This window comes from Brassica napus, chromosome C2 (genome assembly GCF_020379485.1).
Source record: "Brassica napus cultivar Da-Ae chromosome C2, Da-Ae, whole genome shotgun sequence".
Lineage (NCBI taxonomy): Eukaryota > Viridiplantae > Streptophyta > Magnoliopsida > Brassicales > Brassicaceae > Brassica > Brassica napus.
Genome location: NC_063445.1, coordinates 5,874,364 through 6,005,254, shown reverse-complemented (window position 1 = coordinate 6,005,254; position 130,891 = coordinate 5,874,364). Strand labels below are relative to the sequence as shown.

Below are 130,891 nucleotides of genomic sequence, written 5' to 3'. Positions count from 1 at the left end.
ATCCACAACACCAAATTTGTTATACCGAATCCCTCGGTTCACAACAGGATCGAACCATTCACATTTGAAGAGGACGCATTTTAGCTTCAATAACCCCGGAAATTCCACTTCAATAATCTCCTGCAAGATCCCGTAAAAGTCTGTTTCACCTTTTACACATATTCCGTAGTTACTCGTTGCCCGATGTCTCCCATACTCGTATGTGTGAAAGGTAAATCCTCGTGTGAAATACATAGGTGATGTAGTGACCTTTGCAACTGGACCTTGAACTAATTCGTGAAACCATACGGGATAATAAGGATCGTCATAATCAACCTGCAAAAAGCAGATATTCTTAATTAATATTGAAGTATCAAAACACTTACTTAATTAATCAATGTATGAGATATATTACGTACCTGTGATTTTAACCACTTGACAAAGTGCTTATCTTTACGTGTGTCCACATCAGTTGCAGATATTCCTGGTATTGCTTCTTCAACTTGAGATACAAACATGCTGCAAATCAAGTCATACATAATTAACTTCAATTAATATAATTAACATTCACAAAAATATTTACCTTTCAAAGTAACGACGGGTCACTGCATCCTCGCAGTTGAGCAGAATATAAGTGTGGGCACTATGTTTATCCTCTTCACATGACCACTATACTTCTTTCATTTTACCACCAAACCGTCCAATTTCGCAGAAAATGTCAGAAACACTATCAATTGGATATGATGTCGGTACTCCACCATCATCATATCTTCTAGGAACTCTTTTTCTTGTACGAATAGTTGGACCAAAGTAGTATGATGTGAAGTTAGATGTTTCGGCTGTCAAACTCCCCGCAACTATTGAACCTTCCACCTTTGCAAGATTTCTTGCTTTTCCCTTCAAATGTTTCACCTGTCGCTCATATGGATACATCCATCCGTTGTGAACAGGTCCACGAAGCAATGCTTCATACGGTAGGTGGACAACTAGATGCTCCATGACGTCAAAAAATAAAGGGGGAAATATCTTCTCCAGGTTGCACAATATGATCGGAATGTTCTGATGAAGTTTTTCGATGACTTCTTCCTTGAACGTACGTGTGCTAAGATCTCTGAAAAATGCTTTGATGGCTGTATATTGCAAAAGTAATCAAATTAATAACATTTCATAACATATGTATATATATTATAAAATTATAATTACCTGCAAGTGCTTCATGGACATTTGCTGGAAGGAGCTCGGCAAAAGCAAATGGAAGTAGCCGTTGCATAAACACATGACAATCATGACTCTTCATTCCGGAGAACTTTTGACCTCGTTCAACACATCTTGACAGATTTGAAACATAACCATCAGGAAACTTAACTTCTGATGCAACCCTGTCAAACAAGGTTGTTTTGGCTTCTGATGACAACCGAAAGATGGGAACAGAAACGTTTCCATTGCTCTTGATATGTAACTCACTTCTTGAGAAAATATCAGGTAAGTCCATCCTTGACTTTTTGTTATCTTTTGTCTTCCCAGGAACGTTAAGTAATGTATTCGTGATGTTTTAAAAAAAGATCTTCTCAATATGCATGAGAAGATCTTTCCAATAGGGTAGCTCCCAAAATATACTCTTCTTATGCCAATTGTGAGAGACACCATACCCATCAGACATATTTCCAGGAACATGCCAATTACCTCCAACCTTAACTGTTTCCTGAGCTCCGTAATAATCAATGTCTGCTTCGATCTGCTGGCCGGTGAGATATGGAGGAGGACCGTCTCTGACAATTTTTTTGTGCCGAAACAATGTCTTATTTCTTCTGTACGGATGGGCAAGTGGAAGAAAGCGACGATGACAATCAAACCAACAACTCTTCCTACCATTCTTCAGTTGAAAAGCATCCGTCAATCCAAGACAATATGGACATAATAATCTTCCATGTGTTGTCCAGCCAGACAACATCCCATAAGCAGGGAAATCACTTATCGTCCACAGCAGAACTGCTCGCATCGTAAAATTGTTTTTCAAGGAACAATCGTACGTCCTCACCCCTTCTGACCACAATTGCTTTAGCTCTTCTATCAACGGTTGAAGAAAAACATCAAGAGACCGTTTTGGATGGATTAATATGGTCAAAAATAGAAATTCTTGTTCCATGCACATATCCGGCGGTAAATTGTACGGCGTAAGAATGACTGGCCACAAAGAATATTGTCTACCAGACATACCAAATGGACTAAATCCATCGGTGCATAACCCAAGATAGACATTCTGAATATTTGTAGCAAAATCTGCATGTACCTTGTTGAAATGTTTCCACGCTCTTGCGTCTGATGGATGTGCAACCTCACCATCTCTCTGGACATGTTCCGCATGCCACCTCATCGACGCAGCAGTCCTCTCAGATTGATATAATCTTTTCAATCAGTCTGTAATTGGTAGGTACCACATCCTTTGGTACGGTACCCTATTCCTCCCACGGCCTTGCGGTTTGAATTGTGGTTTTTTGCAGAATCGATACTCTTCTAACTTGTCATCTTCTTTCCAGTAGATCATGCAGTTGTCGATGCAAACATCAATCATCTCCGAAGGCAACCCAAGACTATAAACCAATTTCTTAATCTCATAATAAGATTCAGCAGACACGTTGTCTTCTGGCAAATACTCTTTAAACAACTCCGCCCATGCATCCATGCAATTCTCAGGTAAATTATGATCCGTTTTAATATTCATCATCCTAGCTGCTAGAGACAATTTAGAGAGACCTTCTCTACAACCAGTGTAGATTGGTTGATTTGCAGCATCTAGCATTTCATAAAACCTTTTTGCATCCAAATTAGGTTCTTCTACATTTCCAGTTCCATCAGCTATTGTTGTAGTTGTTTCTAAAAATGCACCACTAATAATATCTTGAACCCTATCATGATCTACCATCTGCTTCTGATCTTGATGATAATTATATTCATTATGCAAATGATTCGGTTCTTCACGATGATGACCATCCTCAAAATTATTATTACTACTACTAGCTTCATTTCCCCCATAACCCTCTCCATGTTGATACCAAATGTAGTAATGTGGTGTAAATCCTCTGTTTACTAAATGCTTCCATATAGTTTCACTACGTGCAAATTTTGAATTCTTGCATTTTCGACAGGGGCATAACATCTTACCGCTTTCCTGTGTGATCGGTGTACAGCCCGCCTGGTGCATGAATGTCTCTAGCCCGCTCAGAAATGCGTTCGTCACCCTCCCGTCGGAATCTTTGTGCAAATACATCCAACTCCGTAACTCGTAAATACTACCGCCACCGGCCATTTTTTTCTTAGATTTTTTTTTGAAATCTTTTTTTTCTGATTTTTTTCGGATTTTTTTTTTCCGTTTGTGTGTTGTGAGGAAGAGAGTTGTGAGAAATGACATATATATAGAGAAATTTTCGAGTTGGGTAGTTGAAATATAACAACGATTTTACAAGGAATATTTTACATGGATTTTACATGGTTTTAACATAATATTTACAACGACTTTAGGACGAAATTAGTTAAGTTAAAGCACATTAAATACACGTTTTCACCTAAATATAACGGTAACATGTTTCGTTGTAATGTCGATGTAATGATTACGACGTATTTCTCATTCCACGTATATTCGTCGTAAACTTATATGGATTTTACGACGAACACTGTTCGTCGTAAATTTACATGGCGTTTACGACGAAAGTTGGATTCCTCGTAACTGCGTTGTAAACACCATGTAAATTTACGACGAAATATTTTCGTCGTAAATCTTCGTTGTTATGGACACGTTTTCTTGTAGTGATTGTGGTCGCCTGCTACGGAAAGAACCTATCTATTGAGGATGTCGTATATGCAAAACCGTCTACCGATTTAAGTGATTTGGGAAAAAAATCATCTTGAAATCATTATCCATAAAATTGTTCATCAGTATCACATATATTGCATGTAATTTGATCACTATGTGTAATAAAATTATAAATTTATAATAATTTAATTAGTGATTTGTCCAGTATTAAAAAATACTAACTGTATACAACCAACTAGAGTATAATGAAATTTGATTCTAATGATTTTGTTAGAGACTTAAAGTAGAATGAAATTTGAAAAATGTTTGGATTAAAGTACACTGACTGTGAGTGAGACACCGCATGCAAAACCTATCAGGCTGCAACTTCTCGCTCTCACTTATCATTCTATCTTCCCTCGATATCCTTCCTCCAAATTATTCATTTCATAATGCCGACAAGTATCTTGCAATATACGGCATATGGGTCCCGATTATACCACCGGCCAATCAATCTGAGTCTTCTGCTCTTGGCCCTACAACCGAATATTTGTCCGGAAATTTTCCAGGTCTTCTTCTAGAAACGTTTTATAATTCAGAAATTAGGGTTTGTTTATTTGCTTCACATTCTCTTTTGTACAACCCGTGTTGACATTCATCAAAAATCCTATTACTAATTATGTATTTTAAACAAAAAGTGTAAGTCCAATTTCAAATGTGACCTAAGTTATGTGATGAGGACCTCAAGTCAGTAGCTGGACCACCAACTCATGAGATCAACCATACAAGCTACATTGGAGCCAGCAGCGACATAGGTGCACTCAAAGAAGGATATCTTTGCAACCATGAGGAATTTAACCGTGAAACCAGTTGCTATAGATTCTCAACTCAACCAGAGCACGCAGCGAATTGGTTTCATACCAAAAGGAGTAATGGTTTAGGAGATATGCAAGTTACAAGTCAGACTATCTACACTGCATCCGAATTGGTTCTAATTAAGGAAAGTAATTCTTTGCTTACGGAGTGTGCAACTCAAACTCACGTGTGGAAACCAGGAGATCATTCATTACATCTAAGAACAGTGAGAGAGTTTCTACCATGCACCAGCAGCCACATGATCAAGATGAATCCCTTATTTGTCAACTTACCTTACATGGATGCATTCACACTTGGAGTTGTTGAAGACCAACGGCTCTTTCCCCTTCTGTTCAGGCACGAATTAGAGACTATCCAGACATCAAAGGAGATCCCAAGGATTCATTTCTTTCTGCCCAAACTCACAAGATACAAGGAGAGAAGACAACTTCCATACATGGACAGATTCTGCACCAACTAAGTCCAACGGCTAGTTTTTCACTTATTATTTCTTTCCAAGTTATTCTTTTAGGCATTTGTGTTCTTTTCTATTTAAACTGAGCTAAGTTTCATATGTAAATCACCTTTGCACGAAATTAATAAAGTATTATTCAGTTTACAAAGTTTGTCTTTGTTTTGTTCAATAAGTCTTTAGGTGGATTCCTTTAGATTTCTTGTTCGTTTGCTTGTTTCCTTAGTTTGTGGATTCATTCTAGGATACAAGTGTAGGTCTCTGTCTTTGTGTGGATTCACATAGGCGCAGGCTTCTGGTCTTATCAAAGGGATATTTCCGCAACCCTTTGTGGCGACAATCGACCCATTCAAGCTTGACAACTCTTGTTGCCTTGTGATCTAGCCTTTGTCAGCTTAGACTTGTATCATTATGACTTAACTGATTGATGATTTTTAGTTCCATATACACAATTAGTTTTGGAAAATTACAAAAACTACTACGCAAATTAGGTTTAGAAACTGCTTCTTAAAGTTGAGTAAGAGTAAGCAAATCATTTATGGAAGATATAGAGATAGAAATAGAGGTGGGTTGGAGACCATCAGCAGTGGGTTGATTCTTAAAATGAATCTCTAACCTTTTTTACATTGATATTTTATTTTATTTTAATTTTAATGTGATATACCAACTAAAAAGAGACACATGATCAGCGGCGGATCTACCTTGTACATAAAGGGGGCAGCACCCACCACATAAATGTAAAATTAAACTCAAATGCATATAAAAACCATTTTTTGCCCCCAACTCAATTAGAATTCAAATTTCATTATGCTCTCTTTTCTTTCACTTTTTGGATTTTTTCATCTGTTGTATTCATTATTTTCTTCAAATTATAAAGTAAAAATATTTTTTTATTAATTAGTTAATTTTTATGCCCTCGTTCAAAATATTTTCTAGATCCACCACTGCACATGGTAAATATTTCTCAATAGTTATCGGGAGTTTCTTCTCTGAACCCGAATCTTAATTAAACTTTTTTCTTTTATTTTGCATTATTTAATTAGTTTTTTTTTACTGAGAAACCAAGAGAAGAAATGTTTTCAAACTTTTTAAGTATTGAATCATTAGGTCCAATAGGAATAATAATATAAATACTGCTTTAATCCATTTCAAGGGTACAATATATATAGAAATTACGATAACGATCACTCCTACTACAAACTATGATAAATGAGTACTTCGTCATGTCGAGATAGATTGAAGTATGATTCATACTATATGTGAGAGCTCTCTTATCAATACGATCTGCTTTATCTTCTTTTTAGTGCCCAAGAAATTCCAGTTTTGTCACTTGTCTACTAAAGCAACTGAATTAAAACAACTTTGACCGGTCAACCCAAAACTCTCTGTTATTTTTTCAAATTCTATTAATGTATAGACATATTATATTGTTCGATTCTTGGTTGCTGATTTTGAATGAAAGATCCATGTTGTCATACTATCATCCCGGTTTCTTGACCTCCACAAGTTTTAATCCATATTAGTTTGATATACCGATATAATCATCGTATTTATCTTTTGGACATATATGGTACTTTTTATAACAGCTAGACTTGTGGTTCTTGTGAGTTACATTCTTATACACTCTTTGCTTAAAAACAAAAACAAATAACTCTCGATAATTAGGGAAAGGTGTCTGAACTGTTTGTGCTGTAATTTTCTTTTGAATATGGTCATGATTATGAGAAAAAACTGGGTGCCACAAGTGGGTAGGGTCCAAAGGGAAGTATAATGATCGTCAGTTTATATTTGGAACCCAATGATTGTTTGTGAATGAATCACAGGCTGATAACAATATGATATTTTTATCTTATCAAAAAATAAAACGAAATAAGAAAACTATGCTAATGGATTTTAAGAAATTTAATACTACTATATTTTAAAAATCATAACCCAATACTATAAAACTGAATAGTTTTTGTTTGTAATAAAGAAACATATGTTTTGTAGTAAAACAACAAAAACAAATCTCTTCCCACGATACAACGTTTAAAAATTGATGGGAATTACTACTCATTCGATCTCTTCCCACGATACAACGTTCAAAAACGCATAAAATTACGGAGTAAAAATCAATATAATATACTATGATGTATATGTGTGGATATGGTCCTTAGACCAAATCTTGGTCTTCATAGAAGTCTCTTTTCCGAAAACCGATGTGCTAGTGTGATTTGTTGTCTATATGAACTTTAAATCCCCATGGAATAATACAACTATATGCAAGCACATACCTACACATTCTCCGGCCAATTCTGTGCTTTACTCAGTCATGTGCTTTATTTACATATAGAATTTAAGAATTTAAAACATGTAACTATTGAATCCACATTTGTTTACATTAGATTTGGAATATACTAAATGTAGGTCATATTAAATCAATTATATAATATCCATAACCAATCGGTTAGTATTGTAGTTGGTATATGAGGATAGTTGTTGTACCTTTAAAGCATCTCCAACCCCACTGCAAAATGGAGTGGGGTTGAAGATGCTTTTATAACTCAATGGTTGAGTTTCACTATTGAGTACTATTGCATTATGATTTGTTTGTTTTTCCCCTAAATATTAATATACACATTATTTTATCAAATGCAAAATTGGTACATAGAATACTAATGGGTTGAGATAAACGTTTAAATATAGGACAATTCTCTCACATAATCATTTGTAAGTTTTTGCCACCAAAATATTCCTAAAAAAAATGACTAAACCAGCCTTTTTATTTTGAAAATTTTAATTTTTTTATTTTTTAAAATTTGAAATTCCACCCTCAAAACTCCGCCTCTTAAATATAAATCTTAAGTCTAGATTAGTTAACGCTAAAATATAAATGTATATTTGTTCTTTAATAAAATCTTTTTTGGTCATTTTCCTCTTTGAAAACTATTTTTTACGAAAATAAACTAAAAATGGTTATCTTATAAAATTTATTTTAAATATATCTCAAAGCCTATTAGTAACCTAAGTAGCTATATATTTAACATATTGTACAAAGTAATATATATCAATAATTTATTTCCATATATTTTTTTAAAAAAAACAGAAACGTTTTGGGGTCCTATATATCATATTCACAGGCTTGGTCCAAGTCACTATATATGTGTATATATATTTTTGTTTAAATTTTGAAATATATGGTTTCTATTATTTTTTTAATAAGAGTGGTGATGGATGTGAAGGCCAAATTTCTACAATCTTTAGTATCCTTTCCATCAAACAAAAAGTTTCAACAAATCATTTATCTTGACTTCTATGCATTTCACAACATTTGATTTTACATTATGTTAACATTTTGGCATACAAAATTATCTAGATTATTTGTAAAAATTATTCCGGGGGCCTTAGGCGAAAAAAAGTTATTTGTAAAAGGATAAAAAAATTGAAGACCCAACTATAATAAATTAAGAAATTGGGAGCCCATTTGTTAATGATTTTTTGATGCATTTTTTTTTAAAAATATAGGGGTCCCTATGCGGTCGTTTCACCCTGCTCCCCTCAGGACCGCCCCCGGAAGTAATTAGTATTTGTGAATTATTTTTGTTGTGTTTCAAGGGCATATTAATTAGATTTCAGCATATATTTGAAATGTATTGATCATGATTTGTTTTGCCCTTAACAAATATATATAGTATATGATTTGCTACGTGTAAGAGTAAGATTCATGTTTTTATTTGTCTTTAGATTGATGAATCAGAATATATAATATGGATCACAACGGGAAAAGAGACATTTGCCCACTCCTCTAGTACGATATGAAGGTACTTACTTGAAAAGATCGGTCTCATAAGGAAAAAACAAGACGTAGCGATGACTATAGGTCCCATGTGGTGACACATCGACGAACTATTGAGACATAAAAAGAGGATGAGAGTGCGTGGGAAATGAGAATCCGAGGTAGAACACCATCTCTCATCCATCATCGTACGGTCACTGTTCATCTTAATCAAGTATATCGATTTCACATTTTTGATAGCGATTGAAACCCATCATCATCATATATATTTGACTGCTAAAAGAATTTGACCCGTCCATTATTGTGGAGTAACATAGCGATAACTTAAACACACAATTTTAAGACATCATTAAAAACGGCAGAAATTATTTGACTTTCTACATGAGGACATATTAGATTAGTGATTTGATTTATATGGATAGGTTCAAATCTTAAGAAGATTTTAAAGGATTAAAAATCCAGAATGCTTTATATAAATCTTCCATTTCAATTTTTCTTATTTACCATCATATGAGGTTATACTTGTATATGCTGATTTTTTTAAACCACAAATACTACTCAAATATTTAAGCAAGAACAAAAAATTCACTCAATCATTCCAATTTTTATATATGCCTATTCTAAAGGAAATTTCTACTTTTCAGTAATAATTTTTAAAATTTATTTCTATGATAACTAATGCAATAACTTTTTCAATAATTTCAGAAAATGTTGAATACATTTTACAAACTACTTAATATATTAAGGAGATATTTGTTAAAAAAATCTAAAACTCTACAAAATCATTGATCCAATTGTCACCTCCTGTTATACTGCATGTACACAAAATTTTAAAAATACACCAGTGAAAAAATCATTATGCAATTATAAAATGTAATCAAGTAATTTATTGTTTAATTAGCTGTTCACAAAACATTTCAGTGAGGTCCAAAATACTTCATTAATGGACAGTAAGATACGATTACGTAAAAATATATTAAAAATCATAAACGGCGGCTTTATAGTCTGTTCCAAATCACGTTCCGAATTGTGGTTCACATTATTCATACAATTGTTTATGAATATCAATAAATCTCAGAATATTACATTACATAAATAATATTAGATCGAGGCCAGGACAATAGCGTGTCACTCTCCTCCCACATTCCCATGTATAAATACATATGCTTGGCGTTTCCTTTTGTTTCTACTCATATCCATCATTCTCTCTGATCTCAAGAAACAATCTCCAGCTCCTTCACATAACCCTCATACTCATCTAATAATCTTCAAGGAGTCTCAGATTCAGCTCTTATGGATCAGTTGCTACATCACCAGGTAAACGATTAAGATCCACAATTTCTAAATAGCTTTTTTTTTTGAAACATTACAATTTCTAAATAAATTTTTTTTGAAACATACAGTTTCTAACTACTTGTTTTTGTTTATTAAAATTAGAATCTTGATGGCTTTTTTTTTTTTTTTTTTCTTTCTATATTAGAATCTTGATGTGGTTTCTTTGTCTTTAAGGATGTTTATGGGAACTATAACAAAGCTAGAGAAGCCATGCGAGTACCATGTTCAAACCCAACACAACTAGATCACGATCAGAAAAAACCTTCTCCCGCGACTGGGGCGGCGAGGCCACAGCCACCGGAGCTAGCCCTGAGATGTCCACGTTGCGACTCAACGAACACAAAGTTTTGCTACTACAACAACTACAGCCTCTCTCAGCCCCGCTACTTTTGCAAATCATGCAAGAGATACTGGACAAAAGGTGGAACCCTAAGGAACATTCCTGTCGGAGGCGGCTGCCGGAAAAACAAACGGTCCACATCTTCGGCGACAAGAAGCCTCAGAACCACCCCGGAACCAGCTTCCCACGACGGGAAAGCGTTCTCGGCGGCGAGTTTCGGTGGGTTCGGTAACAATGAACACATTGATCTTAGCTTAGCCTTTGCCCTGCTGAACAAGCAACCTCCGGGGAGTTCTTCACAGCTAGGGTTTCCTTCAGAGTTCGGTAGCTCTCATCAGTCTGACATGGAGAGTGTGTTTGGAACAAGCCAGCAAAAGGAGAACACTGGTTATGTGTTTGGAAACGGGAGCAGCGGTTTGGAAATGGCCATGAGTGATCCAAACAAGGTCTTATGGGGATTTCCATGGCAAGTAAATGGAGAGATGAACATGGGAGGAGGAGGAGGTGGTCATGTAGATCATATTGATTCAGGGAGAGAGATTTGGACCAACATGAACTATATTAATTCTGGTGCTTTAATGTAGTTCGAATTAAAACCTCAATTTTAGTTGGGTCTTAATTTAGGGTCTGAATATCATATTTGTATTGGGATGAAAGATGGGGCTAGCTATTTTATGTAATGGTTAAGAAAATATAGATATATTAGGGCTTTTTAAAGAGTTTCAAACTTGAAGTATGGGGTTGGGGTTTGTTCTTCTGATCTAAATTAATGTTGAGTTTTTTTTCTTTTGTATGTTCATTGTTTCACTATGTTTTAAATGAGACATCTCCTTTGTTTTTTAAATTTGCAAAATAATTTGTCTATGGAGTTCATATAGTTGCTGGTGAAAAAAAACAAAGAGAAGATATCAATGAAAACAATAGTTTACTGAGGAATGGAATTGTGTATGTCAATTTTAAGCCCTAATTTCTCACAGTACTGAATCCCACTAGTTATTTCTCTCAAGAGGCTTCTTAGTGGCGCGGTCAATGACGTTGATGTTTCTACTTAATTGATTTGTTTTGTCTTTTTGTCAACAAACTTAATTGATTTAGTGACGTAAAGGATCAATTTTGGTAATTGTTGTTGTATAGTTTTGATTAAATATTGGTATAATGTGGACTGGTCGCTAATTTAATATATGCGATGGAATATACGAGTACTCTATGTAGTTATTTTAATTTAGACGATAAATTTTGATTTTATATTGATTTTTAAGGGGTGAGAATGTAAGACCAGTAATGATGAATCACCTAACCTAATTTTGATTAGATGGGCTAATATATATATACTTAGGAATTAAGAGAATGTTTTAAATGAATAGAAACATATCTTAGTTGGTTGGTAGTTTGCTTTACATACAGAAACACGCGTTTGTGTATGCATGTAGCAACACGCATTACTTATTATTAATATTATATCTATACTATTAAATCAGGATCTTATTATCTTTTTTACCTTAGTTTGCCATTTCTTTATTAACATTGTATGTTTCATTAAGAGCAATCAATTAATATTAATAACACATCTATATTGTGCCATTTTTTTCGGATCCAGCCCACTGTCCACATCAGATCTCTCTTGGGCCATTTGGGCCGATTAAGAAATCAGATTCAATTCTCACTTTTTTTTTCCTTTGGGTCATTGAATCCAAGTTCAAATAATTTTTTTCAACCATTCTTAATTATTTTTTTTCTTTTCTTAATATAATTTAAGCATTCATAAAAAAGTTGAATTTTTTCATTGAAAAGTATAAATCTTTATTAAAAGTATATAATTTTTTTATTAAAAATATTAACCACATAATAAAATTAATTTATCAGAGTTATACCAACTTAATTCATTAAAAAAATAAAGTTTAATTTTTTAAACATAAATAGTCATTTAAAATGAAACACGATAAAGAAAGATAAAAAATTTAAGTCTTTTATAAAATAAAACACAAATATATGAAATATGACATTTACTAAATATTTGTCAATTGAAAAAAAAAAAAAAATGAACCCGCGCTTTGAAAGCGCGGGTCAAAATCTAGTATGCACTTAAATTAATGAATCAAATATGCCAATTACACTATGTTTACATACCGAGCTTGGTTATGGATTGGAACAAGTTAATATAGGTGTTGAAGATGATGAATTTTGGGAGAAGATCCAAACATCAACTGACATTTGTGTGCTAATAAACTGTGACCGATTATGAACCATATAAAAAATGTGTTTTTACTATTTACCTGGAAGTAACCTAGTGTCAGGAAACTGTCTTTTTACCATGATAAATTGTATTTATTCAATTTGGTTACAAAAGCAAACACTCTTTTGTTCTGACTAAACTCTAATCTCGTAGAATTGTATTATAATTTTGGTCTTTGTGAATTTGATCCCTAATTACTGTATCTATGGTTGGTTTTAGTGGTTAAAAACCTAATCAGAGTGTCGGGTTAATGAAATTGTGTCATAATCTAGCATCTGAATCAGAAAATACTTCCACATTATTCTCATTTCTACTATTACATACCTTCCTCTTAAGACTCAAGACCTCTCTATGTGGTTGTGGTCTTATTTAAACTACACGGCCTTTGGTTAATACTCCGAATATTCCTCTCTCCGTTACAGAAGCCGTTATGGGCCTTATTTTAGGCCCAAGTGATAATTCCGTTCATGCTAATTAAGCCAGAGGCTTTGCTGCCTTTGATGTTAACATGCAACAATAACAGAATTAACAGTCTCCCTCCCGAATACTTACTTAAACATAAAATTACCATAGCTCAAATCTTTCGAACGAGTGTTTTTTTTCTTCCAGAACATAGTTCAAACTACTAATTAACATCAATACCAGAGTCACAGGAGTGGCTCTTATTATTATATTAGTCATTCTCCAGCTATTTCTGAGGCTTCTTCCACAAAACACCAATCTTCTTGAGCACATTCCCATTTTTCTTCTTTGCCACTTCATCATCAACATCCTCAGAGTAAGGAGAGTTCGTCTGATCACAATTCTCACCGAACTTCCCATTATTGTTTACAGCAGAAAGCATGGAGGTAGCTGCTTCAGCAGCTTTTCTCCATTGGTTTGACTGAACTTTGAGCTTCCTGAGTTCTGTCTCCATCTCTGAGTTTGACGCTTGAGTTGCATCTAGCTGCTCGGCGACTCTAACCGCTCTCTTGCTACTCTTGTCAGCCTCTTCCATTGCAATCCCTAACTTCACCAGCGCGTCTTGTACATCTCTCTCCCTCTTGTGGATATCTGACTTCAGTGTCTCGTTCTCGTCTGAAACTATCTGGAATTCGGTCTCTTTATCCATCATATCCGCCTTCAGGTTCTCCAACTCCTCCCTTAGTTGCTTCAGCTCAGCTTCAACATCTGTCTCTTTCTGGCTCTTCATCAGTTTTGAGTATAGATTATCTTTCTCCTCTGAAACAAACTGTAGTTCCGTTTCCTTGTCTACCAGCCTCGCCTTTAGCTCGTCTATCTCGGAGTTAGCTATCTTCAATTCAGACTGGAGTTCAGCTTGTATCCTTAACCGAGAAGAAGCCTCTACGTTCCCCTCTTGGTCTTTTTGTTCAGAAGCTTCTAGAGCTGCTCTCAGTCTCTCTACCTCACATCTCAAGGAAGATACTTGTTCATAGTCTTTAAGCAAAGTTTCATTGTTTTCCAAATCCCCTGGATTGGCATGAAGTTTAGTCACAACACCTTCAAGCCATCCCATTCTAGCTTTTGTCTGTTCAAGCTCTGCAGCCATCTTCTTATAGCTTTCAACTGCTTTTGCGCCATCTGACTTCAGTTCCTCTACTGTCTTTTTAGCATTCTCCAGTTGCCTAAGAGTTTCAGTGGCTAAAGCCTCGGTTTCAGCCTCTGACACCTCACAGTCCTTAAGCTGGTCCCTAAAATTCTCGACTAAGAAAAGTGTGTCCATCAAGTTTCCCCTCAGAAGGTGAATCTCCGAGTTACGCAGCTCCGCCTGTTTCACATGACCAGCTTCAGAAGAAGCCACCATCTCGATCTGAAGCTTGAGTTGTCTGATCTCCTGAACAAAAACAGCCAATCCTCTCCTTTCATCAAACTCCAAATCACATTCCTCCAAGGTTGAAACTTCCAAAGACTGGTTCTGAGTCTCCTGGAGCTTAGAGGAAACTTCTTGTAGCTCTTTCCTGGACTCTTCTGCTTCTTCCTCTGCTTGCTTCTTTGCTGTCTCAGACACTGCTAATTGATCTTTCGCCTTCTTCAGCTCCTCTTGAAGCTGAGAGACTAGCGATTCAAGCTCCGTTATTCTGCTTGGCCTCTTCTTCTGTTTAACAAACAAGCATGGCAGTGTTATGGAAACAGACTAGTTGCATTTTCATCTCTCAACTACTCCAAACTAAATGCTATAGGCCCCAAAGTCAATACAGAAACATGTTATGATGGAAAGGTTTGTTTTGGATCAAGCAAATAAAAGAGAATCTATGAAATCATTTTCAAGACCCTTAGATTGAATCTGAAACAAGCTTTAGTAAAAGAGGCTCATACCTCGGAGACAGGGCTGCGTGGAGACCTACGGTCTGAAACTTTTGGGCTTTTATCCTTTGGTGTTCTGCTATTAGCTGAGACAGGAGATGAAGAGGAGTCAGGCTCTAGCGCTGGTATCTTCAGTGGCCGAGCAGCTCGAGGAGACACCTTCTTGGGAACATCTTGAGATCCATTTCTGCCCCCAAACACACACAAAGATTAAAAACAAGAAGATATTCACACCCAACGGTTGCAAACAAATGTGCCAGAGAAAGGAAAAAAAAAACTTTTTACTAATAGTAACAGATCATTAGAGGTTGAGATTGGTTTTTTTGATTAAACAGAAAGCAATAAGTATTGAGGACCACAAGAATGCAACCTTTAAGATTCAGTGTAGAAAAAACAAATCCCACAACAAAACCACACAAGGGGAGAAGAATCAAGCCATAAATGCAAAGAAAAAACTACTATATAGAAAGACAAGAACCAAGATTTTACCTTGCCTTCTGGGTCATCATACTGTGATATTATCCCTCAAATGCACAGGATGAGTATCTTTTGGGTTTACCGAAAAGATATGTCCAGCTTCTTCAATGTAGCCCTGACCCACCAAGAAGTGTAGAGAGCTCATGAATATTTATTGCAGAAAGATGGACACACATATAACAAATCCAATGGCAGAAAAAACATGATAGGAGTTATTACAAAGAAAGAATAAAGAGTAAAAAATATACTAACCTCTGTAATCTAATCTATTACTAGAAAATGAACATTTTAAAGAAGATATAAAATGTTTTCTTGCACTTCCTACTAATGTCTTATGTTGACATAGAGAAACGTTGGATTCTGTCACAATCAAACTTCTAATTTATAACAAATGCATGGCTTCTTTTTTTGTTTGCTTTTAAGACTACTTATATTTCTAATCTGCTCACATCACAGCTCTAGAACACCACAAAACAATCTTGGTATTTGATATTTTATCTAAGGAGAATACAAGAGTTTAGTCAATAATTTATAAATGAGAAAGATACAATCAGAGTCAAAATCTCAGGTGAACCAAAAGCATAATGCCAAAACGCCAAATGATGATTTCAAAGACTGTATTTTGTTCTGGAGTTTCACAAATAAACCCAAACAAAACAAAGAAAGACCAACTCTACTCATATCATGACACTGTAACCATTGATGTTAACTACACAAGCAGTTTGAATATAAAGTCACAAAAAAAGGAAACGTCCTTTTGTTGCCCTCTTGACTATGTAATGTTCACAACCTATCATCATGTAAGGCTGGTACCAAGGGGTCCTACACACAACTACACAAGCAGCACACAATGTGGTAGATTTACATTAATGTCCCTACAAGATTAACAAGCTGGGGTTAAAACTGTCGTTTTTTTACATCAAGTTCCAACCTTTCCTCCATTATTGCCGTGAAAGGAGGCGACTTAGACGTTGAAGAACTACTACCATGATTCATAACAAATGACTCTAAACATCTTTCACATGAAATTTATATATAAATTAATACTAAACTCAAAGACAAGACAAGCAGAAATAAAATAAAATATACTATATGATTTACTGGATGAACTTTTCCAAGAAAAAGGAGAATCTAGTTTATAAAAAAAAAACTTGAGTGAATCAAGCAATCACATAAAGTAAGCATAAGAAAACAATCACAGGGCAGCACAGAAGTAGCTTCAACATTTAACCTTAAAAGTTACAAAAAACAAAGAAAAAAGGAGTTTTTTTTTAAATATATAATTAGACTATATATGAAGAACTATAAGCTGAAATAAGAATACCACAAAATAAAAGAAGAAGAAAAAAGGAGACATCTTTGGTGTTTCAAGCTCCTATAAGGCTAAACCCTATATTTTAATTCCATGGAGAAAATAATTCAAGTTCCCAAGATATTCATTCATGTACAATGAAGGAATGAAAACACACAAAGACTCGAGCTTTCTTCAATTAAACGAAACTAGAAACGTAAAATGCGGAATATAAAAAAAAAGGGAACTTTTTTACACGGAAAAGAAACTACATTTTTGCAGGAAAGCAGTGTAGCTAAAGGTCTCATGGTAGTATTGATCAGAATCAAAATCAGAGGAACAACAAAAATGTGGAAAAAAACATCAAAAGGGGTAGAGAGAGATTTGAGAAGCAAAACCTGAATCAATAGAGTAAACCAGTGCGAGATGTGAGAGAGAGAAGTGGGTAGAGTATAATGTGTGTGTTGTGGGTTTGGGCAGTGAGTAGTTTGAGAGAAAAAGAAAAGAGGAGAGAAGGGAACATAAAAGGTTATTCCAAAACGCAGCCAGACAAAGCGTACTCCTTTGTCGTTTTGACTGTATAGTGTGTTCTCCATTCATTATTTTTGAATTTCAATTTCCGGTTTTCGGACCCGGGAATCTTTCATACACTACATTTTTTGTTATGTTACTTTAGGCATTTTTTTTTTATCAACACTTTAGGCAATTATTAATTGTATAATTTACATTAATTGTATAGTTTCTTATTCACTTGTATTTTCTCAACAATTGATTTATTGTCTATTTTCGCCAACCTTCCCTTGTTTCCTCCGTAAATTATATCAAAACTAAATTCTTTGTCCGCGCTACGCGCGGAAAATGCTTTTAACTAAATACATTAATTTTAAGGTGAAAATCTCTTAAAATATTGAAAATGTATTTGCTAATTTTAATTAAGATTTGATTGGATGTCTTATAACTTTTTTCTAGTTAGGGAGAAAAAATTTGTGAATGAATTGATGAAGATAGATTTAATGCACTTATTATATTCGAAGGCATAGTACAATAATTTGCTGGGATACAAATAAAGAAACATATTGCTTTAATTTGTCTTGATGTTTTTGTTTCGTTGAATAGGTGAAGTTGCTCTTGAGTTCATTATTTGGTTGACTTGTTATTAGTCCTTTGAGGTGCTTGATGTATTTGATTAAGCTTTTAAAATAAAATCTTGTTGCTAGTGATGAAGCTAAGTTGTAGTTTTCCCGCAATAGTGAGTGTATTATTTGTATGAACAATAAATTAAATATAGATCGCTTACCTTTAGATAGTCTTGGGATGATGCTTGTGACGATAACAACTTGAAATTTTCGAGCTTATGACGATAAAATTATCTATTTAAATGATGTTCCGTCATATTAGTGAGTTTTTATGTCAAATTTATATTTTGTATATTTAATAACACCTTATTGTGTTTTTATGGTTTTAATAAATGTGTTTGTAATTCTATTTTTATTGCTACGATCATGATTTTTTAGTGATCAATGATAATTTAATTTTAACATTATGTATTATATTTTATCATATATTTTCTATTTAGATTTTCCAATCTTCATGCTGTCATTTATTTTATAATCATTTTAATTAGGTAATAGGTTTAAAACATGTAAATAAAACTGTGTATGTTGTAAATTTAGACTTTTTAGCGTAACTGAGCACTATAAATTATGAAAATTATAAATAAATAAAATTATGGGAATTATAATATGATTTTATTTTACTAAATCTTTCTTACTGTGTTTATTTGTTGTTTTATTTCATATTTTTAAAATTTTATTGGCCGATTGTTTAATTGTAGAGAATTTCTATTTCCAATTTTTGTACCTTCATTCTATCTTTTTGTTATTATTTAAAGGATCTGATATTTTTTAGTAGTGTGTATGATATTTACAAATTTGTTTACTATCTTTCTATTAAGAAAAAAATATAATGAAAATACTAATGTGATTGAATATATTTATCACAATATTTACAATATATTTTGATGACATATATTTTTAGTCATTCTTGAGTCTATATGAAAATTTATTTGCAAATAAGTTGTATGTTGCTGTCTGTATATATCACCCAGCCGTTATGCTTCCGGGTCATATACCTTAAAAGTCTTCGATTGATTTTTGTTTGTTTTGTTTCTCCAATTACAATGTATATAGTCTTTGTATGGTTTGATCATTTCTTTTTTTTTTCCTGATCAAACTACTGATATCATTAGATAGAAAAATTACACTTCATAAATGGAGTGAGTGTTTGTACGAAAGAAAACCGATTTAGCCACTAATATATTGAGATATCATAATATTAGAAGGTATGGAAACTCTTCCCTATTGTCTTGAGCTAGATATAGTTTAGATGTTGTCAACTGACTTTTTTTTTATCAAGTTGTCATTGATTCTATTTTTGTAATAACTGGAAAACATCGTTATGTCTTACTTACATCACATGTAATTGGTTTGTATAGTCTTTTGTACGGTTCAACCATTTCTAATATATTGAGAATATCATAATATTAGATGTTTGCTTAATTATAAATTAACAATATTTACATTTTATATAATTATAAAAATATCAAAAATCATAATATTATAATAAATATAAAAATTATATTTAGAAAGCTATAGTTTTAATTTTTTTTAAATTATAGAAAATATTTTTATTTAAAAAAATTATAATATTAATTAAAATAATATAGATATATTTTAGTATTTTTATAATTAAAATTTAAAAATTTTATTGAATATTTTTTATTTTTGTATTTATATTATTTAAAAAAAAAGAAAAAAAAATATCCTTCCGCAACCGCAAACGTCAACTGTAACCAGCTTTTGAATTTTTGAGGTTTAGAACGGTTTAAAGCGGTTTAGAGCGGTTTGAATGATTGTTGCAAAACGCCAACAACCGCTACCAACCGCAAAAGCTGCGTTTACGGGTGGTAGCGGGGAAACTAGTCGTACCCTTAGTATAGGCTATGCACCCATGAACCCGTCCATCGGTCCGCTTCATTTGGACTCACAGGTTTTGGTCATATGATTGTCAACTGATAAAGTAATATTTAAGGTCTGACTGGTTCAAACGCAGCGGTTGCACTTGCGGGAGTTTGTGGAAGTGGGTGGCTGCGATTTTAAGCATTATTAAGTGTTTTGTATAACTAGCATAACATTTGAAAATTATTGCGTTTACAGGTCATTTTGATTGGTTTACCCACATTTGAAAAAATCAATTAATAAAACATTATTTAATAGACAGAAAGTTTAATTACAAAAATGCTAATTTTAAAACTCAATATAAAATAATAAATATAAAACTATATTTATAAATAATATTATTATAATAAATATAAAAATTATATTTATAAATCATATTATTATAATAAATATAAAAATTAAATTTATAAAATAATAGTACTAAACTTTTTTATATATATATATATACATATATTAGTATTTATAAAAACTTATATATAATTATTTATTTTTATATTTACATAATTTAAAAAAAATGAAAAAAATTTACCAGCTTTTAATTTTGAGAGGTTTGGAACGATGTAAAACGGTTTGTGTGATTGTTGTAAAATGCCGACAACCGCTACCGACCGCAAAAATTGCGTTTGTGGGCGGTAGCGGATAAACCAGTCAGACCCTTAATTAATGGATCCTTTGGCTTTTCCATCGCCTTACACATACCCCATATAAAAGAATACTATCAAATACTCAATTTCGCATCTTAATAATTAAGTTAGGTCATAGAAAATTAGAAATGATATTGTTTACATATATTTTCTTCGAAATAATACATGCAGAAGCAACAGAGGGGAGTGAAGTTTTTGATAACAAACTCGAGAATAAGCCTTTCTAGACATATATTTGGCTATTTGCTTCTTGAATAATTGATGAATGTTCCCTCTGTTTCCTTGTTTGATCTAAAGTAAAATGTGAAATCTAGATCATTTTGTCTCTTTAGCTAAACCATTCCAGAACTCCACCGATTCTAGATCAGCGTGATGCTCGATTGTGGTTCCAAAACCTAGAGTTCCTGAGGTTCAGACGAAGTGATAAAATGTAAGGCGAAGCCTCTCAGATGTAACCACCAGCCATCCATAACACACAATGAATGATTCTGCAATTAGAAAGGGGTCTCATTTGTGTTTACTAATCTAAAGATCTGAGTCTGAGATATGTGAAAAAGGAAGATGATGAGATTACGTTAACCCCGAAGGTGAGATTCAATAATTATAAAAATTCAAACTACACATACAAAAGGAAAGTTGAAAGCGTTATCCATATAATCAGTTCTTTCATGAGATTATTTAATAAAGGAAGGATGTATAATGATTCTTACATTTCCTTCGGTTTCAGAATCCTCATAGCTTATCCTCATAGCTTGACAGATTGTAGAGAAGGACCACGTCTTGTCTTTTTGATCAGTTCTTTGTATTCCCAGAGAACAACATATTGATGGAGTGATCTGTTCTTGATCTTGTTCCTCTTGATCTTATCTTCCACTGAATCTCCTCTTTAATTAAATCTGATAAACATAAAAAAATAGGCAACGAAGTTGACTTTCGTTTTGGGTCTTAGTGGTTCGATCCGATAGCTATTAAACTTAAGCGGCATTCCTCTAACAGACAGCAGCAACAAAAACGATTTGGTTAACTGAGTCACTTCACTGTAACGAAACATGATATAAGTTGGTACATCACAAGTGACTGAATACGCTGAAAGTTTCAGACAGAACAGCTAAAATATATAAGATGGGACTTTGTTTAACAGAAGAAGATGATGTCCTGATGACAGAAACTCATATCATGTTTGAGAGTTCATTTCAAGACTAAGAACGCAATAACTGAATCATTATCAATATTATTGATTCAATACTCCTAAAACACGTATAGTAAGTAGGTAACGATATAGTGATCTAGGAAAATAATTTATCGTGGATCCAGAAAGAAGGAGATCAAGGAACGAACCAGCCACGAATGCAAGAGCTGTAATCAGAGTTCGTGTCCTAGTAATAGTGATGATCATGATAGCAGACAGTGATTGTATTGTTCTGGTGGAGGCTGAGGCTGAGGCTGAGGCTGAGGCTGAGGCTGAGGCTGAGAAGTACCCTGATAGGCGCCTTCGTAAGGAGGACACTGAGGCGTTTGAGGTGGAGGTCCGGATGGATATCCCAGAGAAAGATACTGAGATTGGTAAGATAATCAATTTGATCACCAGGGAAAGAGAGATTTAGATTTGAGCCAGAATATCAAAGGGTTCTTTCTTCTACCGCAAGGAATCCTAACAAAATAAGAAGTGGATTACGATATTACATACCTAGAGGAGGATACGATTCATGCGCTTTAGCTTTGGAACTGTTAGGGTTTCATCACCATTACTTTAGCTTAGAAGAGTTTCGGGTTTATTTGAGGTAAGTGTAGACGAAGCGGTTTATAAAGGAGTATAAAGAAAGGGAAGTGAAACGAATTCTTCGAGAGGGGAGTGAAGAACATAATTGATTGTTGAAGAGACTAACGGAGATTTACTGGTATAGGAAAAAGACAAGACGGAGTCCCTATGAAAGAAACGATCAACGCTTCATTTGAGAGGTGGGCTTGATCTGGGCCAATCCTTAATATTATAAACCCACACGAAGAAGCCTATTTTTATGCATTTTCGACTTGAACTGATATACACTGTGAATGAATGAGTGAATCAAAACTAAATTTTCTTAAAGGCAATAAAATGTCAAATGAAAATCAAAATACAGGAAAATCTGTTCTAAACCATCACACGCGAAGTTGATAATTAGTTTTCATATTGTTTTTGAGTTTTTTTTATCAATTGTCAAGATTGTTGTTATATTTTGTTTTAGAGTAGATAACACAAAATATACACTTTTGTAGTTTCAAAATGTGTGTCTAGATGTAAATATTTAAGTAAATCATCTCTCTTGTTTTGTAGCTTTTGGAAAATCTATAATGCTTGACTGTCTTTACTCTAAGACCACATGCAACGCGGGATGTTAGCTATTTCTTAGCGCTAATCCTTGGGCAAATCAGGATAAAATACTATTATTAAATTAGCTTGAGCTAAGAAAGAATCATTAATTAAGGATTGTTCGGCTTTGGTCCTAGATGAGCTGGCAACATTTGATTCGTGCGGAGAAGTGTTGTGTTTCGTATGGGGAAAGTGAAACTTTCATTTTCGCGTCTCGAGCTGAAAAAAAAACCTCTCCATCTCTAAAGGCGAAAGCAAAGGCGATTCGGCGATCCGCTTCGTTGAAGGTAAATCCGGTCGTTTAAACTCATTATTTTTTCTTATGGAGTTGATGCATGTTGATTTCATCAGTTTTTAGGGATTCGATTGTGGGGTTTGAATAGATTTTGGGATTAAAATCGAATTGGGGATTTAATTCGAATTAGGGTTTCCGTCTGGGTTTGCTATTCTCTTCTTTTCGACAAGCTTCTTTGTTGTTTCGTCGCGATTAAGGGTTCGATTGAGTTGTAAATCGATTTAGGGTTTCTAAATCGATTTAGGGTTTTCTAATTTGGGGCTTTTGATTCGATTATATTTTTTTTGTTCTTGTAGGTTCTAAATGGAGGAAGAACTGCGAGATAAGAATGCACACAAAGCATACTACAACATGCTTCATTTCATTTCAGATGCCTAACAGGGAATTCCCAAGTTGTGCCCCTATGGATCTATCACGAAGGAGTTCGTCGACGAAGAGGATACATATGACTACCTCCCTGGGAAAAGATACTTCATCTGCAAAGACTAGCAGGTTCAAAATATTTTGTCTCTTTATACTCCATATTGATTTGCTGTTTGATAAATCATTTTATGTTTTGTCAGAATGACGGGCTGCATTTCAGGCAACCATGGGTTATGGGTGTGCAACAAGAGATTGAGAGGCTCAAACAACGGTTTCACGAGCAGGAGAAGCTTCTGCGAGAGTGCGAGGCGCTTAAGGTTAGTTTATAACTTAACGTTGATTGCTGTTTGTACAATCTTTCTAACATATTGTTTGTTTTCTCTGATGTCTCTTCAGGCCAAGGTTAAGATGCTGCTTCAGCGTGTGTCTGAACTTGAGAGAGTCCGCTGAGGTTAGTGTTTTGAACTCTTTAAATCTCTAGTTCAAAATTCCCAGTTTGAATTCATACGGATTTAATTTTGTAGTTTGAGAACAAAGTAGGATAGTGTGTGTGTCTCCTTGTAGTTTGAGAACAAAGTAGGATCGTGTGTGTGTAACTTTGTAGTTTGAAAACAAACTAAGATTGTGCGTGTGTCTCCTTGTAGTTTGAAAACAAACTAGGATTGTGACTGGTTAACGTTGTAGTTTGAAACTTAACTTCGTAGTTTAAATGCACACCAAACCACCATTAAATTGTGCCTTAACTGCTTCTTTTAGACTAAAACATTCATTTAATTGTCGTGAGCTGTTCTGATATGACAATTTTCTACTAGGCTTCAATGTTGTTAATGTAGAATCCTTTATTTAATCCTCTGTGTTTCTACTAGAGAAACACATACTTCTTCCTAAATGGCAAATAACAATGGTTATGTTAACCTATTAGCGAGCCAAGGGTCAATTGACCTTGGCTCATCACAACCTTTTTTCTTTACCGGTCAAAGTAGTGATGAGTCTAGTGTCAAAGAGAGGAGAAAGTGGTCACCGAAGGAGGATTTAATCCTCATAGGTGAGTGGCTCAACACCAGCAAAGACCCAATAGTGAGTAATGAACAAAAAGTCGGTGCCTTCTGGAAGAGAATTGTAGAGTTCTACAACTCCAGTCCTCTCCTGGTTGGGACTATCCCACGAGAACTTGGGCAATGCAAGCAAAGATAGGCTAGGATCAATAATTTGGTCTGTAAGTTTGCTGGCTGCTACGACATGGCACTGAGGGAGCAGACAAGCGGGCAAAATGACAATGATGTGATGAAGTCTGCCTTGGATATCTTCCACAGTGACCAGAACCAGAAGTTCAACTTGGAACACGCGTGGAGGGAGCTTAGGCATGATGTGAAATGGTGCTCCACCTATCTTGAGAAGGAAAAGCGCAAACCAGTGGATCCTGTTGATGGCGAAGGGGCAGTGCCAAAGCCAGAAGAGAGACCAATTGGGGTTAAGGTTGCGAAGGCTGCTAAAAAGAGGAAGAAAACTGGAAAAGAAGAAGAATTGGCAAAGCTTGAGAATTTGTTGGAGATCAAAAAACAAATCTCAAAGCAAAGTTTCCTAGAGAGTTTGCTTGCAATGCCCGAGCCTCTCTCTGAGATGGAATCAGCTCTCAAAATGAAACTTATGTTGGATTTGTTGTAGGGTTTGTTAGCTCTAACCTTAGTTTCAGATGTTTGCATTAGACTAGTTTCAGATGTTTGCATTAGACATAAGTGTAGTTGTCATTTCACATTTACATACGTAATTTTTCTCTACTTACACACGTGATTTTCCTCTGCTTACACACGTGATTTTCCTCTGTTTCAGGTGAAGTACAAGACCATGTGCTTGTTGAAGACAAAAGCTGGTATCTCTTCTCTGTTCAGTCACGGGTGGTTTGTCTCTTTCTCCTGGTATTTCGATGTGAACCAAGTCACGGGTTATTTGTATCTTTCTGTTTGTATTTTCATGTGTACCAAGTCGTGTAGCATGTTGCCTTTATAAGTCTGTCTGTAGACTCGGATGTTTATGTGAACCAAGTCCTTTGTGCTTCTTATTCCTTGTACTGTCTCAAAAATGGATTTAATGATGTTTTAGTGTATTCTATTTCCTTTGCTTGTACTATCTATTTACAAACCAAAGGATTTAAAATCCTCAAAAAACCTCGCTGATTCAGCAATCCTCAAAAAATGGCGTACTACCTAACAGACGGTATATATCCAAAATGGTCAACATTTATCCAATCTATCACACTCCATTAAGGTCCTAAAGCAGAGTTATTTGCTAAAGTTCAAGAAGCAACCCGAAAAGATGTGGAGCGTGCTTTTGGTGTGTTGCAAGCTCGATTTGCGATAGTGAAAAACCCGGCTCTATCATTGGACAAGGAAAAAATATGGAAGATTATGAGAGCATGTATCATACTGCACAATATGATAGTCGAAAATGAACGAGGTGGATACACTCTGTACGATACATCTGAATTTGAAGAAGGAGACTCGACCAGAAGTTCACATGTAGAGCATATTAACAACATGCCTTCACATTTTGGTAATATGCTTGGCCTACGGAATCAGGTTCGAGATAGGCGTACACACGAAAAATTGAAAAATGATTTAATAGAAAATATTTGGAACAAGTTTGGTAATTATGAAGATGTATAATTATTGTATGTTTTCTTTTAATCATTGAATAAATAAAAATTTTAAATTTAAATGTTTTACAAATTTAATATTTTTAATTCTTAAAGACTTCATATTGGATAACACCATTGGACATACATTTTAGAGTAAAGTCCTTAACTATTCAAAAAGCAAAAAAAATTATATTATATTGCTAAAGACTTCAATTGTGGGTAACACCATTAGAATTGCTCTTACATTCTCCATTCAAGACTGATATTTTGTTTAAATTCTTGCAATTGCTTCTCTAAATATAAGGCAAGCTGTTGTCACTCTTTTATTCTAAGGCCATGAGGCAGTTTAAAGAATGGACATGGTGTGAGCATATGAATGAAACAGTCGATATTAAGAGGGCCAAAAAAGAGGGAAGTTGTTAGAAACTTTCATCGTCCACTTCCGTAGACGATTGAGTGAGTCATAAACATAGAGTTGTTGGATGAGGAAGAAGATAGCTGTGATAGTGAAGGAAGCATGAGCTGTGGTGGTGGGGTGATAACTCCAATCCCGGGAGAATATGGCCAAAACTCCGGCAAAGCTAGGTTCCCGTTTAAGTATTGCACCACTTGTTCCATGGACGGTCTTGCACTTGGAGCAAGGTTTGCACATAGCAAACCGACTTTCAGAACTCTCTCAACTTCCTTTGATGAGAACTCTGCCAACCTCGGATCTATAGCATCAATCAAAGAAGATCTTTTCCAGCAATCACAAACCCATTTGATCAGAAACCGCTTTGCAGCCGACAAGCCAGGTTCCACTGGTCTCCTCCCACAGCTTACCTCAAGCAAGAAAACACCAAAGGCGTATACATCAGTTCCAGTGGAAGGTCCCATTGTTGAAAGCTCAGGTGCCATGTAACCAACAGTTCCAACTGCAGCCGTTGTGGTGGTTGGATCAGTCCCTCGGTCGTATAACCTGGACATACCAAAATCTCCCAACCTTCCATTAAACTCCGCATCCAACATAACGTTAGCAGCTTTGATATCTCTGTGTATAACAACTTGATCAGCTTCTGTGTGTAAATAGCTAAGAGCTGACGCAATGTCATTGACGATGGCAAATCTTCTCCACCAGGGGAGAGTCGATCTATCAGGATCAAACAAGTAATGGTCAAGGCTACCATTTGGCATGTACTCAGAGACCAATAATAACTCATGTTTCCTCCTGCAATACCCAAGAAGCGGCACCAAGCTCCGGTGTTTTAGCCTCCTCATGCAAACGATCTCAGCCACAAACTGCTTCATACCTTCCTCACCATCATGCGATACTCTCTTCACAGCCACTTCTCTCAGTTCTAGTGTTCCTTTGTAGACTTCACCAAAACCTCCTCTCCCAAGAAACTCATTTCTACTGAACCCTTTAGTTGCTTTGTATAGAGACTTATACGAATACCTGAACGGACCATATTCCTTCTCCCATTCCTCTCTTACCTCCGCGTACAAGTTCTTCCTATACATATAAGCTGCTCCAGTAAGAAGACCCAAAACTAATAAACTTATTAAACCAAGGAGGGCATCAAGCACCAGAGATGTAGACTTGATTTTATTGTGGGGATGGGGAACTTTGGGGAGCTTTGAGACGTCAATCTTCTGAAGAGACGCCATGGTTTTGCTGAAACTCCACCCGAGTATGTACTGGTAGGTCATGGTTGACCCGGTTGCACCAGAAAACCCCACAAACATTCTTCTACCTTGCACAATCTCGGTAAGATTGATGGACGTTGATGACAAAAGAGGCTGGCTTGGTTTCTTGTTTCTGAGAGGAGCCAGTGAAACGTTGAGTGTTGTTCCTTCATAATCCACCCATACTTGAATAGGATCTCCACTCAATAGTTTTATGTCTATCTTTCTACCTTTCTTGTCTGAAAAGTAAGATGCGTTGGCAGAGATCACAGACTTTGCACTGTTCACATCAATCCCAACATGATTATCACTGATGTCTCCTACATCTGGAGCTTTAGCTATATCAAGCTCAACAGCCAACACACGCGTGGAATCAGATCCGTTCGCGTTGAAAAGACCGAAGAATCGACTAGGTTCCGCGCCTTTGAAGTCTGTGGAGTGAGACACAAAGAACGCCATGCCGTGGCCACTGGTCTCGCCTACAGGGAGCAGCGCACAAACGAAATGTGTTGAGAAAGAGACTGGCTCAGATGAGTTGAAGTCAACTGGCTCCTGAAAGAAAGCATGACCTATTTGCGTTGCTGTCGCATTTGTCAGCTGCAGGACATGTTTTTTTGGAAGGATTATTGCACTGCCGTCAAGATGAAGACGATGATCTCCTTGGTCAAAGCCGTTGTAGACAAACGACGTGTCTTGTTGAATTGATGGGTAAACACAGTATAACATCAAGATGATTCCTAGAAGCAATTCTTGAATCATGGGTAATGAAACAAGAGAGAGTTTTGTTTCTTCCTTTTTTTTTTGCTTTCTCTGATCCAAATGGTTGTAGTAGAGACCCCATTGAAGATGAATTGACATCAAAGTTAAATATTGATAGAATAATTTAGAATCTTTTACGGTATAATGCCTTTTCCTTGGTAAGACTTTTCAAACACATGACCTAGTCAAGACAGCAATGGATTTGAGTATGACTTCAAAGTCAACTCTTTTAACTTACAAGTTAACGAATAACACCTTCTCTATAATATAATATGCATATGTTATACGTCAATATTATTGTGAAGATCAACTTTTAAGGAAGAATAGTATTCATAACCAGAGTATAACCTTCCTCAAAGTTGACTTGAACATTAATAAATGAGAGAGATAAATCTTCAATAATCTGCTCTACATCTTCAAAATTATTCATAATTAGAAGAATTACATAAGAGACTTGCTTAGTTTAATCCAGAGCAATTTCAAAAAAAAAAATATATATATATATATATAATTTTTCCCATTTTTGAGTATGTGATAACCATATACCCATAGAAAAAATCTAGAGAATTCAAATGCAAGGAACAAAACCTTAACCATGGTCAAGTCAAATCTTATAATCCATGACACTGAGATGTAAATGGAGAGAAGTGCTGAAGCAAAAGCTCTTGCAGAACCTATCTCAAAATCAGTCTCAAAGCTCCCTTGTACCTAGATTTAGACAAAATATCTAGACCCAAAAATATAAACCCACCTAAACCGAAATTAAAATTTGAATGAAATACAAATAATTTGAAAGTTGAATCAAGCCAATCAAATCATAGCAATGCCATACACTTTCTTATGCTCCTCATTTATTAATGTTTGTATTAACTTGCTATGTTATTGTTATCATCATATTGTAATGTTTGTATGGTCATTTAGCGATGATTGTATAGTCAATATATGACTTTGTAAGATCATGAAAAAGTTTTTGTACATTTGTTATCATCTATATATTTTGGTTTGCATGGTATATGCATCTTTAATTGATCAGTCAATAGAAAATACTTTGGATCAGCTTTTTCATCATGCACATTAGAGGTAATGAAACTATCAATATTTTCTGAACAAATGTACAAACCTAGGTAGGTGAACCTTTAAATTCACGTCAGATCAATCAAAATGTCACGTAGATAATTAAATTAAAAAATTAAAATTTATTTAAAAATAGTTAAAAAAAAATAACGTCAATTTTAACGACGCTGACACAGCCAACTAAACCGTAACCCCTAAATCTTAAATCCTAAACTCAAACTCTATACCCGTAAACCCAATATGTATACTCTAAACCCAAATCTTATACCCTAAACCCAAACCGTAAACCTTAAATCCAAACTCTATACCCTAAATCCAAATCCTAAGCCCTAAACCCAAATCATATACTCTAAACCCAAATCTTAGATTTAAAACCCAAACCGTAAACCCTAAACCCAAACCCTAAAGACGCTATAGGGTTTGGGTTTGAGGTCTAGGATTTAGGTTTAGGGTATATGGTTTGGATTTATGGTATATGGTTTGGGTTTAGGATTTATGGTTTGGGTTTAGGGTTTATGATATACGGTTTGAGTTTAGGGTATTGAGTTTAGGTTTAGGGTCTAGAGTTTAGGTTTAAAATTTAAGATTTCAGGTTTAGAATTTAAAATTCAGGGTTTAGGGTTTAGCTGCTGGCGTTAGTGTCGTTAAAATTTGCGTTATTCTTTTTTTTAGCTATTTTAAAATAATTTTTATATTTTTTATTTAATTGACACTTTGATTGATCACAGAACGAGAGGTGAATTTAAAGATGAACCTAAGTTTTGTTCATATTTTCTACATTTGACTATTATTGATTTTTGTAGCCATAAAAGTATATATGTATGATGAAGACCATGTTTCTGAATGCATAAACTAGTTCCAAGTTGAACAAGTAGGAGTAAATTCCAATGAAAGTTAATGCACATCTAGTACAAGACATAACTAGTGTTCTTAAGATTTTGTTTGACCCGTTAATACCGGTTGTGAATGCATCACATGCAGCATTGCGTAGTCTCCTTTATGTCATTTATGTTCAGATATTGTGTCAGATGAAGAATCTTTATTGTTAATTTATCCAATACTATACTAGCATTAAAGAAGTCCAGTTTGTAAAGGGAATAAACGGCGAATGCTTTTGCTGCTAATATTCCCTTTGGATATAAACAAACAATACTTTAACACTTGCATCACTAAAACACAAGCTCACATCCTTCTTTGTTCTGTCAAAACAGATCCAAACTTCTTTAGTTCGTCATCAGCAATGACCTATGGATTGCTTCAGAAGATCCTGGTGTTCACTTGTTTTCATCTGATTTATCTATCAAGTCAACAAGAGTTGAACTTTGTCTATGACAGTTTTGGAGGGCAAGAAAATCTTTTTCTTGATGGATCTGCAACAGTTCTTCCCAATGGATTACTTCAGCTTACAAACGCTTCAGACCATCAAATGGCTCATGTTTTCTACAAGAAACCAATCGGTCTCAGTTCCTCTAAACCACTCTCCTTCTCAACACACTTCATTTGTGCTCTTGTGCCTCGGCCAGGCTTTGAAGGTGGACATGGCATGGCCTTTGTAGTATCTACCTCTATGGATTTCTCACACGCAGAGTCAGATAGATACTTGGGGGTTTTCAACGTGTCGAAAAATGGATCCCCCTCTTCTGATGTGCTTGCTGTTGAGCTTGACACTATTCGGAATCCAGATTTTGAAGACATTGATAGCAATCATGTGGGGATTGATGTCCACAGTCCTCTGTCTGTAGGAACAGCTTCAGCTTCTTACTATTCAGACATTAAGGGTAATAACCAAAGCATAAACCTCCTGAGTGGAAAACCATTACAGGTATGGGTGGAATATGAAGACACTATGCTCAATGTCTCAATAGCTCCTCTTGAAGTCCAGAAGCCAAGTCAGCCTCTCTTGTCCCAACCCATCAATCTTACAGAAGTTTTTCCAAATAGTTCAAGACTTTTTGTTGGGTTCTCTGCAGCAACAGGCACAGCTACTAGTTATCAGTATATTCTTTCATGGAGTTTTTGCACAAACAGAAGATCTTTACAGAAACTTAACATCTCAAGACTCCCTGAAGTTCCTCAACCAAGATCTGAACATAAGAATTATTCTCAACTAATCACTATCCTGCTTGGTTTTATAGCTACCATGGGCTTGGGTGTTCTTATAGGAGTGTATCTTTTCAAGAAGTGTAAGTATGCAGAAGTAACTGAAGAATGGGAAAAGGAGTTTGGTGCACACAGATTCTCTTACGAGTCCTTATACAATGCAACAAAAGGGTTCAACAAGGATGGGTTTCTCGGAAAAGGAGGCTTTGGAGAAGTGTACAGAGGAACTCTTCTTCTAAGCAGAGAGATAGCTGTCAAGAGAATGTTCCATAATGATGATCAAGGTGTGAAGCAGTTTGTGTCTGAAGTGGTGAGCATGAGATGTCTGAAACACAGGAACCTTGTTCCATTTCTTGGGTATTGCAGGAGAAAGCATGAGCTTCTTCTGGTCTCTGAGTACATGCCCAACGGTAGTCTTGACGAGCATTTGTTTGACGACGAGAAACCAGTACTTTCTTGGCCTCAGAGACTTGTGATCCTTAAGGGTATAGCCTCAGCTCTTTGTTATTTGCATACAGGTGCTGACCAAGTTGTTCTGCACCGAGATATCAAAGCTTCTAACATTATGTTGGACGCTGAGTTCAACGGAAGGCTAGGGGATTTTGGAATGGCTAGGTTTCATGACCATGGAGAGTATGCATGCCCAACAGGAGCCGTTGGAACTATAGGTTACATGGCGCCGGAGATAATTGATATGGTGGCTTCCACTGGAACTGATGTGTACGCCTTTGGTGTTTTCATGCTTGAAGTTACATGTGGGAGGAGGCCTGTGGAGCCACAGTTACAATGTGAGAAGCGAGTTCTGGTGAAATGGGTTTGTGAGTGCTGGAAAAGGGAATATTTGCTTGATGCTGTTGACCCGAGACTGGGAGATGACTTCTTACCTGAGGAAGTGGAGATGGTTATGAAACTTGGTTTGTTATGTTCAAATATCATGCCGGAATCAAGGCCTACGATGGAGCACGTGGTTCTATACTTAAACAACAGTCTGCCTTTGCCAGATGTCTCACCATATACTGTGGGGTTTAGCAGTCATTCTTCGGTTTTGATTGATGCAGCATCTCTTGTAGCTTCAAGGAGCTGGTCAGCTTCCTCAGCCTCTTCTTCCTAGGCCAATAACTAACGGATTAGCCATGGTGACACATAGTGGAGTCTAAGAACTCTCTCTTCATATAGTTGTGGGATAGAAAAACCTCAGATCCTCTCTCTGGCTTCAACAGCCTCAGTAATTAGAAGTAAAGACCCAATGTATATAGCAGAAAGCAGATTTTATTTGCTTTCAAGATTGTTTTATCTCTCTCACTTAGTCCAGGATCAATTGCATTTTTCAGAAAGTAACTTGTAGTCTTATAAACACCTGATGGTATAACCATTCATATTTTGAATCTTCTTGTTCTCCCTTGAAATTTATAAGTGTCTAATAACCAAATACACAAGAACGTGCCAGATGATAAGTCTTACTTAAAGTCTTCTACCGTTTTCTTTGATTTATGCATTGATTTATACGATATAAACAAGAATTTGCAAGATCATAAAATGTTCTATTAGTCATTTTGCAGAGAATATTGCCTCTGCTATCAGTTACCTGCATACAGGAGCTAACCAAGTTGTGTTACGCGGAGATATAAAAGCTTTCTAATGTAATGTTAGATTATGATTTCACTGAAAGGTTAGGATATTTTGGAATTTCCAGGTTTGAAGATTATGGAGATAGCTTACCAGAAACGGCTGCTATAGGAACAAAACAATGGGTTACATTGCAACCTGTGCTAACAACAATGGAAACTTCCACAAGAACAGATGTTTATTCATTTGATGCTTTCATGCTCGAAGTAACATGTGGAAGGATACCATTATATCCCAAGATTCCAGCTGAGAAAAGGTTTATATAATAGCAATCTGATTCATTATTAATAAAACTTACAAAGTAGATCTCACAAAACTTGTAAGGAAGTTTTCAGAACATAGTCTTCAAAGATAACATAAATGAAAGAACAAGAACATAGTACTAACACTTAAGCAACATGTGATACATTTGTGAGAAGTTTGGAGTTTTTGCTTCCTTCGATCTCCAAATGAGTTGACATTGGGCTTTTTGGAATCACAATTTTAATCTCGATCTCACCAGTGTCACCTTTCTTCAGAGCTTGGCCAGAAGGTAGAGGAGATGATGAAGAAGATATAGTGACAACGTTTGTGAGATGATTCTCGTTGGATGGTTTCGGTGACCGGACAATCCACATCAGGTTGTAACCTCTAGCCTTGTAAAGTAAAATGACAGCAGAAGTGACCAGAAGTTGAATCATCCAAGGTAAGGTTATGAGCAATGTTCCTGATACCGAAAAGAACTTGATGTAACCAAAGTTATGTCTTTTCGTGGTTGAGAGAGTGAAGAGAAGGATTCCAACAAGAGTTATCCAGAGAGAATGAGCTAGGATTGATCTGAAAGGGACGCCTCTGCTTTCCATGTTTGCTCTTGCTTTCTTTCTCTCATTTTAGAAAAAGAAAGTTAATATTAAGAGGTTGTTAGAGAGATTACAGGCGCTTAGTTTAGATTTTTTCTCAAAGTCAAATTTCATTTTCATTATAAATACTAGATTTATATTTCCGTGGGTTTTAAATTTTAAATTGTTAATAATATAAGCGGTTGAACAGAAACTTATTTCATCAAATGATGTATATAAATTTTCTAATAGTTAGTAGATAAGATGTCATAATCGACATGGTGACCAAATAAAGAAGTAAAAATGATCAAAGCATTGATGAACTGGTCGCCGTATATTACGTGAAACTATATTATATAACATGCACATAGACCAAACTGAAGTAAGAAAGCCTTATAAAGTCAGATCTTAGTTGTCTGTTTTTTTTAATTGCCCTTCAACAAGCTCGATTTCATCAAAATCCAAAGAACAAACACAAAAGGTCTTTGATCGAAAAATTTACAAAGGAAGTTATGAGAAACAGATGTCTCCCAAAGCTGGGAAGCATAAATATCTGGAAGAGTAAGAAAGGAGAAATAGCGACTGTAAAAGCCAAGGGAACGTCGAAGCTGACGGTTGAAGAATGTTGGATAAGAGAGGACGTCTATTGAATCTACAGAACCTTTTGGTCTTTTGTGTATGCGAATGAAGTATAAGAACAACTCGCTTATATTAATCTTTCAAGGGAAAACTTACTCAAAACCTTGAATCTCTCAAATTCATACAAACCTAATCATAACTCGATGGAATGTATATATAGCTAAACATAAATCCTAATATGCTTATAGATAACTCCTAAAGCATCCTTATCTTTATCTCAAAACACAAATAGATTAGGATTTATCTTTAGCTTATTCTCCGAGTCCTTACTCTTGTGCTAATGGCTTCAAGCTTACTCCAACATTCTCCCCTTTAAGCTTGAAGTTACTTTGTGCTGCATCTAGAACGCCAATAAGCTCACGCATCTTTCTGAACTTAATCCTCCCAAGTCCTTTTGTCAGAATGTCTGCCTTCTGCTGATTCCCTGCAACATGTTCGACCTCTATCTGTCCATTCTCGACGCATTCCCTTATAAAATGATATCTCCTGTGTATGTGCTTAGATCGTCCATGAAAAACAGGGTTCTTAGTCAATGAGATCGCAGACTCGTTATCCACCCGAATGGTTACACTCTCACACTCGCTGTCTGTGATCTCGCTTAAGAGTTCTTGAAGCCATATTGCCTGCTTTGCTGCCTCAGTAGCTGCCATAAACTCAGCTTCACAAGAAGATAATGCCACAGTCTCTTGCTTTTGAGAGCACCAGGTAATGGGACTTTCATTGAGATAAAATATGTGTCCTGTAACACTCTTTCCATCGTCGACATCCACATTAAGAGAGCTATCACTGTATCCTAACAGTCTTACTTTATCTGCACGCTTGTAAGTAAGACCATAGGTGAGAGTCCCACGCAAATACCTCAGAACTTGTTTCAACGCCGCATCATGTGAGACATTGGGGTCAAGCATGTATCTGGACAAAACGCCAATGCTGTATGAAAGGTCAGGACATGTGTGGATCAGATACCGTAAGCATCCAATACTCCTTCTGTATTTCTTCTCATCAACGCTTTGTTCCTCAACTGATCTTGACAACCTCAAGTTCATATCCATCGGCACATGAGTAGAATTGCAACCATCCATACATGTCTCCACAAGAATCTTCTCAGCATACCTTTCTTGTCTCAATGTGATACCATCCTTGTGTTGCAGCACTTCAATACCCCAAGTAATATGTAAGTTCTCCTAAGTCACTCATTTCGAACTTGGCAGCCATCTCGTTCTTGAACTCATTTATCATCACCAAGTTAGAACATGTGACAAGCAAGTCGTCGACATAGGCAGCCACAACAAGAGTGTCCTCATTCTGCTTTCTCTGATACAACGAGGCTTCCTTGTAACATCGTGTGAACCTCAACTCTCTTAGTATCTTATTTAACTTATAGTTCCAAGCTCTAGGAGCTTGCTTTAGTCCGTAGAGTGCCTTAGAGAGTCTGTAAACCTTTTCCTCGCTCCCCTTAACTTCAAAACCCTCTGGTTGCTTTACGTAAACCTCTTCTTTAAGATTTCCATGGAGAAAGGCAGTCTTTACATCAAGATGATGTACTTCCCACCCATGAGAAGCCGCCAAAGCAATGATCAGACGAATAGTTTCTATTCTTGCGACAGGTGCGAATACTTCATCATAGTCTATTCCATATCTCTGCACGTAGCCCTTTTCTACTAATCTTGCTTTGTACTTATTCACACTTCCATCAGGATTGCGCTTGATCTTAAATACCCACTTCAATCCGATGGGTTTTGCTCCAGCAGGTAGATCAACAAGAAACCAAGTGTGGTTCTTCTCGATAGATGTTATTTCATCTTCACAGGCTTTTACCCATACTGTCATGCTTTTAGCCTCAGTAAAATCCCATGGCTCCTCATTCAGAGACATCAGAAGCCGCACTCTTCCTCAGCCATTAGTATGTAGTCAGACAAGTACTCCGGCGTTGTCCTTGTTCTTGTGGATCGTCTCAACTGCGGTTCCTCTTGCGTCTCATCTTCGTCATCAGAGATCTCTACAACATCGTTATCAATGATCTCATCACTGTTATCTACCTTCTTGCTAGCCTGTTCAGTTATGACAGCACTGTTATCTTCCTTAGGACTCACGTTAAACTCGACTTCTCTAAGTCCTCTGTTTCCAAATTATCCGAGGTTGATACTAAGTGAACTCTGGTCCCGTTCTCTCACGCATTCATTCCACTTCCATAATTCCTCCTCCATAAATACCACATCTCGGCTTACAGTAATCCTTTTGCTTGATGGGTCAAACAGTCGGTAAGCTTTAGTTCCCGGTTCTGTTCCAAGGTGTACCAAAGCTCTTGACCTATCGTCCAGTTTCTTCTTGTGAGGAGCTGATACTCTAGCATATCCAATGCAACCAAATACCCTCAGGTGTGAGATGTTCGGCTTACTCCCTTTAAAAATCTCATATGGAGTCTTAGATGCCAGAGTTCTTGTTGCAGAGCGGTTGATGAGATAAGTGACATGCCTCACAGCTTCTCCCCACATATAATTCGGAACACTCATATGCTTGAGTATACTCCTCGTCATCTCTAGTATCGTCCTGTTGCGTCTCTCAACCACTCCATTTTGCTGAGGAGAGTATGGCGTGGTCAAGTGTCTCTGAATCCCATTCTCTTCGCAGAAGTTATTAAACTCGTTCGAGGTGAATTCTCCTCCATGATCAGTTCGGAAGGTCTTAATAGAGATGTCAGTTTCCTGTTCTATCAACGCTTTAAGCTTCTTGAATCCTCCAAAAGCTTCATTCTTCTCTTTCAACAATATTGTCCACATGTAGCGGGAGTAATCGTCGATTATGACAAACACGTATCTGTTTTGACCAATTGTTGGAGGATTGATCGGACCACAAAGATCTCCATGCAGGAGCTCAAGCCTTTCTGATGCTCGAAACTTGGTTACTTGGGGAAAAGGTCTCCTTGTTTGTTTCCCAAGTAAACAGGAAACACATGTGTTCTTCGTGATTGATATCTTTGGTATTCCTGTGACAAGTTCCTTGTCAACCATCAGCTTTATATTGTCGAAGTTAATATGACCTAGCCTCGCGTGCCACTTGCTTGATTCATTCGACGTTATCACTTGCAAGCACGAAGTACTTTCAGCTTCCAAAAGAACTTTGTAGAGACAATTTCTTCCTCTGTTTCTCCTGATCAATAGCCTCCCTTCACGATCATAAATACACAAAATATCCTCCTTCATACTGACTTCACAGCCCGCTTCCGTAGCTTGACCCAAGCTTATGATGTTGCTTCGGAGAGCCGGTATAAAATACACGTTTGACATGGTTTTCTTCACGCCATTCTTGAAGACAAAACTAATGGATCCCTTTCCCTTTATGTCAATGCGAGAGTCATCACCAAACTTAACTTTGCCAGTGATTGTCTCGTCGAGGATGGTGAAGTAAGAGGGATCTCCCGTCATGTGATTACTAGCACCATTGTCTAGATACCACATATTTTTTTTGTCTAGGGTTGTCTCAAGCGTATTGGGTTTCACCTTCTCTTCATTGAGAAACACCACTTCGTTCAACATCAACTCATCAGCCTCATGCGTCTCTTCTTCTTTAGTCTCTTGGGTCTCTTGAAGTTTCAATAGGCGATCAGGACAGTCTGAAGCATAGTGTCCTACCTTGTCACATCGATAGCACGTAATCCTTGTTGCATCTCTCCCATAGTTGTATCGACCACAACCTCTTCCTCTACCATAAAACCTTCCTCCACGACCATGGCCTCTGTATTCGCCATTAGAACTATGGGTTTGTTGCTCTGAGTTAGCATACATGAGTTTACTCTGCTCTTCAGACGTCTCTTCTTCCTCACTGATACGCTCTTCGTAGGCTTTTAACCGTCCGATAATATCCTCAAAACTAGTAGTTTTAAGGTCCAATACTTGCTCCAATGCAGCTACGATATGTATATATTTTCTCCTTGGAAGACTTTTAAGAAACTTCTTTACAAGTTTTGATTCTTCTATCTCTTCTCCAAGTGCAGCAGATTTTGAGGAAATTTCGGAAATTCTTCCTGTGAACTCATCAATGGGTTCGTTGTCTTTCATCTTTAGACGGTCAAATTCTGCCATGAGTGTTTGTAGTCGAGCTTCTTTCACCCTATCAGCCCCCATATGTCGCGTTCTAATTGCCTCCCAAACCCTCTTTGCTGTGTCCAATTCTCCGACTTGTAGAACAAGGGTTTCGGGTATTGATTGGACCAACAATGCCATGGCCATGTTGTTTTTCTCATCATCTCCTCCTTCAGCTTCAATAATATCCCATACCTTGTGTACCTTTAGTAGGATCTTCATCTTAATCGCCCATACTGTATAGTTTGTGGCACTCAGTACGGGACACTTGATCGAGGATGATCCTGTCTCTTTCTGTTTCACCGTAGCAACCGTAAGATCTCCCATAGTTTCAATTGTTTATGCTCTGATACCAAATATTGAAACTACATAACCTTTTGGTCTTTTGTGTAAGCGAATGAAGTATAAGAACAACTCTCTTATATTAATCTCTCAAGGGAAAACTTACTCAAAACATTGAATCTCTCAAACTCATACAAACCTAATCATAACTCGATGGAATGTATATATAGCTAAACATAAATCTTAATATGCTTATAGATAACTCCTAAAGCATCCTTATCTTTATCTCAAAACAAAAATAGATTAGGATTTATCTTTAGCTTGTTCTCCAAGTCCTCACTCTTGTGCTAGTGGCTTCAAGCTTACTCCAACAACGTCAAAGACAAGTCACAAATACACGATTCACGCGATACAAAGAAGAACAGTAGCTTGCGTGAGAATAAAGTAATCACTACTGAAGGCAAGGGAGTGGCAGATGATAAATTTGAAGACATTCTCGCCTTTGACGAAAGTTTGGATATTGAAAAGGATGTAAAATCAAACGAGAAGCTAACGGTTGAACGAGGATGTGTGAAAGTGGATGTCAACTGCACAAAGGCCGAGCAAGATTCAACCCAAGATCAGGAAAAACTAAGACAAGAATATGAACGAGGTACACATACTACGACCAATTTATTAAAAACGAAAAGTTTGTTTGGCAAAAAAAGTTATCAACGCTTATTTCTGAATTTGTGGTAAGCCGGTAACCATATTGTGGATCTAACTTCGTAGTAAGTCCATCATCAATAGTTCAGCTAATCACCGGTATACATTTTGTTTGATATATTGATTGAATTGAGCTAGATTAGTTAGAAGCCTTTTGTTTGTTTTAATGGTCTGACGAAATATATTCTGGCACGAATTAATTAGCTGAATCCAACATGTCACCAATCAGAGCCTGTATTTCCTATAAGTATCCCACTAGCTACTTGGATACTATCTTAATGTGTTTGTTTGTTGCATTTATACTGGGTGTGTCTGAAGTTTTGCCAAAGTTTGACGATTGGGACGTAGGCGGTCCGGTTCCCGATGGTTACAGACACATATTCGACATAGTGAGGAATGAAAGACGTGGTGGGGCTTTGAATGAAAAATGTCCAACCATGAAAGCAACACCAACACGTGGAACTCTGAATGATGAATTTTACAAGGTCAAGACGTTTGTTTTAGGAGGAGTAAAAAGCGGTGGGAAGAGACTAAAGTCAATAACTGGGTCCAGACCTATTTCGGTCAAATGAACAAACTCGTGATTTACTAAAATTACTTGTACTTCATATCGCTCAAACGTCCCTCCTACCATCCTCACTTTTTCTATGTTTTTTTTCTTCTTGCGATTGAGAATGTTAACAGTTACGGACGTTTAGTAAGGAAATTCATAAAATAGAAATGGTTAAAAGTTATAAACTGATTTATCTATTATTATTTTTTATACTAGAACATTGTATTGACATCGCGTTAGAAAATGTGATTAAAAGGCACAGAGAAATATTGGACATTGTGAGAAGAAAATCAACGCACGGAAGTAGTCGCTGTTTACGCGTTTCCAGAGCATAAAACACACACAGAAAGGGACTACAGTACTTAATTATAATTATATTAACCCATTGTTCTTGGTGAAAGGTGAGTTTCTCTTCCAATAATTTCATCTAGAACACAGACCCTAAAGAAAAGATCCTTGGAACTTGGAAGATGGAGAAGAAAGCAACGGAGCATAAGAGAAGAGGATGCGTTCCAACTCTCAGATACTTATGTTTCAGGAAACTCGGGAAGGAACCAAGACCAGAAGGATTCAGCACGTCGCCAAGGAAGATTGATAGTTTCAGTTTGGATACTGAAAAGGATGAAAAGTCAAAGAAGAAACAAACAGTTGAACAAGGATCTAGGAAAGTGGATGTCAATCACACAGAGGCCGAGCAAGATTCAACCCAAGATCAGGCGAAACCAAGACGAGAACAAGGTACACATACTAAGGACTAGTATTCTGAATCTAACTTCGTAGTAAGCCAAAGTTTCATCAGCTAATTAAGTTTACATCGTCGTTATACAGTTCGTTTGATATTTTGTTTGTGTTCTCTACAAACTTTTACTTAAGCTACGTCTATATATTGCTCTAAAAAAACCTGCGCCTAACAGCATAATTATCGGGTGAAACCCCTTTTGGGTTTCTAAAATTTTTTTTTTTTTTTATCTGATTAAAAAAAAAAAATTTAAAACGGCACCAATCGCGGACCGCTACGTGACGTGGAACCCGCAAAATAGTGTAAAAATTGGTCAAGAGCGATCCGTAATTGGCGACCGCTTTTTAAAGAAAGCGTGGGGGCCCACACACTGATTTCATACAGAAACCTATTTTGGATTCCGCGATAATCACGCTCTAAAGAAGTATGAAATTGAGCTAGATTAGTTAAGTAGCCTTTTGTTTATTTTAATGGTCTAGAATGTGAGGTTTGCTCAAAGCCCATCAGACATGTTCAATGTAGAGCCGACTTGCACAAGTTACGCGCAGACAACATATGGGCCTAATAGTTGAAGCCCATTAGGTCAAGTGCTGATACAAAGAAGGAGAGATCACGACAGGGATCTCCAAGCTCAAGCTGAGCCTCTAGGAGGCGGGAGCTTCCATGGCGTCTCTTAGAGAGATAGAGTAAGCTAGTGATAGATATGTAATCATAGGCTTAGCTCTTAACCATGTACTTCTCTTGTAATCTCTTTATACTCTCTAGGGTTTGTATACCCACGACAGAGAGAGTAATGATCTTGTAAACCACATCGGAGGTGTTTTCCGATACTTCATAGTGGATGTTGTGGATCCTGGATCCACCCCAGATGTAGCGCGCTGCAGCCGTGAACTGGGTGAACAATTCTTGAGTCATGAACAAGGATGAATCGTATGAGTAGTGAAATGGACATGGGTATTATGAGCTTGTATTCCGCAACAAGTGAGTATCATAACCCTCACAAGTGGTATCAGAGCATAGACTCATTGATTCATGGAGTCCACGTCTCGAGGAAGAGAGACATATGAAGAAGCTTCCAAGCGAGACAGAAGAAACTCGCAAGGTTTAGTGGAAGTTGGTGGTCACGTGGTTCTACACACGTGGAATCTGATTAAGTTAAAAATCAGAGGATAAACCGAGTTACGAGATCAGGTCAAAGAGATTTTCGGTTTACAAGAGAAGAAGAAAAACTGTTGGACGTTCTTCGCTGCAGCTGCACAAGTTTACGGAGGAAGGATTCATGAGTCAGTTGAATCAGTTGAGATGATTTCTAGTTATGAAATCATGGTTTCTCTAGAGTTCTCCAGGGGTGCAAGAATCTGCTACTGTGTGAGAAGGACTTCGGGTTACTCACAAGATAAGATGGTGGCAGGCTGCTAGCATAAGAAAGAAAGGTTTCAGAGCTGTCTTCGATCTGCAATCACAAGGAGTGTGTGATAGTCACAAGGTGTGTGTGACTATATGCATTGGAGTTTCAGATTTATTTATACTCTGCAAGTTATTGGAACTGAAAGCATAGTGGAGCACAAAGGGTTTTCGCACTGGTTTTTGTATGGGATTTTCTGAAGATTCAGTGAGGAATTTCACGGTGTTCTTGGGTTATCTCTACATGGTATATCACTTGCAGATGGTGTTATAATATATGTGGTTATTTCAGCTCGGTATCTCATGGAATTCTTGGAACTTGGGGACGCCTTAGAACCTTAAATGATATGAGTGTTTCATGGCTGTTTCAGATGGTATTCTTTAGTCAGCGTGAAGTGTGTTGCAGAAGGGTTGAAGGAGATCGACTTATGCGGGTTTGTCTATGTGTGATTATGAGAGTCTACAGTCGGGTAGAGGTTCAGAGAACATGATACTACAAGACTACTATTTTCAGAGGGAATGCAGTGTGGTTTTCTAAGCAGATATGTGTTTGGCGCAACACATAGTTTTCTGCTGGAATGGATCTGCGAGAACGAGGAGTTACTTGTTCAAGGCAGAGTTCGGCTGAACAGGTGGCGGTGTCAAATCAAGATTGATTCAGGATGGAAACACGTATGTTTCGGGTTTTTCTGCATGATATTCAGTAGTAGTTTATTTTGGCTTCTCAGAGCATATGAGGGGAAGAACAAATGGGTCTACAGGGTATCACGGTTGCAGGGGTAATGATTTGTTTGAGCAGAAGTTGAGCAGAGATTCTTTGCGTCGAAAGTCTTCTTAGCAAGTTGAGCTAAGCGGCGGGATCTGTTGGCAACAGCAGCGGTTCAGAGTGATGTTCAAGGCAAGGTGTTCATTCAGATTGTAAACAAAGGAAATTCTCAGGATGAGGAGTTTGGTGTCTACGGGATATTGAGGTTAGATAAGGATTGAGTCAAAGGGCTTCTGGTTTGAGGCAGTGGTGATTCAGGTTCTGCAAGAGCTTCAAGTTAGCATCCACATCAGCTGGAAATTCTGGAGAAGAAGAATCAGTAGATTTGTAGTCACGATCACGGTAAGTGTGACAAACCAAAGATGACGTTGAACAAGTAGCGTCAGAGAAAGCAGATGGCGTTCAGTTGTGGTAGACAACAACGGCGTCAGAGACAGAGGAAGAAACGTTCACATATGATGATCTCAAAGCACGTGATGGTTTCAAGTTGGTGAAATCATGATGAGAGACTTGTAAGGGATGCAACAGATGTTTGCAAGAAAGGGAAGACCCGCGTAAGCAGCAGCAAAAACAGTTGCACAGGTGGGCGTGTTCGTGATCAGTGTTGGAGATTGATTTGAGTCGTCTGGGATGGAGGATATCTCAAGGGAAGACAAACTCACATTAAGTCAAAGCTAGACTTAAGGAGATTGAATCAAAGGTCGTCAATCTCACAGGGACTGCAGGTTTTTCAGAGATCACAAAGAATGCAGGTTAGCTTTGCGAAAGATGATCAACAGATCTTGCAGCTGCACAGGTTGGTTGTCGTGTGACAACAATATAACGAAACAAAGGTGATTTATTTTGGGTCAGTTCAAGTTAGGCTCGTGGGTGCATGAGAGGAATTGTTTCTGGCTGGTAGAAGAAAGTCAGAGGAGTCACCAAGTTAGTGTGACTGAAACATGATGTACCTCCACGAAGAGGAAACTAGAGCAAGGGGAAAATGTGTAAAAGCCTACACAAGTATATGCTGGAGCAAATGACTATTTGTGGTAACATCATGTAGCATCTTTAGTGAGGTCGTGAGAGTGACACGAAAAGTTTCTGGCTATAAGAAGAAAGCCAGAATAGTCACCAAGTCAGTGTGGCAGGAATAAGTTGTACCTCCACGAAGAAGCAACTAGAGCAAGGACAAAGTGTGTAAAAGCCTATACAAGGGTATGTTGGAGCAAATGGCTATTTGTGGTAACAACATGTAGTAGCTTTAGTGAGGTCGTGTGAGTGACAGGGAGAACCTAAAGGGAAATGGTGATTCAAGGTTAGATTTAGCTTGAAGATTCTGGTCAAAGGCAGAGAAAAATGCACAGGCGGAATCGGGTTGAACATGTTGTTATGACTGGTTGTAATCCTGAGGATAAAAGGTACCAGACAACAATCATCAACACTTGTTCAAGAAGCAGAAAGTCGATACCACAGCTAGTAGAAGTGTGTGTGACTTATACCTTAGAGGAATCGTCGTGGATGCCTGAGTTGGAAATTCAAGATGAATAGACTCAGAAGAGGAGTAAGGAACACCAGTCTGGTGTCATGACCATAAGTGTCAAGGTGGAGCTCTCAGACAAGAATCGAAGCTCAAAGGCAAAAGGAGAAATTTACAGACTTGACCGGGTCGGAACTTCATGCTTGAACAAATCAGGGTTCAGGTTTAGTTACAGCTAGAGAAACTCGTCATGGGTTTGATTTTTGACACGAGAGAAGCTGTAAGGGAGTATCTTAGGAGCATCACAGGGTTGGATGATGAGAGATACAGTGAAAGGCCGACATGAACAATAAACAGTTGCAGAAACTTAGTTACAGGGACTTGGTACTTCTAAAGGGTTATTTGATTCAGGTGAAGCCACTAAGATTATATAAGGATTGATGCATCAGGGATATATATAATCTGATTCCAGGTGGAGTGAGTCACTGGTTAGAATATGTCTTGATTGGTTCAGCTGAAGGGTAAAACTTTTGGTTAGCAACATGGTCAGCTCAAGGGAGTAAGAGCTGAAAGGAAAGATTATTCCATGACAAGAGGGTCGTGGATATGTTCAGTATGTCAAGGTCAGTTAACAAGTACAAGGCGCATCATAAGGAGATTTGTAAGAGGGGTCTTACATAAAGTAACTTGTAGGCAAAACAAGTGAAATCATCATTTGTATCATGAGTACAGTGCAGTGAGGTTGATACAGAGGACCACAAAATCATAGCCGAGTATGATGCAAGATAACACGTGGTGAGGTACTTGGTTAAACTGAATGGAAGTAAGTATCAAGAGATACTGAAATATTGAGCAGTGAAGATGAATAATGGTGAGATGAAGCAAAATAAAAAACTATTAGAAGATATTGCAGAGGGATTGCAGAGAATTGTCTCACAGTTTGTCCATCTCAGGAAGGATAAGACTTGTTCTCCACAAGAAGGCTCATCTTAAGCTCAAGTCATGGAACTGAAAGAAGTTTTCATGAAGGTTTAAATGCAAGGAAAAGCCTATTGCATTTAAGGGAACAGAACAAGTGTGGTTCTGGATATATGGTCGCATCACAGGGAATATTGAAGCAGTGTCCTCAGGAAAGTCCATTAGCAAATGGCCAGATACTCATCGATGGCCAGGTATTCATCTGGCTACTGGCGGGTTCAATGACTAACAGGCGTGTTCAAGTCGTTGATGGTGATGCACATGTTTCGGTGTTTGAAGACATCTTAATACAAGAAGGGTATTGAGATAATGAATTCACAGCTGAGAAAAGAAGGGATATCAGGGATTCTAGATAAAGATATCACAGGCAGCTCGTGAGGTGAGCCAAGGCGTATCATGGATTCGATGGTATGAGGCTCAGTTCATTCAACTAGCAGTGGGGTCAGAATCTGTTAGTGGAGGTTATGTTATTGCAGAACAGTTTGATCAGATGGTGGAGCAAAGATATTTGTGTCGATAGTCTTCCTAATCATGTGGTTTTAGGCGGCGTGTCCTGCTTAAGTGTGCAGCGGTACAAAGTGATGCTCAAGTACAGTCTGTTCAAGAACATCAAGGTTAAGTCAGAGACTGTTCCAGAGATATGGAACATGAGTGACTTCAAGGTTTGCGGTTGGTTCTAAAGGGTTCAGTGTGACATCAAGGTTCTACTACAGCATGAGGGTTTCGCCAGGATTGTATCGAAAGTCTGTTCAGTAAGGTGTTTAGCTGGATGGCAGGTTCTGTTAGAAATAATGGCGGTACAAAAGGTGTTCAAGGCTGAAGTGGTTTAAACAAGTAGAGAATCAGAAGTTGTTTCAGGACTGAAGCATATATGGTTCGAAGGATGTTTTACAGAATTGAAAGACTTTGATTCAAGGCTCAATGCGCATGAGTGGAATCGAAAGGCCAAGGAGGAAATCAACTTGCAGAAAGATGTTCAAGTTTCTGTTCAGGCACTTGAACAGGTTCGTGATTTTGACAGCAAGGTTGCGTTGTTGATAAGTTCACGAGGAGTAACAAGATATGATGTAACACGACGTCAATGAGGAGTTGAGCTTAACACTTGGAGTGTAGCAGCTGGGTTCGCAACTCAAGACAATAGATGAAGGTGATGGATATTCAGAATGACAATGGGATTGTCACATACCTTTCATCAGGCGTAATGTCTATGTTCATTGATGGGGCTAAGTGGATTTAAGTGTTTTAATCTACTTGAGCGGTTGTGGTGTATAAGTTGAAGCTTATGCATGTTTAAAGAAGATCATGAAGGAATTTCAAGCTTGGCTCAAGGTGGAGCTGAGAGAAGTGAGAAGAGATAAGAGAAGACAATGAGATGCAGAAGATGAGCAGGCTTGCTCAAGCATCAAGAGGTGTCAGCACAAAGTAAGAGTTGTGGACTTGGACCAAACATGTGAAGTTTTGTTAGGTTTGGTCAAAGCCCATCAGACATGTTCAATGTTGGGCCGACTTGCACAAGTTACGTGCGGACAACATATGGGCCTAATAGTTGAAGCCCATTAGGTCAAGTGCTGATACAAAGAAGGAGAGATCACGACAGGGATCTCCAAGCTCAAGCTGAGCCTCTAGGAGGCGGGAGCTTCCATGGCGTCTCTTGGAGAGATAAAGTAAGCTAGTGATAGATATGTAATCATAGGCTTAGCTCTTAGCCATGTACTTCTCTTGTAATCTCTTTATACTCTCTAGGGTTTGTATACCCACGACAAAGAGAGTAATGATCTTGTAAACCACATCGGAGGTGTTTTCCGATACTTTATAGTGGATGTTGTGGATCCTGGATCCACCCCAGATGTAGCGTGCTGCGACCGTGAACTGGGTGAACAATTTTTAAGTCATGAACAAGGATGAATCGTATGAGTAGTGAAAGGGACATGAGTATTATGAACTTGTATTCCGCAACAAGTGGATATCATAACCCCACATGGAAGTATATTCTGTCCCGCAACGTTGATTGGCTGATCTTTTTTTTTTAGTTTTTAAAATTTTCAAGTTGGCGTACATTTCTTTTTGAGCATGCCACTAGGTACTTCCATTCGATCCCATATAATTTGTTTTCTTTTTTAAAATTGAGCTTATAGTTTAATTCTTAAATGTTCCATTATATTGGGGGTGTTTGAAGTTGTGCCAAAGTTTGGCGAATGGTGCGGAAGCGATCCAGTTCCGGACGATGGTTATGCACACATATTCAACAAGGCGAGGGATGAAAGACGTGGGGCTCTGAATGATGAATTTCACAAGGTCAAGACTTTTGATTTAAGAGGAGTAAAGAGCGATGGAAGGGACAAAGATCAATGACTTGGTCCAGATATTTTCAGTAAAATGAACAAACTCATGATTTTACTGAAGTTACATCCTTCTCACTCTCAGTGTTTATCTGCAATTTCATATCACATTACAATATAGAAGAGTTGGTGTGTAAACCGTAGTAAAGCCAAAGAAGGATCTCGTTAAGAATAACCAAGTAATAGTTACTTTTTATTTATTTATTACTAGTTTATATGAACTTATTCTTAGTTATTCTTAACACACAGTTTAAGGACTGAAATTAGGGATGGACAAATACTAAACCTGGCTCGCTCGACAAAAATGAATCTGAACCAAATCGAATTCGAGAAAAACTCACTTGTGTAAAACATTTGTGCAAACCAGTGTTTTTAAAACCGGATCGATCCGATGGTTGGACCGGGTTCGACCGTGAACCGGTTATATAGCCGGATTGGTCTAGTAATTGGTTCGATCATGAACCGACCACATAGCCGGATTATATTTCAAAGTTATTAAACCAATAAAAACCACTAAAACTATCGAAAATCTATAAACCATTCATATAAACAATAAACTAATTAATATTTATAATATTTTATATTCAAAATTGATTTATATTTTTACTATGCATCATGTTTACTAATATTACTTTTATATTTACATACTAAAAAAATATTAAACTATATTATTGAACCAGGTTTGACTCGGTTGAACCATATTGAACCGTGACCCAAAATATTTCCGGTTCAGCTTCCGGTCCGGTTTTAAAAACACTGGTGCAAACCAAATGAGAATAAAATTCATAAATCCAAAATCGGGTTGAACCCAAATTGAAATTCTATTGGTTTTCCGAATGTCCAGCCCTAATTGAACTAGGCCGTAATCCACGGGATATTTTGCAATTTTCCCAATAAAAATCATGAAGCATATGATTGATATCTTGTTGTTGGTATACAATGACATCACTATACATGTCAACATCCCAAGTAAATAGGACAAATAACGGTCCATTCACAAACCACCACCTGTCCCAATCACGTTTCCATCTGTAATCTCTCTCTTCCGCCTTCAAGTCAACTCACATTGCTTGAGCTGCTAAACACTGAAGAAGAAGAAGCATAAGCTTTTTGGTTGAGACTTGAGAGAAACAGAACTAAGCCATGTCTGTGAGAACAATCCTATCATCCGTGCTTCTGCTGATTCTCACAGCCGCATCTGGAGCCGCTGATACTGGATTCGATGAGTCAAACCCGATCCGTATGGTCTCCGACGGTCTCCGGGAGGTGGAGGAATCCATTGTACAGATCTTAGGCCAGACCCGTCACGTTCTCTCCTTCGCTCGCTTCACTCACCGGTAAGTCTCATCCTCCACCACTGACGCCTTCGCCGTTGACTTTTTTTTTCTAATAAACAAACGCTTGTTCGTTTTGTGTGATGAAGGTATGGGAAAAGGTATGAGAACACGGAGGAGATAAAGCTCAGATTCTCCATCTTCAAGGAGAGTCTTGAATTGATCAGATCCACCAATAAGAAAGGCTTGTCTTACAAACTCGGTCTCAATCGTAAGTCTTCTCCCTTCTTGTGGATCGCTGAACTGTTTGACTGTTTTATCTGCGTGACGTTTAGGATTCAAACAACTGTCACATTGATATAAATACGTTGGGGTAAACTAACTTTATTCTTCCGTAATATGCTACGTGGAATTTTTTTTAAAAGTTTTGATTTTTAGCTTTTGCTTTGATTCAGGTGAAATCGTGAATTGATATTGGTACTGGTACAGTACGGGAGACTAGTTTTGCAATCAAATTTATTGTTCTTTGTGAATGCTTCTTTGTCCTATAATAGGACTCCTATTGCAGACAGTACTAGTGGTTTGAGAGACTAGTTAGTTTGCTTGCAAAGTTGGTGTTCTGCTTCTATGAGAATTAGCTGTCCTGATTTAAGATTCTTCTTGTTCTTTCTGTTGGTTTAGGAATTAGGATGTTTGTTTTGTCCTAAGGGCAGACATTACTAATGGTTTGAGGGTAATGATTGACCCATTTGGAATCTGAATTTTGCCAACTTTTTGTTTACTCCATACAGAGTTTGCTGATTTGACCTGGGAAGAGTTTCAAAAGAGCAAGCTTGGTGCTGCTCAGAACTGCTCTGCCACTTTGAAAGGAAGCCACAAACTCACTGAAGAAGCTCTTCCCGAAACCGTAAGTACAGGACTCAGTCTTCCTGTTCCTCAGCTTTTAGAAAACATGTTTAGCTGCAGACTGTTTTTATTTGATTCTGAGTCCTGAAACTGTGTAAACTGCAGAAAGATTGGAGAGAAGATGGAATTGTTAGTCCAGTCAAAGACCAGGGCAAATGTGGATCTTGCTGGACTTTCAGGTATAACAAAATGATTAGGATACTAATATCTTCATGTAAAATTCAAGGTTAATATTGTTGTGTCATATGATCAATTTCGCACTGCAGCACGACAGGAGCTCTTGAGGCAGCTTACCATCAAGCATTTGGAAAAGGAATATCTCTCTCCGAGCAACAGCTTGTGGATTGTGCTGGAGCTTTCAACAACTTTGGATGCAATGGTGGCCTTCCTTCCCAAGCCTTTGAATACATCAAATCCAACGGTGGTCTTGACACAGAGGACGCTTATCCTTACACCGGCAAAGATGGAACCTGCAGATATTCAGCTGAAAACGTCGGTGTACAAGTCCTCGACTCAGTCAACATTACTCTGGTAAAGCATCTCTTATGGATTCTTCTTTAAACATATACATTCTGTCCTCTGTAATGAGGATTCAAACAACAACAGGGTGCTGAAGATGAACTGAAGCATGCGGTTGGGTTGGTGCGACCAGTAAGCATAGCGTTCCAGGTTATACACTCGTTCCGGCTTTACGATGGCGGAGTTTACACAGATAAGGACTGTAAAAGTTCACCAACAGTGAGACTTTCTTCTTCAAACTGTTTTAAAATGCTACATGAATGTTAACACTCTGTTAGCTTATTGTTAGCTAGTGCTCAGTTAGATTTTGTAATGTGGCATTAGGATGTGAACCACGCGGTTTTGGCGGTTGGTTATGGAATTGAAGGTGGTGTTCCATATTGGCTTATAAAGAACTCGTGGGGAGCTGGTTGGGGTGACAAAGGTTACTTCAAGATGGAGATGGGCAAGAACATGTGTGGTCAGTTCTTTAACCATCATTAAACCATTAAAAACCAATATCATTCATATATATATGATGCTCAGAGTCTCAGATGTTCACAGTTAGTCTCTTTTTTTAATCTTGTGTTGATACGTTCTTGAATCTGCAGGTATTGCGACATGTGCATCCTACCCGGTTGTGGCCTAAAAGGATGATCAGCGAATGTGGTCGCCTAATGACTAGATTACATTCACGTTTGCATGTTTTTATTGGATTATGGCATTACTTGAACGCTGGCCTGCTTGAAAGTTGGGGCTTGAGAGTGCATAATGCTTGTTGTATGTACAATAAGGTCTGGTTCATATGTACAATATAATGGAACAAACTACAGACGGTAAATTAATAAACATATCCAAGGTTAAACGTAAGGACAAACTGATATAAGACCTCAAGACCATGATTAATCCGGGCTTTTAGGGTGGGGTTCTTAGCTTCGGCTAAGAACCGTTTCTTAGCTTTTAACTAAGAAAAATTAACAACCGTTTTTTAAATAAGAAATATAAGGTCATGTTCAACGCATGTTCTTATCCTTGGATTCCTATCAAAAAAATAATTAAAAAATCAGTGGGTTCTATTGTTTTTTTAAGAAACGGGTCCTACGGGTCGTATATAAGAACCGATCTTTCTTCGTTTCTTGCACTGTTCGCGGGTCCCACTGACACGTGGCGGTCCGCGATTGGTTCGTGGACCCACTGATACGTGGCGGTCCGCGATTGGTTCGCCTTTTAATTATTATTTTTTTTATCAGACAAAAAAAATAATTAAAAAAATAAAAAAAAAGTTACCTATGATTCCGTGCCGGAGTTCTCTGTGTTGAACATGCTCTAAGAGCCGGTTTTTAACCGAAAAGTGTAAAAAAAAAAACAAAAAAATAACAAATCATGAATTAAAAACCCCGAATTAAGAACCCGGATTAATCATGCTCTAATGGATTTGTTCTTGATCCCAAGTCAATTTCTATTACATGTAGCTTACAAAATTAAGCTAAAAAATAAACTGATTTACACATAGCTTTGTTCTTTGCTCTTATATTATCTTTTGTGATAAATCATTTTAAAGGAAAATATCAAAAAAATGAAAGAAATTCTTTTGATGAGAAAATAAGAATATGAATAGCATCAAATCAAATTTGAAGAATACTATTCATAAAATCATTTTGATATTAAAACTTTTTATTTACAAATTAATTTTTAAATTTTAAATAATTTTGTTTGTATTATAAAATATTAAAGAAATATGTTTTATACTTTGACATAATTATGAATACTTTCATTAACCCAATTATAAATTCATTTAAATTATTATATATTTTATTAAAAACTAAAATTATGTATCTACAGTAAAATTATTGTTGGGCAAAATTTGAATTTTTTTAAATATAAAACATTATTAAAATTTAATAAATTATATTTAGAGAAATTCTCTAGTATAGTTTTTTTTAAGTTTTTGTCACAAAAATAGCATTCAATGAAGAAAATGATCAAAATAAGTTTTAGTAAAAAGTAAAATGTATTTTTTTCATATAGTTAAGTCTAGAGTTAAGAGGTGGAATTTTGATGATAGAGTTTCAAATTAAAATAAAAAATAAATATTAAAAATTTCAAAATAAAAAAGAGCTATTTTGGTCTTTATTTTTTTATGGTTATTTTTACAGAAAAACTTAAAAAAAAAACTATTTAAGAGAATTGTCTTGTATCAAAAGGAAAATCATTGGAGTAAAATTCAAATATATATCATTTTAACTACTTCGAAAAAAAAAAAAAAAAACTTTTTACCTTGAGAGTTTTATATTTTTCAAATGGACACGAAAGGACAACACCACACGTTCCTTCCGCTTAAAAAATGGCCGAGTCACACTCCGAGTCAACCTCCGACTCGCTCACCACCACATCCTCAACCCCCGATCAATCCGCAACTATCCCTATATCAGCCCCAAGACCTCACCATGTCCCCGAGATCCCAATCGAGATCATCAGCGAAGAAGAAATGGCCATCCTCGACGCAGCGTTCGCCGCCACGCGCTCCTTCCTCCCTTCCGCGATCCGCTCGGCTTCTGCTGCTTCTCCGTCGCGGATCATCGCCGGCGAAATCTCCAACACTGCCCGTTCGATAACGATGTTCTCCAAAAGGAAACTCTCTGCTTGCTCCTCGGATATCGAAGACTCCCTTCTGCATCGGTTTAGAAAGAATCAAGCGCTGGGTGTCACGGATCTCACCGGCACTGTACGATTCAAGTCTCTTCCCTCCTTCATCAATTTGTGATTCGAATCACTGATTTGATTTGTTTTTTTTCTTTATAGGAATGGTGTGAGAAGCAGATGGAGAATGTTCTTTGTTTAGGCAGGAGAAAAGTGAGCAAAGCTATGAAGCTTGGTCAAGCTCGTCACTTGGAGCTTGAAGAAGAGGTCTTTTTATATGATGTGCTTATTGATAATCTCTAAGCTGTTTTTTCTTCACGGTGTCTCATTGTTTCTAGCTTTGTTCTGCTGATAATGGATGGATAGGTAGTTAAAAGGGTTCGAGTAAAAGTTGAATCAAACGAAGATAAGTGGGCCTTGAAGCTACTCAGTTCCATTGCTGGCGTTAATCAGTTCTTGTTCGAAGGACGAACTCGTGAATTGCTACTGTGAGTGAGTTCACCTCTACTTCTGTATAAAATGTATAACTAGAAACCACCCTTTGTTAGTTGCTTAATAATGTATTATAGTTTATCTCAAATGATTTTTTTGTTTCTTTTAAATGTGAATGAGTTCGAGTTCACCTCTACTTTTACTTGATTTAGTTTGTGCACATTTGTTAACTTGATTTCCTTATAACCTAGTTCTTGATTATGTAAGTGATTCGGTCGTTTTCTATATCATCAGCGTAGGATTTGTTGGAGGTCAGTGGATTGTGGGGGTTATTGATGAGGTTAGAAAGGCATCTGCAGAAGACTCTTCTGATACTGGACCGTTATTGATAGATACCAAGACTCGAGGTCGGGACACACTTCCAGCTGAGCCACAAAGAAGGAATGGAAGGTAAGAACTTTGCTATAGTAATGCTCTTCAGCAGAAGCTCAAATGTTAACCATAAATTTAATAGGCTACAGGTAATGCTTTACAAGCTTCTATGGGACACTGTTGTCAGAGAAGAGTTCCCGGCCACACGTTTTTTCAACTACTTTGCTTTAAACCGCCACGAGGTCTTGTCTCAAGATGTCAGAGATAACATTGCCGATGCAGGAATCCCAGCACAGGTATACTTATCCTTGACACCTGTCACACTGCACAGTATGCTTTCAATAGTCCTCGTTTGTGGTCATATGAACAGAAATTCACTCACTTGAAAATGGTTTTATTGATATATTTATATAAGTTTTTTTTACTCTGATGCAGACTCTTGAAGAGATAGTTAGGTACTATGAAAGCACTTTTAAGATGCTTCCGATTGCGAATGATCAGTTACTACTACGGTAAGAAGAACATTGATGTTAGATGATAATCTGATCGTAGCAAAACCCTCTAGCTAATTAAGAAACTTTGGCTCAGGTATGAGTTTCAGAAAGACCGATCTATAATAGCTGAGATCAGATTCACTCATGATCCTGAGTGGGTGATGCGCAAATACAAAGAAGTCATTGCGTTTTGGAGAAGTGAAAGAGAAGCTGAGTACACTCCTGAAGAAGAACGTTGGAAATGTCGTTATTGCCAATTTGCTAAGTCTTGCCCTGGAAACCCAAGTCTTCAATCTTCTGCTCCGAGCTCACCACCGAGAGAGCCTCGTCCTTTAGCAAGCTAAATGGTTTCATAAGTGCTAACATGTGTTTGTTTAGTGGTTAAACCGTGATTCAATTAGGATTGGTTCTGCATACCGAGATTGATTTTATTATGTTTGTACACACAACTCGTATGTATACCATTGTTGCCAGTTTCTAAAGGTAATCCATGTTCCGTAGTCCCCATTTAATACGTATATTAATTAAAAATATACTCACTGTCTAAGAATTTTTAGATTTTTTTTTGTTCCACAAAGATACTTTTTTATATTTTTAAGAAACATTAATTGAGAATATTTGAATTGATTAAATTTCATTGGTGAAAAATTATTTGAAACTGTATAATAAAATAAAAAATAAATTAAATTATAAATATTTATTAAATTCTTAATAAATATGTATACTCTAGAAAATCTTACTTTCGGGAATGGATTGAGTATTTATTATTTATTAAGGTTAATTAACTCTTTTATTTAAATCATCTTAATTTTAGTTGACTGTTGATAACATGTCGTAATTAAATTCGTTATGAAATGTTAAATGTTGTTATTTAATTGAGGAATCAATTTGTTCATGTTTTTGTGAATAACTTCTGTGCAGTTTGTTAAAAGTTGCAGGCATGATCGCCTACATACCAAAGTAGATTTGATTAATCAAATTTGTATCAATTTGATCAAATAAAATTAGAAAGGCCAAAACGCGTAATGGCAAATTGGTAAAACTACCCTAACGAAACGAAAATGCGAAAGCCCTAGAGCTCCTAGCTATAAATACACTGCTTTGTTCCCAGGGTTCACTCTCATTTAGTTCTCTCTCGCTCAGTTTTCACAGCCGCAAGACTGCTCTCAGATTCTTACTAGCAGGTGAGCAAAGCGTTCTCTCTTTACGTTTATCATTCACCATGTTCTTTTGATTCTTGTAGAGGTCTCCGCAGTATTGATAATGTCTCCCTTGTTTAGATTTCACTTCGCAAGCTCCATTCGATTGTGATTATTGCCTGCTCTGTGATGTTACACTGATTCGATTCTCGAGTTCAGGATCTGCTTGTTCATCGATCTATTAGCTTAGCATGATTCTGATGAGATCTTGTAGAGATTCGTCTTGTTTACTGTTAGCGTTTACTTTATTTCATCTGGATTTTTGAATATCTGATATATAGTTAGTCTCGCTTGTTGTTATGACTTCGAATCGTCGCGATCTACAACTCTGGTTCTCGTTTCGTTTATTTGTATTGAGTTTGTTATGAAAGCGTTGATGATGATGCTTAGTGAGCTGGAATTGATGTATTGTTGTTAGATCTTCGAGTTCAAAGATATGTTAAACCTATGGATCATCATGATGTTGTGGCTTTATTTGATTCTGTTGGAGATGATCATTTGTGTTGATTCTAATGGTTTGACTTATTTGATTTGCAGCTATGGGTAAAGAGAAGTTTCACATCAACATTGTGGTCATTGGCCATGTCGACTCTGGCAAATCGACCACTACCGGTCACTTGATCTACAAGCTTGGTGGTATTGACAAGCGTGTCATCGAGAGGTTTGAGAAGGAGGCTGCTGAGATGAACAAGAGGTCCTTCAAGTACGCGTGGGTGTTGGACAAACTTAAGGCCGAGCGTGAGCGTGGTATCACCATTGACATTGCTCTCTGGAAGTTCGAGACCACCAAGTACTACTGCACCGTCATTGATGCCCCTGGTCATCGTGATTTCATCAAGAACATGATTACTGGTACCTCCCAGGCTGATTGTGCTGTCCTCATCATTGACTCCACCACTGGTGGTTTTGAGGCTGGTATCTCCAAGGATGGCCAGACTCGTGAGCATGCTCTTCTTGCTTTCACCCTTGGTGTCAAGCAAATGATTTGCTGCTGTAACAAGGTCAGCTCACTTACTTATCATTGTTGTTTATTAATTGTCATTGTACACTTGTGATGTGATACTAACATTGAGTTTTTATCGTTTCCTTGTTCCAGATGGATGCCACAACCCCCAAGTACTCCAAGGCTAGGTACGATGAGATCATCAAGGAGGTGTCTTCCTACTTGAAGAAGGTTGGGTACAACCCTGACAAAATCCCATTCGTCCCCATCTCCGGATTCGAGGGTGACAACATGATTGAGAGGTCCACCAACCTTGACTGGTACAAGGGACCAACTCTCCTTGAGGCTCTTGACCAGATCAACGAGCCAAAGAGGCCTTCAGACAAGCCCCTGCGTCTACCACTTCAGGATGTCTACAAGATCGGTGGTATTGGAACGGTGCCAGTGGGTCGTGTTGAGACTGGTATGCTCAAGCCCGGCATGGTTGTCACATTCGCTCCTTCAGGGTTGACCACTGAGGTCAAGTCCGTTGAGATGCACCACGAGTCTCTTGTGGAGGCACTTCCAGGTGACAACGTCGGATTCAATGTTAAGAACGTTGCCGTCAAGGATCTTAAGCGTGGGTATGTTGCATCCAACTCTAAGGATGACCCTGCCAAGGGTGCTGCTAACTTCACTTCCCAGGTCATCATCATGAACCACCCTGGTCAGATCGGTAACGGTTACGCCCCAGTGCTTGATTGCCACACCTCCCACATTGCAGTCAAGTTTTCTGAGATCCTCACCAAGATTGACAGGCGATCTGGTAAAGAGATCGAGAAGGAGCCTAAATTTTTGAAGAATGGAGATGCTGGTATGGTGAAGATGACTCCAACCAAGCCCATGGTTGTTGAGACTTTCTCAGAGTACCCACCATTGGGGCGTTTTGCTGTTAGGGACATGAGGCAGACCGTGGCTGTTGGTGTCATCAAGAGTGTTGACAAGAAGGATCCAACCGGTGCCAAGGTCACCAAGGCTGCAGTCAAGAAGGGTGCCAAATGATAAGACTTCTCTATTACTTTTAAAAAAACTTTGATGGTGTTTGAGCCTTTTTTTTAATATATTTTCTGCGACATGGTTTCAGTTATGCAGTTTGTGGATGGTTTTGGCTAATGATTTTTAGTGCTTTGTTCTTGAATGTCCTTGTTAGTTGCTTTTACTCATCTAGAGTTTTTAGACCAGTCTGTTCAAGATTTTGTTGGCAAGTAACGACTAGAAAACGTTTAAACAAACAAGACATGCTGAAATAAACGTTTGGTAGACAAATTAACCCCTTGGTGTTCAAGATTCAATTTTCATGAGTTTTATAAGACAAATTAACCCCTTGTTTGGTAAAATATTTCAGAACAATTCGAAGTATCAATAAGATTAAATTAGATAAAGCTTAACGAGCACTATCCAACAAAGAAAGGTATGAACTAAAAACCAAAACTATAGGATAAGGCCAAAGGAAGCATCTAAACATCCACGCCAACGACAAATAAACGTGTAAACAAACGACTGAAAACATAATGTATAGATTTTTTCCAGCTAAAGATTCTTGATGTGCAGTTTTACAAGAAACATGCATAACTTAAAAAAAGAAACAGACATTAGAACTGGGTTCTGGGGTTCTTAATGAAATACTCCGTCTGTTCCTAAAAAATAGATTTTTTAGTATTTTTACACATATTAAGAAAACACATTAAACTACCATAATAAATGTATCGTTTTCTGTAATTTTCAGTTTTCAATAACTTTTAACCAATAGTAATTCAATAAAGTCAATTAATTTTTTTGAAGTTTACAATTTTTTCATAGAAAACACAAAAAAATACATCTTTTTGAAACAATTTTTTTTCCTAAAAAGTCTACTATCATTAAGGAACGGAAGGAGTATAAGAAACGTTTCTTAACTTTTAAGTAAAAAAACTAAGAAAGACCCTCCCCCCAGTTAGAGTAAATATTTACTCTCTTTTTCACCTTTTTTGCCTATCAAGTGAAATAAATTTCTCATCAGTTTACTCTAAAATGAAGGTAACTAGAGTAAGGGGGAGTTATTGGGACAAAAATTTGTGTGGAATTTGAGAATTTTTAAAGTTCAGAGATTTTAAAAGTCGAGTAGATTTAACAAATATTTTATCAACTATTTTGTATGAATTTCTGTTAATTGTTATAGACTTTTATAGATTTGCATACATATTTTTTTCATAAGAAATCTCCTCTTAAGGTAATATATACAAGTCTTTTTGAAAACTACCAATCTTTTGTACGTCAAATATATATATATATATAATGTTTTCGTTCATGAGCTACATAGAGGTAATCTCTTCCTTTTCACCATTATTATATAAAGTCTTGCTTCCCAGATGCAGAGATAAGAATGACCTAGTTCTGTAGTTTTTCGTGAATGAGAAGTAAGACAAAGAGATTACATTTTTCCATGGCTTGATTCTTGGGTCAATCATCGTCTTCTTCTCCACTTGTCTTTTCGTAGATTTGGTTCATACTCTGGAAGATTGGTGTCACGTTCTTCTTTATACAAAATTGAAATGGACAAATGTTGAAATTATCACCTTTTTAAGTAACATTTGTAAAGAATTGAAGTGTATGTTTTTATCATACAGATTTTACAAATCTTATGAGTAAACATGATATTTTCAAAGTTGAGTCTAATGAGTAAAAATATAAAGAATTTATATCCCAATAACAATAGAGTTTGATAGAATTACTAAATCAATGAAAACCAAACTTTTTGAATAATCAAAGATTGTAAATGGATTTTAGAAATTCCTAAACCAATAACAAATGATTTTATTAAAACTTTAAAAATCCATAAACCAATAACAAAGGAATCTTAAAATTTCATAATTCTCCTATCCTAGGATCCTTGCACCAATAACCCCCCCCCCCCCCCCCCCCCCCATTCCTTCACTTTAAGCAAGTAGAAAATTTTACTTAAAAATTATTTCCTCTCTTTCCCACTTCATTTTCCCACCATTTTACTTTTACATTATCCAATCACTCTATGTGTATGGTTAGAATGTGTAAATCTTAGTGGGTATGACAAGTTTCACAACGATCCAATAGCTCAGCTTGTGCTATGAAGTGACAATTCAGGAGCTATTCATGGCACCAATATACAAGGACTGGTTAAATGATATGTTAATAGCTCTACTTGTACTTGGAAGTGACAGCCCAGGAGTTCATAGTACATATAATACCAACAATATACAAGGACTAGTTAAAGGATAAGGTAATAATTTTTGAGCCTTACAATGGGACCTTCTGACCTTGTTGTCGCGTCTTCCCCTCCATATGCATGAGAAACGTAACAAACAAAATTCCGCCACTGTCAATGAAGTTTGTACATATGTTACTAGTGATAGCAAATACGGAATGAAAATCAAGGGCTCAGATTAACTGAACAAATGCAAAATAAATGTAACACATAAGAGCACGAAATGAGAGTTTTTAGAATATGGTTCTTAGTATAACATGAGATACATCTCTTAGCTTTTAACTAAAAAATATTAAGAAACGTTTCCTAAATAAGATATAAGAGACATTTCTTAGCAGAAAAATGCCAAATTATGCTCTAAAAACTCTAAATGGGTCTCCCATTAATCATGTTCTAAGGCAATGCCAAATCATTGGAGATGATGTGAACACGATGACTTCACTTGGGATAATAGTTCATTTGATTATTGCCACATAGAAACCCGCAAACTAAGTGATGGAATTAGTTTACTCAATTCCTTTCTCTTTTGGTAAAAAATAGTCAATTCTTGTTACCCTTATGGCAAAATAGCAACCACATTGCATGAGTTTTCAACTTTGAGTTCCTCACAAAAGTTTTTTTAAAATAGTATTGAGAAGAAACTCATCCAAAAATATTTTTGACATTGTTGAATGAGTATCTCAACATGTGAGATACTCTTTCATTTAAATACTATATTTTTTCTTAAATTTTTGAGAGACTCAAAGTTGAGGACCCATGGAATGTGGATGCTCTAATATATATATATATATATATATATGGGTGTAATGAATTTAATAGAGTGATTAAACATATATACACAATCAACATATGAGTGTTCTTGCCTCTTCTATGCATGGTTTCCAAAATGCAAACAAATATTTGTTTAGCAAAAGAGATAGCCCCAGCACCCTTTTGTATGAGTTTAGCTTATAGTGACATTTCATTTGAAAAACATAAGGGTGAGTTTCTGAAGTTTTGAGATACTCATTTTAGACATTCTTGTTATTTCTTTTATATATTTGTTGAGATACTTTTGTCACATATTCTCAATGTGGGTATTCTCATATGTGCATCTACATTCAGAGAGATGCAGTCTGAAGTATTAAGGTATTTCATTATCTTGATGTAGTTTTCTATTCTCTTATTACCTTTTCCTTCTAACAAAATGATACAAGCTATTTCAAGTCATAATTCTTTTTATTTCCTTCAAGTAACAGTGTCATCCACTTTCCGTTATCGTTTTACTTTTACATTGCAAGACAGTCAAAGCATATAATTGGTCATTACATAGTCACCTTGGTTTGAGCATGAAATGATAATCAGTTCCAAGACTGGTTCTTGCTCTTTGCTCAAAGATGTTTTGGTCTTTGTGAAGTTTTCTTGTCTATGAGCTTTCAAAGATGAGCACACCCTCAGTCTGAAAATTACAAGAAATAGTTGATTCACACCCACAAGAGAAAATGTATTTCTTTCAATTTTTGTTTTCTTTTGCTTGTAATTAATAAGGGGCCTATTAAAAAGGTTGACAAATCTGTGGAAACAATCATTTTCTCTTGTGGGTGTGAATCAACTATTTCTTGTAATTTTCAGAAATGATAATCAGTTCCAAGACTGGTTCTTGCTCTTTGCTCAAAGATGTTTTGGTCTTTGTGAAGTTTTCTTGTCTATGAGCTTTCAAAGATGAGCACACCCTCAGTCTGAAAATTACAAGAAATAGTTGATTCACACCCACAAGAGAAAATGTATTTCTTTCAATTTTTGTTTTCTTTTGCTTGTAATTAATAAGGGGCCTATTAAAAAGGTTGACAGATCTGTGGAACCAAGAGCTCAAAGATGAATTTTTTTTTTTTACCATCATTTTCTACACTCCTGAAGAAGACAAAAATATCGGTATATCTCATTTGCCAAGTCTTGCCCTATAAACCCAAGTTTCCAATCTTCTGCTCCGAGCTCGCTACCAAGAGAGCCTCGTCCTTTAGAAAGCTAACATGTGTTTCATCAAGTTCTAACATGTGTTTTGTTTAGTCTTTGCACATTTGTGTCCCTCTTCATTTTGTTCTTGCTTAGTGGTTAAAGCCGTGATTCGATTAGGATTGGTTCTTGCATACCAAGATTGATTTTTTATGTTGTACACACAAACTAGTTTGTACCATTGTTGCCAGTTTCTAACGTAATCCATATTCAGCAGTATCATTTATATACGTATATTAGATTAAGATCCACACCTTGCGCGGGATAAAAATTATATATAAAAATTATTTTATGTATTATATGTTCTTACATATTATGAAATAATAAATATATATTGAATAATTAAAAGTCAGTAACTATTACATATATAATTAAATTGGTGCGAACGTATAAATCAATTTTATTAATCCAAACAATTTTTTTTAAAAAATTTGATAGGATATGTAATTAAATTTAAATGATATTAACATACATAATATATTTTTGATATTAATGTCTATTTTTTTTAAATGATGTTTTCTACTCATATGTTTTTCTGATCATGTGTATCTTTAATAGCAAAAACTTTAAATTACTGATAACAAAATTTTCATTGTGGGATTAATAATTTTATTAATTGATAATTTAAAAAAAATTATCAATGTTAGTTCAAAACTTTTATCAAAAAAAATTATTCAAAGTAAATTTTGAAACTAAAATATTTATTTATTCAATATGGTTTATAGTTTAATTTAGAATGATATATATACATATATATTTTAAATCTTAATGATTAATTAAATTAGACTTTTACTTATATGATTTTGTAATTATTTGTATTTTGTCATAACAAAAATTTTAAACCATGGATCGCAAAATTTGAATGTGAGACTTTTAACAGTTTTAGTAATTTATAGTCATTTTTTAAAATTCAAAATATAAAATATACAGAAAAATCTAAATTTTTATAATATGGTTATTGTGTTTTTTAAAAGTTATTTTAATAGTTTTAAATTAAACGAATTTGATAGAAGATACATTTTTTTATCAGATCTTTATTATTCAAAATCATTAATTGTCATATATACTTTATCCACATTAGGCAATTCCATAATCTTTATTTAAGGAAATAATAAATTACATTAATAATGAATTTATGATTAGTTTAATAAAAAGTTTATTATATAATTAGATGGACCAACCTATTTTTCTAGTAATTCTAAGAATCATCCTAGTAATGACATGTGGCTACAAAAAGAAGTTGTAATGTTTCACAAATAATATATAGGGGATTAATTACAAAAGTATTTAATAGGGTTAGTCAAAAAAAATATATATTTAAATCGTCTTAAATTCAGTTGACTGTTGATAACATGTCGTAATTAAATTCGTTGTAAAAAGTTAATTGTTCTTATTTCATTTCTTCATGTTTTACTGAATAACTTATGGTCAGTTTGTTATTATATTAAGTAGGGGTCGTTATCCGCGCCAAGACGCGGAGTTTTTGCATTTTAATCTATTTTTGTCTCTTGCTTACTAATCTAGCATTCAATTTTTCAATGCATTTTATCTTCACCATCTCCTCTTGTCTTGTTTACATTTGTTTTCACGTTGTGTCGTTTGATTTGTCTTAGTTTTGGCTTGTGTAATAACTTAACACTGCTCATTCTTCTTTCATTCTTTATTGATTGATATTTTTATCTCGTTTAACTCTGTGTTGCCACTAATTTACTCGTATCATTTTTCATCATCTGCTTCATGTTCTTTTCATATTCATTAACCATTGTCTCCAATCTCTTTAAATCCTAAAATCCTACATGTCCTTTTGTTTATTAAATCACATATTAAATATTGTTGAAACTGTTTATTTATTCTAATAAATCCTTACGATTATAACTAAGATGATATGGATAAAAGACTGATTATAATTTAGTCGAAATTAAAGTCTAAAGTAAAAGTTATTAAACTTGCAATCCTTCTTTTTGTCATCCAAGATAGCTTTAGTTAAATCAATTATATTGATTTAGAAAATCTATAAGCTATTTCAATCCCAAACAACCAAAAAACAGGCGCATTTGTTATTGACGCTGCGGCGGGTTTCCTTTACTATAAACATAATTGCTTGTCACAACTGTTAATAAACCCAAATGTGTTTAGAAAAGCTACCCATATAAGAGTTTCATACTCATTTATCTTTCTCTAGTCATCTCCTATATTAGTAGCTATCATAATACAATCATCAAACAAAGGACATATCTCTTGGTTCCATATAGAATATGCAAAAAGACTGTTTTCGGCAGACTCCATGATCACTGAGTATTATAAATATCAAACTATGTCTATGGTATATTTATATGTTGAGGAAATGCCTCGAAATGTAGCTTCCAAATAATGATTTCCAGGTCAACACATTGCATGTTAACCTCCACAATGGGATCAGCGGATCTGCAGATACCGCTACATGTCGAGTCGAACGCAGCTACATATATGTTCCCTGCTTGTGCCTTTCATTCACAATCTGCAATTCTCCCAAGAACCAGAATCAATGTTAAATGAGGTAAAAGTTTTGGAGTCACAACAGACTTTGTATAGCCAAGCTCAATAAACCAAGCACCCAACATAACATCCCCACTTGCTTATTTGTGCAGAAAATGACTTGATCATTATATAGTAGCACGGAGAAGTTAGATGGAGAATGAGGTATGAATGCAAAGTAGAAAAAACAGTTAAAATCTTACTGATTATGAGAAATATAAGAAATCAATTTTCTTGAAATGGCGTATAACTGTCCAATAGCGTGACAGAATTACTTGCTCCTGTTCTTACCAAACTTCCAATTCTAAATGTATATATATAAATCTATTAGAATTATTGCCAGCGCTCTGTTGGAATATTTGTTAGCTAAAATAATCAATCCAACATAATAGAAAAAAGAAATCAACGAAATTGTAAAGCTAACCATCAGCTGAGATGCTTTTGCTGTCCTGACACATTGCAAGCTTAGTGATTTCACTGTCAAAAGCAACAAACTAAGCAGTCATATACATCCGAGACATTTATTTACAAACGGTTCCTAGCACAGAAAAAATATATTATTATGTTACAGATGATAAGTTTGATGCATAAATACAGTTTAGAATTTTTTTCAACTGAACATTTGTGCCTACTAAACTACCTTACAACACCCACTGCATTGTGATTTTGGCATGTTAAAGCTGAGAATCAACATTGGAGCTTGCGTTAGCATTTGGAACATGAAATATAGCACCATTAATTTCCAGTGTTAATTTCATTAACAATAGCTGTGCAAAAAAACTCTGCTAGTAAGGTAATCGTGATTAGTAATTCTTTACATCTTAGTGTCGTACAACTTCAAAACGATAGACACTTACAATCGACGGCTCTCAAAGAAGGACCGCAAACCATCTAATGATATGTTTACCTTGTCGTATAAGTAATTCATGTCACTTCCCTCCCACGGGTAACTTTGCTGGTGCAGATCAATTCCCTCCACCTCTTCCTCATCATTAAGATGCTCTGCAATATACCCTCTGTAAGGTTCAAATTTATGTCGCTAGAATTATCAGAGAAAGAAATATAAAGTACCCTCCAAATCTTCAGAAGCATCGACATTTTCTTTATTCAATGATCTTCATTCAACCTAACAACCATCAAAATAAAAAGAATGTGAGGCACATAATATTCAAAATCCAAGTTTAATGAATGGAAAAAAAAAACTCAGGAAGACAAAAAATGTCAAAACCTCACTGGCTTCTTCTTCTTTTACTTCTTGGCTCCCGTGAATGAACTGTCAAAGCCATCATTATTTGAAGGAAAAAAGATTAAACAAAACAACTGATGAAAATAAACAAATATGTTTCACAGCATATAAACTCTTCTTGAACAATCAGGCAACAGATAGTATGTCTCCCGTGTGACTCAGCTGAGTCCTCGATGGCATCCTGACAACAAATGTCTTCTTCTTCTTCTCAGTTAGATCAAAGGGTGCAAGCTAAGGATGACCAAAGAAAAATAAAACCACACAATCATGATTTATCAGGCAAAATAAAAGAACCGATGATGAATTTATTAAAGATGGGGAGATGTAGAGACTAAAGAAGAAAAACTTATTCATGAAACTCAAGGAGCCAATCTGTGTTTTTTAGATAAGTCATGAACCGATGATTAAAAATTGAAAGCCCTAAACTTCCATTGAAGAGAACGCTTACATACCAAAAAGGTTTATTGGGCTTTTTTTTAACGAATCTCATTTTAAAACGTGAGTTATAAAGTATTTATTAAATCATTAGATAAAATAAATAAGTGTGGGTCCCACAGAGAAAACTGAATAAGCAAAGGTTTCCGACCTTCATAAATATATATTTGTTTCAGCCATCAATGTACAAAGAATCCTTTAGCTCATTGATATAAATGTTGTTGTTTATATCTCAATAACCCGGGTTCGAGCAACAGATTTGACACTTTTCACACTTTTTAAAAGTGGGACCCACATATCGCTGACGTGTCGCATCAGAAGTGATGCAACTGCCCTATTATAATGTAGATTTTGAAGAAAAAAAATTACCATTCAAGGTTTAAAAATCCAAAATAATTTATATAAAAAACTTATAAATAGTTTCAAAGTTTAAGTTTTTTTTTTAATTTCGTATAATTCATAAAACATTTTATCTTGTTAACAGTTGACTAAGTTCTATTAGAGTCAATATTGCACGTTTTTAGAATTTCAGATAGTATTTTTGAATTATGATTAAGTTAAAATTGTATTTGGCACTGGCCATTTGTTTTGTTGATGTCGTATTTGGCACGACTGAAATTGTTGGTGTCCAAATTAACCATTTTCCATGTACCATTGTTGCCGGTTTCTAAAGTAATCCATATTCAAATGTATCATTTATATAGGTATATTAATTAAAAAGTATTTAATAGGGTTAATCAAATTTATTATATTTAAATCGTCTTAATTTCAATTGACTATTGATAACATGTCGTAATTAAATTCGTTGTAAGAATTTAATTGTTCATATTTAATTTCTTCATGTTTTGTTGAATACATTATGGTCAGTTTGTTAAAAGTAGCAGCCATGCTCGCCTACCTACTAGATAGTAGTATAAGATTTGATTAAGCAAAAGACCAATTCGGTTACTGTAGCAAATCATTTTTAAAACATTAGAAAGGCTAGAATGCCTAAGGGTAAACTGGTAAAAAACTAGGACCACAAACGAAAATGCGAAAGCCCTAGAGCTCGTAGCTATAAATACTTTGTTTTGTTCATTGAGCACACTCTCCTTTAGTTCTCTCGCTTAGTTTCGTAGCCGCAAGACTCCCTCTCAGATTCTTACTTGCAGGTGAGAAAGCCTCTCTCTATCTTTAGGTTTATCGTTCTTCTTATGATTCTTGATTCGATCTCTGCAGTATTGTTTGTATCTATCTTGTTTAGCTTTCTTATCGTAAGCTCGATTTTGACTGTGATAATCGCTTGCTCTGCGTCGAGTTTAAGATCTGATTGTTCCCCGATCTATTAGCTTAGCATGGTTCTGATGAAATCGTGTAGAGATTCGTCTTGTTTACTGTTATCGTTACATTTTTCGTATCCTCTGGTTATTTTGATAAATCTGATATGATGATCGTAGCTTCGCTTGTGATTCTGACTTATAATCATCGCGATACAGTTTGGTGTTCGATTCTACTATTTGTATTTGATTTTGCTATGAAAGCGTTCATGCTGGTGCATATGTGAGGTAGATTTATAGTATTGATTGTAGATTTTGATGGCTGTTTAGATTTCGTATCTATGCTGGTGAATATGCGAGGTAGATTTGTTGTATTTGATGTTAGATCTTTGATTTTAAAGATATTTTCACATTGATGGCTGTTTAGGTTTTGGTATCTAAGGATCATCTTTGTATTTAGGTTTGATTATCTTGAATTGTTTCAGGTGGTTGTTTGTTTTGATTCTAATGGTTTGACTTATTTGATTTGCAGCTATGGGTAAAGAGAAGTTTCACATCAACATTGTGGTCATTGGCCATGTCGACTCTGGGAAATCGACCACCACTGGTCACTTGATCTACAAGCTTGGTGGTATTGACAAGCGTGTCATCGAGAGGTTCGAGAAGGAGGCTGCTGAGATGAACAAGAGGTCCTTCAAGTACGCGTGGGTCTTGGACAAACTTAAGGCTGAGCGTGAGCGTGGTATCACCATTGACATTGCTCTCTGGAAGTTCGAGACCACCAAGTACTACTGCACCGTCATTGATGCTCCTGGTCATCGTGATTTCATCAAGAACATGATTACTGGTACCTCCCAGGCTGATTGTGCTGTCCTCATCATTGACTCCACTACCGGAGGTTTTGAGGCTGGTATCTCCAAGGATGGTCAGACACGTGAGCATGCTCTTCTTGCTTTCACCCTTGGTGTCAAGCAAATGATTTGCTGCTGTAATAAGGTTAGATAACGTTTCATTGTTTGTCTCTGTTGCTATTGTGAACTTGTGATGTGATTCTAACATATGTTTTTTGTTCACTTTTGTTTGTTCCAGATGGATGCAACAACCCCCAAGTACTCCAAGGCTAGGTACGATGAGATCATCAAGGAGGTGTCTTCCTACTTGAAGAAGGTTGGGTACAACCCTGACAAAATCCCATTCGTCCCCATCTCTGGATTCGAGGGTGACAACATGATTGAAAGGTCCACCAACCTTGACTGGTACAAGGGACCTACTCTCCTTGAGGCTCTTGACCAAATCAACGAGCCCAAGAGGCCCTCAGACAAGCCACTCCGTCTCCCACTTCAGGATGTCTACAAGATCGGTGGTATTGGAACGGTGCCAGTGGGTCGTGTTGAGACTGGTATGCTCAAGCCCGGTATGGTCGTCACCTTTGCTCCATCAGGGTTGACCACTGAGGTCAAGTCTGTCGAGATGCACCACGAGTCTCTTGTGGAGGCACTTCCAGGTGACAACGTCGGATTCAATGTCAAGAATGTTGCTGTCAAGGATCTTAAGCGTGGGTATGTTGCATCCAACTCCAAGGATGACCCTGCCAAGGGAGCTGCTAACTTCACTTCCCAAGTCATCATCATGAACCACCCTGGTCAGATCGGTAACGGTTACGCACCAGTTCTTGATTGCCACACCTCCCACATTGCAGTCAAGTTCTCTGAGATCCTCACCAAGATTGACAGGCGATCTGGTAAAGAGATCGAGAAGGAGCCTAAGTTTTTGAAGAATGGAGATGCTGGTATGGTGAAGATGACTCCAACCAAGCCCATGGTTGTTGAGACTTTCTCAGAGTACCCACCATTGGGACGTTTCGCTGTTAGGGACATGAGACAGACGGTTGCTGTTGGTGTCATCAAGAGTGTTGACAAGAAGGACCCAACCGGTGCCAAGGTCACCAAGGCTGCAGTCAAGAAGGGTGCCAAATGATGAGACTTCTCTCATGCTTTGTTCTTTTTGCTTAAAAAAACTTTGATGTGTTTTGAGGCTTTTTTTTTTGTTTACGACACTCATCTCTCTACCTTTTTTTGATGTCTCTGTTACTTATGGTTTTAGTTATGCAGTTTCTGGATAATTTTGCCTAATGCTTTCTATTGTTCGTTTAATGTTTATTCAAGTTGCATGTTCTTATCTTAGGCTGTTCAAGATTTCATGGGAAAGTAACTGAAATAACATCAAGAATTTCATTGTTAAAGGGTTAATAATGTTTACGTTAGACGTTTACAAATCCAAGTTATGATTGTTGATTAGCAAACGACAAGTAAAGCTTTAATTAGACAAAGCACAAAGCAGTTATCCAACATAGAAGTTATGAACTAAAAACCAAAACAATATGATAAGGCCAAAAGAGGCAGCAGAACATCCACGCCAACGACAAATAAACGTGTAAAAAACGACTGTGAAAACATTGGGAATATTTTATAGATTTTTTCCAGCTAAAGATTCTTGATCTGCAGTTTTACAAGAAACATACATGACTTGATGAGATCTCAACACTAAGCAGCTTTAGCCGTGTGAGAAGAAAAGCTCCATGACTCTAGATCTTGTAATAAAGCAACTAGATCTCTAACATCCTCACTCTCTCTCATCTCTTGAAGCCATAGCTCATTATATCTCTCCACACCCATTTCTTCTTCACCATGGCTCCTGGACTCATATGATCTCCTTCTCCTCTTCACCACCTTCCTTCTCTTGTCATGATCTGCCATTCTTCAACACAAAGGGAGAGAGAGAGATACAAGTCAAAATAAACTCAGGAGATCTCAAGAGAGATAGAAGAGACCAAAGTAAGAAGCATATGTTACTCTTTGGAGAGAGACAGCTGCTGAGCGATCCCAGAGATGCAAAGAGGGAAGCCATAGTTGCCACTAAGAGTTGTTGACTGCATTTCTTTTTCTCTCAAGATTCAGAAATTGTGATCTTGTTTTTTAAAGAGAGCTAAAGAAAGAAATAAGAAAAAAAGAAATAAAGGCCAAGATCTTGAATTGAGTAAAGATTAAGGAACGGTGTAGTTTATATACTGGTACTAGTACTGTGTTGTTAATACCCACTTTACTATTGCAAGACACGAGATGAAAGACTTTTTGTCTTGTTGATATGTGGAAAGAGAGTAAGTAGGCGTGGTCTCTTCCTGTGACTGAATCGAAATGATTCATCTTTTAAAATTTACTAGCGGTGAAACTAAAAAAATATTGGTTTCACTTTGCCTCTTTTTCTGATTTGGATTTGATTAAAGTATGTGGAGGACAATAAGGCTTTTCAGTTTCTCTTTTTTTCAGTGAGAATAAATGCAGCACTCACCTGTTAAATCAGCTAAGTCTTTAACTTGTTTCTAAACCAACTTGTTAAAAAAAAAAAATCAAGTAATTTTAACCAAGCTCAGACTCTTCAAAACTGTAATGTTAGTTTTGACATCATCACTGATTCACTATCATCGTTTATTACACAGAAAGACATACCAAGCAAGTTATCAGACAAGAGCATTTAATAAAAAGGATGATTGGAACCAATCTTGCAATGTTTTGCAACAAAAAAATCATATACCAAAACAACTACTCTTTCATCAAATGTTATCACTAGATTGCAGTAAGAGAACCTATTTAAGGGAGGTCTTATTATGTGTATAACTAGCTAGAATGTCTATATCTTAATTGGTATGGATACGTTTTACAATGGTACACTATATAGCAATTCGGGGCCGATCGGATAATGGATAGGATCTATCAAAACAAAAAACGATTCACTAGCTCAACTTGAATCCAGGAGCTATTCATAGTACATATAGTACCAACAATAAACAAGAACAAGTTAAATAATAAGTTAATAGGTCTACTTGTGCTATGAAGTGACAATCCAGGAACTATTCATAGTACATACTATACCAAGGTGGCTCCGATTGGTGACATGTAGTATTGAAGTCGAGTTGCAATATGTATTGCAATTCTATGTAACTTGCAGTAAAAATTATGTGGTAAAAACTGTAACTTTATGTGGTAAGTTTGCAGTAAGAATAAAAATTACAATTTTAGTAAATTGATGAGTGGTAACCTTTTTGATGTATAAGTTGCAGTATAGTTTCAATAAAATAAATATAAATATAAATATGAATATAAACATAAACATAAGATAATGAATCATTATTAATAACAAGAAACGTTAACCTATTTAAAATAAATAAATAATACTTTTTATTTTATTTTTAATATGTATACAATAAATTTTAACAAAAGTTAAGTTGCAATATATTTTTTTCCAAGAACTATACTTACTGATTATAATATTTATCCGATATCAATAACAAAATAATTTATAAATTTCCATTCTAAATAAAAGTTACAACTAATAAGATTATGTAAAATAACAATTTAGAAAAAAAAATTAAAGTTAATAATACAAAAATAAGAGCAAGAAAGAGAGTAAAAAATCTATGACTAACCCAAAATTAGGTGAAGTTGTATAATATTGTTAAGAATATTTCCAGAAATAAGAATAAGATATTGAAAAGGTGGTTTTGGAAATATAAATAATATTTTATTTATGAACAAAAAATTCCAAGACGTATTAGCAATGAATCAAAGGTTGTTGTATGGGAGAGTGATGGAGGGCATCATAAGGTGTGTGTATCTAATTTATTACTTTTACTTGTAGTTTAGACAGACTTTAATTATAACTGTACTTCAGCTCTAAAACATGGGATTAGTCATATGATGTTACATTAACTTTTGATTTAACAATTTTACAAAGGATGTAACTCAAAATTGTAACTCAACCATAATACATGATAACTCAAAATTAAAATCAAAAAACTAAATTTAATGCATGATTAGAGACATTTTTGAGTTATCTATGAGTTAAAACAAAATCAATGTTACCACGTGTTACCGATCAAAGCCAATACACAAGGACTCATTAAAGGTGATACATTAATACTTTTTGGTGTACGGGACCCTTGTTGTCGACTTTTCCCCTCCACATGCATGAAACATAACAAAATTTTAGCCACTCTCGATAAACTCTGTAGATATGTTACATATGATATGAGTCGAGAGAGGAAGTATTAAAATTTTAGCCAGTGTCGACTTTCCCCTCTAACAAAATGATGCAAGCCATAATTCTTTTTATTTCCTTCAAGTAACAAAGTCATCCATTTACTATTCTCTTTGCACTCTTACATTGCAAGACAGTTAAAGCATATAATTGGCCCTTTTTTTTGAAAAGAGATAATTGGCCACATATAGTCGCCTTTGCTCTACTTGTGTTAGGATGTGACAATCAGTTGCAAGACACTTAAAGCATCATTAACGGGGGTTCTTAGTACATGGTTTTTATCAGAATATAAGAATTCAATTCTTAATTTTTAACTGAAAATGCTAAGAATCGGCTCTTAAATAAGAGATTTAAGAGCCGACTCTTAACTTTTTCAGTTAAAAGTTAAGAGTCGGATTCTTATATTCTGGTAAGAACCATGTACTAAGAACCCTGCGTTAATGATGGTCTAATTGGCCTTTTAAAACTTTAAAATATTCAAAGATGAGCGATCCTCAGCCTGAGAATTACAACAAATGAGTTATAATGAAGAATTCACAGAATTTTGGTTTGATTCTTACGTACAAGAGGAAATGTATTTTCTTTCTTTTTGTTTTGTTTGTCTTTGACAAGGGTCTATTAAAAGATTTGGAAGAAAAGGTCGACAAATCAATGAAAACTACCAGCACCATAAACTCAAATATCTCGCTGTTAACTTGTTTACATCACAAGCAACAAAAATTCATCTGAGTGAGAGAACATCTCCCAAGACTCAAGATTTTTTTTCTTTTCGCTAAATAAGATAAATATTTTTTAAAAATATTTGGGATTAACAGCATCATTTTTCGTTGAAATCAAACTTCCTCATGTTGAACATCCTTAGGAACAATTATAACATGTGACCATACTGAAAGTTGACATAGATGTGGAAGTAAATATTGCTCTCTTCTTATTTTTATGAAGTTTAGCACAAAAGCTACATTTCAAGAGTTTGCAAAAACCAACATTAAGACCGAAAACATATATACTGTGGAATTTCCTTCCACGACTGTCGTACCTTCTTGCATCACGTTGGAGAAAGTGTGAAGGAAAAGAGAGCTAGCTAGAGAAACCACACAATTTGCTCATAATACGATTGGAGCCGTTGTTTTCTCTTAGTCTGAAGTTATATGTTTTCAAGAAACGAACTTCATTTCTTTGTTATTTGGCATCTATGTCTTTCATAAACTACTTGCAACAAATAGACTCGGATACGAATGATAGTTACTATTCATCTAGCTGAACTGGTTATCAGTTTGCCAAACCACAAATATCTACACATGCCATTAGATATATATACACATATTTACGTAAACGTAAATCAAATAATGATCAAAATCGTGGCTGAAGAACATATAATGATATGATCAGATCAACTGATACATACTTGTTTTAAAACGTTTTAGCAAGTATTTTTAAATTGCAAAAGTCTACATATTTGTACTAATTTGTTTCCCTGTAATTTTATATTGTTTTTGTAATCACAAATTGAAATTAATGAAAATTATCTGTTTGCCTGGTAAAAAAGTCTAGATACAGATGAATCGAATAACCCACGAATAGATATGATCTTCTAGAATACCTTTTTTTGTTGGGGTGGGGGGATTCAATATATATATTACCTGCCAAATTAGACCAAGTACTCCAATTTTGTAAAAGAAATTCATTTACATCCAAATTGCTTTGAAAAATTACAAACCGGTAATTTAGGAAAACAAAGAACAGAAACCAAAACTTACATAAACCGGCCGGGTTGATCCAATGCCATCTAACACGTGGGGATGGTCGGAATGTTCGAGTAAATTTACACAAGACCGATGAAACGACACCGTTATATTAGGCAAATCTAAATGTAGTAGTGTGGGGTGGGGGGGGGAGAGGGGAAAAAAGAAAACCCCCGAAAGTCAAATAAAACACGTCAAGTTTTTGGAATTTGGTGGGTTGGACCGTGCACGTGACCGCACAGAAACTAAACCCGGACGTGTTGCTCGTGAGTAAACCGGATTGGATAAATCGGCGACTGGTCCGGCTACCCTTGTTTTGTTTCTCCTACCTCTCCGAGAGAGGGATCGAAACTTTCCCCGTCTGCTTGTTTGGCTGCTATTCCTCTTTTTTTTCTTCTTCTCATCGAGAGCTCTGAAAACCCTAATCTCTCATCAGCTTCCCTATGTTCTGATTCACTCTCCGGTCCCTTGGTTCGTGTTTCCGTTTTTTAATTTCTGAAATTCTACTTTTCGATTAATAACTCTTTTGTGTGTGTTTTGTCTTGTTGATTAGATCGGTTTGCTGTATGGAAACTATATCTATCTGCTGTGTCAATTTCAAAGCTTTGGTGCTAAAATTGCTGGAGTTAGAGGTCGTGTTTTGAAACTGAAGCTTTGCTTCTTGGTTTGTGTCTGGGATTCAAGAAATGGACTTGGAAGCTCGTTGTAAGGTACTTGTTGTCTGAAAGGTCTCTCCTTTTTTTGATGGGTTTGCTTTATCTGTACTTGTTAGGCTTCAAAGTTTAGTTTTTTTGGTTTGCAGGATAAGCTTTTACATTTTCGGATAAAAGAGCTCAAGGATGTGCTCACTCAGCTCGGTCTTTCGAAACAGGGAAAGAAGCAGGTAACAATAGGGTACTGTTTAGTCATTTAGATATCCGATAAGCTTCATGGTTCTCATAGGCTACTGTTGAATACATATGTGTGTGTTTTGAACTCTTTTTGAAATATTCTTGTACAGGAACTTGTCGAGCGGATCTTGACCGTTCTTTCTGATGGAAAATGTTAGTTTGAACCCCTTTCTCTTTTCTTATTCTCACGTCTTGGTGTATTTTGCGTTGTCTTCTCTTAAACATTTGTCTTCGTTTCCTACTGACAGCTGCAAGGTTGTGGTCTAAAAGGAATACAGTGGCGAAGGAAGAAGTTGCAAGACTAGTGGATGATACTTATAGGTGTGGAATCAGTTCTTTACGAAAATGCCATGCTTTTCTTGTGCGATTCTTTATCAACATAATAGTATTTTTTGTGTGTGTTCCATAGGAAAATCAAAGTATCTGGGGCAAGTGATTTAGCATCAAAAGCACAAGTGAGTTCAGATACGAGTAATCTGAAAGTCAAGGGGGAGCCTGAAGCTTCCTTTCAACCAGAGATGAAAGTTCGATGCGTTTGTGGAAGTTCACTGGAGACAGAATCAATGATTCAGGTAAAGCTCGGCGTGTCTATTCCTGTTTGAGCTAGCTGTGGAGAAGTTACATGTTTGTAATTATTTTTAATTTTTTTTTTGGTTTCAGTGTGATGATCCAAGATGCCATGTTTGGGAGCATGTTGGATGTGTTTTTGTCCCGGAAAAGCCTATGGATGGAAATCCACCACTTCCTGAATCATTTTATTGTGAAGTCTGCCGACTCACTCGAGCTGACCCGTAAGATTTTATTTTCCCTGCCTCTGTTTGAGTTGTGAACAATTGTATTCTGTCCTGTCAGATCTGGAAAGAAAGACATATTTTTCCATTTGATATGCTTCCCATTCTAGTTTCTATATCTCCTTGCATTTGTAGTTGTTCTGCTTCTAGTTCTGAAATTTCAATGTTATCTTTACATTCGTTATCCATTAGTATTGTGTTTCACGTTTGTCCTACATGGTCTTCCTTGTGCAGGTTTTGGGTTACAGTGGCACATCCACTTTATCCAGTGAGGTTGACTGCAACGAACATCCCAACTGATGGGTGAGAACTTTATATTTTTCTAATTCTATGCCAATTCTTGAAAATTACAATTGTTGACGTTTTTTTCTTTAGAAAGCTGAAGTACTCATTGGGCTATATCCTAGATGATACATCACCATCTGTCTCATCCTGCATTAGCCACTTTCACGTTTTTTTGTTTCCTCTAATGGTTTGCAAGAAAACGCTTTCACTAATGAATCATCTGCATCATGATCCTGATAGTCAGTTGACTTTTCAACTTGGAACTGCAATAAGCCGATCTTTCTAGTGTCTAGAGAACAAGAATCACAATTGTTTTGTAGCTAGATGCACCCCTACTGAAAAAATAATGCTACTAGCCTTTATTCATTTTAATACTACGATCAAAATCTTTCCAGTTCAAGCGCAATGCAGAGTGTTGAGAGAACATTTCAAATCACAAGGGCAGACAAGGACTTATTGGCCAAACAAGAGTACGATGTTCAGGTTGGGTTTTGCAAAGTACTTTCAATATGTAATACCGTATCTATTTTATGCGTTTCTAACGGGAATTTACTTCTTTTGTTTAGGCTTGGTGTATGCTATTGAATGACAAAGTTCTCTTTAGGATGCAATGGCCTCAGCATGCTGATCTGCAGATCAATGGTATGCCTGTACGCGCAATTTACCGACCAGGGTCACAGCTTTTGGGGGCCAACGGCCGCGACGATGGACCTATTGTATGTTTTCATCCCCCTTTTCGACTTATATAGTAGTAGTCGATCTCTCATACATTGAGAGTTTTGCAGTCAGTGGTGTAACTTGTTTACCATCTCACTCTACTGTTTTGGCAGATCACACCTTTTGTTAGGGATGGAATTAACAGAATATCCTTGAGTAGAGGTGACAGTCGGAGTTTCTGTTTCGGAGTAAGACTTGTGAAGCGCAGGACTCTACAACAGGTACTGATCACATGTTTTGCACGAGAAACATTCAAACAGGGTTTTGGTTGGTCTATGGGGGCAATAAAGACAAATGAAAAAGATTAACAAAACGATCTTCTGATACAGACCGAAAGAAATTAAAAGAATTACCTGTGAAAGTTACCTGTGGATGCATACTTACTTTTGAATTTTCCCTTGTTTATTTCGAACTCTCACTAGATATTAGAGTCCTATACTTACTCCTGCATGATACATGGTGTATAAGATAAAGTATTGTTGGATTGCAATTGTGTACTTAATGTTATCCGCCTGTCATGATGCTGCAACATTGTATTTCTCCTTTTCATTATATTTTTAGTGTTCTTAATAGCTCAGAAATTCAGTTATGGTGATGTAAGTTGCCTCAATATTTACACGTTTTTCCCGTCTAGGTTCTAAATTTGATTCCAGAAGAGACGAAAGGGGAGACGTTTGAAGATGCGCTTGCACGTGTTCGGCGATGCATTGGAGGTGGAGGTGGAGATGATAATGCCGACAGTGATAGTGACATTGAAGTTGTTGCTGACTTCTTCGGTGTCAATCTCCGGTGTCCTGTAAGTTACCAATAGCTTGCTTATCTAAGTCATGTAACTGATGCTGTACACGTGTGCATTTCCTTGCAGCTGAATTTTAACTGTCTTTTTTTTACTTGTCTCATTAGATGAGCGGTTCTAGGATAAAAGTTGCTGGGAGATTCTTACCCTGTGTGCACATGGGCGGTTTCGACCTTGAGGTGTTTGTGGAGTTGAATCAACGTTCCAGAAAGGCATGTCTCCTATCCTTGTCAAAAAAATTGGATTATCATTCCTCTAATTTTCTGACTATTTGTTCTGTGGCTTTCATTACATGCAGTGGCAGTGCCCTATCTGTCTGAAGAACTACTCAGTGGAGCATGTAATCGTGGATCCTTATTTCAACCGCATCACGTCAAAGGTATACTTACTATAACTCTTGAATCTTTGTAGCTAACGTTATTTATTGAATTGCTTTCCTTCCTGCACCTCAGATGATGCATTGTGATGAAGAGGTGACTGAAATCGAAGTGAAACCGGACGGCTCTTGGCGCGTCAAATCCAAAAAAGAGAGTGAGCGTAGGGAACTGGGGGAACTCATGCAGTGGCACGCGCCCGATGGCACTCTTTGCCCCTCTGGCGACGAGATTAAACGGAAGATGGAAACGATGATCCCTGTTAAACAAGAAGGCTTCTCAGATGGTGGCGGACCAACCTCTCTGAAACTCGGCATAAGGAAGAACCGCAACGGCGTTTGGGAAGTGAGCAAGCCTAATAATGCAAATGGAATGTCTTCCAGTAACAGGCAAGAGAAGAATCATATTATACCGATGAGTAGCAGCGCTACTGGAAGTGGTAGGGATGGTGATGACACAAGCGTCAACCAGGGCGCTGCTATTGGAACAACCTTTGACTTCGGAACCAACGGCGTTGATCTCGATTCCGTTTCCATGAATGTAGATTCGGGTTATAACCAAGCTGGAGAGGATAGGAATAATGAAGTTATTGTTCTGAGTGATTCTGATGAAGATAATGATTTGGTCATCACCCCTGGACCTGCGTACAGTGATTCAAGAACCAACGGTGGGGTGAATTTTCCGGGAATCATCAACTCTTATAACGAAGAGCCACACACCTTAGCTGGGGGAAGCTCACGGTTAGGTCTTTTCAACGAAGATGATGAGTTTGATACGCGCCTTTGGTCGTTCCCTTCTGAAACTCCGGAAGTCTCTGGGTTCCAGCTATTTGCATCTGATGCTGACGTTGATTTGCATCATCAAGGTTCACTGAACTGTGGTCCTGAGATAAATGGAGACTACACCATGGCTCCTGAGACAACATCAATGGCGTCTATTCCTCCTCCTGTAGTTCCAGACGGAAGAGCTGAAGCCGTTGCGAATGATGGCTTAGTTGACAATCCTCTTGCGTTTGGTAGAGACGACCCCTCGCTTCAGATATTTTTGCCGACGAAACCGGATGGTTCAGCTCAGTCGGGTTTTCGAAACCAAGGTGATGTGTCGAATGGTATGAGGAGTGATGACTGGATCTCGCTTAGGCTAGGTGATAGCGCCTGTGGGGATCACGGAGAGCCTGACGGGCTCAACTCTAGCCAGCATATGTCTACAAGGGAAGGTTCTTTGGATGATACGACAGAGAATGGTGAGACATTAAATAATTAATGTGGATCCTGCTTGTGTTTTACCACAGTTACTGACTGGTTAGTGTTTTATTTATTTGCAGATTCGTTGCTACTGGGTATGAATGAGGGTAGACAAGACAAGGCAAAGAAGAGAAGATCAGATAATCCATTTACTTTTCCTCGACAGAAGCGTTCTGTAAGACCTCGGATGTTCCTCTCCATCGACTCGGATTCTGATGAGTGATATTTGTTCCTGTTTTGATCTGTCTCTCTCTCGGGGTGTTCCTTTTTGATTCTTAACGCTATGCACAGGATCATCAGACAGCATACCGGAGTTAGCCAAGATTCGAACCGGTATTGATTATTAATAATTATTATTATGCTTTCTACGATGTTGTTGAACTCTCTCTCTCTCTCTCTTTTCAATATCGGTTCAGAATCTTGGGCCCTTGTCTGCAGGGTTGTATTTTGGAAAGAAAAGCACAGAGGCTGATTTTAGTTTTTACTGAATAGGCAGAAAAGTGGGCACAGGTGGTTCCGGTTTTAATTTGTTTACTCGGATGCCCAGGAGCCGTAGAAGTCGTGTAGCATCATTGTAAATTATCGGCTCCCAACTTTTATTTGTTTATTATAAAAAAAAATCAGCTCTTCTTTTACATTGCAAGTTACGTGCATTGAGTTTTCATCATGTTTCTGGCAAAGTGCTAGAAACAATGGTGAATATACTTCTCTCCCAGTCAAAATATCAGTATTACTATTATTTTTGTTGTAATTTTTTGAGCTTAGATCGAATTTCATGACGATTTTGTTGTGTTTTTTCAAACCAAAGTCAGATCAAATCTTCATGTTTCTTTGATCACAGTTTCTGATTTGGTTATGTGATTAATCTTATCGTACCTTTTTTTTGATATTTGTTTCACATTTAACTTTAGGGGACATATTCATAACTAAATTCTTTTTTTTTAATTCTTTTACTTATTAAATCAGAAACATAATTTTGGACGTAATATTTACACATTATATCTATCTTATTAAAATATAAATCTAATTTGGGACCTAACTTTTACACATATACTAGCTATACTATTAAAGCATAATCATTTTAAAAATTTACTATAAAATGTTGTTGGACTATTTCATTACTAATTTTACCTATTATATACGACCAAATAAATCATAATTCTATTATTTTTACAGTTACCTTTAAAAACTCATGACCTATTATTTTTTGTGCTTTCATATTAAATTTTTATTCTTAGATTGTTTTTTTATTCTTAAGAGTATATATGCTTTGGTAAATAATTTTTATATAAATAAAATGTTAGAGTCAATAAATTGATATCAAATAAATTTTATAATTTAAAATTTATTAAAATAAGTATATATTACACAATTAATCAAACAAAACTACATATATTTTTATCAAAAATTCATAACAAAACAACTAGAAATAATTAAAAAAACAAAACTAAGTAATATCTTATCTAATTTTCATATTTAACATAAATAAAAATAATTTAATTATATAGTTTCCATGTACACTAAGGAAAAAATGTTAAAACATTATTACAAAAAGTTTAAATATATTAACTTTGTAAATTAGATTTTTGTAAAAGTTATATTCATGCTTTTAAAGTACGGATTAGAATCTAGTTTTATATTAAATTAAAATTTCTAAGAACTTCAACAGTTACAAATACATTCGACGACAAGACAATAAAAGAAAAACACTATAACATGATAAAAGATATGATTGACAAAGGAAAAAAAACGGAGTGTAACTCAATTTTCCCCTATCACAAAAAATCATTTCCATTACCCTTCACTTATTCTCAATACCCCTTCTCTTTGTCTCTTCCAAATATATACTTTCTTTTATCTTTTCTTTTATCTTTTTATTTACCATTTCCATTTTCTTCTTCTTTTCTTGCGCGCAGCTTTTTCGTGTGGGTCCCTTCCTGTTTTTTTTTCCTACTATATATTTACTTTAATGTTTTGTGTTTGGAAGGTGACAGATTCTTTCTGCGGTCCCATTCCCTTTTTGTTTGTTCTTTATTATTTAATTTTATCACTTTTTTTTTGTGAAACATATCTATGAATTATATTTCATTTTTGCATTAACAAAAATATGTTCTCTAAAAATAAATAAAATTAATTATAAACTGATATTTTAGTTACTAATTAATTTAATTTTATAAACTGTTTTATGGATTAATTTTCGTTTTCCCCGTATTATTTTTCATTATTGATGAATTTGAATTTTTTTGGATTTAAGATGTCATATTTTAATTATTTTATTATTTTTTATGTTGATAACTAAATTAAATTTTTTGTATAATCTAGTATTTAAAACAATTTATGTATTATTTTATGCTAATTTAAATTTTTCATAATATATTAAATGTTTATATTTTCATTATATTATTGAAAATGTTCATTATATATCAATTAAAACTTAAGTTTTTATTATAAGAGCATTTGAGCAATTAAATACATAAGACATACAGTTTAATCATAGATTTATATGTAGATTATTATTTTTGGATATTACCAAAGCGACTACTATTACTAAATATGATAATATTTAAATTGGAAACAAAATATAAATTTAATGGTTTGATACACAATATATCATATATCTTTCTAAAATTGACTAGTATTATTGATATCCATAGTGTTATTAAATTAGTGACTACTACTAAGAAAAATCGGATATTCACCGGTGATCGAATGAGGCAGTGGAGAATTACTCAAGGTTGTGTACGTATTTTGCGGAGAACGAAACGAGACCAGAGATCACTTGTTCTTTGCATGTCCATACACCTATACGGTATGGACAAATCTTACTGACAAATTACTTGGCCGTTTCATTACACCGGATTGGAACGACACTGTTAGGAGCCTGTTGCAGACGACTCACAGTCAGATAGACAACATTCTCTTGCGTATGTTGTTTCATACAGCTTTACATGCTCTCTGGAGAGAGAAATTTTAGACGATATAGAGGAGCCCGCGTATCAGTTGAAGCTATGACACGAGTCATTGATAACGCTGTTCAAAATAGAATCTCCTCACTTAAATATACTTGAACATGGCCTGCTACAAAGATGGTTTGAAATTAATCATACATGAGCTATTATGGGTTGAAGGTAGCTGCACTAGATCTATGGTAGATAGTAGAAGTTCTTTCTTAATAGACTCTTTTTCACCATGTAAATGACCATATTCTTTGATTTATCAATTTGAAATTTCATCAAAAAAAATTGGATATTACTATCCCGATCGATACTTCCTATTCATAAATTTTTTGAGGACTAATATTTTTTAAGATTGCTTTGGCATTGGCATCTGAGTTAGAGTCAGCGAATAATGTAAGATTTGCTGAGAATTTCAGATAATTGAAAATGAGTTTTTTTTTTATATTTTTTTTTGTTTTTAGGTTTATTATGTTCGTTTTGCAGAAATTTTATCTGGAATATAATTAAAATGAAGTGTATATCTTGGTAATGTAAATAATGTAAGGTTTACTAAAATTTTTGAGAAATTGAAAATGTTTTTAAAAATTATGTTTATGGGGTTTGGTTTATTTTACTTCATTTTGGAGTATAGTAAGGTTTTAATATGGTCATAAAATACAATAGTAGTGGTTTAATCCGAACAACATCGTCCCAAAAAAATGATTCGATCCTAAATGTGAAATTTTTATTAAATATTTAAAATTATAATTGTTATTATAACTATTATGTTTTCATTGTGTGTAATCAGACTACCATGGTTATTGGGTTTATTGTGTGTAATCAAAATACTAAGATTACTGGATTTATTGTTTGTGATTCGGACTACTAGGATTACTGGATTTATTATGTGTAATTTGAAATACTAAGATTACTTGGTTTTATTATGTGTAATTTAAAACTTTTATATATTGCAAGTAGTACATATATTTAATATATAGAACTCATATGTTATCTACTAGTAGACTATGTATATAGTAAATAAGACTATTAGAATGATTTAGATGATTATTTTTATAGTTTAGGTATATTTATCATTTTTCCAAAATGATTACTTAACTTTCATGGTTGTTGTATGAATCGTAAAGCTATAGTAAGAAGAATCTATAAAAATATTTATTTCTGGTAAATTGTTTATGTAATACTCTTCCTTCATGACATTCATTGTATAAAATAATTGGTTTTACTAAAATTTATTTTATTTGGACTTGGTTTTACTAATAAAACTTAAAATTTGCCAAAATATTACTATGTGTAAAGTAATATTACTACTACGTTGAAGATTACCAAGAATTACTAAGTGTATTTAGAATATTAAATATTTTAATCAAAAATAAATTTAAAAAATAAAATGCTTTGATTTTATAAATAGGTTTTTCAAATAAATGTTTTGATAAAATATATATATTTATTAAGAACATGAATACATTTAAATCATTTTTAATCTTTGTAAAAATATCAAATTATGTTCTTCTTGAAACAGAAGGATATATACTATTTTATATAAATTTGAAAATTTAATATTATATTTGTTTAATATAAATGTGTATTAGATCGTTTGGTCCCTAAAGCAATATTATATTCGTTTAATATAAATGTGTATTGCGTGTACAACCCGATTAATCATTTCTTTAAAACATGTTTATCTTTTTTAGTTACTGAATAAATCGTTCGTAGCAGATTTGCTTTCAGTTGCCATGAAAGACCGTATTAAAATGAGAAATTGGCACCATTGCACCTAAAGTTACCTTTAAATTGCAATATACCCTTAACTTTAGAATCCATATTTTTTTACTATTTTACCCCTACTAGTTATCTTTCTAAGACAAAGAGCAACAGTGTTGCATGACAGAGAACTATCTTTTACACATTGGTCCCATGTTTGTATCTGACACACTCTCCTACACATTATCTTCTCCTTTCATTTCTCTGTATTTTCTCTCCTCTCCATTTTTTATCAACTCTTCTCTTTTTTCATCATGTTTTTTTTATTCTTTCCTCTTACTTTATGTAATTATGAATCTTCATCAAATTAAATTCTCTTTTAAAATACTATTTGCTATCGATTACACCATGATATTTTTCGCTGCTAACTCATATTTTTCGCTATCTCATGATGAAAAATCTCTTGTAGCATGTAACTCATATTTTTGCTACTAATTGTGCTGTTAACTGTTAATAATATTAATTGGTTAGTAGCAACATACTCATTAAATGTATGACAGAAAATTTTCAACTAAATATTACCTTATATCCTTGTTTTCATTAAGTCTGAATGTCATTCTTGTTGCACTACTAATTCAAAAATTATAACAATTATATCAATCTTTTCCGCTATTAAGTGTTGGATTGGTTGTTAGTTTTAGTTACTTATGTATTTGTTAACCACTACCGTATTTTTTAGCAACTAATATATTAATATTTTCCTATAGATGTATAGCTAATGATTTTAAGTTCATACTTAGCCGCTAAGACGTTCATTACCTAACATGTTTAAGTTCAATTGGTCGTTAATTACATAATTACCTGCTAAGATGTATATTAACTAATTGTTTGTTAACCACTTACTAAATTTTTTTACTAACAATTAGATGTATATTTTATTTAGACAATTTGTTTCTTTTTTTTAACAACCAGACAATTTGCTTATTATTCGTTTTTCATGTCGAAATTAAGTCGCCGTTAACGGTATCAATGGTCGTTACCGATCACTATATCCCACTAACACAAAACTTAACGACTAAACAACTATTTATCCTATTTGTTATTAACGACTAACCAACTATGTAGCAATGATTATATTTTAAATATTATATAGCATATTGTTTTGAACATAAACCTATACATAATTATATTTTCATATTTATATATAATTGTATAAAGCCTAGTACTCAATACAATCTATACTTGTCCTTCTATATATATAGCAACCAACCAATTTGATATTATTAATAATTAGTAATGTAATATAAATTATAGTTAATAACACAGTAATGTCAATGGTAACATTTTTATTGGTCACTATCAATGAACGTAGCATGCTAACATATAACTTAACATACATAATGTTTAAATCTTTTTAATAAATATATTTGTTTACTAAAATTTTAATGTTTTAATATTAGATGCTTTTTTTATTGTTACCAATTTATTTCACATTGGATAGTTAAAGTTAATGTTTTAACCGATTATAATATATATTTGTAGTTCTTAAACAATTGTCATTAGTGGTAATTAATAAATTGTAACATTCTCATTGTTTGTTAATAATATATACATAATTTTCATCAAATCCTGTACAAAATCGACGCATTATCCAGAGGACTTTTTGTTGTACTGCCTCCTATGAAAGGGTCCACCTCTGCAAAAGATACCTGCTCTGAAATCCTCCATCTGACACAACCTTTTACTTTCTGTAATTTTTCTATTTTTCAAAAATGTATAATCGTCACTTGTGAGTCAAAATGGTAGACAAGTTGGGCTTTATGATTTACTTGGGCAATCTACAGATTTAAGTCTTAAATGAATATATTTACCTAAATCACTCTATTAAAATCGTAACGAAAACTTATGAATTTGCCACGAAAATCATGTGTCTTAAAAGCTACACTTTACTTACAAAATACTCATGGCTATTTTAGTTACTGAATAATTTGTGGTTAAAACGTGTGGTTATTTTTTTTTTTAAGACATGAAAAAAATTAAATTAAATCAAATTTAAAATATAAAAAAATTCATAGTTAAAATAAAATATAACAAATATAATGTCAAACCAAAAATTAATTTTAAAAATTAGAATTGGTGTATTATGTAAATTGGTTTATAAATTCAATTGGTATACAAAATTCTTGTTTACAAATTTAAGTGGATTCAAACTAATTACAGATTAACAAACCTAAACATAATTAATAAACCTAATTAAAACACTATAAAGATAAGAAGTGAAATTTTCTACAAATACCGTCAATACTCCATAACTTCTAGCTGTGTACTATGCATAGGGCCTGCATTGGAAACCATCCCCTCAAGAAAGACAGTACGATCATAAAGAATGGTGTAGAACTCTACAAATACGATCACTCCTCCATGTTGTCAACCTCTTTGGTTCCAAACTCTGTTTTTTTTTTTCTGAACAAGTTGCATGAAGCGCAGAGATAAAATAGAATTTGAGAATGGAGCCTCATCTTCTTAAAACACTTGAATCTCAAGGACACAGTACTACTACTACTACTACTACCACCACCATTTGAAGAATGATAAACTCAAAGTTGAGAATGGAGCATCATCTTCTTAAGCTATCTGCTTGGCAGACAAAAGATGTTAACATTATTACAAAAGAGAAAGAAAACAATGCTAGTGTACTCCAGAATCAATCCATCTCTTCCACCAAAGTTGAGGACAAAGACAAAAAACAATGATGCTTATTTCCTTAAATGACTCGTAGAGAAACATCGTCAAATTTAACTAAAAAAATTAAAAAAATTTCAAGCTTCATGTCCGGCGCTTCTCTGGCAAGCTTGCATCGTCTCCGGCCCATCGTCTTCTTCTTCATCCTCAATGACCCAACTGGATCTAAGCAAGTGACGGTGAATTTCATCTTCTTTTTTTCTTATTTCTCTTTCGTCTTCTTCCTTCTTGCAGAGGAGCAGAGAGGAGCAAGACGGTGGATGAGAAGGATGGCGGGTAGAATAAGTTGGATCATGGTAATAAGCTGGTTTCATTAAGGGCATCGATGTCTTTAACCACGTTTTGCATTTAAAAGAAAATAAAAAAGAAATTATTTTATATTGGTGGGATAAAATAGAATTTTTGAAGAGAGGGTGGGGTATCTTATCTATTAAAATAGAAGTCATGACTTATTTCATGTGTGATATTTTGAAATGGACTTTTTACTAGAAAATTATTTATATCATTTTTGTATGTGTATAGTAAAATCTTAACAATATATTTGATTCTCTTATTTATTCCCATCAATATATAACTAACTCAATATTAACTATTACATAAATGTGATTGTTAACCATTGATTTGTTATTTGATATCATGTATCTCCGTGAACGCTTCTTGATGGAAGCCTGGAAGAAAACTTCAGAATCAACAAAGACATGATGCTGAGTTCACGAGGAACTTGGTGTCGAATTGAATTGGATTTGAGGGATTAAGCCTCTGGTCATAGTAAGGTAGCGGAAACCATCCAGCTGCCGACGAGGTCTCAGAAGTTTTTAATTGAAATATAAGGTTTTGCTGTAAAATCGATTTATGTCTTTACAAAGATAGTGTAACAGTTTAAAATGTATGACTATATGATGGTTGCGTTTGTTGGCTTGATTCGTAATGTTGAGATGTCCAATTAACCATGACGTTGGGATAAAACCAATTTCATCTCTTAATTTCAAGACAGGTTTTTTTTCTTGTATTGGTTCTCTATCTCAGTTTCATCTCTTTGTTTCAAGTGGTGATACTTTTGTCTTTCTTGAAAAATGCTTGGGTTTATAAACAAGTTGTTTTCCTTTCTACTTTTTTTGATAGTTGTGTTGATTGGAGTTCATATGTGGTTGGTTCTGTTTTTGATGTTAGATAACTTATTCGAGAAGATATTGCAGAGATCACTAGAAGAAGCCAAGAGTGGTGAAATTTTTTAAGGAATCTGTATAGAATATTGGCGATGGCCATTTCCTCTTTCGTATACAATAACATTTTCAGTATTTTATAATTTTCAGGAATGATTTTTTTTTTGTCTCCTTGACAGAAACTTGTGATCCCATTGAAGGATTAGAAGATTGCTGAGGAACTGCTGTTGGGAAAACTGCAAGGCTTATAGATACTTTAAGTGTCTAGATTACATTATAAAATGGCATAGAGGTCACATCAAATAATGCTGCATTAGGATTACCAAGTGGTGAAGAAGAATCAGTTTGTACCGGCGAATGTCATGAAGACAAGGATGTTGTAACTAGACTCTTGAGAGATATGCAAATATGTGATGCAAGAGCTGTGTTTGATTCGTATTTCCTAAGCAGATGGTTCAAGAAGTCATCTTCTCGTGGTGAATCAAGATTTGTGGCTTGCTTCTCGGGGTAAGCGTTTCGTTAGTTCTAACTTCTAACTATGAAAGCAAGTTTCTCACTAAACATCGTACTCAGTCCACTTTTACAGGGACTCTCCGCTAGGGCTCTCCACCAAACAAAGAAGATATTAAGTCCCGAAAAGCCGCGTAGCTGCACCGCTCATGGCCGTTTGAATTTCTTTTCCTTTAGTTCTATGAACCTCCCTATCTCAACGTAAGTAACAAAGCAAAAAAACCGGAATGCTTTTGTATTCTTAACACGCAGAACAAACTGAGAGTTAGTATATATGCAAAATGATTCATATTCATGAGTTTATTATGCAATACAACTTTATGTTTGGAAAAAAAACAACCAGAAAAAATCACCTTTGAATTTTTATACCGGGTAGATTTCTCCTCAAAATAGTACTGTACATATAGTAAAGACCTTTGTTTTTATTTTGTTAAAACATATAGTAAAAATCCTAGAAATACTAGCGTCTAATTTGTATTTGTCATTCCACATGTTCGACTAACATAAAATTTTGAATTGCATCCATGATCCATTTATAATGATGTTTGTTACTATAGAAGCATAGAATATAAATTGAAATATGTTGTGTCATTTGTAAAAAATATTTCGATTTATATTATTTGTATACAACTATTTTATGGAATAATAATAATCCATACTAATATTCTGAATTATGAAATTGTGTAACATATACTAATGTATAAAATTATTTGTCAAAATTTTAAACCAAATTGAATTGTGTTAACTAATTTGTTTGAAATGTATATCCGCAAAATGTATCAAAATATATATTTATACCAATTAACATATATGTATGACAAAAACCAAAAATACAAGTATACTCTTAAAAAAAATAATATCTAAGTTAATATTATATTGAATGAAATTTATAGTAAATTTTTATACCGGGAGCTTGTGGTCAAGTGGTAAGGGGAAGAGCTTGGGATGTCACCACATTTCAAGTTCGATCCACCTGTCATGCGAAACTAAGTTATATTTTCCTGGTCATCGTACACGGATATGGGCTACTGCTTTTCGGTCTATTTGAATATCCGGGAGATGATCTATCTGTGGGCTGCACCTCCCATCCGGGAGTTAGGTCTGTGTCTTTAATAGACCCGAGTTTAACCCTTTACTTCGTCCAAAACAAAAAAATTATCGTAAATATCATAGAATGTAAGGTTTTAGTTAGTGTTATGTTTTACTAAAATATATGTCACTAATAAATTGAAAAAATCAATTATGCATCATTTTTTGAAATTATCAAATTCCAATGCTTTTTAACCAATAGTCTTTCAATAAATTCAATTAATTTTATTGAAATTTTCAGTTTTTGCATAGAAAACATAAAAAATCTATCTTTGTGAAACACATTTTTTTAAAAGTTATATCTTAATGAAACGGAAGGAGTATCACTAATCTTGTGAACCAAATATTTATATATATATATATATAAATTAAAATAATCACTACTGTACGGGTCAAGATCTAATATTGAGTTAAAGTCCAAAAAAAAACCCTTGGATACTTAAAATCTTATATTCCATGTTCGAAAGAACACATTGAAGTTGGATTTAAGATTGATATTAAAATATCCAACTGATGCGATTTGAAAGTGTGATTGAATACCGTGTCTGATGATGTTCGACTATTAGCCAGCAAAAGATGGGAGATCTCTAGATCCGTAGCCTAAAGTGAACCATGAGAGCATCTTTATCCTAAAGCCCCTATTAGGGTCTCTAAGTATTTTTTTTAGTAATTTTAATTAGTTAAAATGAGGTTAGAGACCTAACTAAGAAACCCATACAATTAGCGCCTCTATTGCAAGTCTCTTGTTTAGGGGTTCTTAAAAAAAAAACAGATTTTTTTTCCTTTTTTTTAAGAAAAGATTTTATTTATTAAATTACAACATTAAAAAAGAAAATATTTTTAATATAGATTTTAATATAAAACTTCAAAACAAAAATAAGTAAAAAAAAACGATAACAAATTGAAAGATACATTCGAGATCAGTTGTTGTCTTCATCACGTCCAAATTTAAGCCATAAATGTTCAACCAAATCATCTTTGAGTTGTTGATGCATTTGTCTATCACGAATTCTAGTCCGAACACCCATCATATTGGCGATATTGGAAGGGATATCCGTAGAATACGTGAGATCCACATGTGGAGTTCCGGTGTCTTCTCCTTGTTGAAACTCTGAAAGATCATATCGAGTGTATCCATCTCGTTCGTCTTCTACTATCATATTATGGAGTATGATACCTGCTCTCATAATCTTCTCAATTTTGACTTTATCCCAAAACAGCGCTGGATTTTTAACAATGGCAAATCGAGCTTTAAAAAAAAATTCCGGTGTACTGTAGTAGGGTATGAGGGTAGGTGACCTTGAACACAATTACCTTAATTTTGGGACTAGGGCTAATGGCCATATCCATTGAAGAGGCCCATGACCATGTGCACTCAAATGAACACATGATTATGGTTAGGCTGGAGACGATGTGCAGGTGGAGTGTTGTGTCGACGGTGGCAGAGGAGCTGCAGCGGACAGTCGGAAAGGATACAACAGTCAGGGCCGGCTTGACACTGCTACGGGTCCTAGAGCAAAAATGTTTGTTTTACTCTCTAAGATTTATTATCGTTTAAAATATTTTTAAAATTTAATCAGTAACATTTTGTGATGAAAATAAAACTATATACATATCCAATAATTTTGGGCCATTTTCAAATTTATTTACTATATTTATAATTTTTTATATAGAAAATATAGATTTATAAAAAAATTAAACCCTTTAATTATTAATATACGAGGGGGACACGGGCTTGAGCCATGAGCGGTCATGCTGCACAGCCGACCCTAACAACAGTGCAGAGGAGAGGCGTCAGTGCTGGACTCTGTTCTGATGAATACATGGTGTGACACAGCGGAGAGTGACTCGAACCGGAGGAGAAGAGATGCGTAGCAGAGGGGGCAAAGAGGGAGCGGCGAAGGAGAGCTGAACAGCTCGGGCATATCGGCTTGCGCTAAGAGAAGCGGCGTGCGAGATGTGAAGCATCGTTGGTAGGGCACAACGACTATAGGTGTTGAGAAGCGGTGATGGAGAGGAGACTCCCTAGAAGGTGTCGGGTCTGGTAGAGCCAGATCCATAGTACGACGGCCAAACATTTCTACGACGGAGCACATATGTATTGTCAGGACAGCAAAAAGTGAACCCAAAACTTAAGCAGAAGGTGGAGACACCTCAGAACTAGAGACACAACAGAACCATGGCCAGCTCAATATAATCCGGGGTCTCTGGGCAAGTTTTTTTTATAAGGCTCTTGGACAAAATTTGTTTTGAGTTTTCTTAAAGATATAATTATTAATTTTAGTTTTTTAGAAATATTATTTTGAAGAAAAAATAATATTGCTACCAAACTAATAATTTTTTTTAAAAAAATCTATTACGCTATCATATTAATTTATAACAATATTAAAATTTCAACATAATATTACATATAATTTCTACATGTAAACCAAAAACACAAAAAAAAAAATTAAAGTTTGGACCGGATCCCAGGGCAGTCGCACTGACCGCTTCCTATGTTAAGCCGGTACTGATCAGAACTAGAGTAGAAAGCGAGACGGATGACTAGGGTTTGAGGCCGATTACCAAACACGCCGCCAGCTCGTCAAGAGACATCAATGACGGTGGAACTTTGCCCGAGAGAAAAAGAGAGAAATTAGCTAAATTTCCTATCTTCATAAAATAATACTATACTAGATCTCGACCCGCGATTCATTTATTTTTATATAAATATTTTGTTTTTAATTCTAAATTGGTATATATTATAATATATATATGTCTATCAATTTTTAAAACATAATAAGTTTACGGTATATTTTTCATTGAATAGATTGTTTCAAACTTTCACATGTATTTGCATCTTCTTCTATATATATATTCTCGGATTATTATTTCATTATTAAAAACGTAACTATATATAAAGATTAGTAAAATATTATTTTATTGTCATATTCAAAGATATTGTAACATTTCACAAATTTAGAAAGTTTTTTAAAAATTAAACTTTTCGCTTCATACATTTATATTATTGAATAAATAATTAAATATTTAGTTTTTGTTTAATTTTTAAAATAAACTATATAATTTAAAATTTGTTTTCATTGGTTTAAGATAGCAAATTGTAATCATTGTTAGATAATCTGATTTTTGTTATTTTTTTTTTTTATAATTTTAAAAGTTAACATCGAAAAATGTTTAAATAATTAACATATGGAGATATAATATTAAACCATTAAATTATATCTATTTAATTTATAATATCTATAAATCCAATAGATTATCTATTGTTTAAATTTAATTATTGATAGTTTAATAAAAATTTCTGGTATGCCCAAAATTTAAATGATAAAATTAGAGATTAAATGTAACATAACATTCTAGGATTAGGTTCATTAGATCTATTTTAAAAAAAATCACACATGAATCAAGGTTGGACTTCTGTTTTAATATATAAGATAATGCATGTGGCTCTATAAAATAATCGTTAAAAGTGTAGTTCTCATTCAAACTAATCTTTTTAAATTTACTTTCTGGAAACACAAACATATTATTGTTGGATGGCACTATACATATTAAATCTGTGTGTCTGTGCACTGTGCTAGTAAAAAGATCTGATCTATGTACAAAATCGAAATGTATAAAACGATTTAGGTTCATTCATATATATATATTATTATGTATATTAATTTCATATCAGTAGCTAGTTGAGTTATTTATAAAAACTGATAAGACATTATTTACGATTAACTTATAAACATTTGTCATTATCGATAATAAATTAAGTGTTTGCTGATAGGGATTGAAATATGATATATTTTGACAATAGAAAAAATATAATAATATATAATATATGACATATATAGTATCCTTAACTTGTATTCTATAGGACGTAAAAAAACGTGTATTCTATAGAAATGTATTGAAGAATATAATATTATACTTTTTGATTTAATGATTTCTTGTGTCAATTGGTACAAATGTTTGTTTTCATATTATGTCTCCAGTGTATTGAAATTATTACAATTTTTCTTAATAACATTTTTACACTGTGACGTGATATCCCTATTAGTTATAACTAGTATTATCTCCGGTGCTACTCACGAACAATATTTATAAAAGCTAAATATAATATATATTTGCAATGAAAAGTGTTGTATTAAATTAAAAATAAAAGTTTTCTGATTATATCTTACAAAACTCCAAGACAAATGTAAAATCTCTTTTCCAAAACTATATTAATTGACTATATATAAGAGTTTTAAAACATTTATCAAAATTTTAGTGATAAAACTTCTCAACTAAGTTTTCAAGAAGTTTTCAAACTAAGTTTTCAAGAAGTTTTCAACATTATAAACCCTTAGCTTACAAACCGTTAACGTATTTCGCCCTCCATCTAAAATACTATGACGGAGGATTACAGACGTTAATGAAATTAAAGTTTTGAATTTCTTTCATCGAATATTTAGTTGAGAGGTTGTTCTATCACCATCTTTAGTTGAGGGATTTAATACTATAACAAATTATGATAGATTGTAACAAATTAAATGAAAATATTATAGTCAAATAAATATGAATTGCATACCTTATATTGATGGAATAAAAAGATATTGAAATGTATCAGAATGGTAAAATTGATATTCAAATATAAAACTAGCAAATTTGAATTGACCTTGCTTCTTGATAACTCAAAATACTAATTGCTGGTATCTGACATTTAGCTATAAATACACAAAGTTTCTTCATAAAAACACCAACCAATATTTTACTGTTCCAGTTATCTCTAGAGAAATGATGAAAAAAAGTAAAGGTCGTCAAAAAACAAAAATGGTCAAAATGGATAAAGAAAATAACCTTCAAGTTACGTTTTCTAAAAGAAAAAATGGTCTTTTCAAAAAGGCTTGTGAGCTTTGCACACTTTGTGATGCTGAGATCGCTGTTTTTGTGTTTTCACCTAGTGGAAAAGTTTATTCTTTTGGTCATCTAGATGTAGAAACTATAATAAATCGTTTCGAAGGCATTGAAAATCCACCTCTGAACCCACAACCCAACATGCAACTTGATGAAATCCATCGAAACTCTCCGATTCAAGATCTGAACAATGATCTTACTGAGGTAAATTTTATTGTGTTATTTATAAATTTTATCATGTTTGAGAAAATTATAAAAACCCTGATCTACGAGTTGTAACCATTTTTCAATATTTATGAATATGGTGTAGAATCATATGGCATGGATATTGATTCCATAAGTGATATTCTTTTGTATTATTTTAAATACCCAGTGTAGGTATATATCTTTATGTTTATTGAAAAATAATTTTTGATTACCTACTAGGGTTTATACATAATTGTTTATAATACGTTTTTACATTTTCAGCTGATGAACCAACTAGAATTAGAGCAAAAAAAGACTGAAGACTTGAAGAACAAAAGAAAAAATTCCAAAGTCCCTGAGATTTGGTTGAAAGATTCCATTGGAGGACTTGACTTAGGTCAAGCCAAAGAATTCAAAGGTAAACTTGAAAATCTGAAGAAACAAGTGAGACATGAAGCTTTCAAAATGTTGGAAGGAAGATATCCTCATCCAAGTTTCTATGTGGGAAGCTCTAGTAATGCTCTTTTTGGGGTTGATGGTGGTATTAATATCAATCCAAATATGAACCTGTTTGATCAAAGAAGAATGGTGAACATGAATAATTTCTACAACCATAACATGGCTCTCCCCAATCATCCATTACCATTTGGAAACTACGGTCATGCTGAGGGATTTGTTCCGGGATACAATTACATACCAGAGCCTAATCCAACTGGAAACCAAAACCCGAGTTCCAAAGAAGAAAATGAAGCTGGAAATGAACATCATCATGATGGCCATTCTCCTGACCCTAGATCTGATTAATATTAATGATTTCTGATGTGGTGCAGTTGAAGACAAAAATCATGTTTTTAGGTTGTACTCATCTCTTCTAAGTATGTTGTGTGTTTATCTTCTTTTGCAGTATTCCTCATTTCTCCTTGTTATGTTGTGTTTTTCTTTTGCTTATTCAGAATTATGCTATTGTTATATTTTCCTTATTTTTCTCTGAAGTGTTCCTTTTAAAAGAAAAAAAGATTGTAACATTCTCTATTTTATAAATGGATTTCATTATTCGATTATCGTCGGTTATTGTAAAGATAGAGCCATGGGCGGTGTCAGTTTGATGAATCATGGCTCGAGATGATTGGATTAGTGGAGAAGGTTGAGTTCTAACTTCCGATCAAAATCGTTGTCGCAGGTCTTAATGGTTCTAGACGTTGTTTAATTATCTCCTACTCATGTGAAACTTACCGATAAGAAGAGTTCTTGCTGAGAAATGTTCTGGAGTATTATACGTATATGAAAGAATATTACGTATATAGTTTACTAAAATAATAAAATTCTTTCGAGGATCAAATATTATGTTACATATTTTTCAAAAATGAATTATAACAAATTGAAATCCAATCTCTCCTTTCTCTCTAAAACCAAGTTACATTGGTGGGCCCTCACAGCCATACCGATCGGATTTGTTCTACTTGCTTCTGTAGCTTTTTGGTGTTTCAGCTAAGTTTTTTTTTCTTATTTCGGATATATATCTAGATCAAAATATTTGAAGTTTCTTTTTTGATTTCCGGGCTTGGGTGCATGTCCTTCCGTTTTTTTCTGATCCTCGTTGTTATTGTGTTTCGCTGGTCTTCTATGGTGGCGACGCTGTTGGAAATGTTGCAACGGTTACGTTATCTTGGTGGCCGACTCTAGATTTTTTTTTTTCTTTGTAGAAAATTTTCGTCTTGTTTGAAGGATCTGGAGCTTCGCTTATTTATCATCAAATTGTCAGAAGTTATCAGGTTAACCAATTACTTCACAGCGTCTTCCTTGATTGAGTCAATGCGGTCGTGCTCGTGGCTCCTTCGGTAAAGTTCAGGGTCTGCCTTGAGAATTTGGAGGTCCTAGACCATTTAGTAAAGATTTAAAAAATTTGGAGGCCTAATTTTTTTTTTTTAAATTTGGAAGCTTATTTATTTTTCAAAAAATTTAGAGACCTAAGCCGAATGTCTTATCAGGCTTTGCCCAGGACCGCCCTGGTAAAGTTAGGCTGTAGAGTTTTTTTCCTTTAGATTCTTAGCATGTAATTCTTGTTAATGGTTTCGGGACATACAACTCGTCTGCTTTGGATTACTAATGTGTAATGTTTGGATTAATATCAATCTAATGTGTAATGTTTTTTTTCCTTTAGATTCTTAGCATGTAATTCTTGTTAATGGTTTCGGGACATACAACTCGCCTGCTTTGGATTACTAATGTGTAATGTTTGGATTAATATCAATTTAATCTTCCGGTGAGAAGAAAACCCATACATTCGCATAAAATACTTTCAACCTAATAAATATAGTGTAATTATATTGAAAACCTAAACCCAATGCACACCATCTCAATAGCAAATTCACGACCTCAATCCAACCACACTCATACGGTCCTCCACACATCCCATAAACTCACAAATCTCTCAAGAGGAAATCCATGAAGACCAGAAATAACACAAACAAACACAGAGACATGTCCAAGAGAAAGACAAAGAGCAAGGCGATATCTTTTATGTCTTATGCAAGCAAAATACACTTTAAAGCACAAAAGTAAAAGATGCTTCTTTCTGGTTTGTTAATATCAAACCCTAGGGACCGTTGAGGAGAATCAGGCTGGCTAACAGAAGATGACTTTGATGTTTCTATCATGGGAGCTGCTTGTTTTAAGAAACTACTCTTGTTATCATCATTCACATTCTCCACTTTCACTTCGTGTATAACAGTATAATTGTACCTTCAACACCACATCAAGTTAGCATGGACAAACTTACTGCCATGGGTCATCGCTAACGACCATCATATCGTTCTCACTATCGGTGTACAAGATCCTCCATCCATTTAGGGTTCCCTGAGAATCCCTTCCATATTGAACAGGCATTCAATCTGGGAAAGAAGATCATTTTATAGTTGGAATAGGTCAATAGCTCTGCCCACCAGGCTTCCTTGCTTGTGAACCTTTTGAACACAAGAAATCATAAGAGGAGACGTCAAGAGATGCAGCTCCAAGAAACGAAATATTTGATAAAGAAGTGTTTGCTGACAAGAACTGGAATATAATTTATTTTCAAAATAGCAAAAATGTAATATCATATAATACATAGCATATATACTTATAAAAAATTATTGGAGAATATAATAGTGTACGTACTATATGATAAAGAAGTGTACATTGAATGCTTCAAGAACTTAAAATTGTTTAGAAAAGACAATATCATAACTCAAGCATAAAAGTGCTGATCAGACTGATCAAGCAGTGAAAACCAAAAATCTTCACTGCTTGATCAGTCTGATCAGCACTGTTATGCTTGATTTATGATATTGTCTTTTCTAAACAATTTTAAGTTCTTAAAGCTATCGTCATGCTAAGGGATTTAATCCATGCTACAGTTACATTCCAGAGCCTAATCAAAAATGAAAACCAAAATCTAAGTTCCAAAGAAGAAAATGAATATGGAAATGAACATCACAATGATGGCCATTGTAAAAACCGTTTAAAAAAAAGAATGGTCGAGTATCTTTGTGGTGGTCGAGTCGCGGGCGATAAGGATCGATCGAGAAGTTTTGAAGTACGAGGTGGGCGAAGAAGTGATCGTGGGTGAACTATGAGTCGAATAAGTTGCTCGACCATAGTTAGAAGATGTTTTAGATTGATAAGACGGATGTTTTGGAAGCATAACATTTTTGGAAGCACGACGGTTTAGACGCTCGACGTTTTAGAAGAACGACGTTTTTTCAGCACGAAGTTTTCCGTGAAACTTCGTATCAGCGGAATATTAATTCGAATACATTGGAAGCAGGACGGGAATTAAGCAGGACGGGAAGCAAGCACGACGGGATCGATGCACGACGGAAAAACCCGAAATTGGACGAAACCCAAATTTCGGTATTGTGGAAGTTTTTTTAATGAAGCCGAAGGATCGGAAAATATATACCGCCAAGTTCAGAATTCATTTGGAGTTTATTAAAAATATCCAGACCATCAGAGCAGGAGCGGAAACATATTTGGGATGGATCGCGGACAAAAATTTGTCGGAAGGGTCGAAATCAAACGAATGGACCGAGAAGCACAAGGTGGCTTGGTGTGAGTGTTCAGAACGTGGTGTCAACTGTCCAGAAATCTGAGTGTCTACAGAAGCTCGAGATGTCGCCGTGCATGGAAGCAGTACATGCAGCCTGACATGTAGAAGCACGAGATGGACCGACCAAGCACGAGGTGTTGCTGCGCATGCAACCGAAGCATGCGGCCAGCCATGTGTGTGATGCTGTGGCGCCTTGCATGAGTGCCAGTCATGCAGCCTGACATCTGGGAGGAGCGGTGGCGTCCTGCATGTGTCCTGGCCATGCTGAAAGACATGTGGAGCACGAGGTGCCGCCGCACATGCATCCGGAGCCATGCGGAGCGACACACAGGCTGCCACGAACCTGAAGCTGATTGGTTGTTGTCTTCTATAAATAGGCACGACCTCCATTCAGTTTCAACACATCCAGACCTGTCCAAACCAACTTAAAAATGTGAGAGAAAAGTAGAAAAAGAAATCAAGTGATTTCGAACTATTTCGAGAGTTTTAGAGAGTTTTCGATGTCAGTTCTCTACTGATTTCGAGTCGGCGCCTAGGGAAGGTTCTGTCCAACTGAATTCGTCCAGGACAGTCAGTTCCTTTGATGATAAATTGGAGGTGATGTCCAGAGTTAGTTCAGTTCTACAGGTTCAGATCAGTCGAAATTCTGCTCGATACTCCGCCGGGAATTCCGAAGAACTGTCCAGAAGCTAAAGGAGGTTCAGTCCGAGTCCAATTCAGTCCGTCCAGACCTGTTAGTGTCTACATTATCAAGCCAAGGTTCTGTCCAAGTTGAGATCAGTCCAGTCCGGTCAAGTCGTCCCTTGGGTTTTGGCCAAGTCCTCTCCGATCAACCAGCTGCTTCTCGCCTAGAATACTGTGAGTTGGTCTTGTGTGAATTCCACTGGGAATTTAGGGTAGTTTTGTGAGTTTCACTTGGAACTTAGGGAAGATCGAGTCGCATATAGATTAGAATGCTCACGCTGTTGCATTGTAGAGTCCTTAGGGTTATTTATGGAACCGGACTCAGTTTAGCAAAGGCTAAACTGAGTGAATGAAATTAAGACTGAGATAATAACCTGACTAGGACTAGGATGCATCATGATTTATATTCTTGCGTGTTGATATGGCTGAGTGCAGGTTCCCGTTATCTTTAAAGATAGTGTCGTAGCAGGAGGCCGAACTATCTGGGTAACGGTTTGATTGAGTAGATTGATTGAGTAGATTTAATTAAATGCTTGCTCGTTTAATTAATCTTGTTGATTGAGGTTAGTCATCTCTTGGTAAGGGAGTGACTAACTGGTTGAGTTGTTTAGTTGTTAGTACTAAGGGTCTTAGGCCATATAGGCCGGATTACCGTTACTATTGTCTAGTTAGGATCTGGAACTTTATCCTTAGGTTAGGTTCTATATTGAGTTTGTGTTGTGTGAGTGTGCCGACAGTATGTGCGTAACCCGCCCATACTAGGCTTGTTTAGGGGTGATTAGTGTTTCCTTGGCCTCGTACCCAACAAGTTCAAGGAAACCCCTTATTCGCTGGATCGGGAAGACTCAGACGAACGGGGTCATGTCCTATGGCTGAGTATTACACGACGGTGTAATGTGGCAGTGACCTGAAGAACTGTGGGCTGTCGCGCGGTGACCCAAAGGACTGTGGGCCGCGGTCGGTTGAAAATTCCTTCTTCTGGCCTTTGTGGTAGGAAGATAGGATATTGCCGATAGAGAGGAGGAACACGAAGTCACCAGGGCCCAGGTTAGAGTGTTGTGTGTTTTGGAATCCTCGAGTTAGTGTAGCACCGATATACGGTGTTACGACTTAGATCGAGTCGTAGATTCTCATAGTCTTATTATTGTGATTGTGGTTGATTGATTTGCTTGCAGGTTTCTGACATTAAGTCCTAATTCTGGCTCAGGTACCGGATTAGGCTTGGTGTGTATTGTGTTAGTATATGCCTGACGTTGGCCTGTATGTGTTTGAGTGATTGCTTGTGAAGGGTGGTGGATATTAAAGCTATGCGGTATCATTGGTTGGCCGATCATGTTCTTTTTTGATTGTTGGCCGATCGGCTAATGATACTTGTATAGTCTAAGTGTCTAACACTACATGAGTACAGAACTCAGGCGTATATATGGTTAACTAGGGATTGGTTGTTGACTTGTTTTAATGTAGGTTCCCATTACTTGAAGCTAGATCATGGCAGGAGGCCAAGTCTAACTTAGTAACGGTTTACTTAGCCTTAGCTTTTATTGCATGCTAGGGCTAGATTGATTGTTATTTTGGGTTGTCTGGGTTAGATTCTAGGTTGCGGGTAGAGGCCGACAGCTCACTGAGTAATACTAGATTACTCATCCAACTCCGTTGTCCTTTTTGCAGGTCGCTTTAGGTAAGGATGATCGGATTGCTTGGTGCTGGACGTTAGAACCGCCAATGTAGTTTTTCATGCCTTTTATAAACGGTATTGTGAATTGTGTTATGTTGACTCGATTTGGCATTAGGCCGGGCCCAGTCTTAAATGATTCAATGTGTGAATATTTCTTGAATCAATAAAGAAATTGTTTTATATGCGCTTCATGAGTACTCTGATATTTGACTAGTCCGGTCTAACACAACGTTAGGTCAAGGTACGGGTTGAAAAGCCTTAGGCCTTGATCTAACGGAAAACGCTAACTCTAGGTACGGGTTGCAAAGCCTTATGCCTTGACACAGAGAGACGAGTCAGGGGATGAACTGGTCTTGGTTGTGGACTAAAGTTTGTGACTCTGACCGGATCGTCCCTAGCCCGTCACGTAGCGCTTCTGGACCATGGTGTTGGGTTGGACGGTCAATCATGTTCTTGTTTGATTGTTGGCTAGCTGGTTGGCCTTTCATCTCCAACCCTTGGTGTGGGTCGTCCGTCGGTCATGTTCTTGCTTGATTGTTGCCCGGTGGGTCGACCTATGCCTAGGACGGTTCGGGGGTGTTACAGCCATCCTCCTCACCCTTAATCTGATTAAATATTAATCGATTCTGATGTGATACAGTGAAGTCTTTAGACAATATCATGCTTTAAGTTTTCCTCATCTCTTCTAAGTATGTTATGTTTATCTTCTTTCGCGGAATTCATCATTTCTTCTTGTTTTTTTTTTTTTGAAACTCAATCTTAATTAAACGGGGAAAAGTTAGTTGAGAGTCATAATGTCTTCATCAACCACCGAGAGCAGATTTTGGTAAAACATCATCTTGGCTATTCCTCTCTCGAGGAATACAAGGAAAAGAGACAAATTCAAACACAAATGCAAAGGATAAAATATATGCAACCACTCGATAGAGCTCTTGTATGCAATTTCCTTAGTTTACAGATTTGATGAGCTAGGCATAATCCAATTCGAAGCACACTGATATGTCATGGATTTTACCCACTTTTGACCATGATTTATATATGCTTTTAGAGTCTTTTATATGCATTTGAAGTCTTTTCAGAACTTTTAGAGGTTTAGGTACACATTTGAGGAAAAATGTGATTTTGGAGCATTTTGGAACCTTTTTGAGAGCTTTGCTGAAATCACTAAGACAGATCGATTATTGAAGACAAACATCGATCGACAGACCACTTCTAACATCAATCGACGGATCATTATCGACGCCGATCGATGGCGAACCATCCGCGAGAATTTGCATTTAAAGAAATCACAAGTTTCACCCAAAACTCCAATAATTACACCATAAGTCCCTGAGCACATGTTAGACTATTTATTTGGCTTTTTGTATCATTTTAGAGGTAGACCTTCTTGAGACTTCTTCCACCATTGCCACACACTTGAAGAGAAGGCACACTTGATAGCTTGGAGAGCTTGGGATAGGAGAGAGAGATATGAACTTCATAACAAAGAAGATCTTGAACTCCCTTGTTTCTTTACTCTGTCTTGTTTACTTTTCATACTCATTTCATTTAAGTATTATTCAGACCATCATGACCATGTTTCTTATGAATATGTCTGAGTAGTCTTATTGTTCGATTAAGGTTTTTCAAAGGGTGATCTATGTATTGAAAATATGAATTGTTGTTAGGATGTTTTAAACGGTTCTTCATCTAGTTGCTCTTAATGATAAGTCTAGGATTGATCACCCTAAACTTAGATCTTAGATTTAATTGGCGCAAGCGGAAGCTTGGTTAATTGCCTGAAATCAAACTACAATGATCTAATTGACTAGATACACACGAAAGTTGGTCTAGGAGATTAGAGAACCCATCATACCCGTTCGTAAAGCGTGCTAGAAGGAACATCGATCGACAACTCCATAGTTGCATCGATCGACGGACTGAAAGGTGTTTCGATCGACATTCATATAGAATCGTTGATCGACACTTTCTTAAAATCAACAAGCGACAGCTGAGATCTTAGATCTAGACATTAGATAATCTAAACAAACACAAGTTGATAGATTATACTTACGTTTGAGTTCGAGAACATATCATTTATAATTCCTAATAACTTAATAAAGTTTGCATACTTGTCACACCTGAGATTTATCCCAAATCTAGGTGTTTCCCAAATAGTTTACAACCTAAAACCATTCAATCGAACAACTACCTTGTTCAACCAATTTAATGCTTAAATCATAATCATCTAGTTTTACTTCAAAAACTACAAATCTATTGTGTAATCCTAGAGTATCTGTGGATTCGATCCTTAAGTCTTATAACTGAACCTCTTATTTGAGAGAATAAAAGTCACTCCTTAGGATAGTTCGAGTGATATTACACACCGTCTTCACCTCCTCGCGTACTCCCATATGAACTGCCTCCAGCAGGGCAAGGCCCTCTGCCATAAGCACCGATGATACAAAAGAAGCGCACTTCTGAAAAGGTCGAAGAGCAGCGGGCGGGATAACCACCCATCCTAATCCCGCCCTCGTTCCAATTGGAGACCATGCTGCATCAGACCTTATTGTCACTGTCGCCGGAGGTGACAGTATCAGCCTCAGAATTTCTTCTTGTTATGTTTTTTTCTTCTTATTGTAATTTCCTCATTTTCTTGTTTTTTTTTTCTTATAAAAATGATGTTGTAACATTTTCTATTATATAAATGAATTTTAAAATAAGATGATGTGCACTTTTTCAATTATCGTTAGTCACTGTAAATATAAAGAGCCATTTATACACTGTATGATGTCTATATTAGCACTAATATAAGAGCATACATTACATAAAATATATACTTATCCTTAAATTTTATTTTATAAAAAAGTATAGGAGAATATAATAGTGTACTTTTAAGTTTAATATTTTCTTCTAATGTTAAAGCTTTTGAGGGTCAATTGGTACACATGGCTAGTTTCATACTTTGTATTATAATTTTTTATAACATTTATACACTGGGATATATCTACTAGTTATAATGACGTTGTTATCTTTATAAAAATATAACTATCATAAATATTCAAATATAGCAGATTATGATACATATCACAAATTAAATGAAAATATTAGAGTCAAATATATATGAATTTCATACCTTATTTTGATGGAATATAAAGAAATTCAAATGTATCAAACTGGTAAACTGATATTCAAATATAAGACCAACAAAAATTGAATTAAAATTACTTTTAGATAACTTCAAACATTAACTGCCGATATATGATATTTAGCTATAAATATACAAAGTCATCATCATACAAACACCATCTAATATTTTATTTTCCAGATATCAATATAGAGAAATAATGAGAAAAACCAAAGGTCGTCAAAAAACAAAAATGGTTAAAATAGAGAAAGAAAAATATCTTCAAGTTACGTTTTGTAAAAGAAAAAATGGTCTTTTCAAAAAAGCTAATGAGCTTTGCACACTTTGTAATGCTCGTGTTGCTATTATTCTGTTTTCACCTAGTGGAAAAATTTGCTCGTTTGGTCATACAAAGGTGGAAACTATAATAGATCGGTTCGAAAAAACTGACCATCCAGATAACAACACACAACGCAATATGCAACTTGGTGAAATCCATCAAAATTCTACAATTCGAGGTCTAAACAATCGTCTTACTAAGGTAATTTTTTTTTGTATTATTCAGAAATATTGTTATGTTTGAGAAAATTATAAAAGCCATAATCTACGCAGTTATATTTCTTTTTTCAATATTTATTCTTATATTAGCTGTCATAAATAACGTATATAATGTATAAAATACATATTTCTGTTGTAAATAAAGTGTTTAGAGACTGAATATTTCTGTGTTATTATTAATGATCAAGGGGATTCATTTATATAAGGATTACAAGATGAAGATAAATGGAAAGTATCCAAAACCTAAACTCACTAGGATTAGGAAAACTACTAATACATAATAATGGAAAGATTACATCTACTAGGAAAAGGAAATGATTTCCTTTTCTCCAAGCTTTGTGGCCGCCTCTCTCTCTCCTGAAGTCGGCTCTCTCTCTCCTCTCTCTAGGCTTCGGCCATCTCTCCATCTTCTAGGTATTGGGCCGGTCTTGGTCCGGACCTGGTTAATGGCAATCCACTCCATGATTTATAACACTCTCTCTTGGATGCCATAACCATACAAGATTTGTAGTACGCTTCATGTTGCCTCATTAACACCTTATCAGGAAAACCCAGTGGGACAAAACCATGATGAAAGAAAAAGAGTACAACACGCACTACTCCCCCTGATGTGAACCTCACTGTAGGTTTCTACATTCTACGCATCTGGTGCATGATCTTTCCTGTATTTGTAGGAAGGGAGTAATCGGCCAAGTTCATTACTAAGCTGTATCTAGACCACTTTGACCTCTTAGGTCGTTTCTCATGTCTCTTGACATCGAGTGTCCCGGTAAAGCATGTGTGCTAAACAATGTGAACCATATTGTTCTCGGGGATCACTATTGGGCCTTTGTAAATCGTGTTTGCATGTGTCCATAGTCTAGACGTGACCGTCTACTGTTAACTCTTTACTTTGATCGGACAAACTAAGTACTTATGGACAATGTATTAGACGTGGTTATCATGAACTTGTGTCTCGATCTGGCTGATCCATGTCTGGGTCATAGACCTCGTCTATACATGTCCACTACTTGTCTCATGAGTGTTCAAGATCAATGATCATTGCTGTGAGTTTATAATCTCTTATTATGGCTCTACGGCCGAACACTCTCATGGATGTGGACATCGATTTCTTTGCCTTAGGCAGTACCATATCTATCTCGGACATTGTAGTCCTTTATCCATCTCTTGATAGTGTCTCATGACCTCTGTTGCTGTGGATTATATCACACACTGAAATATATATTATTAGGTCATAGATCTCAGCTCTCACAAGCTTATGGACTACAATACATTTGTATCCGGTTGATCTTTTGTCTCTACTAGCCCGTGATCAAGAAGAAGGGTCAGACATCTTTTAGTCTTAAAAGCCGGACGCGTCTAGCAAAAGAGCCAGACGTTTTTTGCTGAAGAGCCGGATGCCCCCTTAGATGGACAGAGTCGGACATCTTTAGTTGAAGGGCCGGGACCGAACGCTTTTGGTCGGACATCCACATAGATTTATTCTATGCCTACTAACCTCTTTTAGGTTTAGTATAATCACAAGGAATTTCAAATATATGGACTGTATTGGATTGTCTTTTATACAACTCCAAGATCAATGATCATGCGTGATCAATTTCTTTTACATACTATATGCAGCTGCTTTATGTTTCAGTCCATGTATATGTATATGGCCAATACGTTCATCTCTCTTTTAGATACTTTGAACCTCCACGTTTTATCTTTTCTAATCTCTATGATCTTTTATGATTGTATGAGTACTCTTTTGTGGGTTCATGATCCTCGTTCATCTCTTTATGTTCAAGTGCTATAACTTTATGTATCTTTATACAAATGTGTGTGTGTGTCGACACTTTCATGTGGTTCCATTATGTTCCAGACATGATCTATAGATTTGAGATCTTATTATCCAGGACCTTTATTACCTAGTAGTTTGGCGTCCCAAGACTACATGGTTTGGTACCTTAGATGTGTAGCTGCACAGCCTTTTCTCAATGTCTGGTATGGTTTCTCTTATAATCTCGGATCTGTATTCTATGCACTATTTTTTCTATCTGAGATTCCTTTATCTTATAGAACACTTGGTCTATCTTGTATAGACTCTATAGCAACTTGATTATGTCTCTTCTAGGACATTCATTTGATGCTAAGCTGGTTAGTCATTTCTTGGGTCAGTGTCTGGCATTTCGATTAGCTAGCTTTATATAATCTTTCTTTGGACGTCTTAAATTATAATCTCTAGTCCGAGGATCTTTCCCAAGACAATGATGGTTAAAACCATTCTTATCATTTTTTTACTCTTTAATCCTTCTTTTTCCAGCTTATAATCTTTCTCCTTTAATATTGAATATCCGGATTCATTTGTTTCATGCAATCCATACCTGGCCACTATTTGATCACCCATGTTTTGGTCCTCGGTCCTTTTGATTTCGTGGAGAAGATCTTATTCTTATATATTCCCAATCCTCTTCTGAGGTTCCATCTTAGACGGCACATGTATGTATGTGGTGGTTTATTTAAAATCTCATAAGATGATGTATGTCTGGTTTTATGACCCGTATTCAATCTGAGATGGGAATATCTATGCTCACTTATATGGCCTGATGCATATTATCATTCTATACATGTAAATCATAATGTCTCCAAGCTTACAGACTTTAGAATCTTAGTCTTATAGATAATGGCTTACATGGCCGAACCTTTTATAGGTAATAGTATGCGGCCAAGCCTGCACTATACAGACAAGTCATGGCCAAGTCGTGGCCAAGCCGTTTATAGGTGATGGTCTTTGCAACCGACCATAACATGGTCTCTTCGGCCGAGTAATGGCCTCTTCGGTTTGGCCGTTTGTATCATGGCCTCTACGGCCGAGGAATGGTCTTTTATGGCCGAGTAATGACCGAGCCATATAACATGGTCGTAGACCATACACGAACTTGTAGTATTGATCATGGGTTTATCCTCTCTCCCCCTCATGACCATACAATAAGGTCGTGGTGCTTGGGACAATTAAGCCTAATGAGTTTCCCTTTGTGTACATGTTTCACAACGTGAGATCTTTTACGGGATAACTCTGTGCCTTTTCAATCTTTGCATCAAGTTTAGACTTTAGGATGACTAATCCTATCATGCCATATAGTGTAAAATTTTGTGGTGTTATCTCAATATGGTTACCACATCTCTTGCATCTTTATCATACTGATCTGTAGCATAGTTTTGATCAGTAGAGATCATAGGTATAGTCTCGACCACTTTCTTTCAAGGTCTTAGGCGTTTTTCTTCTTAAAGTCTAAAGGAACTTGTTTCCTTCCTTACCCATTGTTTCTACTTGGAAACCATACATTATAACTTCAATGGGTCACATGTTCTTTTGGGTGTGTATAATGCCTTTTAAGGCAATGTCTTAGCCATAGTTTCTTTACTATGTTTACTATACCCCTTTCATGATTTCTTACTCGGTTTTATGCCCTTTAGGCAACTCTTTAAAATCATTTATATGTTCAAGTAAGATCAGACAAGACAATGAATTCAAAACCAATTCCATTGTATATATAAAATCGTGAACCATCAAGTAGGTTAAAATCAAATCACAAAACAAGGACTTTAAAATAAAATGTCGAGATCCCTCTTAGTTAAATAGATAAGCCGGCCTGTCCATCTATTGCATTGGACACGGCTGCCTTGGATTCATCTTGATCCATTTCCTCAGGATATTTCATCTCACTGCTTTTCTTTAGTACCTTGTCATTCTCAATCACCGTTAGGCAAGAGATCAAGTCATTGTAAGTGGTAGAACCTCTTTCTATGTAGATATGTTTTGACAACAAATCTTTTGGATGGAATGTGGAGTATGTCTTGAATAGACAATCATTATCTGTTACCTCTTTTCCACATAATCTCAGTTGGTACACGACCCTGGACAAGGCAAAGTGAAACTCGGTCACTGTCTCAAAGTCTTGGAATCTGAGACTCATCCATTCATGTTTGACCTTTGGTAATAATATCATAGTGTATCTGGACTTTAAATCTGTCCAAAGGTCACGAGGATTCTTGATATGTAAATACTGATTTTTCAGTTCCTCAGTGAGATGATGGCTCATAATAATTATGGCTCTTAACTTTTCACTTTCAATTTCATCATTTCTTTCAATGATACATTTCCCGAGTCCTTTAGACTTCAGGGAAATTTGAAGTGTTCATTTCCAATTCTAGATAATTATCTCCAGAGAGATTTAGAATGGCAATCCATGGGTTAAATCTCGGCATCTGAAATCATATTATCAATCAATTCTTTGATTTAAAATTCTTGCAACCAATTCAAATAATAAGTGCATATGATTTCATAAGTCTCTCTGTAATGCTTAGGCCATACGGCTTTGCATTGTCACGCTTATACCTCACGACCATTATAAGATACAACGATCTTAAGGATCAGATCATGATGCAATCCAGTTTATATAACCATCCGGATACTAGGCCACACGGTCACTGTGATATGCACTAAGCCACACAGCATTTAATCAATCAAGGGCACAAGGCCGCAAGTATGAACAATGTATTAGGCCACACGGCCATATACAAAACGGGATCTAAATGCATTCAATCCTATTTCTTAGTTGCATATCTATTAGGTTTTAGAATTAAATAATCTAGCAACCTAACTCTCATTCAATATGTAAATTCTTTAAATCAATCTTTTAAGTTTTAAGTAATGAGAGATTTAAGGTTTCAAGGTCTTTAGGAATTTTAAAATTCGAGATTAGGGTTTTTAGTTTAAACAAGATTCAGATTCAAGATTTAAAACAATCCTAATCATAGCTCTAGGCGATCAATCAAACACTCAAGTTTCAAATCAAAATTAAAAACCGATTTTCCAAAATTAAGTTTTTATGGGGTTTCGAAAACTTTGATCTTTGATCAAGGGGATTTGATTCGAGATTCAAAAACCTTTAAGGTTCTGATTTTAATTGATCAATGGATCAATCTCGTTTTTAGGTCTTAGATCAAACTTATAGAGCTTCGATTTACTCATAGGGGATTGATCTATTTAACCTATGGCTTTTAGTTTTAGAGATTATCTTTTAGGGTTTCAATCTTTACAAAACAACCAGGTTCGATTCATGTTCTCAGATTAAGTCTGTACCTTTGTTTTTGCAGGTCTGAACCGGACCACTAAAGATCAGAGACGAGCTGAGACGAACGGACGCGGGATGGCTCCTATTGGGTCGCGTTGCCGAGAGCTATCGCGAGCTTGTTTCTTCTCACGGACGATTGCGTCTGGTCGGGGATTTGGTCTGAGCTGGACGTAAGCTGAGCTGAGGCTGAGGACGTTGATCACGGACAGGGAACGTCTGAAGCTGAGCTTGATCGTAGTTGAGCTTGATCGGAGTTTGCAAGCCGGAACGCAAGCAAGAACAATTTAGGGTTCTTCGGGATTAGGGTTCCAAAAGATCAAGACGGTGCCGAGTATTGTTTCTGCGAGTGTGGGCGAGTCTGAGATCGGATCGACGAACAGTTTTTGTTGATGGATTCGTCTCGTCAAGAGCTTCAATTTGATATGTAGCTCGTCGTCTGATTCCTCAGTGTTTGGGAGATAGATTGATTTTAAGTTGCGCCTGATTTAGGGTTTATGTGTGACGGATTTTTGGTTAGGTTTTGTCTCAGGGTTTTGGAGTCTATCGTGCTGATAATGTGTTGTAAATAGAGTGTTTATAGACTGAATATTTCTGTGTTATTATTAATGATCAAGGGGGTTCATTTATATAAGGATTACAAGATGAAGATAAATGGAAAGTATCCAACACCTAAACTCACTAGGATTAGGAAAGCTCTAATACATAATAATGGAAAGATTACATCTACTAGGAAAAGGAAAGGGTTTCCTTTTCTCCAAGCTTTGTGGCCGCCTCTCTTTCTCCTGAAGTCGGTTCTCTCTCTCCTCTCTCTAGGCTTCGGCCATCTCTCCATCTTCTAGGTATTGGGCCGGAATTGGTCTGGGCCTGGTTAATGGCAATCCACTCCATGATTTATAACAATTTCTCCATATTTAGAGTTGATATACTCATAATATGGAAAATAAATGCTAATAATATGATGTAGAATTTGATGCCCTCAGCGATATTCTTGTTGACATATTTCTGCCATATTAATATTTTAGTGTAGGTATATATGTTTATGTTCATTGACATTTTTTTTTAGGATATTACCAACTAGGGTGTTACAGAAAAGAAACTAAATAAGTTTTTATATTTGCAGGTGATGAAGAACCTAGAATCTGAGCAAAAAACAAGTGAAGAGTTGAAGAAACTAAGAAAAAAAATCCAAAATACCTGAGATTTGGTTGAAAGAATCCATTGGAGGACTTGACTTAGGTCAAGCCAAAGAATTCAAAGGTAAACTTGAAAATTTGAAGAAACAAGTGATATATGAAGCTTTCAAAATCTTCCTAGCAACACCATTTCCTCATCCTGGCTTTTATGGGGGAAGCTCTAGTAATGCTCCTTTTGGAGTTGATTGCAACATGAATGCTTTCGACAACCATAACATGGTTCTCCCCAATAACCCTTCACCATTTGGAAACTACAGTCTTGTTGAGGGATTTGTCCCCAGATTCAACCATAGCATGGCTCTCCCCAGTCATCCTAATCCGAATGAATCTGGAAATGAACATCCTCATGATGGCCATCCTCCTCAGCCTTGATCGGATTAATATTATCATTCTCTTTAATGTGATGCAGTTGAAGTCTTTAGACAAAAGCATGTTCTAGTTTATCCTCATCTCTCCTATGTATGTTGTGTTTTTCTTCTTTAGTAGAATTTCTTATTTCTTCTTGTTATGTTGTTGTGTGTGTTTTTAATACAATGTTGTTGTTTATTTTTCCTTTCTTTTGCTTACTCATAATTATGTTTTTATCCTCATCTTTATATAAAATATATATATTTAAGAATATGTTGTTGTGTTTTCTTTCAAAAAGCATTTTAATAAAAACATAGAATTATAAACTTATCTTATAGAAAGATGAAGTCGTATGTGCGTTGTTTTCGTCGTTAGTCTGGTACTCTGTGAATTCCTAGATCTACTCTTCCTTCCTCTGGGCTTGTGGTTAGTTAGTTTGTGTTCAGGGTTCCTTCTAGTCTGGGCTTTATCCTTCTTCTAGTAGGTTTCAGATCCTCTCTCGCCTTCATATGTGTCTCGTCCTTGGGTTTGCGTTCAGTTTCCGTTATGGTCCTCTCGTCTACGGTTAAATCCGATTAATCTTGCTTGGAGTGCAGAGTTTATCTTAGTTGGTCTTTGATTCAGCAACAGTGTAGCAGCATCACAATGGTGTGGGATGAGCAGTTGTTAGGTCTCTTTGTCAAAAAGAAGCTTGTTTCAGGTCACCTCTCCATCTCCCTGCTGCTAAGGGTCCTTCTCTCATCCCTTGAACAAGTTTGGTTTCCTGGTGTGTCTTTGGTCTCTGTTTATCCTTGGTGGCTTCTGTGGATTGAAGCAGTATAAAGAGGTTAGAGGCTTTGAAACGTCCAGATGAAGGGTCTGTTGAGTAAGGGGTTTATATCGGGTGTTGCTTCTTTTTGGGTGTTGTTTTGGTTTCACAAGGTAGTTTGTGTGTGATCATCGTGAACAGTGGTTCAAATGAGGGTGCTGCTATTCTTCATGAAGTCCTCTGCGGTGCGTGCTCTCTTGCTTAGTTCGTAGCACGGAATCCGGCTAATCTTAGTCAATTATGTGGGCTTTGTGTACAAACCCGACCCAACGCTTAAGGCCGTTTCTTATGGGCTTCGGAATCTATTGGGCTGGCGACATTTGGATTAAGCTCATCTGGAGTAAGTACATAAGACGCCGTCGTTCTGGCAGTTACAATCTGTAACAACCAAGTTTTCGTCTTCGAGCTGGAGAGAGTAGAGAGCTGAGGCAGAGAAAGCGATCATCTTCTCTGGTGATTATCCGGCGAGTGCTGAGTTGCTGTGTCGCAATCCGGTAGCAAGTTTCGAGCTCTCTTCACCGCGAGATAAGATCTGTATCCTGAAACAACAAGATTCGCAGTTAGTGATTGATAGAATCTTGTACGAGCTTGTATTGTAAACTGTAATCAAAGCTTAGCGGATTGGGAGCAAGAGCCTCCCCCCAGATGTAGCGCAAGCGAACTGGGCAAACAAATTCTCTTTGCATTCATTCTCAATCACATAACAAACATACAACATATCAAATCGAGTAACGAACATAGTGAAATCTAAACGCAACAAATTAAGCTTGGATTCTATTATCTCTTGTTAGGTTACTTTCTGGGTTCACTTAGTTAGTTGCGAGGTGTCATGGTTTATTTGTTCAGTTTAGTTTCTCGTGTATCCTTTGAGCTTAAGTTTTCCACAATTGGGGTTTGGTTTCCAGAGATCGTTAGTGTTTTACCATGTATTCTTCAATGTTATCAATGAAATGAAAAACCAGAGCTTGTGGCCTGGTGGTGATTAGCTTGAGGGTAAAAAACTCAATACGGGGAAGCCACCAGGATTCGAGTCCCGGCCACTAGAGAATTAACATTTCGGCATCACCAGAAAAAAGAGACCGATACGTGTGACAACACGTGACTAGTCTGTACCACTTCTGTGGGGCATGATATCCCTATATAATTCAAAAAAAAAATGTTATCAATGAAAATCTTCCGATGAAAAAAAGAGAGTTGACTTTTATCTTTCCATAGGTGGAAATTCGACAAGTGGCATTGGTTAATGATTCTGCCGAAGTTGATTCACGTGTTGCTTCTCGTCGTTTTGGGTTGATGCACGTGTTGCTTATGCTGTTTTGTTATAGACTTACAGTATTGGGCTATGGCTGTGGATATAATTAAATATGTGGACACTTACCGAAGCCTTTTCAATGACTTCTGTCTACTCGCTTAGTGGTTTCGACGTAACACGAGTTTCAACTTACCAAATAAAATCTAATTCGTATGGTACTCACTCCCTACATTTGCAACTCCAGTGTTTGGTTTCTCTTACAACTTAGAATGATATCTTAGGCTACATTTATCTCATTGTCATTGATACTTTACAGGGATGTGGATGTGAATGTGTGTTTCAGTCTTTTCGATGGCTTCGCTTTTTCATTTCTCAATAAATTTAAAAGCTACATGTATGAGCTGAAAGTAGTGTTAGTCGCTAGCATCAGTCCCGAATTTGTAATGAATATTTTGTTGTCTTTCTTGCATATAGACGTAACTTCTACCGCTTTATTAGGACATATTGTGCTTTCTAACAAATAAATGCTTCCATAAACCAACTTTCCATGTTGCAGGCCGGCTATTTCTCAATGGCACATCTGGAACCCATATATATAAAAAGTGAGTTTTCTTTTATGCACTTTTTTTTTTAATTTCGGACTGGAATATAAAAAAGTGAGTATTTGTTTTACTTTTATCAGTGCATTCAGTTTTTGGCCAATTGATATCATCATAAGGTATTGTGATGTGACATTTAAACTCTTTAGATTGAGTGGGGATGACTCAAACCAGAATACTTCATCATCCAAGCTGGTTCACAAAAAATAGAACCACTCACAGTCTCCTAGCTCAACCAATACGTTATCACATCTGAACCTCAGGTCAAAGTTTCGTCTAAGTCAACTTAATATCTCAATTAGACTTCTAATTGCCACTTTTCTCTTACTGATAACAGATAATTGAATTTCTCCTGTATTGCAAAAGTAATTGGTATCCAGACAGATAAAAGATGGTGCTATATTGGATGCTCTAAATGTTCAAAAAAGCTTCCAGTGTGAGATATCTTCTTCACATGCCTCTTCTGTGATAAGCCCAAATCTGTGGCTTCCCTCAGGTAACTATCCTTTACCTAAGATCTCCCTGATATTTTAGTCCCTAACACAGATTACTCAACACTATTACACTTGATAATGTGTCTCTCCCTTGTCTATAGGTATCGTGTGGGCCTGTCTGTTTCAGACCAGACTGATGAGGCTGTCTTTGTGGCTTTTGATCTGGGGATGGCAAAGCTAACCAACATTCAGCCTGCGGAAGCTACGCATAGTTTGGTATAGATTTTTTTGTCAGCCATTTGGTTTAAACTAATGCTCTTACTTATGAGTACAGCATCTTTAATTTAAAAAAATCCTGTCTTATAGGTGTAGGTGTGAATGCTCGAGTAGACAAAGACTTCCCCCAATTTATCGCTGATATTGTGGGAAAAACCTTCACTTTCCAGCTCAAGCTAGGAGAGTTCAGTCTCACTTTCTGAGCAACAGCTTGCACCCTCCCCGAATTTGTCTTATAGGTTGGTAGCTTAAACTGAATAAAAATATATATATATCTTCCTAAATTCTTTGTTGATATTATTACTCCGATATATTCAGGGAGATAACCATGGTTCTGATGATCATGCACCTAGAGGGGTCCCAGTAGCATCAGCCGATGAGATTAACACTGTCTCCGAAGAAGCAGGTGGCGTGACAGCAGATCTCGGAGTGGCTGCAAATGCAAACCAGGAACCATCCTCATCTGTGATCGAACGTCCTGCATCAACCAATCCGATACTTGACCTCAATGAGAATGTTCAGAAGAGGCACGCCGTGCATAGCTCGACGTGTAGAAGACAAATCCACACTATATTTTCTTTCCAACTAATGTTTACGAGCACTCTCTACTTTTTCCATTTAAACTCGATGTAGTTGTTGATGCTCCAACTACTAATGCAAGTTATTTTCATTCGATGTCTTTGTCTCTGTTTTAACATTTCTAAAACCAACCAAGCAAATGGAGTATGACACGCAAATAATAATCGTCCAATGGAAAATGGTATTACGTAGGGGATAAATGAAATTGAGTTTTAAAGTGAAGATAAATTGGAATTCATTTGCGTTGAGTATAGTATGACTATGATATAGGAAAGGGGTCATTTATTTTTACAGATATTTAACTTTTAAGAATTAAATTAAAATCAATTGTCAAAAACAAAAAAAAATTAATTTAAATTATGATATGGTCAAAATAACTTTATTCATTCAAAAAAAAACTAATTAGGGCCATATATTGAATCGACCAACATAATATAAAAAACGTATATGTATAAAACGATTATAGTTATATCTATTATATAAAGACCTTTACTATTACTGTTTAAATAAACTTAAATATTATTAACTGGTCATGTAGTTAGCTATCAAAGATTTGTTGTATAATACTAAAAATTTTCGCCACCTGTCTTTAGTGAACCCTCCTTTTAGATAGGCTCTGCTTCATCATTATTAGCATACGAGCATTTGTTATAACAGTTGCATCTTGAAAAATAAATATCACCATGAACGCCGATTCACAACTCTCTTATATGGAACAACTCCCTCAATTCTCAAGACATTCAAAGAGATATCATCTGGTTGAAAAGTTGTCAGGAACCACCACCAAGAATGTTATGCGATTGTGTATAGCACTGGTTGAAGCTGTTAGAGACGCCTGTGTTTACAAGAACTTTTTTTTTTAACAAGAACTTGAGACTCAAACTACTGACTATTCATCCCACTTGCATCTTTAACAAGGTATGCCGATCTCATGACAAAATGCTTAGCAGCTTGTATTTAGAAGCTCATAATGTCAGAGGCATTCAACAATATTTTGAAAAAAATAACATCTACATGGGTCTCCATCAACTCAAAACAGCAACAGAAGGTACATCTCTAAATGCAATTTATATACATGGTATAATCATTATACGCAGATGAGATATAGATATTGGCGAAGCATATGATGTGGGTGATTAATGCTGGAAACGCATTAAAAAAAGCTTGCATGGAGTACGAGTTAAAAGACCCGATTGTTACTCCACCATTCTTAAAGAAACAAAAGTTACGATATATATATTTTTTTTTTTTTGGGTGCAAAGTTACGATATTTTGCCATCAAACTAACCATAACCAGCAGAACATAACCATATTAAACCATCTTAACAATCACATTAAAAATAATTTAACTTGACTCAGCGAAACTAAGATTGAATATTTTAGCATAAAAAAATTCAAAGACTTATAATATAAGCAATTAGACTTTTTTTTTTTTGCCATCTGTTGGTTTTTATTAACTTAAAGCATTACGTAAACAAAACTTTGTTACCTTTCCAGAACCATAAGCCGATGAGTAAAATTAATAATATAATCTTAGAATAAAAACATATTATATTTATTATATTCAATATAAAATAAAATTTTAAATGATTTATAAAATAAAAATATATTTTAATATAAAGTAGTTTTAGTGTTAACTTAACCCCTAGTTTTTATATAAAAGATACATATTTTAAGAATATGCTGTAGAATTTTCTTTCAAAAAGCATATAATCATAAACTTATCTTATAGAAAACTTCAAGCCATAACATGGTTCTCCCTCAACACGAATATAGTTTGAGCAAAGGAGAATGGTTAACGTGAATGCTTTCCACAACCATAACATGGTTCTCCCCAATCATCCTTCACCATTTGGAAACTATAGTCGTGTTGAGGGATTTGTCCCTGGATTCAATCATAACATGGCTCTCCCCAGTCATCATAATCCGAATGAATCTGGAAATGAACATCCTCATGATGGCCATCCTCCTCAGCCTAGATCCGATTAATATTAACCATTTCTAATGTGATGAAGTTGAAGTCTTTAGACAAAATCATGTTCTGGTTTATCCACATCTCTCCTATGTATGTTGTGTTTATCTTCTTTAACAGAATTCCTCATTTCTTATTGTTATGTTGTTGTGTGTGTTTTTAATACAATGTTGTTCTTTTTTTCCTTTTTTTTTTCTTTCTTTTGCTTACTCAGAATTATGTTGTTTTCCTCATTTTTATCTAATATATATATATATATATATATATATATTTTAGAATAATGTTGTAGCATTTTCTGTCAAAAAGAAATTTAATAAAAACATATAATTATAAACTTATTTTATAGAAAACTTCAAGCCATGCACACCATCTCAACAGCAAATTCAAGAGCTCAATCCAACCAAACTCATACGGTCCATACATCCCATAAATTCAAACATTGATTGCTCGTATGTGATATTTGCTCTTCCCCTTGCATTTCTCTGTTTTTGTGTTTGTCAATCTCATCTACAGTCTCATTCAAAATAGCAACCCGATGCCTTCTTCTACGGTGCCGCGCGATAACCTCTGCCCCAATGAGATCATTGCTAATTCCCATATCAGTCACTCCCCGATCACCCAACAGAACTTTTAAACAATTGAACTTTGTCCAAGAGTCAAACCAGAATGATGTTCTCCGACCGTTCCAGACTTCAACTCGATGGAATGTCCTCACTAGATCCCTCGACTTTAGTAGTTTTCTCCACACCCATGATCCATAATTTAAGTTATTCAAAAATATTATTAAGTTTGAGAAAATATGAAAGGCTTAATTTACACAGTTGTATTCTTTTTTCAATATTTATGATTATATTAGTTGTCATAATTAATGTATATAATATATAAAATACATATTTCTCCATATTTAGAGTAGATATACTCATAATATGGAAAATAAATGCTAATAATATGGTGTACACTTTGATGTAATAATTGATATTCTTGTTTATTTGTGTTGAATAATTTGAGATATTACCAACTAGGGTTTTACACACACAAAAAAAATTAAAATAAGAGTTTTTATATTTGCAAATGATAAACCAACTAGAATCAGAGCAAAAATGAATGAAGAATTGAAGAAAATAAGGAAACAAAATATAAAATGTCTGAGAATTGGTTAAAAGAATCCATTGGGAACTTAGGTCAAGCCAAAGAATTCAAAGGTAAACATGAAAATTTGAGAAAACAAGTGACACACGAAGCTTTCAAAAGCTTTCAAACATGCTTTCTCATCCAAGCTTCTATGTGGGAAGCTCTAGTAATGCTCCTATTGGGGTTGATGGTGGTATTAATATCAAAGAAGAATGGTGGACATGAATGCGTTCTACAACCATAACATGGCTCTCCCTAATCATCCATTACCATTTGGAAATTAAAGTCATGCGGAGGGATTTGTTACACATACAATTACATTCTAGAGCCTAATCCAAATGAAAACCAAAATTCAAGTTCCCAAGAAGAAAACGAATATGGAAATGAAAATGAAGATGGCCATCCTCCTCACCCTAGATCTGATTAAATATTAATCATTTCTGATGTGATACAAGTGAAGTCTTTAGACAATATCCTGTTTTAAGTTATCTTCATCTCTTCTAACTATTATTATTATGTATTTATCATCTTTTGCAGATTTCCTCATTTCTTCTTGTTATGTTGATGTGTTTTTTTGTTTCTTTTGTTTATTTAGAATTATGTTATGATAATATTTTTGCTCAATTTACTCTGTAGTGTTTTTCTTCTTCTTTTAAGAATGATGTTGTAACATTTTCTATTATATAAATAGATTTTAATATAAGATTGTGTTCACTTATTCGATTATTTTCTGTCATTGTAGGGATAAGGAGCCATTTATAAACGTTTATATCTCTATTAGAAAAAATATAATAACATATAATACATAGCAAACATACAGATCCTGAATATTATTTTATAAAAAATTTATTGGAGAATATAATCGCCTACTTTTTAGTTTAATATATTTTTAAAAAATGCTAAAGCTTTTTTCAATTAGTATACATGTCTGGTTTCATATTTTGTGAAGTATTATAGTTTTTCTTACTAACATTTATACACTTTGATATATTTATTAGTTATGATGACATAGAATATCGTTATGAAAATATAAATTGGGGGAGATCTGCATTTTTCACGGGATATGAAAATGTGTTAATTTATATGTTAGGAAGTGTTGTTATCTGACATAGACTTCATATGTATTTTCCAAATGTTGAAGATGTGTATATTTCAGTGTTTAGATGGGGTGATTTGAAGTGTTTATAGGTGCAGTTTTTTTGTGGATGTTGGAATGGTGGTTTATTTGGACCTGAGGCCGCCTATATATGTGAAGAATGTAACTATAAATAGTACTATGAGCTGTGTTTATGAAAACTATGGGCAGAGGTTGGACGCCATGCTCTACGCCTGCATTCCATGGACCATAAATATGATTTTAGTAAGGCTAGAACACAACTAATATTTGTACCGAAATGCTACTGGGTTTCACTGGAGCGTTGACATTGTTCAAGTTTGGTTTTTCTCCTACCCAGACACAATTGTTTCCGTTTAAGTCTTGCCCCCTTTACAGAAGCGTTTTTATTGTGAAGCATTATGTCCACGATAAAAGCAGTGTCAGGAAATGTATTTTTTTACATAATATGAACAAAGAATATGTTAAATATGTAGCCATTAGTGTTCCACTATTGTAGGGATGCTCTGTTTTTGTTGTTGTGGTGAGATATCTGTCACATAACCATAGCCGGCTCTTGTCATCTTCTGGTACTAAAGGTTTACGTTGAAAAGGGTCAGCTCCGGCATGCACTCAAAGGCTGTGTATGAAGAAATATTTTACTGCATACCTTTACGCGTCTTGTGAGAATGAGAGAGAGGATGAACCAGGCAGATTCTTGGTTTTCCTTCTGGAGCTAGCATATGAGAAGTGGTGTTGGGAATTTTCTTTCTTAGAGCAGAGATTCTTCACCATATTACCAGAATCAGAGGAGCTTTTGGTTGCGGATGGTGTAAAAGGATGAATATCAGCGTCTCGCATGGAGGATATGTTTTCCGGGGATAAAACTATTGGTCTGAATCCTAGATTCCTCTTAAATATGTCAGTTACAACTTGAGAACTTGGTTGTGTATAGCATTAAATACGAGCTTTAGGGGGAACCAAGCTGCCTTAGTTGAGGCTGAACGTATCTATCATAACTGATTATCTATGAGCCACTTAAAATCAAGTGTACGCATTACTCTATCATAACTGATTATCTATCATAACTGATTATCTATGAGACTTTCAATTGATCAATTTGTTGGCCTCGATATCAAGTGTACGCATTACTCTGAAAAACCATTGGTCATGATGGTTCGACGGTTTGTAACATCTTCGGAATCACTGACTTCGTCGGCTCATCGCCTACACATACAGCATTTGCTCCGTTTGTTATGTGGGCCGTTCATTTAAAACGTAGCCCACACAGCATGCAAACTCAGCCAGAAAAGAACGTTAAATGATTAAAGTTTAGGATGCTTACTTGTCAACATGAGGGATGCCCTAGCTGAGGTGGCTTCCTTAATACTATCGATAATATTTTTAAGATTCAAACGTCTTATTTTCACTTTTTAACATTCCATGTCGTTTTCAACCTAAAAAAATTGAACACACTATGTGTAAAACATAACCTATCTGAAAACAAATCAACAAAACCAAATAACCCCTCATTGGGCTTGTTAGTATAAAATAAACCAAAATCAAAGGCTTCTTCATCGTCCTTTTTATGGACCAATCAGATCAGTGTCTAAAACAAGACTTCTGCATCGTCTATCTCAGGACTAAATGGACTTCTTTATCGTCCACCTTTAGACTGAATGGATCAGTGTCCAAAACAAGTGATCTCACGTCCATGTACTAGATAATAGGTGAGACTGGTCCATATTAAATCTCTTGAGTACCCTTTTCTGTATATACTGATGCACAAGGATTTCATTGTTAATGTACTCAAGCTGTAATACCAAACAAAACTTTGTTTTCCAAGATCTTTCATCTCAAACTCTTTCTTGAGATATTCAACTGTTTGGGAAATTGTATCCAGAGGTTCCTAGGATATTCAGATCAAATACTTTGATGATTATCAATATTGTTCTCGAAAACTTGCTGTACTTTCAGCTCAATACCCTCTAGTACTTTCATTATCCAGTGGACCATATAAATATGCAGTCACTACATCAACTTGCTGCAAGTCTAATTTTCTCTCTTATATAGCCAGACTTATGAAAAATCTAAAAGTAGTTGCATCCACCACATGGGAGTATATCTCCTCATAATCTACTACTGGTCTTTGTGAGAATCCTTGTACAACATCATCTTTATATCTCACGATTTCTATTCCTCACAAGACCCATTTATATCCACTGGTTTTAACATCATATGGCGTCTTAATCATATGGCCAAATACGTCTTTCTTCCTTAAACTATTTAACCCCACGTTTCCATTCAATCTAATCTGTTCTACGAGTGCGCACTCTTATATTGACGTGTGTTCATGATCCTCGCTCATATTCATAAATTCAAGTGCTATCTTGTATGCAAATAAATCATCTTATGTCGACATTCCTTATTGGTTCCATTATGTTCCACACATGATATAATCGATTGAGATTCATTATTATCAGGACCTTTAATATTTTGCAGCTTGGCGTCCCAAGCTACATTATTTGGTACCTGTACCTTAGAGCCGGCCGGCCTTATCTTCATGTCTGGGATGGTTTCCTTAGTAACCTCGGATTTGGATTTTGATTATCATTCTCTGCACATTTCTTTTGTTTCCAAGGATTCTTATCTTTTGGAACCTATTTGGTCTACCACGTTTCATACGTTGTCTAGACTCTGTAGCAACTTGACTGTGTCTCTTCTTGGACATCAAATTCGTTGGTGCTTTACAAGCTGGTTTATATATGACTTAGTCATTCTTTTTCGGGTCAGCAAATGTGTCTGGCATTTGATTAGCTAGCTTTGTAAATGTATAATCTTTGGACGTCTAAATCACATTCTTTAGTCCGAAGATCTTACCAAGACATTGATGGTTGATTTCATTCTATTTTTTTTTTACCATTCTTTTACCAGCTTTATTATTTTTTTCTCCTCCTGGTCTTAAAATAATCCATGTACCTGGCCTCAAATATAATCACTCATAGTTGGCTCAAAATACTTTATTATTGTGGGAGAATCATATTCAACATATATCTCCATCCTCCTTTGAGGTCCCATCTTAGTTATCTGTGGTGGAGCAATTAGTACATAGACATCACATCCAAATGTCTTATGATGGGGTATGTCTGGCTCTTGACCCGTTAATAATTGTGATAGGGGATATCTATGCTCACTAAATGGCCTGATGCGTATTAACTTAGGTGCATGTAAATTTCGTGTGACCCAAGCTGTGAATGGGAGTTTTGACCTCATAAGTTATGGTCTATGAATAAGCTATTTGCGTTTTAAAAGATTTCGGCCAAGCCGTTCTTGGTATGGACATGTATCACAAAATTGTCCACACTTACCCCCATGGACATACCATAATCATTTAAACGCTTGGGACATGTACTCACCAGTATTATCTAGACATATAGTCTTTATTTATGAAAAAGGGGCTCATAGCCATTTTACTGGTGATGGCCTAATGAGTTTCCCTTGTGTACATGCTACACACGTGAGATTCTTTAGGATAACCCTTCTTATCTTTTAATGTGTGCCTTTTGAATATCAATTTTCGCATCATGTTTGGACCACGATGGCCAATCCGGTCGTGCCATAAAGTGTATATTTTCACAGGTTTTTAGTCTCTATCATACTGATCTATGCATAGTCCAGGTCAGTAGAGAATGCAGGTATAGTCTTTAGGACTTATTATGGCCTTGGGCGATTTTATACATATATCTGAAGGAATTCTTTGTTTCCTTCGCCCATTGTTTCTATATGGAAACCATTCATTCTTATATCTTTAAAACTCAATAGGCTGCTCTTGCTCTTAGAGCTGGGTGAATATAAGGCATCACTGATTTCTAGATGCATACCCTTAAGGCAATAGTATATTAGCCTAGCCATAGTCTTTTTTCAGACTGGCGATACCTGCTTTAGTACTTATATTGGCATTTTTCAGTGTACTCATATAGAAAAATCATTCATTCATTTAATCTAAGTAGACAATGTAATAGAAATAAATTCAAGGAGATAAAAATCAGAGAAAACATACAAGCAAAGCAATCACACAAGTTTGATGTCGAAATCAGATTATCAACTTGATTCTTTTAGGCAATAATAAGTCTCATATTCCATAAGATCATCTTGATCATGTTCGAAATTATTTTCACCATCTTTATAGACCAAGTGGGTTTCAGGATTCTTCCCTTTCAGACTCTCTTTGGGAGTCCTTCATATCTTAGCCCAATGGTTCCCCATTCCACATCTATGGCACACTGATTTGGTCGAGCTTTGTGGTTTAAAGGATATACCACGGCCACTGCCTTGACCATAGCTCAAATTGGGTTGATACCCACGGTCTCTGCCATAGTGATTCCCACGGCCAAATGTGTTATAGTGGCCATGGCCACGTCCTTTCCACCCTCCACGGCCATGACCGTGTGGTTTATCATTCTGGACGTGGTTACCTTTTTTTTCTTTCTTCTGCGCCCTTATTGGTATCAGGTAATGGGGTTAATCCAGGAGGTCTCAATTCACTATTTCTCATCAGTAATCCATTATTTTTCCCAGCTAGGAATAGACTCATCCACGGACTTATAGTCCTGGATTCTGGGATTCCTCCAATCAAATAGGGCTTTTGGTAATAACACCGTTCTTTGGTGATCATATCTCGATTTTTTTAACTCTGTCCAAAGGTCTAGGGGATTCTGATATTTGAAACTCTTAATAAGATGATGACTAATAATTAATATTGTCCTGTATCAATCTTTCTCATTGGCATTATTGCCAATTTATATTGTCCTATATCAATCTTTCTCATTGGCATTATTGCCTTCTATGATACATTCACCAAGTCTTTTTGACTTTAGGATAACCTTTGTATCCAATGCCCACCGTAAATAATTATCTCCAGAGAGATTTAGGGCAGCAAAATCCAGGTTGATTTTTGACATCTCAAATCATATATCACTCACTATTTAGGTAAAATTTTCATGCGGCCTTACTCTTAAAAACAATCAATTCAGATTTCAATCTTGTGAGGACAATGAGAATATCAATCTTAAAGGCATTTAATCAATCAGTCAATTTCTAGCAAGTCTCAGCAATACTATTTCTATGTGCTCATAATATTATGATTTATCAAGACTAGCAAAAACAGATTCAATTAATCATGCAATTAGGGTTTAACAATCAATGGATTTTAGCAAGACTAGTAAAAATATTTATTAATCACTCAATCAGTTTCAAGGCTGATTTTAGCAATACTAGAATATAGATTTCAAGCATGAATTTCAATGAATCAGTTTCAAGGCTGATTTTAGCAATACTAGAATATAGATTTCAAGCATGAATTTCAATGAATCAGTTTCAATGCTGATTGGTATTTAGCATAAACCATGTGTAAATAATTTATCTAGTATCTGAATTTATCAAACCTCAAGACATTAGATTTTATCATGAATCTATCAACCTAGCATACGGATTCTCAATTCTCAAAGACACCCAAATCAGATCAATATAACATATCATACAGATTATTTAGGGTTTCTATTTAAAACAGATTAGATTACAAAACTATCAATCCTAGCAGATGATATTAAACCTCAAGAATCATGCAATTAGATCATACGGATTTTAAACAAGTAAACTTCAATCAGTCTATCAACCTATCGGATTATATAAGCAAAGCAAGCTAGCAACCTATCGGATTCAATCAATGTTTTAACAGGCTGGTCGGTTTAAACAATTTTAAATCAGATGAACAATTAACCAAGCAGGATGAGAAAATAAATCTATCAATTTAATGGTCAAACAATTCTAGCAACATAGCATCAGATTCAATCAGATTTAAAACCTCAATGATCAAAACCGAAAACAGTTTTGATTTCAAAATATTCGATAAGGGTTTTAATATGTGATTTGATAATTATAGTATAATTAGTTCTGATACTTATATTATTTAGGGTTTATAGATATAGGGTTAAGGTTTATCGAATTTTAACTTGTAAAAACCGATTTGGGGTTTTAATCATGTAGGAACATGATTTAGGGTTTGGGGTATCAAACTTTTAGAGCTTTGATTTACTCAATTAAGATTTTTGATCTATTACCCTATGGTTTTGATTCATAAAGATTAGGGTTTTAGGGTTTCATTCTTTATCAATCAATCCATGTTCGATTATGGGTTCTTAGGTTTTGAATTACCTTTTAACCTTAGATGATTGTTGAATCAGACCACCAAAGGAGTTGAGCCGCGAGCTGGACACGAACGGGATGCGAGCTGGAATGGACCGAGTCGCTTCTATTGGGTCGCGGACGTCCTTTGTTGCTTGATCGGGAACACCTTGATCGTCGGACGCGAGCTGTCTGATGCTGTCGCGAATGAGGAAGAGGTCGCGTGCTGGAGCTGCTCTCGGGTCTCGAACGTCTGAGCTAGGATCAGGAACGCCTTGGGCTGAAGCTGATCGGGGACGCGAGCTGGAACAGATGCGGGAACAAGAGACGCGATCGGGGTTTAGGGTTCGTCGGATCGCCGGCTAGGGTTAGGGTTTTAGGATTTTTCGATTTGGGTATTAGCTTAGGGATTTAGAGTTTTGTGCTGATAACGTGTTATAAAAGTAATGGAAAAGTCTATCTTTATTCATAACATAGAGATTCCTTATATAGGAGATTACACCGTCATAGATAAATGGAAAGATTACAAATCATAATCTCTTGGTTATGAGCCATTTACAATCTGGTTCATAACATCAAACGTCTTATTTTCATTTTTTAACATTCCATGTCGTTTTCAACCTAAGAAATTGAACACACATTCACTTATTAGCTAGTAAATGATTTTGTTCAATAAAATTCAACACTCTATTTTACTAATTAATAATAATTATTTTTTGTTCAAGTAAATTATAAACTTTATCTATTTCTATAAATGAATTTTGAAATAAGATGATGTGCATTTTTCAATTATCGTTAGTCACTGTAAATATAAGGAGCCTATACACTGTATGATGTCTCTATTAGCATAAATATAAGAGCATGCATTACAAGCATATATACTTATCCTTAAATTTTCTTTTATAAAAAAGTATAGGAGAATATAATAGTGTACTTTTAAGTTTAATATTTCTTCTAATGTTAAAGCTTTTGAGGGTCAATTGGTACATACAGCGCCGGCTCAACACTGTTAGAGGCCCTATGGCAAGAAAATTTTTTTTTACCCTCTAAAATTTATATACAGATAATGTTTCAATATTTTTAAAACTTAATCAGTAATATTTTGTATATTTTGTAATGAAAAATAAAACTATATACATATCAAATAATTTTGAACCCTTTTCAATTTTATTTATTATATTTATAATTTTTTTATATAAACAAATATAGATTTATAAAAAAATTAGGTCCATTAATTAGTATTATACGGGGGGACACGGGCTTGGGCCCGGGGCGATCGCACCGCTTGTCCCCCCCCCCCCCAATGAGCCGGCCCTGGGTACACATGTCTTCATACTTTGTCAAGTATTATAATTTTTTATAACATTTATACACTGTGATATATCTACTAGTTATAATGACGTTGTTATCTTTATAAAAATATAAATATCATAAATAGTCAATTATAGCAGATTATGATACATATCACAAATTAAATGAAAATATTAGAGTCAAATATATATGAATTTCATACCTTGTTTGATGGAATATAAAGAAATTCAAATGTATCAAAATGGTAAATTGATATTCAAATATAAGACCTACAAAAATTGAATTAAAATTACTTTTAGATAACTTCAAACATTAACTGCCGGTATATGATATTTATCTATAAATATACAAAGTCATCATCATACAAACACCATCCAATATTTTATTTTTCCAGTTATCAATATAGAGAAACAATGAGAAAAACCAAAGGTCGTCAAAAAACAAAAATGGTTAAAATAGAGAAAGAAAAAAATCTTCAAGTTACGTTTTGTAAAAGAAAAAATGGTCTTTTCAAAAAAGCTAATGAGCTTTGCACACTTTGTAATGCTCGTGTTGCTATTATTCTGTTTTCACCTAGTGGAAAAATTTGCTCGTTTGGTCATACAAAGGTGGAAACTATAATAGATCGGTTCGAAAAAACTGACCATCCAGATAGCAACACACAACGCAATATGCAACTTGGTGAAATCCATCAAAATTCTACAATTCGAGGTCTGAACAATCGTCTTACTGAGGTAATTTTTTTGTATTATTCAGAAATATTGTTATGTTTGAGAAAATTATAAAAGCCATAATCTACGCAGTTATATTTCTTTTTCAATATTTATTCTTAGATTAGCTGTCATAAATAACATATATACTGTATAAAATACATACTCATAATATATATGGAAAATAAATGCTAATAATATGATGTAGAATGTGATGCCCTAAGCGATATTCTTGTTGACATATTTCTGCCGTATTAATTTTTAGTGTAGGTATATATGTTTATGTTCATTGAAAAATAATTTGAGATATTACCAACTAGGGTGTTACAAAAAAGAAACTAAATAAGTTTTTATATATGCAGGTGATGAACAACCTAGAATCTGAGCAAAAAACAAGTGAAGAGTTGAAGAAACTAAGAAAAAAATCCAAATTACCTGAGATTTGGTTGAAAGAATCCATTGGAGGACTTGACTTAGGTCAAGCCAAAGAATTCAAAGTTAAACTTGAAAATTTGAAGAAACAAGTGATACATGAAGCTTTCAAAATCTTCCTAGCAACACCATTTCCTCATCCTGGCTTTTATGGGGGAAGCTCTAGTAATGCTCCTTTTGGGGTTGATGGTAACGTGAATGCTTTCGACAACCATAACATGGCTCTCCCCAGTCATCCTAATCCGAATGAATCTGGAAATGAACATCCTCATGATGACCTTCCTCCTCAGCCTAGATCAGATTAATATTAATCATCACTAATGTGATGCAGTTGAAGTCTTTAGACAAAAGCATGTTCTATTTTATCCTCATCTCTCTATGTATGTTGTGTTTTTCTTCTTTAGCAGAATTCCTTATTTCTTCTTGTTATGTTGTTGTGTGTGTTTTAAAATGTTGTTGTTTTTTTCCTTTCTTTTGCTTACTCAGAAATATGTTGTTATCTTCATCTTTATATAAAATATATATATTTAAGAATATGCTGTAGTATTTTCTTTCAAAAAGCAGTTTAATAAAAACATAGAATTATAAACTTATCTTATAGAAAACTTCAAGCCATAACATGGTTCTCCCTCAACACGACTATAGCTTGAGCAAAGGAGAATGGTTAACATGAATGCTTTCGACAACCATAACATGGTTCTCCCCAATCATCCTTTACCAGTTGGAAACTATAGTCGTGTTGAGGAATTTGTCCCTGGATTCAACCATAACATGGTTCTCCCCAGTCATCATAATACTAATGAATCTGGAAATGAACATCCTCATGATGGCCATTCTTGTTGATGCAGGTAATGAACAACCTAGAATCTGAGCAAAAAATGAGTGAATAGTTGACGAAACTAAGAAAAAAAATTCAAAATGCCTGAGATTTGGTTGAAAGAATCTATCAAGCCAAAGAATTCAAAGGTAAACTTGAAAATTTGAAGAAACAAGTGATATATGAAGCTTTCAAAATCTTCCTAGCAACACCATTTCCTCATCCTGGCTTTTATGGGGGAAGCTCTAGTAATGCTCCTTTTGGGGTTGATGGTGGTATTAATATGGAACCTAATTTGAACCCCTTTGAGCGAAGGAGAATGGTTAACGTGAATGCTTTTGACAACCATAACATGGTTCTCCCTGATCATCCTTCACCATTTGGAAACTATAGTCGTGTTGAGGGATTTGTCCCTGGATTCAACCATAACATGGCTCTCCCCAGTCATCCTAATCCGAGTGAATCGGGAAATGAACATCCTAATGATGGCAATCCTCCTCAGCCTAGATCCGACTAATATTAATCATTTCTAATGTGATGCAGTTGAAGTTTTTAGACAAAATCATGTTTTTGTTTATCCACATCTCTCCTGAGTATGTTGTGTTTATCTTCTTTACCAGAATTCCTCATTTCTTCTTGTTATGTTGTTGTGTTTTTTTAAATCCAATGTTGTAGTTTTTTTCTTTTTCCTTTCTTTTGCTTATTCAAAATTATGTTGTTGTTATCCTCATTTTTATCTAATATATTTTTAAAAGAATGATGTTGTTGCATTTAAAAAAAAAAGAAATTTAATAAAAAAATATAATTATAAATTTATTTTACTGAAAATTTCAAGCCATGCACATCATCATCTCAATAGCAAACTGAAAACCTCAATCCAACCAAACTCTTACGGTCCGCACATCCCATAAACTCACAAACTCTCTAAGAGTAAAATGATTGAAGTACATGGAGACCAGAAATAACACAAACAAACAAAGAGAAAGACAAAGATTAAGGTGAAATATTTTATTTATGTCTTTTGTAAGCAAAACACAGTTGAAAGCAAAAAGGTAAAACCGCTTCTTTCTGGTTTGTTAATCAAACTCTAGTTACCGTTGGAGAAGAATCAGGCTGGCTCACAGAAGATGACTTTGATGCTTCCATCATGAGAGCTGCTTGTTCTAAACAACTCTTGCTATCACCATTCGCATTCTCAATTTCCTCTTTCGTATATAAATGTATCTTCAACAGCACGTTGCAGAATTCACTGTCCACACAGCACAAATAAAATCATTTTCAAGTTAGCAGCTAACAGGTCATGACTGAGCTTTAAAGATAAGGGCAGACTTACTGCCATGGATCATTGCCAACGACCATCATATCGTCCTCACTATCGGTGTACAAGATCCTCCATCCTTTTTCAGGGTCCCTGAGAAGCCCTTCCATGTTGAACAAGCGTTCAAGCTCTGTAAGGAGATCATTGTATCCGTTTAGTGGGATATATCAACAGCTCTCCGCACAAGGCTTCCTTTCTTATGAAGCTTTTGAACACAAGAAACTATAAGAAGAGATATCAAGAAATGCAGCTCCAAGACACCACTTTCCTTCACTCTACTCGATAAAAGAACTGGATTTGCATGGGGCTGCATGGCAAAATCAAGTATCAGATAAGAAAGAAGTCTATGTACATCAGCATCAGATAAACTAAAAGACCAAATAAGAGGTAATGTCAAGACTCAACATACACTAATCCATAGTATATTTCATATTTTA

At 35.5% G+C, this 130,891-nt stretch overlaps 15 protein-coding genes and 1 long non-coding RNA gene across 20 annotated transcripts; 11 read left to right on the top strand and 5 right to left on the bottom strand.

Annotated features, from left to right (window-relative positions):
• Positions 1–9,962: 9,962 nt before the first annotated feature.
• On the top strand, positions 9,963–11,390 carry LOC106385808 (dof zinc finger protein DOF5.3-like). The gene is made up of 2 exons (XM_013825708.3): positions 9,963–10,188; positions 10,381–11,390. Exons 1-2 carry the CDS (start codon positions 10,165–10,167, stop codon positions 11,128–11,130), a joined length of 774 nt encoding a protein of 257 aa, XP_013681162.3. The 5' UTR covers positions 9,963–10,164; the 3' UTR covers positions 11,131–11,390.
• Positions 11,391–13,324: 1,934 nt separating this feature from the next.
• Positions 13,325–17,427, bottom strand: LOC111202843 (interactor of constitutive active ROPs 3-like). The gene is made up of 4 exons (XM_022695872.2): positions 17,250–17,427; positions 15,573–15,675; positions 15,096–15,270; positions 13,325–14,874 (listed from the first exon to the last, which is right to left on the bottom strand). Exons 2-4 carry the CDS (start codon positions 15,590–15,592, stop codon positions 13,468–13,470), a joined length of 1,602 nt encoding a protein of 533 aa, XP_022551593.2. The 5' UTR covers positions 15,593–15,675; positions 17,250–17,427; the 3' UTR covers positions 13,325–13,467.
• Positions 17,428–24,759: 7,332 nt separating this feature from the next.
• LOC106431725 (glutathione S-transferase T2-like) lies at positions 24,760–25,185 on the top strand. The gene has a single exon (XM_013872544.2). It carries the CDS (start codon positions 24,760–24,762, stop codon positions 25,183–25,185), a length of 426 nt encoding a protein of 141 aa, XP_013727998.2.
• Positions 25,186–26,453: 1,268 nt separating this feature from the next.
• On the bottom strand, positions 26,454–28,660 carry LOC106431729 (L-type lectin-domain containing receptor kinase I.7-like). The gene has a single exon (XM_013872549.3). It carries the CDS (start codon positions 28,577–28,579, stop codon positions 26,585–26,587), a length of 1,995 nt encoding a protein of 664 aa, XP_013728003.2. The 5' UTR covers positions 28,580–28,660; the 3' UTR covers positions 26,454–26,584.
• A 1,559-nt stretch (positions 28,661–30,219) lies between these two features.
• On the top strand, positions 30,220–33,500 carry LOC106431728 (putative L-type lectin-domain containing receptor kinase I.10). The gene has a single exon (XM_013872548.3). The coding sequence runs from the start codon at positions 30,762–30,764 to the stop codon at positions 32,862–32,864; it is 2,103 nt and encodes a 700-aa protein (XP_013728002.2). The 5' UTR covers positions 30,220–30,761; the 3' UTR covers positions 32,865–33,500.
• A 142-nt stretch (positions 33,501–33,642) lies between these two features.
• On the bottom strand, positions 33,643–34,261 carry LOC106431726. The gene has a single exon (XM_013872546.3). The coding sequence runs from the start codon at positions 34,219–34,221 to the stop codon at positions 33,769–33,771; it is 453 nt and encodes a 150-aa protein (XP_013728000.1). The 5' UTR covers positions 34,222–34,261; the 3' UTR covers positions 33,643–33,768.
• A 6,563-nt stretch (positions 34,262–40,824) lies between these two features.
• LOC106431727 (RPM1-interacting protein 4-like) lies at positions 40,825–48,364 on the top strand. Its single transcript, XM_048746606.1, has 2 exons — positions 40,825–41,196; positions 47,981–48,364. The coding sequence occupies exons 1-2, from the start codon at positions 40,929–40,931 to the stop codon at positions 48,154–48,156; spliced, it is 444 nt and encodes a 147-aa protein (XP_048602563.1). The 5' UTR covers positions 40,825–40,928; the 3' UTR covers positions 48,157–48,364.
• Positions 48,365–49,125: 761 nt separating this feature from the next.
• LOC106431716 (thiol protease aleurain-like) lies at positions 49,126–51,691 on the top strand. Its single transcript, XM_013872534.3, has 8 exons — positions 49,126–49,480; positions 49,567–49,688; positions 50,209–50,324; positions 50,429–50,502; positions 50,590–50,854; positions 50,930–51,061; positions 51,167–51,302; positions 51,433–51,691. The coding sequence occupies exons 1-8, from the start codon at positions 49,287–49,289 to the stop codon at positions 51,468–51,470; spliced, it is 1,077 nt and encodes a 358-aa protein (XP_013727988.2). The 5' UTR covers positions 49,126–49,286; the 3' UTR covers positions 51,471–51,691.
• Positions 51,692–53,100: 1,409 nt separating this feature from the next.
• LOC106430472 (exonuclease V, chloroplastic) lies at positions 53,101–55,266 on the top strand. Of its 3 annotated transcripts, none has more exons than XR_007319008.1 (7): positions 53,112–53,546; positions 53,624–53,728; positions 53,828–53,949; positions 54,188–54,343; positions 54,415–54,561; positions 54,701–54,777; positions 54,854–54,931. XR_007319008.1 is itself a non-coding variant. In XM_013871262.3 (7 exons), exons 1-7 carry the CDS (start codon positions 53,166–53,168, stop codon positions 55,101–55,103), a joined length of 1,245 nt encoding a protein of 414 aa, XP_013726716.2. In that variant the 5' UTR covers positions 53,115–53,165; the 3' UTR covers positions 55,104–55,266. The 3 variants fall into 3 exon arrangements, 2 of the variants coding, with proteins under 2 accessions (XP_048602562.1, XP_013726716.2); XM_013871262.3 differs by having other exon boundaries at positions 53,115–53,546; positions 54,408–54,561; positions 54,854–55,266; XM_048746605.1 differs by lacking the exons at positions 54,415–54,561; positions 54,701–54,777; positions 54,854–54,931 and having other exon boundaries at positions 53,101–53,546; positions 53,828–53,953.
• A 548-nt stretch (positions 55,267–55,814) lies between these two features.
• Positions 55,815–58,082, top strand: LOC106430493 (elongation factor 1-alpha 1). Its single transcript, XM_048746601.1, has 3 exons — positions 55,815–55,943; positions 56,496–56,959; positions 57,055–58,082. Exons 2-3 carry the CDS (start codon positions 56,498–56,500, stop codon positions 57,940–57,942), a joined length of 1,350 nt encoding a protein of 449 aa, XP_048602558.1. The 5' UTR covers positions 55,815–55,943; positions 56,496–56,497; the 3' UTR covers positions 57,943–58,082.
• Positions 55,888–69,735, top strand: LOC106430492 (elongation factor 1-alpha 1). Of its 2 annotated transcripts, none has more exons than XM_048746604.1 (3): positions 55,888–55,943; positions 68,136–68,599; positions 68,693–69,735. In XM_048746604.1, the coding sequence occupies exons 2-3, from the start codon at positions 68,138–68,140 to the stop codon at positions 69,578–69,580; spliced, it is 1,350 nt and encodes a 449-aa protein (XP_048602561.1). In that variant the 5' UTR covers positions 55,888–55,943; positions 68,136–68,137; the 3' UTR covers positions 69,581–69,735. The 2 variants fall into 2 exon arrangements, with proteins under 2 accessions (XP_048602561.1, XP_048602559.1); XM_048746602.1 differs by lacking the exon at positions 55,888–55,943 and adding an exon at positions 67,303–67,498.
• On the bottom strand, positions 64,331–65,421 carry LOC125581342. Its single transcript, XR_007319009.1, has 3 exons — positions 65,307–65,421; positions 65,091–65,204; positions 64,331–64,649 (listed from the first exon to the last, which is right to left on the bottom strand). It is a non-coding gene; the product is annotated as an uncharacterized LOC125581342 (long non-coding RNA).
• Positions 69,736–69,876: 141 nt separating the features above from the next.
• On the bottom strand, positions 69,877–70,665 carry LOC106430494. Its single transcript, XM_013871283.3, has 2 exons — positions 70,456–70,665; positions 69,877–70,360 (listed from the first exon to the last, which is right to left on the bottom strand). The coding sequence occupies exons 1-2, from the start codon at positions 70,536–70,538 to the stop codon at positions 70,147–70,149; spliced, it is 297 nt and encodes a 98-aa protein (XP_013726737.2). The 5' UTR covers positions 70,539–70,665; the 3' UTR covers positions 69,877–70,146.
• Positions 70,666–74,659: 3,994 nt separating this feature from the next.
• On the top strand, positions 74,660–80,171 carry LOC106431741 (E3 SUMO-protein ligase SIZ1). 2 transcript variants are annotated; one of them, XR_002655715.2, is made up of 17 exons: positions 74,660–74,910; positions 74,993–75,149; positions 75,242–75,322; positions 75,440–75,482; positions 75,578–75,650; positions 75,739–75,901; positions 75,990–76,120; positions 76,355–76,423; positions 76,801–76,888; positions 76,972–77,121; positions 77,236–77,343; positions 77,757–77,918; positions 78,026–78,130; positions 78,217–78,297; positions 78,371–79,535; positions 79,617–79,869; positions 79,975–80,171. XR_002655715.2 is itself a non-coding variant. In XM_022695870.2 (16 exons), the coding sequence occupies exons 2-16, from the start codon at positions 75,126–75,128 to the stop codon at positions 79,757–79,759; spliced, it is 2,586 nt and encodes an 861-aa protein (XP_022551591.2). In that variant the 5' UTR covers positions 74,660–74,910; positions 74,993–75,125; the 3' UTR covers positions 79,760–80,171. The 2 variants fall into 2 exon arrangements, 1 of the variants encoding a protein (XP_022551591.2); XM_022695870.2 differs by having other exon boundaries at positions 79,617–80,171.
• A 13,429-nt stretch (positions 80,172–93,600) lies between these two features.
• LOC106416838 (agamous-like MADS-box protein AGL62) lies at positions 93,601–98,849 on the top strand. The gene is made up of 2 exons (XM_013857733.3): positions 93,601–94,789; positions 95,054–98,849. Exons 1-2 carry the CDS (start codon positions 94,466–94,468, stop codon positions 95,573–95,575), a joined length of 846 nt encoding a protein of 281 aa, XP_013713187.2. The 5' UTR covers positions 93,601–94,465; the 3' UTR covers positions 95,576–98,849.
• A 30,269-nt stretch (positions 98,850–129,118) lies between these two features.
• LOC111203005 (agamous-like MADS-box protein AGL62) lies at positions 129,119–129,653 on the top strand. The gene is made up of 2 exons (XM_048748649.1): positions 129,119–129,167; positions 129,343–129,653. Exons 1-2 carry the CDS (start codon positions 129,119–129,121, stop codon positions 129,651–129,653), a joined length of 360 nt encoding a protein of 119 aa, XP_048604606.1.
• The last annotated feature ends 1,238 nt before the right edge of the window (positions 129,654–130,891 follow it).

Excerpts from the sequence above, each read along its gene's own strand:
- LOC106430494 (XM_013871283.3), bottom strand. The coding sequence starts at position 70,538 with ATGCAGTCAACAACTCTTAGTGGCAACTATGGCTTCCCTCTTTGCATC. Across the intron at positions 70,361-70,455 it reads CAGCTGTCTCTCTCCAAAGA|AATGGCAGATCATGACAAGA; the intron begins GTAACATATGCT and ends TTTGTGTTGAAG.
- LOC106431728 (XM_013872548.3), top strand. The coding sequence starts at position 30,762 with ATGCTTTTGCTGCTAATATTCCCTTTGGATATAAACAAACAATACTTT.
- LOC106385808 (XM_013825708.3), top strand. The coding sequence starts at position 10,165 with ATGGATCAGTTGCTACATCACCAG. Across the intron at positions 10,189-10,380 it reads ATCAGTTGCTACATCACCAG|GATGTTTATGGGAACTATAA; the intron begins GTAAACGATTAA and ends TTTGTCTTTAAG.
- LOC106430493 (XM_048746601.1), top strand. The coding sequence starts at position 56,498 with ATGGGTAAAGAGAAGTTTCACATCAACATTGTGGTCATTGGCCATGTC. Across the intron at positions 56,960-57,054 it reads TGATTTGCTGCTGTAACAAG|ATGGATGCCACAACCCCCAA; the intron begins GTCAGCTCACTT and ends TCCTTGTTCCAG.
- LOC106430472 (XM_013871262.3), top strand. The coding sequence starts at position 53,166 with ATGGCCGAGTCACACTCCGAGTCAACCTCCGACTCGCTCACCACCACA. Across the intron at positions 53,729-53,827 it reads ACTTGGAGCTTGAAGAAGAG|GTAGTTAAAAGGGTTCGAGT; the intron begins GTCTTTTTATAT and ends ATGGATGGATAG. Across the intron at positions 54,344-54,407 it reads CCACAAAGAAGGAATGGAAG|GCTACAGGTAATGCTTTACA; the intron begins GTAAGAACTTTG and ends TAAATTTAATAG.
- LOC106416838 (XM_013857733.3), top strand. The coding sequence starts at position 94,466 with ATGATGAAAAAAAGTAAAGGTCGTCAAAAAACAAAAATGGTCAAAATG. Across the intron at positions 94,790-95,053 it reads TGAACAATGATCTTACTGAG|CTGATGAACCAACTAGAATT; the intron begins GTAAATTTTATT and ends TTACATTTTCAG.
- LOC106431716 (XM_013872534.3), top strand. The coding sequence starts at position 49,287 with ATGTCTGTGAGAACAATCCTATCATCCGTGCTTCTGCTGATTCTCACA. Across the intron at positions 49,481-49,566 it reads TTCGCTCGCTTCACTCACCG|GTATGGGAAAAGGTATGAGA; the intron begins GTAAGTCTCATC and ends TGTGTGATGAAG. Across the intron at positions 50,325-50,428 it reads AAGAAGCTCTTCCCGAAACC|AAAGATTGGAGAGAAGATGG; the intron begins GTAAGTACAGGA and ends TGTAAACTGCAG.
- LOC111203005 (XM_048748649.1), top strand. The coding sequence starts at position 129,119 with ATGAATCTGGAAATGAACATCCTCATGATGGCCATTCTTGTTGATGCA. Across the intron at positions 129,168-129,342 it reads GGCCATTCTTGTTGATGCAG|CAACACCATTTCCTCATCCT; the intron begins GTAATGAACAAC and ends AAATCTTCCTAG.
- LOC106431729 (XM_013872549.3), bottom strand. The coding sequence starts at position 28,579 with ATGATTCAAGAATTGCTTCTAGGAATCATCTTGATGTTATACTGTGTT.
- LOC106431726 (XM_013872546.3), bottom strand. The coding sequence starts at position 34,221 with ATGGAAAGCAGAGGCGTCCCTTTCAGATCAATCCTAGCTCATTCTCTC.
- LOC106430492 (XM_048746604.1), top strand. The coding sequence starts at position 68,138 with ATGGGTAAAGAGAAGTTTCACATCAACATTGTGGTCATTGGCCATGTC. Across the intron at positions 68,600-68,692 it reads TGATTTGCTGCTGTAATAAG|ATGGATGCAACAACCCCCAA; the intron begins GTTAGATAACGT and ends TGTTTGTTCCAG.
- LOC106431727 (XM_048746606.1), top strand. The coding sequence starts at position 40,929 with ATGGAGAAGAAAGCAACGGAGCATAAGAGAAGAGGATGCGTTCCAACT. Across the intron at positions 41,197-47,980 it reads GAAACCAAGACGAGAACAAG|TTGTGCCAAAGTTTGGCGAA; the intron begins GTACACATACTA and ends GGGTGTTTGAAG.
- LOC106431741 (XM_022695870.2), top strand. The coding sequence starts at position 75,126 with ATGGACTTGGAAGCTCGTTGTAAG. Across the intron at positions 75,483-75,577 it reads CGTTCTTTCTGATGGAAAAT|CTGCAAGGTTGTGGTCTAAA; the intron begins GTTAGTTTGAAC and ends TCCTACTGACAG. Across the intron at positions 77,122-77,235 it reads GCCGCGACGATGGACCTATT|ATCACACCTTTTGTTAGGGA; the intron begins GTATGTTTTCAT and ends CTGTTTTGGCAG.
- LOC106431725 (XM_013872544.2), top strand. The coding sequence starts at position 24,760 with ATGGCACTGAGGGAGCAGACAAGCGGGCAAAATGACAATGATGTGATG.
- LOC111202843 (XM_022695872.2), bottom strand. The coding sequence starts at position 15,592 with ATGATGACCCAGAAGGCAAG. Across the intron at positions 15,271-15,572 it reads ATGATGACCCAGAAGGCAAG|AAATGGATCTCAAGATGTTC; the intron begins GTAAAATCTTGG and ends GTTTGGGGGCAG. Across the intron at positions 14,875-15,095 it reads CACGCAGCCCTGTCTCCGAG|AAGAAGAGGCCAAGCAGAAT; the intron begins GTATGAGCCTCT and ends TTTGTTAAACAG.